This window comes from Myotis nattereri, assembly GCF_964212035.1.
Source record: "Myotis nattereri genome assembly, chromosome: 3".
NCBI lineage: Eukaryota > Metazoa > Chordata > Mammalia > Chiroptera > Vespertilionidae > Myotis > Myotis nattereri.
The window spans coordinates 53962849-54087723 of NC_138077.1; the positions used below are offsets into that span (position 1 = coordinate 53962849).

Here is a 124875-nt window from a genome sequence, read left to right on the forward strand (position 1 = left end):
GAAAAATACACATATTGCAAAAAAGCTGGGAGAACAAACACTCAGCTTTTCCAGTTACTTGACATGATTCAGTGGGGGTGAAAACCAGAATATTTTTATTGTATTGATACCAAAACATTTCTAATAAGAGCTTGTTAAATTTAAGAATAAAGTTATTTAAAATAAAAACAAACAAAAAAAACTTGTTATGGAGAAATATATTCTTATTTCTTACAGATTTCCCTCATAATAAAGTTATTTTTTAAATCTTAAAAATAGGGGCGGGGGTCACCGGTCTCCCACCCAGGGAGCACCACCAAGTAAGTGTTCAGCAGTCTGGTGTGACTGGGCTACAAAGATGATAGTGGCTTGGGACTTGAACAAAAATGTCAGAAGGCACCGTGTAAATAAAGGAGCTATTGAACACACCCAGTGAGCTAAGAGCAAAGCAGGAGGGTGACAAAGACAACATGGGGCTCTCCCAGAGCCCGAATCCTGCACTGAGTGAAACAGACACGGACAGCCGGTGTGTGAAACAGTGTTGCTGCTTGGGAAAGAAGGGAAGGTAAGATATTTCTCCACATGGGTTTGATTACAGAAACTAATATTCTTTTTTTTAAAAAAAGATATTTCTCATGGCTGCATCCTCTGACTCATGATGACGTTTTAGCTCACGAGGCCATGCCTCCCGGTTCCTTTCTTAGGGTCACATGAAAATGAGCAGCGGGTGGGTCATCAGGAGAGGGCTCTCCAGGAAGAGGAAAGTGCCTTTAAAGGAAGCCTGTGGGCAGTGGTGTGGGGGCGCACACACGCACACACACACTCTCACACACACACACACACTCACACACACACTTGCGTGGGGTGACCTCGCCATATATACAGAGCCGCCCTCGCCTCCTCGAGAGTCCTGAAGGAGGATCCCCTGGGTGGGGTCCTGCAGGAATCCCGGCTGGAGCTGACAGGAGTCAGGCCCACTCTGAAGGTTCTCTCCAGCTTCTCTCTCTCCCGTCCTGATTTTTGCCACGGGATGCAGGTAAGTAGGCATGAGAGGGCCGAGTGAGGTAATGGCCAGGGGTCAGTGTGGCCTAGCAGTTCAGAGCACTCAGAGGAGCCTGGCTCTGCCACTGAGCAGCTGTGCAACGTCGGGTAGTTCACCCAACTTCTCTGTGCCTCAGTCTCTCTGTCCACTTCAGGCCTTTCCGCGTGCTTCCCCTACTTTCCCCTTCCCGGTGTGGCCTAAGCCTGTCGTCAGCCCAGTGTCGCTTGGACGGCACTTCCCCAGGAGGCTCTACCTCATGCCTGCAGGGCAGGATTCCTCCAGGTGCTCCCGTCACACCGGGAGGTGGACGCCTCTGCTGGGCACTTGCTTAGGGCCTTGTCAGTGTCCCCACCGGACCTGAAGCTCCTCAAGAGAACAGACTGTATCTGAGTCACCACTGTACCCCTGACCCCTGGCACAGTGCCTCGCAGAAAGTGGTTCCCTAAATATTTGGCTGTTCGTGAAGGAATGAAAGAAAAGCCTGGCTGGTGAACGAGGTAGACAGACCCAGGGAACTGGCAGCCCCCTCCTCCATCGGACTTAGTTGACCACTTATATTGTTGCCCAGACATCCAGCCCAGCGTCTGTTCACCCAGCCGGGATCTCCGGTTGGAACAGGGCCTCCCCTAAAGCCCGATTTGAAGGTTTTACCTTAGGATCCTGCTTGTCCCTTCCGATATCAAATTAGCCAACCTCTTTGCTAATCTCCTGGCTCACATTTTTGGAAGCATTTCTCCGAATGTTGTGGTTTCTAGGAAAACAAAGTCAGGGAGAGAAAGCGAAACTCAAACGAAGCCCTGGCCCTCCTGGACGGAGCATCACAGTAAGTCCCGGGGCGTGAGATCAGCCAGGATTCTCCGATTTCCACTCCTCCAGAGGCCAGCCTCGGCTTCTTACTTTTCCCTCTGCATGTCCATATTCTTGTGTTTCCCTTCTAAAACTTTCCTGACAGGAACATTTCACATAGCAGAGATGGTCAGGGGGGTTATGTTGGTGGTCTGGCCTAGACAGGCTTCCTCATAGGTGGAATGACTTGAAGGCGGCTGGAGGCATTCCTGAAGGAAAGCTTCTCCCAGCTGGTCTAGAGACCATGCTTGAAAGTCCAGCCTCACACCAGTCCTCACTGGGGCCCTCGACAAAACGTCAGTCATCTGGTGGGGCGTGGGTTAAAGTTGTTGCTTGCCAACACCCCCTCCTCCCCGAATTGATCCATACACTGGAACAGAGAGCCCGGCCCTCGGTGACAAGACAGTCAGTCTGGGGAGGGAGGTTGCCCAGACACACACTTGCATCCCAAACTGCGGGGAGGACTGTTATCCTATCGGGACTCTGCCTCCTGACAGCAGGCAGGCTCTTCACCCCAGGACCTGAGGAGGAACAGCTGGTACTCGGGGCCTAAGTCAGGAAAAGAGGCCTCGTGTGATGGGTCAGTTTGGGGAGAGGGGAGGAGACAGAACACCTCGACTCTCCTGGTCCCTGATCTTCACCCTTGCTGTCAGGCTCCTTGTATCCCTGGGGTTCTGTTCCTTCATAGCCTATCCCAAACTGCCCCAGCAATGTCCCCTCTCCACTGAAATCTGAACTTTCATCAGAGACAAATTATTCAATTCACTGTGAGAAACAAGGCATAGAGATTGGGGAAGGCAACTCATCACACTGAAATGCTAATGCCATTGAAGCAGGAACTTCCCTGTTGGCAGGAGCCCGGAGATGAGCTTGGGCTCCGAGACTAGGGGGAGCAAAGGTCACCAAGGACTGCGGAGGCTGGGGAGTGAGGGAGAAGGGCAGGAGCACCCCCCAATCAAGAGCCCTACTCAGTGCTCTGTCTGGAATCAGTCTCTCTACCATAAACGTCAGTCTGGACAAAATAAAAATTTAGGGTAGTCATTCCTAGGAAGGAGTCCAGAAAGATGGTAGGATCAGAGAGGGCACACTTGGGGCTTCATAATATTAGCAGTAATGACCTATTTGTAAACTGTTGTATTTACATGTTTAATTATCCCATACAATTTACAAGTACAAATATATTATATACATTATGTTTAATTCTTTAAACACTGAAATATTTTATTATATGTGTATGTATATGTATGTGTGTGTGTGTGAGAGAGAGAGAGACAGAGAGAGAGAGAGAGAATGATCCATACATTTAAAAAACATTATTTGCAAAACCATGTCTTAGAGAGGAGTGTCAAGACCCTTAAGATGAGACAGACATGTAACTGAATACGAAGTAGCAACAGGCCACTTCTTCAGGAAGTCATGATATTGACCTTTTTTCAGATCCACATTGATGTGAGTTTACCCCAATATTACTAGTCCTATTCTATTTCATATATATATATATATATATATATATATATATATATATATATATCTGTGTGTGTGTGTATCCTATCTAATAATAGAGAAACATGGTAATTAACTGTAACTTCGCTACCCTTCCCATTGGCTAATCAGTGAGATATGCAAATTAACTGCCAACTAAGATGGCGGCCAGCAGCCAGGTAGCTGAAGCGAACAGGAGGCTTGCTTGCTCCAGTGATGGAGGAAGCCAACATTCCCTGCCTGCCGCTGCTGGCCTCTGAGCTGCAGTCTAAGAAACAATGTTGCAATTATAGAAGCTAAACAATCCCCAGAAACCAGCTTTCAGCCAGCTGGGCCTCAGAGCTGGAGTTGAAACAGTGTTTCAATTATAGAAGCCAAACAAACCCAGATACCTGCTTTCAGCAGCCGAGGTCTCAGAGCTGGAGCTGAGCCTCAGAGCTAAAGCTGGCTCTCAGCTCCAGTGACAGCCATAGAAGGTAAATAAATCCCAGAATAAAATAAAAAAAAAAGAAAAAAAGGAGAGGTTGGGAGCTTCAGTCACATGCCAGCCTGAAAATGGCCCTCAACCCCTCACCCAGACTGGCCAGGCACCTCAGTGGGGACCCCCACCCTGAAGGGGGTGCAACCAGCTGCAAACAGCCATCATCCCCTCATCCAGGCTGGCCAGGCACCCAAGCAGGACCCCCCACCCTGATCCGGGACACCCTTCAGGGCAAACCAGCCGGCCCCCACCCATCCACCAGGCCTCTATTCTATATAGTAAAAGGGTAATATGCCTCCCGGCACTGGGATCAGTGGAGCCTCCCAGTACCGGGATCAGCGGAGCCGCGAGGCCTCCTGGCCCCTGGAGCAATGTGACAGGGGGCAGCGCCCAAACCCCCTGATCGCCCTGTGGCTCTGTGTGTGACGGGGCGGGGGGGTGGGGGTGGGCACAACCTCCCTATCCGCCCTGTTCTGTTCGTGACAGGGGAAGGTGCCCCAACCCCCTGATCGGCCCTGCTCTGTGTGTGACAGGGTGCGACGCCCCGACCCCCCCCCCCCCATGGGCCTTGCTCTGTGTGTGATGGGGTGGAGCTGCAACCTCCCCATCGGCCCTGCCCTGAGTGTGACAGGGGGGAGTGCCCCAACTCCCCTATCGGCCCTACTCTGTGCGTGACAGGGGGGAGCTCCCCAACCCCCTGATCGGCCCTGCTCTGTGGGTGACAGGGGGTGGCACCGCAACCTCCCCATCGACCCTGCCTTGAGTGTGACAGGGGGCGGCACCCCAACCCCCCAATCGGCCCTACCCTGAGCATGACTGGGGGTGGCATTGCAACCTCTCAATCCGCCCTGCTCTGTGCATGACAGGGGCGGTGCCCCAAATCCACAATCGGCCCTGCTCTGAGCCCAACCAGGGGCTGCACCTAGGGATTGGGCCTGCCCTCTGCCACCCGGGAGCAGGCCTAAGCCAGCAGGTCATTATCTCCCGAGGGGTCCCAGACTGTGAGAGGGCACAAGTGGGGCTGAGGGACACCCCCTCCCCCCTGCCAGTGCACAAATTTTTGTGTACCGGGCCTCTAGTACACTAATAAAAGAGAAACATGCAAATTGGTGTCACTCCGCTACACCCACTAGCCAATCAGAGTGACTATGTAAATTAACCCAACAAAGATGGCGGTTAATTTGCATACACAGGCTTGGAGTGAAGACTGAAGACTGAAGTCTGAAGAGGCTTGGCTTCTCCGCTGCGGCCGGACCAAAGGCCTGGGACCCGGGTGCTGGAGGAAAACCGGTGCCGGCAGCCAGGGGAAGGAAGGCCAGTTGCGCGAATCTTTGTGCAACGGGCTTCTAATATGTATAACCAAGAAGTTCACAAATCAGTGGAAATATAAAAGATTGTAATGGCTATAAGTAAAGGTATGGAGAAGACATTGTATAACTATATAGGCATGACATTTTAAATTTTTAATCAGTTTCATTGATATATAATTAAAATATAATAAAATTCATTAATTTTCAGAGTGGTTAGATGAGTTTTGTCAGTACATGTAGTTGTGTATTTACCAGCAGAATCTAGATTTAGAACATTTTGATCCCTTCAAAAAGTTTCCTATGTCCCTATATCAATCCCCTCTTCCATTCCCAGCCCTTGGCAACCATGGATCTACTTTCTGTCACTACTTTTACTTTTTCTAGAATTTCATATAAACAGAATCATACAGTGAGTGGTCTTTGTTTCTGGCTTCTTTCACTTAGCATAATACTATTGCGATTTACCCATGTTGTTGCATGCATCTGCAGTTTTTTGCTTTTTTATTGCCTAGTAGTACTCAATTGTATGGATATACCACAATTTATCTATTCACATTAATGAACATCTGAGTTGTTTCTCATTTTTTTCCTTTCATTTTTTAAAATATATTTTTATTGATTTCAGAGAGGCAGGGGAGGGATATAGAAACATCAATGATGAGAGAGAATCATTGATTGGCTGCCTCCTGCACACCCCCGCCGGGGAATTGAGCCTACAACTTGGGCATGTGCCCTTGACCAGAATCAAACCTGGGACCTTTCAGTCCTCAGGCTGACACTCTAGCCACCGAGCCAAACCAGCTAGAGCTCCTTTCATTTTTAATTGATTTTTTCTTATGGTAAAATATATGTAACAAAGTTTATTTTAACCATTTTAAAGTATACAGTTCAGTGGCATTAATTACATTCACAATGCTGTGTAACTACCACCACTACCTATTTCCAAAAATTTCCATAACCCTAAACAATAACTCTGTAACCACTAAACAGTAACTTCCCATTCCCCCCTCCCTACAGTCCTTGGTGATCTCTAATCTTTCTAGTTCTATGAGTTTGCCTATTCTGTATATTTCATATATATATATGTGGAATCATACATATTTGTCTTTTAGGGTCTGGCTTATTTCATTTTTCACAGTTCGTTCAAGTTCTAGCATGTAACAGAACTGCATTCCTTTTTATGGCTGAATAATATAGTTATTCATGTATGTATATACACATTCATCTGTTGGTGGACACTTAGGATGTTTTCGTATTTCTAATTTTTAGTTATGAATAAAGCTGCTATGGACATTCAAGTACTAGTCTCTATGTGGACAGATGTTTTCATTACTCTTGGATAAATATGTAGAAGTGGAATTACGTGATCATTCGGTAAGTGAATGTTTAACCTTATAAGAAACTGCCAAGTTTATTTCCCAAGTGGTGGTACCATTTGCATTCTTACCAGGTCTCTCTGGGCGTTCCAGTTGCTCCACATCCTCACTGACACTTGGTATGGTCCAACTTTTTAACTATCACAATTCCAGTGGGTGTGTAGTAGGATCTTATTTTGGTTTTAATTTGCATTTTCCTGTGTTAATCATGTTGGGTATCTTTTCGTGTTCTTAGTTGTCATTTAAATATATATATTTTTTGTGAGATGAAACAAAGTATTCAAATATTTTCCCCATTTTTTAATCATGGTTTGTCTTCTTATTATAGAGTTTTAGATATACGTCCTTTGTCAATGTTATGTATTCACATTCCAATACATTTTCACAAAATGTATATTGTATTTTCTCCCAGCCTGTGGTTTGCTTCTTCATGTCCTTAATGATGTCTTTTGAAGGGCAACATTTAAAAAAATGTTTTTATTGATTTCAGAGAGAGAAGGATAGGGGGATAGAGAGATAGAAACATTGATGTGAATAGATCAATTGTGGTATATCCATACAATTGTATACTACTAGGCAATAAAAAACAAAAAACCTCAATAGTATTATGCTAAGTGAAAGAAGCCAGAAACAAAGACTACTCACTGTATGATGGGATGAGGAGAATGTGTGTATGAGTCGAAGTTGGCAGAAAATGGAGCAATTAAACCCTATCCATTGGGGGATATTTATAAGAGGCTGAGTTTTTAAGCACGATCCTTGGTTCTTCTGTCCGACCCTGGGAGGTGAAGTATCTGTGTCTGTCTTCCCCACCCCATGCTCCCAGTAGCAGAGCTACCATGACCCTCCTCCCTTCGTTCCAGGACACTGTGCTCTCCCTGCAGGATGGCATGCTCAAGGACCTGCTCCCGCATCCTGGGGCTGAGCCTCGGGACTACAGCCCTGTTTGCTGCTGGGGCCAACACGGTGCTCCTCTTTCCTAACTGGGATGTGACCTACCTGTTGAGGGGCCTCATTGGCAAGCATGCCATGCTGGGCTCTGGGCTCTGGGGAGGAGGCCTCATGGTAAGTGTCCTGGGTTCTCTGAGCGAGAACTCCCAAAGTGCCCCCGAGGGATGAAGCAGGGAGGTGAAGGGGGAGGAGTGTTTTGATTCCTTGCAAATCAGTTTGACCTAATAAGCTGGTCTGGAGTCTATAGCAACTCCAAAGGATAGAAGAGTCTAGGACAGCGGTTCTCAACCTGTGGGTCGCGACCCCTTTGGGGGGTCGAACGACCCTTTCACAGGGGTCGCCTAAGACCATTGGAAAACACATATATAATTACATATTGTTTTTGTGATTAATCACTATGCTTTAATTATGTTCAATTTGTAACAATGAAAATACATCCTGCATATCAGATATTTACATTACGATCCATAACAGTAGCAAAATTACAGTTATGAAGTAGCAACGAAAATAATTTTATGGTTGGGGGTCACCACGACATGAGGAACTGCATTAAAGGGTCGCGGCATTAGGAAGGTTGAGAACCACTGGTCTAGGAAGACTTGCTGGATTTTGGACTAGGCATACTAGGTGTGAATGTTGCCGTCAACAGAGTCAGGGCAGGCTAGTCATCCAAACCTGGGCCCTGACAGGCAAAACCAAACCCTCTGGGAAAGAGAGGATAATCAAGTCCCCGGGAGGTGCCCAACCACGCTGGTGCAACAGCCACAGGTGGCGGCAAGAAGTGTCCATTACCCAGTCTCGTCCTAACGCTCTTTCTCCTCTCCCAGGTACTCACTGCAGCCACCCTCATCTCCTTGATGGGCTGGCGATACGGCTGCTTCAGTAAGAGTGGGCCCTGCCGAAGCGTAAGCACCAGACTTCACTCTTCTAATACCTAGAACGTCCCTACATCCCATTACTTCAGAGGCCAAGTGGTAAAAAGGCAATTTTGGTCTTGGGGTTTGAAGTCAGGTCCTGGTCATGCCCCTTAATCACTCTAAGCTCTTGGGCAAGTGGCTTAACTTTCCTGAGCCTCAGGTCCTCATCTGTAAAACGGGGGTTAACAGAATCAAGTCAATGACCCTGTTATTTAACTAACCATAAATGTTGTAATGAACCATGAATGTCTATACAAATGTGAGAACTGTTGTTATTAATTTTTTACCTTATTGAACAATATGAACATGAGTTATGTACATTGCAATCATGTTGTTTTATAATTTTAATATATTTTTATTGATTTCAGAGAGGAAATTGAGAGGTAGAGAGAGAGATAGAAACATCAATGATGAGAGAGAGAGAATCATTGATTGGCTGCCTCCTGCACGCCCCTGACTGGGGATCGAGCCCGCAACCCGGGCATGTGCCGTTGACTGGAATTGAACCTGGGACTCTTTCAGTCCGCAGGCTGACACTCTATCCACTGAGCCAAACCAGCTAGGGCAGTGGTCGGCAAACTCATTAGTCAACAGAGCTAAATATCAACAGTACAACGATTGAAATTTCTTTTTTTTTTTTAATATATTTTATTGATTTTTTACAGAGAGGAAGGGAGAGGGATAGAGAATTAGAAACATTGATGAGAGAGAAACATCGATCAGCTGCCTCCTGCACATCTCCCACTGGGGATATGCCGGCAACCCAGGTACATGCCCTTGACTGGAATCGAACCTGGGACCTTTCAGTCCGCAGGCTGACGCTCTATCCACTGAGCCAAACCAGTCTCGGTGAAATTTCTTTTGAGAGCCAAATTTTTTAAACTTAAACTATATAGGTAGGTACATTAAGTTATTAACTTAATTAGGGTACTCCTAAGCTGGCCTTTGCTAAAAACGTCCTCAATCTGATTGAGGTACGTTTGCTGAGGTTGACCCCTTCCAACTCTCCCATCCACACTCATCTTGTATACTTGTTTCGTCTATCTCCTTTCCGAAAACCGACTTCTGTGCATGGGCCATGAAGTTTCAATCGCACGTGGTATTTTGTGGAAAAGCCACACTCAAGGGGCCAAAGAGCCGCATGTGGCTCACGAGCCGCGGTTTGCCGACCACTGAGCTAGGGCATAATCATGTGTTTTTGAAAGAAAATTTCTTGCCTATTTTGTTTAAATTTTTCTGTGAGCTGGAAGGTTCTCCAGAGATCATCTAAAGACTAGATTCTAGTCTAACCTCTCCATTTTACAGATAATGAAACTGAGGCCCAAATACTACTGTAATTGCACTTTATTAATCACAGTAGCATCTATATTTATTTGAAAACTCTGTTTTCTTACACATTATGTTGCCTATTCATTCTCAGACACGTGGATTGGTGGCCTCCTTACAGTAACCCCACAGCCTACTTGGTATCTGCCACCTATATAGTGGGAACCCCCTGATTCAGAATTACATGCTAAAGAATTAAATATAAGCACCCACACATTTCACTCACTGTCTGTTCTCAGTCACATCTGTTTTCCCCTAAGGGAATGGTTCTCAGGTTGAGCTACACCAGAACCCTCACAAGGTCTGTTAAAACACCAGTTGCTGGGTCCCCCCCTGTACCCCTCTCCCCGCCCGCCAGCGCCCCCCACCCTCCCCCCCGAATTTCTGATTCAGTAGGCCTGGGGTGGAGAGGGAAATTTTGCATTGCTAACAAGTTTCCAGGTGAGGTGATTGACGCTGCTGGGACAGGGACCACATTTTGAGAATTACTGTTCTAGGCTTACATCAGAGTAATTAATCTTGAATCTTTTAACTTAGAGTCAAAGCTTACCACGCACCTGGCCCTGCCTGGGTAGCTCAGTTGATTAGAGCACTGTCCTGATACACCAAGGCTGTGGGTTTGATCTCAGGTCAGGGTATATACAAGAATCAACCAATTAGTGCATAAATAAGTGGAACAATATAAACCTCTCTCTCTCTCTCTCTCTCTCTCTCTCTCTCTCTCTCTCTCTCTCTCTCCTTCCCCCCTCCCCTCCCTCCCTCCCTCCCCCTCTCTCAAATTGATAAAAACAAACAAACAAAACCTTTCTCTGTGCCCTCCCAAGCTTCAAACCAGCTTGACATCAGTGGGGGAAAAACTATGATTCTGTATAAAAAACTATTTATACGTGGTTTTGTAATTTTAAAATATGTATTCTTTGGAAAGGAGAATAAAAGATTTGGTATCCTGGGAAAGAAGACAATTTGGAAGCGAGCTAAAATCCTGCCATAAAATAAACTCATTGCTCTCTTTGGGGGGGAGAGCAGTGTACAGACGAGAAAAGGACAGTGACAGACCGGTGTCATTTCAGAGTCGACTGCTGTTTGTCTGTTTCTCTTCTCCTCTGTCCCTGACTCCCTCCTTCCCTGCTTCCTCCCTCCCTCCCTCCCTTTCATGCTTGATTTGAACAAGACGGGAATCGGGGATGGGATGGGAGGAAATACAGCTTTGCCTTAAAAGAGTCAGAAGAGGGCAAAGGACAATCCGACTCTTTAACGCAGAGGCTGAATGACTGTGTGTGAAACACTGAAAGGTGTGAAAGAGCAACACTGATCAGTTGCCTCCTATACTGATCAATGCCTCAACCGGGATCCAACCCGCAGCCCGGTGTGTGCCCTGACCGGGAATTGAGCCCACAGTGGGCGTGCAGGACGATGCTCCAGCCAACTGGACCACACCGGTCAGGGCTGAGCTTAAGAGCTGTTGATGCCAACCTGTTGAGACGGTCCAAGGGCCTGCGGACACAGGCAGATCCAGGTTCAAGTGCCAGTGTGCCCCCTTCTCAGTTCTTTCTCTTCCACCCCTTCCTAGCTCTACCCTGTGACCCCTCAGCAGCCACCCTTCCTTGGTCAAGCTTGAAAGGAGGTGCCACGGGTGGGAGTAGCCCCGTGTGATATCATGGAGACAGCCTGAGCACCAGAGAAGTTTCCAGGTGGCCCCACAAGTCACCTAGTCACGACCCCAACTCAGACTCACTGTTTCTTTTCTTTTTTGTTAATCCTCAATGGAGGATATTTTTTCCATTAATTTTAGAGAGAGTGGAAAGGACAGGAGAGGTGGAGAGAGGAGAGAGAGAGAGAGAGAGAGAGAGAGAGAGCGTGCCACATCAAGTGGTTGCCTCCCTCACATGCTCATCCAACCAGGGAGGGGAACCCGCATCCCAGGTACATGGCTTTGACTGGAATTGAACCCGCTACCCTCTGCTTGGCGGCTGATGCTCTAACCACGATCCATGCCAGCCAGGGCTCACTATTTTTTCTCTCTCTCTGTAGATGCTCGCTGCTCTATTATCAAGTGGCCTGGCTTTGCTTGGAGCCTTGATTTGCTTTATTACTTCTGGAGTAGCCCTGAAAGATGGTCCATTTTGCATGTTCGATGTCTCATCCTTCAACCAGACGCAAGCTTGGAAATATGGTTACCCATTCAAAGACCTACACGACAGGTAAATGGATGGAGACTTGAATGAATTTTCAGCCTTTTCAGAGAAAGAGAGAGATTGGGGGTGAGGGGGGAAGGAGAGTGGGAGAGAAAGAGAGAGACTACAAACTCCTTTTGGTGATGCATTCTAGCATCTCACTCCTCTGATGCTCAAACATTGCAAATGCAGCAACAATAGTTACCCTCAAGAATGAGTCTAGGCTTGTGACCTGAGCTGGGGAGGCTCCGGCTGTCTGCTGAGGTTGCTTATTTGGCATTTCTTACTTGTTCCTTGTCTCTTTATTTGTGGGAACAGGAATTATTTGTATGACCATTCCCTCTGGAACTCTGTCTGCCTGGAGCCTCTGAAGGCTGTCATTTGGCACGTGTCCTTCTTCTCCGCTCTCCTGTGCATCAGCCTCCTCCAGGTTCTCCTGGTGGTCACCCACTTCTTCAACGCCTTCCTGGGCCTTTTCTGCAGCCTCTGTGAGAAGCCATAGGCAATGCCACTTCACGGACACGGCTTCCATCAGAAACTGCCTTGAATCCTTTCTGCAACTAGGGTCCTCATCTGTAAAATGACCCTAGTCACCTTGATCTTGGACTCCTGGTTCGTAGGTCGAGGCTCAACCACTGAGCCACACGGGCAGGGCACGTATCAATCACAAACAGACTTCCCTTTTAGGTATTCCTGTGGTAATTATAGCAATAATAATTCCTTGCAAGTATGTTGCATGATATTATGCATTTTAAATCACATTGTAAACTGCATGACATATTAATAGAAGGAATAATTGTCATTTTTATTGTGTAAGAACTTAGTCCATAAAATGTCCTCCAGCCATGATCTCATTTCAGCTTAACAACCCCATAAAAGTTGCCACATGTAACCCATAGAGAAGTTAAGGCTCCTACAGGATAATGGACTTGCTTCCCTAGAGCACTCAGTAGGTTCAGGTGAAGTCAGTACTTGAGCCCCTATCTTCTAAATTCATCAGTAGTTATGGACTAAACTGTATGTCCCTACCTCCCGCCCACCCCCTGCCGCCCCAAACTCACAGGTTGAAGCCCTAACCCCCAATGTGACTTTATTTGGAGATAGGACCTTTACGGAGCTAATTAAGGTTAAACAAGGTCATAAGGGAAGGACTCTAATCCAGGAGGACTGACATCCTTATAAGAAGGGGATGAGATACCAGATCTCTCTCTACATGAGCACCAGAGAAAAGGACATGGAGGACATAGCTAGAAGGTTGCCAACTGCAAGCCAAGGAGAAAGGCCTCAGACACCAACCTTGTTAGCACCTTGATCTTGGACGCCCAGCCTCCAGAAAATAAATTTCTGTTGTTAAAGCCACCCAGTCTGTGGTGTTTTGTCACAGCGCCCTGAGCTGGTTAACCCCCCAGTGTTCCTTTCACTGGCGTCAGAGCAGTTCAGTAAGTGCTATACACTGGGCATACACTGTGCCCCTGACATTCCGGCTGTGCATGCGGTCAGGGGTCTGATGCTCACTAGCTGTGTATCTTTGGACCTCTATGGGTCTCAGGGTTCATGTCAGTTTATTTTAAAAATATTTTTTTATTAATTTCAGAGAAGAAGGGAGAGGGAGAGAGATGGAAACATCACTGATGAGAGAGACTCATTGATCGGCTGCCTCCTGCATGGTCCCTACAGGGGACCGAGGCTGCAACCCCGGCATGTGCCTGAAAGGTTCGGCGTGGGCCGGGGTTGCGCACCTATGACATGAGGCCATAATGTATCAAAAAGGATTTTATTCCCCAACACCTGAGTGCAGGTGGGCTGAGACAGAAAGGCATCAGCGAAGAGGGCCGCTCTGCTGACCTAAGGGTCCGGTCCGTCCTTGGTTCCTCCCATGCCAGGTGTCTTCTGGTTATCGGAGCTATGCTGTGCTCAAGGCTGCAGCTTTCTGCAAGATGTCTGATAAGCACAATAAGTTTTTCTCTGCCCTGGTTTATTCTCTTCAACCCTTTCAGTGCCCTGACTGAGAACTCAACAGTGACCTCCTGGTTCTTAGGTCGAGGCTCAACCACTGAGCCACACGGGCAGGGCACGTGTCAATTTCTTAAGATTGTGAAGCGGTTAATAAGAGCTAGTGCGTAATAAAATATTTTGTAAACCAAGGCAGAACTACATCAATTTGGGCCGAAACTACAGTCCGGCGTTCTTGGCCGGGTCTGCCCAGCAGCGGTGCGCAGGCGCGGGGAAGAGCCCTCGGAGGAGGGGGAGCCGCTCAGCCGAGTGTGCGCGCGGCCCGCACACGTCACCGCCGAGGGCGGCCCTGTTGCCTTGGCGACGGTTTCGCGGCTCAGGGCCACAACCAGCAGCTCCTCATCGCGAGACCCGCCGGGCCGAGAAGCCCCGGCCATGGCTTCGTCGGGGGCTGTGTCCGTCTCCGTGGGTGCGTCCGTCTCTGGGACAGAGGGGACGCTTGAGGTTGACAAGATCTCTGGGAAGTCCGAGAACACCTATATTCTGCGGCCCGTTTTCCAGCAAAGGCGGGTACAGGACGGGTTGCGGCGGGGCGACCTGCGGGACTGCTGGGCCGGGCAGGCAGAGCTCGCCGGGAAGCCTGGGTGTCGGGCAGGATCCCGGGGAGAGGGAGGCGGGGGAGCAGCGGGCTGGGGCTGGGGAGGGGCGGGGCGGGGCTGACGAGGGAGGGGCGGGGCTGGGGCGGGGCTGAAGAGGAAGGGGCGGAGCTGACGAGGGAGGGGAGGGGCTGTAGAGGGAGGAGCTGGTCGGGGGAGGGCGGGGCTGTTCTTCTTGGCTTCAGCTGCAGGGGGCAGCAGAGGACCCGACCTGCAGTTGTAGTGTTAGAGCTCTGCAGCGCTTAAGGTTAGCACAGCGCGGGTGGTTGGCTCTGAATCTAGGCGACCCAGGACGTGAACACAGGAAAAGGAGGTGGATGGAAAAGAGAGGAGCAGAAAACAAGCGGCTTGGCTTAACCGGTTTGGCTCAGTGGATAGGGCGGCGGCCTGTGGACTGAAGGGTCCCAGGTTCGATTCTCGTCAAGGGCCTATACCTTGGTTGCGGGCACATCCCCAGTAGGGGGTGTGCGGGGGGCAGCTGATTGGTGTTTCTCACTGATGTTTCTAACTCTCTCTCTCCCTTCCTCTCTGTAAAAAAATCAATAAAATATATTTTTGAAAAGAGACATTACTTAAAAGAAAAAAAGAAAACAAGCGGCTTGCGTCGAATGTCATTCAGCCGAATTTAGAAGTTTACTGTGTGCATACGTGTGCCAGAATAGCTTACTTTTCTGCAGGGCAGGGGACCTGAATGTATGTGGAGGCCCAAGCACACAGTCTAGTGCTGAGGACAGTCTGCTATCTGCTACACCTGTGGGATACATCACTAACTTTATTTTCACAAGGTTCCCAAGCTCTTTCTCTGTTGCTTAAAATCAGATTGCTGAATCAAATATTTGGCAAATATTGGAAGCCAGGAATTTTGATTATAATGTGATAAACACTGGTGAGTAGAATGGATACAAAAAAGAGATATGTTCAGTTATTTTTGTAAAGTTTTCTAAAAGCATAGAATGACATTCACCAGTGTTTCTGCTGTAAAACAGTGCAGAACATGATTCACAAAAAATATGTTATATAAGAATAATCCTATTAAATTATTTCTGACTTGTTTGAAGAAAACTTTTAACATTTACTGAGAATGGAAAAGGCTTAAGAGAAAAGCCAGATATAGTATGTTTGTTAATAGGGAGACCACATTTTGAACAGATCAAATCCTGTAAATTTGTCAATGATTCCAAAGTTCATCTGTGAGAATAAGCAGGCAGAAGACTAAAGAAAATACTGTTAAAATGTAATAAGGGGCCACTAGTACTACCAAATATTAAACCACATTATAAACTCAAAACTTAAAACATTCTGATAACTTGGCACATGATAGACAAATCAGCTATAGACTATCTAGCACAGAAAAGGAACTTAGTGTTATAATATACTAGAGGCCCGGTGCTGGGCACTGGTGGGGTCCCTCAGCCTGGCCTGCAGGGATTAGGCGGAAACCGGCTCTTTGACATCCTCCGAGGGTCCCGGATTGCATGTCCCAGATTGCGAGAGGGCTCAGGCCAGGCCGAAGGACCCCACTGGTGCACCATCAGGGCGGGGGAGGAACTGCGGGAGGGCTCCAGGGCGCCCCAGGGCATATCTGGCCCATCTAGCCCAGTTTCAATTGGCCAGACCCCAGCAGCAAGCTAACCTACTGGTTGGAGCATCTGCCCCCTGGTGGTCAGTGCGCATCATAGTGACTGGTCGAACAGTTGAATGGATGGTCGGATACTTAGCATATTAGGCTTTTATTATATAGGATGATAAATACAACTAAAATGCTAGTGGCATTGTTAAGGTGGTGGCATTAGGGAAGATTTTTTTTTTCCTCTGTCTTCCTTTCTTCAATAATCCATTTCTTCAAAAAATTATTGTCTACTGAGTGCTGGGTGCTGCTCTAAGAAATAAGGACATACCAGTGAACAAAACAAATAAAAAATCCCTACCCTCATGGAACTTATAGTCTATCTAGGTAAAAGGACAATAAAGAAGATAAATAAATTAACCATATAGTGTATCAGATAGTAATAAGTACCAGGAAGGGAGATATAAAGTGAAATAGTAAGAGGGTGGTTTGAAGTTTTAGAGAGGGTGACTAGGAAAAGTGATTTTTTAAAAAATATATATTTTTATTGATTTCAGAGAGGAAGGGAGAGATAGAAACATCAATGATGAGAGAGAATCCTTGATCAGCTGCCTCCTACACGCCCCACACTGGGGATCAAGCTCACAACCCGGGCATGTCCCCTAACCAGGAATGAACCTTGACCTCCTGGTTCATAGGTCAGTGCTCAACCACTGAGCCATGCCGGCTGGGTGGAAAAGTGACTTTTGAATAAAGACTTGAAAGAAGTGAGGGAGTTAGCTATGCATAAAAGGAGGATTTGGAGTTCAGGCAGAAGTTAACAGTAAGTACAGTAGCTCTGAAGTTTGCATGCCTGGTGTGGTTAAAGAGCATAGTGAAGGCCAGTGGGGCCTGAGTGGAGAGAACTAGGAGGAAAGTGGTAGGGAACAAGGTCGCAGAGTTTTGTAGGGTAGAGCATATGGGACCTTGCAGATCACAGTTAGGATATCGCTTTTACTCTGATGTAGGAACTGTGTGGGGTGTTTGGCATAGAGGAGTGTCATGATTTGGCACAGAGTTTAACAGGATCAGTCCAGTTGCTGTGTTGAGAACAGGATTTGGGGACAAAGGCAGACACAGAGAGACTGGTTAGGAGGTCATTGTAGTCCAGGCAAGAAGTAATGGTAGCTTGGAGCAAGGTGGTGACGGTTGGTGAGAATGAATTTTAGATTATTTTGAAGGTAGAACTGATAAGATTTGCTTATTAATGGGATACGGGCTGTGAGAGAGAAAAGTAACAAGACTGACACCAAATTTTGTGGCTTCAGCACCTGGAAGACTGGAGGTGACTGCAGGAGGACCTAGTGTGGGGAAAGGAGTCAATGAGAAGCTCAGTGTTGGATGTTTACATTTGCGTTGCCTACTAGACATCCAGATGGAATAGGTGTTGGAATATGTGGTCTGGAGTTCAGGGGAGAGAGAAGACTTATTTTCTTTATTCGTTTTTTTAATTACTTTTATAATAAACAATATGAAAAAGGATGAAATGGTTCTAATGACAGAGAGCTAGAGGATGTTGAGCTGGGAAGGTAAGCTGGGGTTTTGGAGTTACCAATTAGATGTTTAAACCGTCTCGTTCAGGTTCAGACCCTCCGTGGTTAAAGACTGCATCCATGCTGTGCTCAAGGAGGAGCTGGCAACCGCTGAGTACTCTCCAGAAGAAACACCTCTGCTCACAAAGCGCCTATCAGAAACGATTAAAGATAAATTAAAAGGTAAGAATGGTGATCATTAGAAATGACTTGTTCCCTTCAAACATTCAATTTTACCCATCTGTCTCCTTCCCCATCTTTACACAAAGGACATAAGCTGTGGATTCTATTAAAGACACATTTTTCTTTAATGTCTAGTCTCCTCAATTATATGGTAACTTTTTATATGTAGTTTTTTGCAGATGATGGGAAAGAACAAAGATGTGAAATAAGACATTGTATGGAATCACTATCCAGGAAATCCAAATACGCAGAAAACCCAGGAAGTACAGGGGGTCCTTCCCCTGTACTAGTAATTCTTGGCTGTTTTCCCACCAAGATATCAGTTCCTCAGCCTGCCATTCACTACCCTACTCAACCCTCTACTACTGCCAAACTCTACATGTGCAGAGCAAATCTTGTGCTTTACTTACCGTTTTTTATCTTTCTCTCTCTTATTAATAATGTTATACCATCTGGCCCTGGCAGGTGTGGGTCAGTGGTTGAGAGTTTATCTGTGAACTAGGAGGTCATTAGTTTGATTCTGGGTCAAGGCACATTCCCAGGTTGTGGGCCCGATCCCCAGTGTGGGGCGTGCAGGAGGCAGCTAACCAATGATTCTCATCATTGATGTTTCTATCTCTCTCTCTCCCTTTCCCTTCTTCTCTGAAACTAGTAAAAATGTATTTTTTTAAAAAAAATTTTTATACCATCTGAAAAGCCCTCTCTTTTTAGCTATCCTTTTTAAAAAATATCACTCTTTGGAAAGAAGAAATATCTTCGTAATAATAATACATTTTCATTATAATTAACCTGGACTATACAGTAGTGTGCCCTTATTTGGGGGGATATGTTCTAAACTCCTCTTGGATGCTTGAAACCAATGATAGTACCAAACCCTATATATACTATGTTTTTTCCTGTACATACATACTTGCGATAAAGTTTAACTTATAACTCAGGCACTATAAGATTAACATAATAAAATAGAATGATTATATTAGTTAAAAAGGGAAAACTTTGTTCTGTATATTTTGTTACCTTTTACAGAATAATAAAAGAAGGACATGAAAACCATGAAAAAAATAGAATGATTATAACAATATATATTGTAATGAAAGTTACATGAATGTGGTGTCTTTCTCTCAAAACATCTTACTGTGTTGCATTCACCTTTTCATTTAAAGGAAGCACTTTACGGCTTCCCTTTGGCATATCCAAATTGCCAGCATCACTACTCTTGTGCTTTGGGGCTATCATTTAAGTAAAATAAGTCAATTGAATACAAGCACTGCAATACCTATACAGTGGATCTGATAACTGAGACGGCTACTGAGTGACTAAAGGGTGGGTATTGAATACAGAATGTGGACAAAGGAATGATTCAAGGCCTGGGTGGGACAGAATGGGTCAGTGTGCGATTTCTTTTTTTTTTTTTTTAAATATATTTTTATTGATTTTTTTACAGAGAGGAAGGGAGAAAGATAGAGAGCCAGAAACATCGATGAGAGAGAAACATCGATCAGCTGCCTCCTGCACACCTCCCACGGGGGATGTGCCCGCAACCCAGGCACATGCCCTTGACCGGAATCGAACCTGGGACCTTTCAGTCCGCAGGCCGACGCTCTATCCACTGAGCCAAACCGGTTTCGGCAGTGTGCGATTTCATCATGCTATTCAGATGGGTCCACAATTTCAAACTTATGAATTGTGTATTTCTGGAATTTTCCATTTGATATTATCTACTGCAATTGACAGGGAAATTGAAACTGCGGGAAGCAAAACTGCAGATAAGCGGGGACTACTGTATAGACACATTTTTTAAAAAGTATAAAAATTTTAATTACTTAATGGTAAATACTATTTAATATTTTGGTGTCTTAATTTTTTTGAAATGAAAAAAAATAAAAAAGTATAAAAAATATTCTATGTATTTTCATCACCCATATTAATTGTTAGTATATTAGCATTTTCTTTAAATTTTAATGAAAATTCACTGTTAAAATTATTGTTAAAAATACATGCTCATTTGCCCGGTCTGGTGGCTCAGTTGGTTGGAGAGAAAGAAACATCAATGTGAGAAACACTGATGGGTTGCCTCCTGTACACTCCCTGATCTAGAATTGAACCTGCAACTTTTTTTGGTACATGGGACCATGCTCCAACCAATTGAGCAACCTGACCAGGGCCTATGTGCAGTGTTTTTTAAAAAAATAGCTTGGGCTCTAACTTCTTCTGAGATTTTGTTAAGTATCCTTAATTAGGGTTCATGTCCCACGTGGAAGGGCACCTGTTGTGTCCCGGTTGTTTGCCTAATCCTATATAATAAAAAGCTAATATGCAAATCTACTGAACAGCAGAACGACTGGTCATTATGATGCATACTGACCACCAGGGGGCAGATGCTTAACACAGGAGCTTCCCCTGGTGGTCAGTGTGCTCCCACAGTGGGAGCACCACTCAGCCAGAAGCCGGGCTCACAGCAGCAGTGGTGGCGGGAGCCTCTCCTGCCTCTGCGGCAGTGCTAAGGATGTCCGACTGATGGCTTAGGCCCACTCCCCGCCTAAGCCATCAATCAGACATCCCCCGAGGGCTCCCGGATTGCGAGAGGGTGCAGGCCAGGCTGAGGGGAACACCCCCCCCCCCCAAGTGAATGAATTTCGTGCACTGGGCCTCTAGTTTACTATATAATCCTGAAGCTTTTACTTTCATTAAAGAGAGTTAGCTCTGTTTCAACTTTGCCCATTTCACATTGTTGTTGTTGTTACTGTTTCCACTATTCACTGGTCAGAAACCAGGGAAGATAAACATATCCATTCAGCTTTCTTCTCTCCAGATTTGTTATTAGTGAGAATTTTCAGGATTTTGCTTGTATAAAGTTACATACTAAGCTTATAGTTAGGATTTGTCCTCAGGTCTCTCTGACTCCCAAACTTATCATCATACTCAGTAAGTGCTTGTAGACTGAATGCTTATGTTCTTTTCCAGGCAAATTTGCCTTCATTAAGTAATTTTACCATATATTTGCTTACAGATAACATTCTTATTTTTTTCTTTCTTTCTAGCAATGGGATTTGACCGATATAAAATGGTGGTGCAAGTAGTTATTGGAGAACAAAGAGGTGAAGGAGTATTGTGAGTAATTGGTTTTTCCTTCTTTTTAAAAAACATTTTTATTTATTTCAGAGAGGAAGAGATAGAAATATCAATGATGAGAGGGAATCATTGATTGGCTGCCTCCTGCACGTTGGGCTGAGCCCGCAACCCTGGCATGTGCCCTTGACTGGAATTGAACCTGGGGCCCTTAGGTCCACAGGCCAACGCTCTATCCACTGAGCCAAACCAACTAGGGCATTGTTTTTCCTTCTTGATTTCATTCTTATGTTTCTTATGAGGTAGTCATCCTCTTCACAATTCAGTATGATTGTGTTTTGCAAGTGAGAGTAAAGGACAGTATAACAAAATGCAGCTGTGAACCCAAGAGATCTTGGTTCTGAACAGTGAGGTTGACAGTTTGGGTGAGCTTCATTGGGTAATTCACTTTTCATAGTATCTGTAGGCTGATAAGTGCTTTAGGGTTTATGCATATACCAGAGGCCCTGTACACGAATTTGTGCATGGATGGGGTCTGGTCAGCCCACCCCAGTCGGGGCCGATCAGGGCCGGCCGGTTGGGGGGAAGGTCTGCGGGAGGTTGGCCCACCCCCATTGGGCCAGTTGGCCAGCCTCAGTGCGTGTCATAGCGACCGGTCGTTTCGGTCGTTCTGGTGGTCCTGTCACTTAGCTTTTATATATATAGATGTTCCCAAAGAAAGTATGAGACTATGTATATATGTTTCCTCCCATATTCCTTATTTCCCAATTTTTGGTCCTACCATTATTCAAAATAAATTTATTTAAAATTGCCTGAGACCTCCTTATTAGCAAATCTAAAAGCTCTTTCTTAGCTCTTGTGTTTGCCTGGGCTTCTGTTTCTGAAAACTCACTCTGGTTTTATTGGCCTTGACGTCACTTGTCTAACTTGTTTCTCTCTTGTTTTTCTAACTGTTTCTCTTTTCTTCACTGGGTCCTCTTTATTCCCTCTATCCCCAGCTACGAGCTTTCTTCAAGGCTCAGTTCTTATTCTTCTGCTCTTCTATATGCTTCCTCAATGAGCTCATTCATTCTCCTGACCTCAAACTTTCATTTCTGTATGGATGATTTCAAAATATGTATTTCTTGTCTTTTCCCATGCACAAGTGTTAATCTCTTGTTTCCATTTGTAAACAGTGCCTAGTATAGTATCCTATATAATTAAAGGGTAATATGCAAATTGATCCTAATGACAGAACAACTGGGAATGACCGGTCGCTATGATGCGCACTGACCACCAGGGGGCAAACGCTCAATGCAGGAGGGAGCTCTGCTCAGCCACAAGCCAGGCTGATGGCTACATGTGCAGCAGTGGTGGCAAGAGCCCTCTCCCAAGGGCTCCTGGGCTGCCAGAGGGATGTCTGACTGCCAGCTTAGGCCCGATCCCTTGGGGAGCAGGCCTAAGCGGCAGGTGGACATCCCCCAAGGGGTCCTGGACTGCGAAAGGGCACAGGCCGGATTGAGGGATCCACCCCCCCCAACCCCCCCCCCCCCCCCCCCGCGGAGTGCAGGAATTTTTGTGCACTGGGCCTCTAGTTTTGTAAGAAAATGCTAAAATATTTGTTGAATGAATTAAAAAATACCTTGTAGATAATATCACTGAGAATTTTCACTATAGAATGTTAAATTTGAAAGGCACTACAGATATTTTCTAGTTCCCCTATTTTATGATGACACTTATGAGATTCAGCATGATTTGCCCGAAATTACAGATATGGCTGCTGTCAGGGTCACTAATAGAATTCAGACGCCTGACTCCTAGCACAGTACTCTTCACCATGGTGTTCTCTACCATTTGTTCAAAAGGCTTCAGGAGATTTTCTGACCACAGAGAGGCTCAGAAATACTTTACTATTCTGTCACCCCAGATTTAACATGTTAAGAGTTCCAAATTTCCTTTCCTTCCTCTCCTTAAATCAGCATGTCACTTTAACTTCTTTGTCTCTCACAGTATTACCAAGGTCCTACTGACTCAGGCTTCAAACTTTAGAGTCTACTTTTATCTTACGTAGTCATTACTCTCTCCCATTGCATGCACTATAATCTGGATGCCAGGAATACTTAGCAGCAGCCCCTTATCAGCACTCCTGGACTCTGATCTCCCCCCTCCACAATTCATTTTGCATACCACACCAATCTCCCAGGAGTACACCTTACTTTCTCTCCACAGACTCTATATAGAGTTTATTTCAAATCTTGTCAGGTAATAATTCCTTTAAATTGACTTGGTTAAATGTGATCAGGCTGAACTCTAAAGCATGGCATACAAGTCCTCCCTCTACCCCCCTGGTTCTAAAAATCTTATTGTCTAAAATTTCAAACATATGCAAGTGTAGGGACTGAGGAACTCCCATGGACTTATTACTTCGCTTGAAAGGTTATCAACACATACCTATGTTGTTTCATTTATATATCCACTACCCCCTCCAGTTTATTTTGAAGCAAATCCCAGTCATCATACCATTTCATCTGTAAATACAACAGTATATATGTCTAAACTATAAGGACCCTTTTTAAAAAAATATATTTTATTGATTTTTTACAGAGAGGAAGGGAGAGAGATAGAGAGTTAGAAACATCGATGAGAGAGAAACATCGATCAGCTGCCTCCTGCACATCTCCTACTGGGGATATGCCCGCAACCCAGGTACATGCCCTTGACCGGAATCGAACCTGGGACCCTTCAGTCCGCAGGCCGACGCTCTATCCACTGAGCCAAACCGGTTTCGGCAGGACCCTTTTAATATAATAAAATATCACATCTAAATATTGTTAGTCCTTAATATTGTAAAATATTCAATTAGCATTCAGATATCCCCAGTTGTTTCATATATATGTGTGTGTATGAGTGTTTGTCTGTCTGTATATATGTATTTTACAGTTGGTTCAAATTAGTATCCAGGCAAAGTCCACACATTATATTTGGTTGATAATCTCTTAAATTTCTCTTAATATATAACTTCTCTCCCTCTTTTTGCTCTTGCTCTGTCTTTTTTACCTTACCATTTATTTGTTGAAGAAATTGTGTTGTTTGTTTTATAGAGTGTCCTATCTATATTCTGGCATTTTCTGATTGTGGTGCCTGGTATTGTTTACTATGTCTTATATCTCCTCTTTCCTTGTAAATAAGTAGTTAGATGTAGTCTTAATCAGTTGGAGATTTGAGTTTTGGGCAAGAATATTACATAGGTATTTAGTATGCATCCTATTGTATCTCATCAGGAGGCAGAAAATGTCTGGTTGTCCGTTTTTTGTTAAGATTGATCATAGAGTTCAGATGTTGTCAGACAGATCCATCTATTGTAAAGTTCCCTATCAGCTTCACCATTAATAGTTTTAGCAGCTGTCCTAGATCCATTATTCATCAGAGGTTACAAAATAGTGCTCTTCTAATTCTACCATTGTTCTTTATTTATTTGCTGAAATTCTATTAAGAATGACTTTTCTTTCAACTGTTTCATTACAGTGAGGTTTAGCTTGTACAGGGAAGGAGGATAATTTTAATAATATTCAGAATAATGAATTGGTTCCCTAGCATCTTCCAGAGGTTACCAATGAGTCCTCTTTTTTTCTATCTATGAACCCATGGTTTTAAATATATTTGATGTGTTTAAATCCATTGTGGTTATTATCCTTATTGATGTCTAAATTGTCCCATCTTTTGCAATTAGTAGTACCTTCAAGTTAACTCCTGATTCTTTTTATTCCTTTTTAAATAAAACAGAAGGCGTATATCTCTTCTCAAAACATACTACACCAGGTAGCAGACCAAGCATGGAGTGGTGCCTTACTGGGGCCAAGGACGTAGGCTCCTCTGTCTTGTTGCTCTGCTTATTCTCCTTTACATGGTTGAAGATGGCTCAGTACTACTTTACATTCCTTAAGGAAAAGAGATAGAAAGAAATGTACATGCCCTTCCATTTGCAGCACTTTAAAGATATAATTACGCTGTCTTCCAGTTTCCATTGTTTCTGTTGAGATGTCAGCTTTAAGTCTTATTGTTCCTTTGGAGGTGATGTCTTTTTTCTTTCTAGCCACATTAGAATGTTTTCCTCATTGTTTTTTTTTTTTACTCTGGTGTATATGATTTTCTTCTTATTCATTAGCATGGGGTTCTCAGAGCCCATGGAATCTGTGCGCCACTGAATCTTGTTTGTATAAGCTTGGAGAAATTCTTAGTGTGTGGACAGAGCTGACTCCATCTTGAAATGAATCCACCTGCGTAGTTTCTGAGTGAATGATTCCAGACCTTTGACCTCTCTTCCCAGGACTCTGGAATGTGTCCAGAGGTTTCCATCTAGTCACAGAGCTTTCATTACTTCTTCCTCTGCAGCAAGAAGCTCCAGAAGTTACCTCTCTTAGTGCCCTCCAGCACCAGGGTCTGCTGGTGTCTGGCTTCTTTGTCCCCCCGGCCACCCATGCAGTCCTTTTGGAGCATGTAGGTCTGTCTCTGAGTGGGGATGAAAGATGGTGGTCTTGGAGGGGAAAGATGGAGATTTGACTGTTTTGCAGCCAGTCAAGACAAGTGTTTCCTGTAAATTCTCTATTAAAGCCTATTAACTCATAAACTGGACTTTTCAGTCTCATTCTTCGGTCTCTGCCCTTTAGGGCTGCTTTGCCTATATGGTCTTTTTATGGAACAGTTAGCTGTTATCTTTTTAAAAATAAACTTCTTATTTAGGATTGTTTTAGATTTGTAGAAAAGTTGGAGAAATAGTACAGATACTCCACATCTAGTTTCCTCTGTCATTAACATCCTACGTTAGTATAGTAGGATGTTAATGATACATTTGTCACAACTAATGAACCAGTATTGATGCATTATTATTAACTAGAGTCCATACTTAATTCTTTAGTTTTTACCTACTGTCCTTTTTCTGTTCTAGAATCTTATCTAGGATATCACATTTCATGTCTCTTTAGGGTCCTCTTGGCTATGACAGTTACTCAGACTCTCCTTGGTTTTGATGACCTTGACAGTTTTGAAAAGTCCTGGTTAGGTGTTATGTAGAAATTCCCTCAATTGGGATTTGTCCACTTGTGATTATCTAGGTTAATAGGTTCTTGGGAGGAAGATCACAGAGGTAAAGTGCTTTTGTTCATCGTAACATATCATATCAGGGTACATATTATCAACATGACATATTACCATTAATGTTAACCTTGCTCCGTGCCTCAGGGAATGTTTGTCAGGTTTTCCCTGTAAAATTACTCTTTCTTCCCCTTTCATACTATACAAAATCACTATGTGAAGCCCACAGTTATGGAGCAGGGAGCTATGCTCTACCTCCTTGAGGGCAGAGTAGCTACATAAATTATTTGGAAATTTTCAGCACAGATTTGTCTCTTTTTCTTCTATTTCTTTATTCAGTCATTTACTTATTTCAGTATGTACTCATGGATTTTTATACTGTGGATTATAATTCAGCATTACTTAATTTTGTTACTGAAAGTGTTCCAGCTTTGACCATTTGAGCTTTCAGTTGACTCCTGTGTCCCTTTGTCATACGCTACTGTTGTGATTTTTTTTGAGCACTTTCTTGCTTACTTGCACTATAAGATACTCCATAATTATTCATTCCCTCCCTAGCCTAGAATCAGCCACTTCTCCAAGGAGCCCTGGTTCATTTTATTGGAGAATAGCAGTAGAAACTAAGATCTGGGTGCCAGGTGTGGCCATTATCTTTTAAACTAGTGCTTCTGTTCTATTTGCTCTCTGCTCACCCCCACCCCCTTTTTAAAATTGTTTTTTTTAATATATATTTTATTGATTTTTTACAGAGAGGAAGGGAGAGAGATAGAGAGTTAGAAACATCAATGAGAGAGAAACATCGATCAGCTGCCTCCTGCACATCTCCTACGGGGATGTGCCCGCAACCCAGGTACATGCCCTTGACCGGAATCAAACCTGGGACCCTTCAGTCTGCAGGCCGACGCTCCATCCACTGAGCCAAACCGGTTTCGGCTTAAAATTGTTTTTATTGATTTCAGAAAGAAGGAAAATGGAGAGAAGGATAGAAACATCAATGATGAGAGAGAATCATTGATTAGCTGCCTCCTGCATGCCTCCCCTCCCCCTCCCCAGGGATTGAGCCCGCAACCCCGGGCATGTGCCCTTGACCAGAATCAAAATCGGGACCCTTTGTTCCGCCGCAGGCTGACACTCTGTCCATTGAGCCAAACCAGCCAGGGCTGGATATTTTTCTATTGACTTGTCTTTTAGTCGACTAATCTTCTTTTCTGTTGTGTCTAATCTGCTGTTAAAGCCACCTACTGAATTCTTAATTTCAGTTATTGTATTTTTCAGGCCCAGAATTTCCATTTAAATTTTTTTGTACATTCCAGTTTTTTGGTGAAATTCTTTATCTTTAATATATGTTATCTATCCTTCTTCTCTCCTCCCTTTTTACATTTTGGTCATAGCAGTCATTTTCTGCTAACTCTAATACATGGGTCAGGTGTGAGTCTGTTTCCATTGATTTTTTTTTTTCTTGATAATCCTTCATATGGCTCTATCTCTTGGCATGCCTAGTTTGAATCCTGGACATTGTGTTAAAAAACAACAACTTGCAGACCTCCAGATAATATTGTTTTCTTTTAGAGAGGGTTTACATTTCCTTTGCGATTCAGGTAGAGTATGGGCTGCTTACCTTAATCCAATCAGGTACTGAGCTGAGTTGAGGTTTTGTTGCAGTTTTGATAAAGCTCTATCTTCAGTTCTTCTTTCTTCTTATTCTTTTTCTCCTTCCCTGCCTCTGGCCAGACCCCACAATTTCATTTTGTACTGGGTCCTGCAAACTGTGTAGCTGGCCTCGTCACTGACACTCATATGATAGCCAAGCAACCTCAGTAGGACAAGGGTGTCACGGCTGTTACATCTTCTGCTATTATTGCTATTCTGCTATTATTACCACCATCTCCTCTGTGACTTGCACTGGAATAAGCCCTTAGCAATGTCATCCTATTCAGTCCTCGCAACCATTATACAAGGTAGGGCTTGTCCATTGGGTAGTTCTCTAACTTCTTTGGGTTTGTTTTCTCATCTGCGAAACAGATAATGCCCTCTTCACAAGGATATTGTGGGAATTAAGCATCCTTCTTTCTTGAGTGTAGCTCTCCAGGTTTCTCAACCAAGAGCCTGAAGCATTCATTGAACCCCACTCCAGCAAGTACTGACGTTTAGTGCTTGTTTTCTCAGCATAAAACTACTCTTCACTTTAGAGCCCTTTTCCTTGATGCATTAGTTTCCTATTGCTGCTGTAACAAATTACAAACCTGGTATCTTAAAACAGCACATATATATTATTTTACAGTTCTGGAGATCATAAATCAAAATGGGTTTCGCTGAGCTAAAATCAAAGGGTCGGCAGGGCTGTATCCCTCTGGAGGCTCGAGCAGAGAATCCATTCTCTTGCCTATTCCAGCTTATAGAGGCTGCCTGCATCCCTTAGCTCATCAACCTTTCCTCCCTCTGCAAAACCAGCAGCATACCATTCTCAAATCTCTCTCTGGCTCTGACCCACCTGCCTCCCTCTTTCTCTTATAAGGACCCTGTGATAACATTGAGCTCACCTGGGTAATCCATGCCACTCTCCCCATCCAAGATCCTTAGCTTAATCGTATACATGTAAAACCCTTTTAGCCATGTACTAGAACATACCCCTAGGTTCTGGGAGTTAGGTCATAGACCTGTTTGGTGAGAGGATATTACTGTTCCCACCACTCTTAGTTTTCTAGGTCCTGCTTACACAGCTTTAGAATTCAGCACATGTGAGGGGGAACCTACCATGTGATGTTAAAGCTTGGTTCTGCTCTCTCCTTTTTTACAGGGGATCTTGGTCCTTCAAGTCTCCAATTTTCTCTCTCTAGCCCTGTAATTTTATCGCTCTAGTCCAGCTGAGTAGTTGGTCTGTACCTGGACAAACCCATATTCTCAGCCTCTAGCTGTGTGCCTAGAGTTAGCAAATGCCCCAGGGAGAACTCCAGTGCAGCATATCAGTTTACCGCTGCCTCAGCGGGTCACCTCTGTGGAATTTTGGCTTCCCCAGTCCTGTTTGCTACAGCAGCTCTGATTCATTTTATCCAGTTTTTCTAATTGATCTGGGAGGGAGTGCTGAGCTGCTACAAACTGTTACATTGTATTATTTCTAAATCCTTTTGACACAACTTTATGAATATATATATATATACATATATATATATATATATATATATATATATATATATATATTCTTTTTTCTATACTTCAGGGTTTTGGTATGACCCAACTATTTCAGATTTATCTTTTTGTTATTGTTGTCAGTCCTTACCCGAGGATATTTTCTCCATTGGTTTTTAGAGAGAGTGGAAGGGAAGGGGAGAGACAGAGAGAAACATTGATGTAAGAGAGACACATCGATTGATTGGTTGCCTTCCACACACGCCATTATTGGGAAATGGTGTTGAGTCCACAATTTGGAGGCAATGATTGTGTTTTATGCATCTCTGTATCATTTGCACCTAGCACTTTGTTCATACATGATACTCAACAAATATTTGTTAATTTTAAAAAATTGATTTTCAGAGAGAGAGGAAGGGAGAGGGAGAGAGAGAAACATCGATGTGAGAGATGTGAGAGCCACACATTGACTGGCCACTTCCTGCATGCCCCCTATCGGGGATTGAGCGCACAACCTGGGCATGTGCCCTGACTGGGAATTGAACTGGCAACCTTTCCATGCACGGGACAATGCCCAACCAACACCCACACCAGCCAGGGCTAAATTTTTATATTTATGTCTTCACTTATTTCTGCTTCATGAAGTCTTCTTTCGTTTTTCTCTTCTCTAAATTCTCTAAATTTCTGTAGCACTACTACAGATTTAATTCAAATACTGTGCAACTCGGACTTGGAGGCTTGAACTAGATAGATATTACAGTCCCTTTTAAACATAATAACCTATAAGTTAGCACAATTATTCATTATCTTATTCTTTGATGTGTGTTAATTTTTTCACCTAATTGAGAATTGAGGATAGGGCTAGATTTTTCTCTTTCCAAACATATGGTAGTTGCTAAATAAATACTTGATTGGCCAATTAAGTAGATTGACTTTATTTCATATTGTTACTTTTGGAGCTTGGAATCAGAACTTTTTAAATGTGAAAAATATTAGGTTAGGGGGAGCTCTTCTGTGTAAAACTTAAAAAAAAAACTTTCAAAAACAAACCAATATAATACAGTATATTTTTCACTACAGACTTGAAGCTAAATTGCCTCGGTCCAAAGTGAAGCTTTGTCACTTACTATTTGAATGATCTTGGACAAGATTATTTAATTTCTCTGATCCTCAGTTCTCATGTTTATTAAATAGGTATAATAATAATACCTAACACATAAGATTGAGTTAATACATGTAAAGCACTTAGACCAGAGGCTGGCACAAAGTAAGCAGTCAATTGATGTTATTGGTGAATCATTCATATACATTTAATAAAAATGTAAAATACTTATAATTAATTTTTAAACTTAATTTTATATTGTGAACATCTTTTCATGTTCTCGAAGTTACTTTGTAAAAAAATATCTTTTTTTAAATCCTCACCTGAGGATATTTTTTTCCATTTGCTTTTCAGAAAGAATGAAGCGAGGGAGGGAGTGGGAGAGAGAGAAACATCAATCCAGGGCGGGAAATGAAACTGGGAGCTGATGCTCTAACCACTTACCAATACCGGCCAAGGCATCAAAACATATATTTAATGGCTGCATGCAATTTTGTCGCCAAGAAATACCCTAATTTCATTTACCAATCTAATACTACTGGGAACTTAAATTGTTTGCATTTTTTATTGGTTTTTATTTTGACTGACATTTTTTTCCTTACCCCAAAGTTGGAGAGAATGGCCAAATTGAGAATTTAAAGGTAGCATAGGTAATACTGGATGTAGAATTAGTTAGAAGATTGAATTCTAGTTCATAGTTTGCCCCTTTCTTTTCTAGGTTGGAATAAACACTCTGTTTGATCCTTTCCAGACTTACCTTCTCATGTTATTGTAAAGGAATAAGTCTATTTTAGTCATAATTCTTAGGTGTTATTATTTTTTAAAAAATATATGTTATTGATTTTTTACAGAGAGGAAGGGAGAGGGATAGAGAGTTAGAAACATCTGTGAGAGAGAAACATTGATCAGCTGCCTCCTGCACACTCCCTTACCGGGGATGTGCCCGCAACCAAGGTACATGCGCTTGACCGGAATCGAACCTGGGACCCTTCAGTCCACAGGCAGACGCTCTATCCACTGAGCCAAACCGGTTAGGGCAGGTGTTATTTTCTTTAAAAGTCACATACACACAAATATCTTAGCTGAAGTAATCTGTGTAACAGAGCTTCCCACACAGAGTTTCAAAAACTTCAAGGTAGTGACCCCTTTAGTTATTAGGCAGCTAGTCGGAGTCTGAAGCTGCTAGACCCCTGGGCTGGTCACCTCCAACTGCAAGCAACCCTATCTATGAGCCCAGGCCCTTTAGTTTACTCTGCTGTACAAATATGCTTTCCTGTGTGCCAGCCTAAAAAAAGGTTTGGAAGTACTGATCTAAAAGAATGTATCAAGGAAAACTTTTGCTGCTGGCAGATATATGTTTCAGGTCCTTGTTATATTGTTATATTGTTGGTAATTCTCCAATCTTTGACTTTTTAGCATGGCTGCCCGCTGTTTCTGGGATGCTGACACTGACAACTACATTCATGATGTTTTTATGAATGTAAGTCTATTTGGGAACTTTTTCTTTCTTTCAAAGGACATGGGGGCATTCCAGAGGAAATTACTTAATATTTATTGAGATGTGAGCACACTCACATCTGAGACATTTGTCTCAGGCTCCTGGATGAGATGTCTTTACTGTTCTTTTTGTGTGTTACTAAACATAAAACAGAAACCTAGTGTGCTATTTGTAGGCAAGGAGACCTATATGTGTACAGATAACATAACTCTTCACAAGTTTGAATTTGGGAATAGCATATGTTCAGTGCTAATAGCCAAATAGCACTTTGCTAAGCTGCAAAGAAATTTGGATGCCAGGGATTCCATGGGCAAAGGTGATTTTTCTTTCACTAATCAAAACAATTACTTTATCTTAAAGCTATTTCTCAAAACTAGGCAAAAATAAAGAGGAATTTTTCAAAAGAGTTTTTATTTAAACATTGGCATGAGTGTTTCATAAATTTTAATAATATGTTTTATACTTGCTTCCTCTGTCCACATGCTCCCAGGTTGTGAATTCGTAGAGTCAGAATTAAGTATAATAGTGTAGAACAGAAACTGGGTTGAGTAAATTAGGAAAGAGATTCCATTTCCAGCTCTGTGACTTTCTACTTGAATGACTTTAGGTAAGTCATTGGACTTTTATCTGATTGTGTTAGTAACATTAGGAAACTATTCTAGATTTTCCCAAAGACTGGCTGTGGCTTGCCTAAGAATTATTTGAGGAACTTGTTTAACATACAGATGCTGGGGTCCTGCTCAAGTAGATTCTAATCACATAAACTGGGGGTTGGATCAGTGAATCTGAATTTTTAAAAAGTTCCCCACATTGCCCTGGCCAGGTAGCTCAGCTGATTCGATCTCCGGTCGAGGCGCATTTAGGAGGCAATGGATCAATGTTTCTGTTACATTGATTGATGTGTCTCTCTCTCTCTCCCTTCTTCTCTTTCTCTCTCAAATCCATAGCATGGCCTCAGGTGAGGATTAAAAAAAATCTCTAAAATCAATTAACATGTCCTTTGGTAAGGATTTTTTTAAAGAAGTTCCTCACACGGTTGTGCTTACTGCCAGATTTGGAAGCTGCTTGTGTAGTAGTAGATGTTAAGGTACCTTTTAGCTCTGAAACGCTATGGTCCTACCAAAGTTTCATATTATGCTCAACTACCGTAGGGATCAAGGGCTGAACAATGGGAAGTATTATGTAAATCTTCAATTATCAGCTCTCTGGGGGAAGATTTCAAGTTCAGGTGATGGTTTTTCCTGCTTTTTGGAGTTAAACATTTATATTTCCCTGAGTCGCTATACAATGTAATTCATTCATCCAAAAGATAACTCTGAGCTTCTATATTATGTGCCAATCACTGTACTGGAGGTGCTAGGAATAAAAGGCATGGTTATTGCCTATAGAGAGCTATAAACAGTGGTGGCCAGACAATATTCAAATTAACAAATATGTAGTATAAAACTTTAGTTATCAATATTTCCATGATCAGATTTTAGAGCACAGGGTTGGAGGGCCCGGTGTTTAACAATCATTTTTGAGAGCCGGTTTAGGTTGCTGAGTTCGTGTACTGTATGTATCTTTAGTCCAGTTGGTTGAGTGTTAGGTGTCACTTTCAGAGCTTAAAGCACTCTATTGTTTGGGAAGCACCAGTAGAGGATGAGGAAGTGAGAGGCGAGGAAAGCATATGCTTTTGAGCTGACAGTTGCCCCGCAGAGTGGATAGCCCGGCTCAGTCCTGCTGGAGAACTCTGGCTGACACTGCAGAACAGCGCCCTGCAGCCTGGGAGCCACAGACCAGGGCCATGAGCCCCGTTACGAGATCAGTATAAAAACTGAGTGTAAGGGTTTAGAAACTCTTATAAGAATTTGACAAAGTAATTTTATGTCCATTAAATCTAATAATAAAACTTTTAGGCTGTATTTGTATATTTCTTTTTTCATTTTGTTTTCCTCATTATTCATTTTTATTGTATTTTACAAAAGTATCAGTGCATGAGGGATTGAAAATTAGAACAAAAACAAAAACAGGTCCCTCACCTCAGATAGCACTCACCTCACAGTCATCCCACCCCGGGAGCCAGGGAGCTGGGCTAACCAAAGGATTTTGCTTTTGGTTAACAATCAGGTACTTGAGCAGATTTTTTCTCATCACTGCCAAGCTGTAGGTGAGGTTGGTAGGTCAGGAGTTACTGAGGCAGGTGGAGTTCCTATAAGGAATACCTAAAAAGTGTCTTAAAAAGTTTAACTGGGATCTGGAAAGCATTTTAGGATTCTGAGCAAAAAGATGGACAAATGAATTTTCTAAATTAAGAACAAACACCAGAGGCCATTTACCCTTATCCAGGATTTATGACACGGAGCTGTTATTTTTATTATGTGTGATACTATAATATAGTTCTTTGAGATGGGTAATACATTTACTCCAAGAAATTAAAATAATTTCATATATTATTTCTTTGATAAATCAAAAAAATTGGGAATACTTATTTTATGAATATGTATTACATAAAGTTCGTTCATTTTTATTTTATTTCTACATTCAGAAAACCTAACTCTTTACTCATCCTAACATTCTGGGTTTGTGTGTGTGTTTTCTGTTTTGTTTTGTAGGACAGTTTGTTCTGTGTTGTAGCAGCATTTGGCTGTTTCTACTATTGAAAATTTGAAAGCTGGGAAAAGGTATGACTATGAAGAAATATGAACTTTTTTATATTGTTAAATATCTTGACAAAATAAAGAGAACTTGGCAGTTTGGCAACTGAGTCTGTTGAGTTTTAGGACTTACAGTTAATGTTTTGATTTTGTTATGTGTTCTAACTACATTTGTAAAGTAGAGAAAATGTAGGGGGGAAAATCCATAATTAAATTGTTCTACATAACTATTAATATTTGGTAAATTTTCTACCAGTGTTTTTTTATTTGGTGTTTTTTAAAAAAATTATAGTTTTGTAACCGGATTTTTCTTTTTTCTTTTTTTTTGACATTTCTATTATTTTTAATGTGATGAAGCTCAGAGTTCAATGCTTATTACATAGTTAAATGGTGATTGGGTGCTGGGGTCCAGCCCCAGCAGGTCCAGGGGTCCCCAAAGGTGTGGACGGAGTTGGCGAAGAAGGAATGACATGGAGACAGCGTTCAGTTGATCAGCAGCCTAGCCAGGATCTCTAGCCAAGTTCTGGTCAGGATCTCCAGCGAAGTTCTGTAGCCATGTTCTCTCGCTAGGTTCTCCAGCCAGTTTCGGTCGCCAGGTTCTGTCCAGGTTCTGTTGCCATGTTTTCTCGCTAGGTTTTGTGTCTAGGTTCTGTCCAGGTTCTCCAGCCAGGTTCAGTCACCAGGTTCTAGTCAGGTTCTCTTGCCATGTTCTATCCAGGTTCTGTAGCCAGGTTCTGTCTCTAGGTTCTTCAGCCAGGTTCTCTCGCTAGGTTCTGTCTCTGGTTCTGTGTCTGTAACCAGATTTTTCACTTCTCATATCACATGTAGTTTTTGTCATTTTATTTGCATTATGATTTTCATAAGCATAATAGTTGCATTTATTCCATTAGGTTATACCAGTGGTCGGCAAACTTATTAGTCAACAGAGACAAATATCAACAGTACAACGATTGAAATTTCTTTTGAGAGCCAAATTTTTTAAACTTAAACTATATAGGTAGGTACATTGTTATTAACTTTTTTTTTAAATTAAATCTTTATTGTTCAGATTATTACATTTGTTCCTCTTTTTTCCCCCCCATAACTCCCCTCCTTCCAGTTCCCACCCCACCCTCCGCCCTCACTCCCCACCCACTGTCCTCATCCATAGGTGCACGATTTTTATCCAGTCTCTTCCCGCATCTCCCACACCCCTTTCCCCCCCAAGAATAGTCAGTCCATTCCCTTTCTATGTCCCTGATTCTATTATAATCACCAGTTCATTCTGTTCATCAGATTATTTATTCACTTGATTCTTAGATTCACTTGTCGATAGATGCATATTTGTTGTTCATAATTTGTATTTTTACCTTTTTCTTCTTCTTCCTCTTCTTAAAGAATACCTTTCAGCATTTTATATAATCCTGGTTTGGTGGTGATGAACTCCTTTAGCTTTTCCTTATCTGTGAAGCTCTTTACCTGACCTTCAATTCTGAATGACAGTTTTGCTGGATAAAGTAATCTTGGTTGTTGGCATTCATCACTTTGAATATTTCTTGCCACGCCCTTCTGGCCTGCAAAGTTTCTGTTGAGAAATCAGCTGACAATCGTATGGGTATTCCCTTGTAGGTAACTGAGTTTCTTTCTCTTGCTGCTTTTAAGATACTCTCTTTGTCTTTTGCTCTTGGCATTTTAATTATGATGTGTCTTGGTGTGGTCCTCTTTGGGTTCCTTTTGTTTGGGGTTCTCTGCACTTCCTGGACTTGTAAGTCTATTTCTTTCACCAGGTAGGGGAAGTTTTCTGTCATTATTTCTTCAAATAGGTTTTCAATATCTTGCTCTCTCTCTTCTTCTGGCACCCCTATAATTCTGATGTTGGTACGCTTGAAGCTGTCCCAGAGGCTCCTTACACTATCTTCGTATTTTCGGATTCTTTTTTCATTTTGCTTTTCCGGTTGGGTGTTTTTTGCTTCTTCGCATTTCAAATCTTTGACTTGATTCTTGCGCTCCTCTGGTCTGCTGTTGGGAGTCTGTATAGTATTCTTTATTTCAGTCAATGTATGCTTAATTTCTAGTTGGTTCTTTATCATAACATCGAGGGTCTCATTAGATTTCTTGTAGATCTCATTAAGTTTATCGGCGGCTTCTAGACAGTTCTTGAAAGACCTTAAAAGTGTGGTTCTGAACTCTATATCTTCCATTGACAATTTTGTCCTGTTTCTTTGTCTCCGCATTTTTTATGCTTTCTTGGTGCACTCCCTAGTGGTCTTTGTGCGCAGTCTTGTTGTAGTTAAGCCTTGATTGTTGTAGTTAATACTGTGGGGATTTGACCTCCAGGGCAACTGGCTGTGAGAGTCAACTGTATCTGCAGTGGGAAAACTTCTGTCCTCTGAGGAGGTGCTAATCTAGCCTTTGCCTGAGGCTATCTGGCAAATGGCTCTGTGCAGGGCTTGGGCGGGACGGGTCGCACAGGATCAACAGGGCGGGCGGAGGGAGCAGTTATGGCTGCTCTCAGTCCCGTCCCCAGAGGCTCTGCCTCTCAGAGTCCCAGCAACCGCTGTAAACCTCGGAGAGAAAGCTGCCCTCGCGTTCCGACCGATGCCAGACAGTCCTGCTTCTCCCGTTTGAGTCTGGGTCCCTAGAGACTCGCCCAGAACTGGAGCTCAGGGCCTGAGCCTCCCTCCCGATTGAAAATGACAACCGCGCCCTCAGCTACCAGCCCGTTCCACACGCACCTCCGCACCTTTGTATTTTCCGCACTGCACCTCCTCTGAGTCTCGGTATGCCGTTCTCTTTCCTTCTAGTTGAAGGATTTCCCCTCAGCCAGCCTTCCTGTGGTTCTGGGTGATGTCCGTTCCGTCCTTTAGTTGTATTTTTGGAGTGGTTGTGCAAGGCAGCATTCTCCGGTGTTTATCTATGCCGCCATCTTGGTTCTCCCATTGTTATTAACTTAATTAGGGTACTCCTAAGGTTTAGGAAGAGCCACATTCAAGGGGCCAAAGAGCTGCATGTGGCTCACGAGCCGCAGTTTGCCGACCACGGGGTTATACCATTGGTTATTTTTGCCATGTCCTTACAAAGGACTGATTATTGCTACTTTTTTACTATTATAAATAACACTGAGGTGAATTTATGCATAAGGTTTTTCCCTACATTTTGAATTTTTTAAAATCTCTGTCATTGTTTTTGTTCAGCTCTTTACACCCTACACCTTACACAGCTTATTAGCTTAGATATGCATTTGTTTTCGCCAGGGTTTTTCCAGTGTCATAGACTTTCTGACAGGGTCTGAGAGTTTCCAAGCTGTGTATAAAATTAGCTCTCCTTTAAGACTCTCCAAAATTATGTTGGTTACTATTCCAGCTTCCATTATCTTTGTAGTGATCTTCTCCATAGAGCCCCGAGTGTCTTCTCCAGCTAGCTGTCCTTATTTGGACCACTGTAGTCTATGAGCTGACAAGGAGGAAATTCTGAGGTATTCTAAATTAAATTATAGCAGCCAGATCGTGCGAGACAGAACAGTTAGCCTGTTAGTAGCTGTGGACCAGCTAACAAAAGTCTGCTCATATTCATATGTCTGTTGGAACTTCAGAGTAATTTCCAGGTGATTACTTCTGCAATTATTCCAAATAATGAGCCTTCCAACTCCAGGAGCCTCCACTTCTGTTTATGCATGAACTTTCTGGACTGTTGCTCACCAGTCCAAAGGAGCGGACGCTTCTTCCTTGCGGGCTCTGCGCCTATCCCAGGGCTGGCACTACCTCACCTTCTCCCACCCCCGCTGCCTATAGCTAATGCAAAGGCTTTCAGACAGCTCACATCTTCCTCCCACGCCTCCACCCCCCAGTTGGTGAATAAAAAACGGCAGCCTGGCCCATGTGGTTCAGTGGTTGAGTGTTGACCCATGAACCAGGAGGTCATAGTTCGATTCCTAGTCAGGGCCCATGCAAGGGCTTTCAGGCTTGATCCCCAGTAGGGGGTGCGCAGGAGGCAGATGATCAGTGTTTCCCTCTCATTGATGTTTCTCTCCCTCTCTCTCTCTGAAATCAATAAAAACAGAATAAAAAACAAAAATGATTGCAAACTCCAGGATGACAGAAATGTATGCTGCTGGTGGTTTGGATTTCATGCACCAAGACTGGTCTTCTTTTTGGCTAAATAAAGCCTTTTTCAAAAAACAACAACAAACAAACCAACTTTCATCTGTGAGAGTTAAGTGTTTGTTTAACAGAGCCTTGTTCAAATAACTGTTTGAAACTCAAAAGAGAAAGGATTGCAATTTTTTTTAAAAAATATATTTTATTGATTTTTTACAGAGAGGAAGGGAGAGGAATAGAGAGTTAGAAACATCGATGAGAGAGAAACATCCATCAGCTGCCTCCTGCACCCCCCCTACTGGGGATGTGCCCGCAACCAAGGTACATGCCCTTGACCAGAATCGAACCCCGGACCCTTCAGTCCGCAGGCCGAGGCTCTATCCACTGAGCCAAACCGGTTAGGGCAAGGGTCGCAATTTAAACCCTTTTTCTCCCTGGAGGCTTCTCAGCAGATGCGGAAGTTTACCCACCTCTTTCTTCTTAGCCACTTTCAAGCATGTAGACGAAAATAAAAACGAATAAACTAATAAAAGTTGTTTTATATATTCCCCCCCTAACATTGGGTATCTACTTGCCTTACATCTATAGAATCTAAAGGGACCCCAGTCCAAGGTTCATTCTGGCAAAGAACACCCTGCATTGTGGTTTTCTACCAGGGGTCCCCCTCCAATCTGCTTATTGACCAAACCAGTCAATCCAAACCAGGAGAGAATTTTTATGAGTTTATTTGGGCTAAACCTACAGCATATGTTGGGAAGCAAGATCTCAACTGCTACTCACAGTAACAGCTTGCAGCTTTTCTGCATTTGAGATTAGGGAGGGAACAGAAGGAAGAGCACGTGAAGGTGGGAGAAAGCCAGCTGGGGGTCGAATTACAGGATAAACCCCTGGGGGTGGCCACGTCAGTAGGGGTCGGCGGTGTGCGAACCTTAGATGCACAGAAACGAGGGACAGGGCTCCCTACGGCAAAAATAAGCCTTTGACTAAAAGTGTTCCGTGCCTGGGGATGGCTGCCCCCATGACCTGCTCGGGAATGTATGAACAGATCAATCGCTCTGTGAGGTTCTTGTCCATAAGACCCCCTTTTCCACACGCTCCCCAAGTAGCCCTCGGCTGATCCCTACGGGTCTTTTTGGGGGGCGCCAACCTGGGTCGGAAGTAACAGGACTGGGCGTCTCCGTGATGCGAGGTTCTTGCTGTCGGGAGGGTTTGGAGCCAGCCGCAGGCGTTTACAGGACCTGGCGGGCGGGCCTCCGTCCCCGCAGACCCGGGAGGGAACCGCAGGCGACGGGGAAGCGGGCGGGCCGGCGGGGCTGCGGCGGAAGGCGTCAGGGCCGTCTGCCCGGTGAGCGCCCGGGGCGAGTGTGCGGCGCCCGGCGCTGGGACAGAGGGGAGGATCTGGACGGTCCGCCGCGGGGAGCTCGGGCTGCGGGGCGGGCGCTGCTCCCTGACGGACGGCCCCCATCGTGTCTCGGGACAGGAGGCCCCCGCCTCCCGCAGCGCCGCGCCGGCCCTGACCCTCGGCCGCCTCCCCGCCGGCCTGGCGCTTCCCGTCGGGCACTCCGTCCGGGGGGCCTCCTTGGAGGCGGAACTACTGCGTCAGGGGCCGGGTTTTTCAGGGAAAAGTGGTGCTCGGATTGACAGAGGGCGGGCAGGGGGCGGGATTTCCGGCCGGCTGTTCCGTCAGGTGCCTTTCCCGGGCGTCTCCCCACCACCTCCTCAGCTTTCCTCGTCCGTGACGCTGCGCCCGGGAGAAACCCGCCGGGACAGGGGCCGCGGGGCCGCGAGCTGCAGGTGGGGGCCCGGCGCGCGCCTCTCCGTGCGGCTCCGTTTGGGGGCGAGCCCGTAGGGCCGGGGCCGCGAGGGCGGAGGAGAGTGGGTCGGTGACAGGAGGGGAGCGTGCGGCAGGGGCTGCGGGGCTGCGGCGACCCGGGCAATGACAGCGCGGGCACCGTGGCCGTGAGGAGCCGCTCGCGAGGGGCTGCGGCCCAGGAGCAGGGGATGCGCAGTGGCCCCGACCCCAGCGAGCAGGACGAGAGGTGGCGAGGGGACTGTGACCCCGTGTGCAGCTGGGGCTGCGTGGGGGCTGGAGCAGGGGCCGGCCATTCGGAGGAGACCGGTCGGTGGAGGGGGGCCGGGAGGGCACTTTGAAGGGAGCCCGAAGCAGCGGCTGCGGGGGGAGACGGGCCGGGGAGCAGTAACTTTGGGGGCCGACAGGGAGGAGAGGGGGACCGCTGACGAGCCGGTGGCACTGTAGGGCTGTGCGCGCGTGGCCGTGACTGGGCAGAGGAGGGCTCCGGTGGAGAGGACACCGGTCAGGGACGGGCCGCCGCCCCGGGTGTAACCCTGCGGACCAGCTCGAGGCTGGGCACGCGCTCCGCACCGAGCCCTCTCGGTGGCTGGGGAGTGTGGCTGGAGGGACAGCGAGTGTCTCCCTCCGTGCACGCGCAGGCTGACCCGGGGAATGCTTCCTGGAGGGGGGGGGGGGGTACCATCCTGCTATTGAATTGTGCCATCCGTTTAGTGGAGGGCACCTGGATTTTAAAAAATAGAATAGAAATGCTCACTGTGCTCACAAAGAAGGGTAAGTATTGCATGCAAGGCGTTTCAGTTCTGTGTATACTAGTGGCCCGGTGCACGGATTCGTGCACATTGAAAGGAAATTAATCGAAAGAAATATTTTAATGTCCCTACCTGCCCTTTCTCTACAGCAGAAGTATCAACCAAATTCACCATCGACAATGACAGATCAAAACACATGCATTCGATCGGTGCCAGTGAGAGCTATATAGATAGATAGATGAGATGGTGATGGAAAATAGATTTCGTATACCTTCAAGTATGTGAAATAAAACGTAGTAAAAAAGCCCGGAAACATTGGGCAACATTGTTTCTGAGCTTTCTTTCAGGTCTGAGAGGCCTTGGTGCTAGGGTTGTTTGCAAGGACAGAAATGCAGCTGGGAAGAGGGGCTCTGTCCTCGAGGCACAGGCTCTGGGAGGCGACTGACCTGGAGAAGGCTCCCCAGATGTAACTGAGGTGACTAGTTAGGACTGAGGATTGAAACTGAGGAGCTCAGTGGTGAGAGCCAGAACTTGCCTATTGCAATAGGGACCGTGACAGCTACAGAGGCAGTGAGGGTAGAGGGGTGGAGAGTTGGAAAAACTGCCAGCACTAGACACTGAGGAAGGGAGAGCCTTGGGACAGGTGGGAACCAGGCTTAGGAGGGAATCGCAGAGAGAGACAGACGGCATTCTGCCAGGAATAAAATGGGAGCAAGGACATAGAACCTTCAGGGCCCTCTTCAGTCTTGGTTCTTAGTGATTCTGCACGCACAGACAATGGCTAGTAAAACGACATCAGTGGAGAATGGAATTGGGTGCAGTCATCAGTGGCCAAGAGATGGCGACCATCCTGGAGAAGAAAGGATGAGTGTGGGAAGGTCTGCACTGGCGACCAGTGCCACATGGGAGAGGCTTTAATGTGGTCAGCATTTCAGCTCAGGGATTTGGACCCTGGAGGCCAGGACTGGCAATGCTGCTATGCCGGGGGTTATTCAGATGATGTTTAGCTGTGGTTTTATTTCCTACTGATTCCCTTTCATGAGGGCTGTCGGTGATGCAGATGAAATGAACTAAAATGAATTACACCACCTCCTCCTCTTTTACAGTCCTTCGTAGAAGGTGCTACTGATGTGCCACCCAATTAAAAACAATCTAATATAATAAGCGTGAGGTAATTTTAGCACCTCCTATACACACACTTCTGCACTTTGTGACAGGGGATAGAGCTCAGAAAGGTTCTTGAATGGGAATGAGTTGGGAATGGGGAGGGAAGCCTTTGTTTAACTTTGAAAACAGTGGATAGTTAAACCCTTTTCTAGAATATTAGATGTTGACTTGGCTTACATTCTACATAACTAAAAGGAACTACTGAAGAAATTCTTTCTAGAACAGAATATATGCTTCAAGGTAGTTGACCATTTAGGCTTGGAGAATGCAGCACTGCCTCTAGGGTGTTTGTGTTTCCTGAATGTAATTATGCTTTTTGACCCACGCTGCTTTGCAAATTCCCTTTGAAAACCAGTGTAACGGCCTGCTTGGTAAAGATCTAATGTTATTCCTTCTTCAGCTTATGATTTCTCCTTCCATAAATAGGTGAGGTTTCATTTTTCTTAGAGACCTCCTCTTTGGAGATTTGATCCCTTGAGGAGAATGATCTAGTCCAGTGGTCGGCAAACTCATTAGTCAACAGAGCCAAATATCAACAGTACAACGATTGAAATTTCTTTTTTTTATTTTATTTTTTTTTAATATATTTTATTGATTTTTTACAGAGAGGAAGGGAGAGAGATAGAGAGTCAGAAACATCGATGGCAGAGAAACACCGATCAGCCGCCCCCTGCACATCTCCCACTGGGGATGTGCCCGCAACCCAGGTACATGCCCTTGACCGGAATCGAACCTGGGACCCTTCAGTCCGCAGGCCGACGCTCTATCCACTGAGCCAAACCGGTTTCGGCTGAAATTTCTTTTGAGAGCCAATTTTTTAAAACTTAAACTATATAGGTAGGTACATTGTTATTAACTTAATTAGGGTACTCCTAAGGCTTAGGAAGAGCCACACTCAAGGGGCCAAAGAGCCGCATGTGAATCGTGAGCCGCAGTTTGCCGACCACGGATCTAGTCATATAGAGCCTTGGATTCAGAAGTCCCCAGTTACTCTATCTGGTGACATTGAGTCACTCTGTGACTGTGGGAAGAATTATTGCTTTCTCTTGTTTTATATTTCCTAACTGTGGCAAAGATAATGGTTTTTCTGGTTAAACAGCCCTTTAAAAATCTGAAATCTGAGTCTACGGCCATACCCCCCTGAACGCGCCCAATCTCGTCTGATCTCGGAAGCTAAGCAGGGTCAGGCCTGGTTAGTACTTGGATGGGAGACCGCCTGGGAATACCGGGTGCTGTAGGCTTTAAAAAAAAAAAAAAAAATCTGAAATCTGTGCACACTCACCAAATTCTGTATGTAGTCTCATGGAGTTTGTAAACCACCAGACCTCGTTCATGATTCCCTTGGGTAGTTGAGTAACTTCTCCATGTTATAAACACTGATGAGAATTAATTTTTTTTCCTGTTATTCTTTTCTGTATTTCTTTTCTTTTTAAAAAAAATATATTTTATTTTTGACAGTATTACAGTGTCTCCCATTTTACCCCCTATACTCCACTCCATCCAGCCCCTACCCCCCCAGTGATAATTAATTTATGAAATATTCATAGAAAAAGCAAGCATAATAATTTATTGCATAACTCTGATCTGAAGCCAGGTCATCTGGTTTTTCTACAGATAGAGATAATCACCTTTCTGAATCAAACAGAAATATGTCACACCAATGTTTGTGTAACCCTAAAATGACCGGAAAGATAAATTTTTTCTAAAAAGTCATGATTTTGGAGGGAATTTTTTCGGTTAGAGAAACCCAAAGTCAGAGTATTTTCTAATTATCAGTGATGACTGTGAGAGTTCTGTTTTGCTCAAGATTGTGGCTGCTTTTTTATTTTTTTACTTTATCATCACATCAGCCACATTAAAGAAACAATGTAACTTAGAAAGGAGAGAGTGAGGAGGTTAGGGCTCAACCCTCCTGCTTATCTGCTCAGAAGGCACCTTCTCTTTCCTAAGCTTAAACCTTTCTGTTGCTAGTCCTCAACTGCCCTTTTCACGATATCCCTGTCAAATGGGTACTTAGACATTGTTTGAAGTTTGATTATTTTTTTTTGTCTTTTCTGTCACATCTCTCTCTCTCTCTCTCTCTCTTATTGAAAGTTGAACATTATATTAGTTTGAAGCTTTCTATGTTTGGACTAGAATTACTACCAATAAAGCCAGTGGAACCCATGGATCTGCTAGGCTGTTATGTCACAATCACAACTATTTGCAAAACAGTTTTAAAGCGAAAGCTGCTAAAAATAGTGACATTTGGTCTTTGCTGTACATTAGAGAGAAAAATGAGTGTATAGAACTTAACAGAAAATAGGTAGTTTTTTAAATCTACAGAGAATTACCTTAGAAGTGATTATATTTGTTTATTTTTTGGCAGAAGTTTTAATTTCTTTGTGTCATGAACTCCTTTGGCAGTATGGTGAGATCTTGTGGACTACTACCTTTTTGGAATAATATTTTAATATGCAAAAAATAAAATAAATAGAATTTTAAGGAAAACATTATGTTGAAATATAGTTATCAAAATATTTTTATGTTTTGTACATAAGTGATATAGCACTTACGTGCTTTTTATTAATATAATGTTTGCATCAGTGGGTCTTATAACTATAATAATTTTTAAATGATCATGTAATAAGTATAACATGATATAAAAATATATCTATTATTTATATTGGTACAAAGTCTGTTATTCTACTAAGTCTTTATTACAGTTGTGGTTATGTTCATAGTTGAAGGAAATGGTGAATTTGTCAGAGGTTAGTTAAAATAAATATATAATTTTGGGGGGGTCCAAATCTCAGGCTCCCTGAATCTATCATAAACCTTGTCTTAAGATATAAATTCCATAACCCACTTTAGAGCGCCATCTAAACATAGGGTTTACCCACTGAACTTTCTAGAGCAGTGGCAGACCAACATCATTCAACTGTAGCAATTATTACAAGTGTCCCTTGTGATTTTTAGGATTATCTCTTTCCTTAAATATCCTGTTGTGTGACCAGGCCAAAGTATAAGCTTTAGTTTGTTCCAGAGCTAACCCAGCGTCTGGCACAGAGTAAGTGCCCACTCAGTGTTGAATAAGGGTTTCTCTGAAGAAATTAGAAAAGGGATCAAGTTCAAAGCTAAAATCTTAGATGTGGCAATTTTCTGGCCTCAAATATTGAAGACATGGAGCTTTGCTTTAAAGGTCATGTTGTGAAATTTACCTTTACATTTAGAGTTTACCAAATTAGGCATTCTTTTGACTTATTTTGTATAGTGTGATATATACAGGTTAGTGACATAAACTGTATCAGAAAATTACAGTACAATTTCTTGAAATCATACTATTCCTAGCAGTGTCCTCCACTTTAGAACTGTTGCATAATCTAGGTAGAATTTGCTACCAAATTATTGATAAACCTGGTCCTGTCTTTATCTAGGATAGGAGTTGGCACACTTATTCAGTAAAGGGCTAGGTAGTAACTTAAAGCTTTGAAGATCATAAGGTTTCTGTGGCAATACTTAACTTTGCAGTTTTAGCACAAAAGCAACCATAGACAGTACATCAGTGAATGAGCATGATCCAATAAAACTTTAATTACAAAAACAGGCAGTGGGCCATTTTTGGCCTGTGAGCTATAGTTTGCTGACCCCTGATCTAGGATATCAGATGGCTCTTGAATCCAGTTCCTCCTCCGCACTATGGATGTAGACATATTCTCCCTCAAGCTTCAAAGGTCTTTACACAAGGGGTCATGTGACTGCACTGCTATCTGTGGGGAGGCTGAGTGTATAGCAGGTGACATGATTAGTGCCAAGAGTTTTAGATGTACTTTAACCTGTGAGTTCACAGAACTTGCCTCTTAGAGCACCACTTTATTAAGCTTTATAATGATAAAAGTTGGCAAAGATCCCAAATATGAAGTATACTTACCCAGCTTTGGAACTGAGCACTGGTATGCCAATAGAAAATTACTGAGCATAAGGTTTAACTGAGGAAGATAATGTAGGACCAGAGATGGGGGAAGCAGGAATAGAACGCAAAGGAAAAATTTATGTCTCCTTTTTTTGCAGTTAGTTCTCTGTAGTACTGTCAAATTTGAGTTAGATTTTTTTTAAACTTGAAGAGTATATGTGATTGCAACTTGCTACTTAGGTTGTTACATCGTTTAAGAAGTAGAGTCCACCTCCTCTTTCACCCTTGGGTGTTTACTAGATCTGCTAGTAATAAGGAGGTAGAGTGGAGGAGTTTGGGTTGGAGTCCCTAAAACTGCACTTATGGGAGCCTTTCATCTTTAAAACATAGGCATATGCATGTCAGTGCCCAGATTTTGTCTCCTTCAGGACATTCCTATTGGAAAAACACTTAATGGATTTATCTTCAGTATCTTCTCACCACACCCCGTCTGCCCTCACGCACATTTCCATTTATTCTCTACTTCCTTAGTAGCAAAGATGATGCATCCAAGCAAGCATCTATTGGAACACTGAAGAATAAAGGAAGTAGTGTGTACTGGGAGGTGAGTCAGCAGAAATGCAGCCAGATTTTGTGAGTAAAAGTCACAGGCACAAAAAAAAAAAAAAAAAAAAAAATCACAGGCACAGTACTGCATTCTGAATCTTGAAAACAATTTGGAGACACTAATGCACTTACTAGGCAGGATGGTTGTTGGTGGGGGTGTTATGTCCATATTTAGAATCTGCTTGAATGGGGAGTTGGAGTGTGAGTGACTAAGATAAGGTGACTTACTAGGGACTGAATAGGTAGCAGTGTTGGAAAGATCAAGCCTTATAAATGCTGCACTCTAACTGCTAGCTCCTTTTGTCTCTCTTTTAATATAGCGTCTTTTGACAACAAACTTTTTTGGAGGATAAACCACTAAGGGAACAGGAAGTTTGGCCTACCCTGATGGACTCATGAGAGAGGCTCTGTATTCTATCTCCAACTACTTTTCATTCTGACTCATCTCACTTTAATTAATGTGGGTGCTATGGCTGGAGGCCAGGATCTACTTGCTAAGTATTAGGCAATTCCCTGCTCTCCACCCCCATTTTGATTTTGTACTGTATTGGCTTTGAGGAGGTGCCATCTTTTTCCAACCTCATTGCCTGCAGGACAAGCTGATATTAAGCCAAAACTTATGTATATGTATTTTACCCCTCTTGAATGGAGATATGTAAAGCCATCTCCATTTTCAGGGCTATCACTGCACCGTTAGTTGAATGGTGTTGGTTGATTACAAAAAGGTGCAGTTATCATAAATGCAGAGTTTGGGAAGTATGATCCTCATGGTTGGAGGTATTCAGTAGTTACTGGGCAATTGTGAATATTGTAAAGGTGCTATGGCTTTAGGTACAGCTACGTTTCAGTATGATGAATAAAAAGCCAACATGTATTTACTATCCTCAGTATGTCCTCATTCTCCCACTACCTTTTCTCAGTAGCAAAGTTAGTATGCCCCAGCAGGCATATATTGGAACTTTAGGGAAACTGAGGGTAATTTATTCCATCACTTTGGGCACTAATTATTAAATTATCCTATATGCTTTTGTGGCGCATAAGTTAGTAGATGTGAGGGAACATGGGGATGGTCTAAGAGAGCCAGTGAAAAATGAAAAAAAACTTGAGAGACCTATAGATTTTAAACTTTGACTTAAAGTGTGAAAATTAGTAATAGTTCCAGAGGAAAGGTCTGAGAGTTAATCTCTATAATTTCTCAATTCTTTTAGGCTTAGTGTGATGGAATGTATGTGACCTTTTGTTTTCATCTCCTACAAGAGTAGAGAAAATAAAGAAGTGTTGTTGTACATTAAAACCCAAAAGTATCAGCTGTGTTTATTCTAAATCCAAGGCCCTTAAGACTTCAGTTTAAATCTAATGTGTAATGTTCAGTTTAAAGTAAATGTAAAATACAATGTAAGACAAAAGTCATCTTTAGAAAACAGAACAACCATATGAAGCGGATAAGGAATAGTGTAAGCAGACAAGGAAAAAAACTTTTGAGAAGATGAGATCTTTGTTACACCATCTTTGATACACTTATAAATTGACAAGTACTTGACCTCTATCCACCAATGATGTTTTATTGAATTTTATACTTGGAACCTGTATAGTTTTGTGAATCAATGTCACCCCAATAAATTCAATACCCCCCCCCAGTAATGTATGTAGCGCCTTTCAAAATTTCAACGCAGTTTTCTGTACTTACTGTATTTATTTAAATAGTTATTGACTGCCTACTGTGTTCCAGGAATCATTACTACATATTGCAATTATGAACTGCAAGTGATAAAAAACCCAGCTTAACTGACTTAAGCAAAAAAGGGGAATGTATTGGTTGGCATGATTAGTTCAGGGTCTCACTTTTCTCATCAGCTTTGCTTTCTCTCTTGACTATTTTGAAAAAGGCTCTCCTGATTATACGTTGGCCACTAGATTGGCCTAGATTGTTCCTAGAGCCATGTCTCCAGATTCAAATCTACAAAGAAGTGATAAACTTCATCCAAGCATTCCCATCTGGTGAGTCCTGAGAGTCACTCTGATTGGACTAACTCACGTCACCTGTCACTGCCTCACTCTTCCTACCAGTGAAAAGCAAGTCACAGGTGCTGTGCACACACAGGGGAGCAGATTACACAAGGGCATGAATACCAGGAATATAGAACCAGAAGTCTTGGGGCCATATTAAAGTCTGCCTACCACACTTGGTTCTATTTTTTTAAAAAAAAAAGAGGAAAAAAAGGTATTTTTCTTTGGTAGTTATAACCTATTAATGGGATGAAACTCAGTGGTTGCTGATAAACAGATGTCTTAAACATTTCCCTTCTATAAATTTAAACTTTGTCCTCTGTGGGTCTCTTCTGCAAGTGAAAGGGGGGGAGATGCATCTTTTAAATATTAGTTTGAAACTGGTTTGTAAACTGACCGATGTCTGCACAGTGCTGATTTTTATGACAGTCCAAGGCCACCTCCTATCGTTTCAGGTAATATCACCCCATGCAATAGGCAGCCAACATAAATCTACTCAATTTTTCAACCTGCCTTTCTAGGAGACAGCCTTCTGGGGAATATTTTCAGAATAAATGTCCTTTATGCATAATCACATGATGCTCTGTCATTTTGGGAAGAGAGCCAATATTATAACAAGTTGCCAGGAAGTCCTGGCTGGTGCAACTCAGTTGGTTGAGCTTTGTCCTGTGCCCTGAAAGGTTGCCGATTCAATTCCCAGTTAGGGCATATACCCAGGTTGCGGGTTCAATCCCTGGTTGGGGTGCATGTGGGAGGCTGCTGATCGATGTTTCTCTCTCACATTGATGTTTCTCTCTCTCTCTCCCTTCCTTTCTCTCCTAAAATCAATAAAAACTTTTTAAAAAAGTTGCCAGGGAAAAAATGGATCACAGCAAAATAACCTGGGCATTTAACCAGCCTGTGAGTTTGGCGTGCTTGATGTTCATGTCCCTTTAGCAGAGATCTGACTTTTATTGTCACTCTTTGCCTAGCCAGTATTTTAGTGGTTCCATTTGCTTCTGGAAACTCCAGCCCCATATTATGGTGTTGTCAGGTCAGAAGCAGTACTAAGGAGTGGCTTGGAAGGAGAACCAAGAATCTCCATTACTGCCGTATTCCACCTTCCCATTATCACTGCCCTTTTCTTGATATGAACAGTTGATGTTTTCTCAGACTTATGTAAAGTGCTGTGTCAACTGGGCTCCAGGACAAGACTTCTACCCTTCCAACCAGATTGCTGCCCCTCCCACCAGCGCCTCCTGTTGAGAGGTTCTGGGACTCCTTCCATTTCAGGCTATCAGCTAAGAGAGATTTGGAAGCACTTCTTTACGCTTGCCATAGAATTCAACGGGGGAAAAGTCATTTTAAATATTGTCTGAAGGACAGATGTGAACTAGCTGCTTCCCAGACCCAGGCAACCAGTTTGGTTTCTTCTCTAAAAGCTGGTTGCTGTCAAACTCTCCAGGTTTCCTGGATCAAAGAAACAGAAATCAGAACCTGTAAGTGTTGACCCAGATAAACACAGCAACTTTGATCAGTTACGTATGAATAAATCAGAAATTCATGGTTTTAATTCCCTTTGAAATAGCCACACACTTAGAGATTATGGGGAGAAGGTATTTGGCAGAATACACTTGAAGAGTTGCCAGCCATATAATGCTTGAAAAATATCCAGATAGAGTTTACCAAACCCCAAAGCAGCCAGGTTTGCTCATCTCCACAATAAAAAAAGTTAAGGTTTTTATCTATTGACTTGAACTTACTAAAGAAAAAAATAATTTTAGAGTTGAAACTAACGTTTCTTTGGAAAACTGACTTCCTACTGCCTAATTATTGCTGAGATATCTGTGTGATATTGCATGTCTAATGCATGACATGTAATAATACCCAACGGTGGAGTTTGCAAATAGAAATAAAGGATCTTATGAAGAGAACAGGGACCAGTTAGCCTCATTAGGTTAAGCAAACACAAGGCCAATAAGCAAGGCCAAAGCTGCCTCAGGACTTAAAATCGCTTTCCAAAGAGTCCAATGTAGAAAGTATACAGTAGACACACTCTTGAAGTTCTGAAAAAAAGAGGTACTCAAATAATAGTGATCATTATTGTTTTTTGTTGTTATTGCTATCATTAGATACCTAGCATATATTTAAAACTGTACTATGTTCTGTGCTAAATCCTTTGCGTATACTGAGGGTATTTTTTCCATTGATTTTTAGAGAGAGTGGAAAGGAGGGAGGCAGTGGGAGAGAGAAAGAGAAACATCAATGTGAGGGACACACATTGATTGGTTGCCTTCTGCACACACCCTGACCGGGACTAGGGATTGAACCTGCAACTCAGGTACATGCCCGTGACCAGGAATCTAACCCAAGATCCCTCAGTGCGTGAGCCAGCCCTCCTACCATTGATTCAAACTGGCCAGGGCTGTTTGTGTGACGTTTTAATAAAATTCCTGATCAGAATCTGCTTGGCACAGTGTAGCACATGACCAGAGTTCAAACAAGTGATTTTGATTAAATTCACGTATGACCATATTATTACTAGGCAGCATAATGTTAAGTTCACAGACACTAGAGCCAGAATGCATGGGTTCAAATCTGTTTTTGCCCTGTCCTAGGTGTGTGACCTTAGGCAAGTCATTTAACCTAGCTGTGCCTCAATTTCCTCATCGGCAAAAAAGGGATAGTAGTACTACTTACCTCATTGAATTGTTGTGAGAGCTGTTATTTAATATATGCTAAAGGTTTATAACTTCCTGGCACATAGGATGCACTCTGTAAGTATTAGCTATCCTTATTTTCATTGATAATATCATAATAATTTTTAGGGCAGTGCTAGAGACATGTGAATCAAACCTGTACAGTGAGTCAGGTTTAAATCAGATTGAATACCCTAACTCATTAAGAATTCTAAATATATTCTCTATTCTGTTTTCTAAAGAGTATTAAGAGTGGCCTGGCTGGTGTGGCTCAGTGGTTGAGCATCAACCTATAAACCAGGAGGTCACAGTTCAATTCCCAGTCAGGGCACTTGCCAGGTTTGCAGACTTGATGCCCAGTAGAGGGCATGCAGGAGGCAGCCAATCAATTATTTTCTCTCATCATTGATGTTTTTATCTCTCCCTCTCCTTCTTCTCTGAAATCAATTAAGATATATATATAATATATATATATATATATTATATATATATATTAAAAGAGTATTAAGAGTGGATCTCAATGGGGAAAGAGGGTTCTAGTGGATTTTCAAAATTGGTGTGTGATGACATACATCTATCCTGATCAGTACTTTCAACAGTGACTTGTATGGAGATATAAAAACCATGCCTTTCAAGTTTATAGATTATATACAGTTGTGATAAATAGTGAATATGATAGATGGTAGTCAGTATTTGAAAAAAATTTTTAAACAGATTGGTACAAACAAAATGATCAACTAAATTGTACTTTAACAGGATTATGACCAACAAGATGAATAAATGTATTGTTTTAATCCTCACCTGAGAATATGTTTTTATTGATATTTTAGAGAGAGAGGAAGGGAGAGAGAAACATTGATCTATTGTCTCCTGTATGTGCCCTGACTGGGGATCAAACCTGCAACCTAGGTATGTGCCCTGACTGGAAATTGAACCCACAGACTTTTGGCAGAGACAACACTTCAACCAACTGAGCCACCCAGCCAGGGCTAAATGTATTCCTTTTTTTAAGTTGAATTTATTGGGGTGATAGAAATAATATACCTATGTCAGAGGGTTGTGAATATTAAGAACGTTTTAATATTTTTAAAGTGTTTAAGCATACAGGTGTTCTATAAGTGCTCACTGTTAGGAGTAGGAGTAGTAATGTTTCTTTGTCGTAATTTAACAACACACTATAGAAGAGTTCTTGCTACAACAGTGATTCTTAAATGGGATCAGGGTAGAAATAGGGGAGATATAGCATACTTCATATTTTACCACACTTTGACATTAAGAATGTACTATTAAAAAAATATATGTATTTTTATTGATTTCAGAGAGGAAGGGAGAAGGAGAGAGATAGAAACATTGATGATGAGAGAGAATCATTGGTCAGCTGCCTCCTGCACGCCCCCTACTGGGGATCGAGCCCACAATCAGGGCATGTGCCCTTGACTGGAATTGAACCTGAGACCCTTCAGTCTGCAGACTGATGCTCTATCCACTGAGCCAAACCAGCTAGGGCAGAGTGTACTTTTTATAATAATAATCATAGGGGGGAAACTTGACAAAATCTTTTTTGATAGAGAGGATACATAGAAGACTTTAAGGCAGATGATAACTATTACTACTAAGTAATAATAGTAGCTAATATTTATAAGCACTTACTGTGTGCCAAGCATTGAACTGAGGTTTTACATGGATAATCCCATTTAAACCTGATTTGTTAAGTGATGCAACTAATGGTTGGACAGATTAAGGAATTTGTCCAAGTTCTCATGGCTTGTAAGTGGTAGAGATGGGATTCATACTTGGATAATCTGACTTTTAATTATTATACTATGTTGATGGAGTGATGTTAAAGAGTTTTACATTTCTCAAAATGGAGCATAGATAAAAAACATTGATTAATATTGCCACAGACATTTGGTTAGAGGTGTTTATATAAGGCAAATGGAGAGATTTTGTTGAAGAATGTATGTACTTAACTGAAAGACAGATAAAACATATTAGTATTACTATTATTTATAAACTAGAGGCCCGGTGCACAAAAATTTGTGCACTCGGTGGGGAGGGGGGTCCCTCAGCCCCGCCTGTGCCCTCTCGCAGTCTGGGACCCCCTCGGGAGATAATGACCTGCTGCCTTAGGCCTGCTCCCGGGTGGCAGAGGGCAGGCCCAATCCCTAGGTGCAGCCCCTGGTCGGGCTTAGAGCAGGGCTGATTGAGGAGTTGGGGCGCCGCCCTTGTCATGCACAGAGCAGGGCGGATTGGGAGGTTGCGATGCCACCCTCAGTCACGCTCAGGGTAGGGCCGATTGGGGGGTTGGGGTGCCACCCCCTGTCACACACAGAGCAGGGCCAATCGGGGTTGGGGCGCTGCCCCCTGTCACTCACAGAGCAGGGCCCATCAGGGGGGTTGGGGCTCCGTACCCTGTCACACACAGAGCAGGGTCGATCAGGGGGTTGGGGAGCTCCCCACTGTCATGCACAGAGCAGGGCCCACCAGGGGGTGGGGAGCTCCCCCCTGTCACTCACAGAGTAGGGCCGATAGGGGAGTTGGGGCACCGCCCCCTGTCACACACAGAGCAGGGCGGATCAGGGGGTTGGGGCGCCACACCCTGTCACACTCAGGGCAGGGCCGATGGGGAGGTTATGGCTCTACCCCATCACACACACAGCAGGGCCCGTGGGGTGGGGGGGTTGGGGCGCCGCCCTCTATCACCCACAGAGCAGGGCTGATCAGGGGGTTGGGGCGCTGCCACTGTCACACTCAGGGCAGGGCCGATGGAGAGGTTATGGCTCTACCCCATCACACACAGAGCAGGGCCAGTGGGGCGGGGGTGGTTTGGGGCGCCGCACCCTGTCACACACAGAGCTGCAGGGCGATGAGGGGGTTGGGGAGCTCCCCCCTATCAGGCACAGAGCAGGGCTGATCAGGGGGTTGGGGCGCCTTCCCCTATCATGAACAGAGCAGGGCGGATAGGGAGGTTGTGGCCCCGCCCCCTGTCACACACAGAGCCGCAGAGCGATCAGGGGGTTTGGGCGCTGCCCCCTGTCACGCTGATCCCGGTGCCGGAAGGCCTTGTGGCTCTGCTGATCCTGGTGCTGGGAGGCATATTACCCTTTTACTTTATAGGATAGAGGCCTGGTGCACGGGTGGGTGCCAGCTGGTTTGCCCTGAAGGGTGTCCTGGATCAGGGTGGGGGTCCCCACTGGGGTGCCTGGCCAGCCTGGATGAGGGGATGATGGCTGTTTGCAGCTGGTCACACACCCTTCAGGGTGGGGGTCCCCACTGGGGTGCCTGGCCAGTCTGGGTGAGGGGCTGAGGGCTGTTTTCAGGCTGGCGGGTGACTGAAGCTCCCAACTGCTCCTTTTTTTCTTTTTTTTCTTTTTATTCTGGGCCAGCTTTAGTTCTGAGGCTTGGCTCCAGCTCTTAGGCCTCCGCTGCTGAAAGCAGGTATCTGGTTTGTTTCGGTTCTATAATCGAAACACTGTTTCAACTCCAGCTCTGAGATCCTGGCTGGCTGAAAGCAGGTTTCTGGGGTTTTGTTTAGCTTCTATATTTGTAACAATGTTTCAAACTGCAAGCTCAGAGGCCGGCAGCGGCAGGTGGGGAACGTTGGAGTCCGCCGTCACTGTAGCAAGCCTCCTGTTCGCTTCAAGCTGCCTGGCTGCCGGCCGCCATCTTGGCTGGCAGTTAATTTGCATATTGCCCTGATTAGCCAATGGGAAGGGTAGCGGATGTATGGCTAATTACCATGTTTCTCTTTTATTAGATAGGAAGGCTATTGTAATATGTTAATAATATGGTTGCCTTGATTATTTTTCTGTTCTGAATTTTACTCTAGCTTTAAATAGCTAGTCAGACAACTCCTTTCTCTTGCCTCAAATCCTCATTGTGATATTTTATATCTTTGTATGATTTTTTTAATCTAGTGGAATAGATCCAGTGTCACAAGATCTAGCAACCCCAGGTATTAATTTGGCTTTCAAATATCTTTAAAACCATGCTGGTAGTATTTTAACACTTGGAAGGAAAGCCTTTGCGTATCCTATATAATAAAGAGCTAATATGCTAATTAAACCAGAGAGTGGACTGACCTTCCAGAACAACCTTCTGGAATGACCAGTGGGTGGGTGGCAGGGCTGAAGGGCCGCGAGGCAGCTGAGCCTGAGAGGGCCTACTCTTGTACGAATTTCATGCATTGGGCCTCTAGTATAGTATAATGATATTCACCATGTGTTTGGTTGGTTAAGTTGAATCATATGACAAGATGGCTCAATACTTCAAGAAGTAAACAGTTAAAAAGCAAAGCAAATTTATGTTATTTATATTTTACCACAATATCTTCCTATATAATAAAAGGCTAATATGCAAATCAACCGAACAGCAGAACGACTGGTCGCTGTAATGCACACTGACCAACAGGGGGCAGATGCTCAATGCAGGAGCTTCCCCTGGTGGTCAGTGCACCCCCACAGCCAACCTCTTGCAGCCAGCCAACTTCCCACAGCCCCTCTCCCTGTGCCAGCCTCCTGTGGCCCCTCCCCCCGGCGGCCAACCTCCTGTGGCCCCGATCGGCCCCAATTGGTCCTGATAACCCGCCAGGCCAAGGGACCCCACCCGTGCACAAATTTATGCACTGGGCCTCTAGTAAAAAAATAAAACAAACAAAAGAGCAAAGCATAAGTTATCCCTTCCTCCAAACACACAAAGAGAGCAAAGATTTCTGAGAAATTCCTATAAACATGCCTTTGGACATATTAAATAGTTTACTATTAAACATTAAGGAATTTTAACTTAGAGTTATAGAAAACTAGAGGCTTGGTGCACAAAATTTGTGCACTTGGTTGGGGGAGTGGGGTTAGTCCCTCAGCCCAGCCTGCACCCTCTCATAGTCTGGGAGCTTGCAGGGAGCAGGCCTAAGCTGTCAGTCGGACATCCTTAGCAGTTGATTTGCATATTAGCCTTTTATCCCTGCAGGATCAGGCTGAAACTGACTCTCTGACATCCCCTGAGGGGTCCTGGATTGTGAGAGGGCGCAGGCCAGGCTGAGGAGCCCCACAGGTGCATGATCGGGACCGGGGAGGGACACGGGAGGTTGGCCAGCTGGGGAGGGACCATGGGACGGCCCTAGGGCATGTCCGGCCCATCTCGCTCAGTCCTAATTGGCTGGGTCCCAGCAGCAAGCTAGCCTGCTGGTCGGAGCATCTGTCCCCTGGTGGTCAGTGCACGTCATAGCAAGTGGTTGAGTGGCCTTAGCATATCATTAGCATATTATGCTTTGATTGGTTGAATGGATGACCGGACACTTAGCATATTGGGCTTTTAGTATATAGGATAACATGAAAATATGACATGGCATTTACTCCATGTTTATTATGACACCCTTAAAATGTTTGTAAAAATACAGGTGCCTTTAAAATACTACCTATTTGTAATGTCAGAAGAGGGAGGAGCAGATATTAAAGAATTCTTTATTGCTTAAGATAAAAGCTTATCAGGAAACCCTAGCAAAACTACCCAGTAGGAAAGATCTGCTATAGCTGACAAATCAGGCAACCTCTGAGCCAATGGCCACGTCAGTTCTATTTGATTGGTCCTTGGACCTTGTTTACCTTTAAGTAACTGTGACCTTTTATTCCACTGTTCAGTTCGGCTGGCCTGACTTAAGTGTAAAAAACACATAAGGGACCTATGCTGTAGAGAGAATGTTCTTGGTAGAAAGAAGCAACAGTAATGATGAGACAACTTCTTTTTAAAAATCTTAGCTTTCTGGAAAATAGCAGATTATAGTGGTAAGGACTTTGGAATTAGACAAGCCTGAATTTAAATCCTGGCTCTTCTACTTACTAGCTGTGTGACCTCTTAGGTTGCTCAACTTCCCTGATCCTTAGTTTTCTCATTTGTAAATTGGGGCTAATAATAACTGTGTGTGTGTGTGTGTGTGTGTGTGTATATATATATATATATTTATATATATATATATGTATGTATGTATATATGTATATATGTATTAATTTGCCTATCACAGTGCCTGGCAGATGGTAAGTATTAAAAAAAGATAGCTATTATTATGACTGTTGCTGTTAACTTCCTTGCAAGATATTTAGATTACTAGACATACTTCTTAGAATGTATGCATCATGTATTCTGATTTAAAGAGTCAGGAGGAGAGGGAATCAGTTTCTAGAGATCCCAAGAGACAATCTTATATGAGGGCCTATTTGTGTAGAAATTGTTAACAAGCATTTTAAAAATTAAACTTTTTATTTTGAAATAAAAGTAAAGCCTATAGAAAAGTTGTAAGAATATTAAAATGAACCCCTTTATGCCCTGCCTAGATTCATACATTGATAACACTGGCCATATTTGCTTTACCTACTTTATATGTAATGTAATATGATGTACATATATTTCTTCTTTTTTTTCTGCTAAGAGTAAGTTGCAGAGATCATGACCTTTTATCCCTAGATACTTCAGCATTTTTCTCTAAAAACAAGGACAGTCTTTTCCATAGCACACTGTAAAGTCAAATCAGAGAAGTTAAACATTGATGTCTATTATTTGATATACAATTCATATTCAAATTTTATTTATTGTCCTAGTAACTATTCTTTGTAACAATTTCCCCCCCAATTAAGAATTAATTTTAGAGAGAGGAAGGGACAGAGATAGAGAGATGAACATCGATTAGCTGCCTTCTGCACGTCCCTGCACGTCCATGCAACCGGGGCATGGACACTGACTGGGAATTGAACCAGTGACCTCTTGATTTACAGGCCCACATTCAACCACTGAGCCACACTGGCCTGGCTCTTTGGTCTCTTTTAACCTGGAGCAGTCCTTCAGCCCTTTATTGTTTTTCATGATTGAAATTTTTTGAAGAACACAGGCTTGTTTTGTACACTGTCCTTTAATTAAGGTTTGTCGGCTTATTCCTCATAAATCCATACAGGTTATGCATTTTGGGCAGGTAGTGTATCCTTAGTGCCTCACACAAGGAAGCATTCATTATTGGTTATGTTAATTAACTTTGATCACTTAGCTAAGAGATTTTTTAAAATATATTTCTTTATTGGTTTCAGAGAGGAAGGGAGAAGGAGAGAGAGATAGAAACATCAATGATGAGAGAGAACCATTGATCGGCTGCCTCCTGCATGCCCCCTACTGGGGAGCCCACAACTTGGGCATGTGCCCTTGGTTGGAATTGAACCTGGGACTCTTCAGTCCGCAAGCCGACGCTCTAGCCACTGAGCCAAACCGGCTAGGGCAACTAAGAGATTTTTTCACTAAAAAGGTAACTTTCCCTTTGTAATTAATAAATAATCTGTGGGGAGATACTTTGAAACTGTGTAAATATCCTGTTCCTCAACAAACTTTTCCCCAATGGTTTTAGAATTCTAAAGAGCTTTTTTACATCATAAACACGTGGTTTCCTCACCTTGGTTGAGAACTTCTGGAGAAAACAGTTTTTACTTTAAAAAATTATGTCGAGTACCTTGAACACAGTAAGTACTTAATATATTGACCACCTGAGCTTGAGCTGCCTGTCACTAGATTGCTGATTACATTTCTCCAATGGTTTTGTCTGCTTACCCTGAGAAGAATTTAGCAGATATTTACAGAGAAGTCTTGTCATAATGCAAGTTAGAAGTGGTCACTAAATGGACCGATTAGGCATTGTTAGCAGTGAGATGGGAGCAGCAACACTGACCTGGATATTTTGAAAGAATACTTAATAACAACAATGAAGAAAAGCTCTGATTATCATCACTGGAAAAACTTGTTAAATGTATAGTATCTTTCCATTTTAATTTGCATTTGTGATGAAGGGAAGTTTCTGGGTGGTGTTCATCTTTCACTTTAGACTCACATTTTTTTACGTCAGCCTAATACTTCGGGTGTCACCATCAGTCTCTAAGAATTAGGTCAGGTTTCTTGTAGATCTTGTCACATTGCCACTTGGAATTTAGCTGGAGGAAAGAAAGTAAGGCACAATTGCTGTTGTTTAGATGAACATCTTATTCAGGAAGGCTTTTTGGAGTCAGTGAGGCAGAGTAGAATGTCCTCATTCTGTCTAGCACTTGTTTTGTTTTCCTCCTCTGCTCTGAGGATCTTTCTTCCGTCTTTCACTGTGCGTATCTTGGGCAGAGAAGGCAGCTGATCATTAAAATTCCTCTATCCCCAATTTCTGGCTGATGCCTAAAATTTCATCAGTGCCAAGAAATTAATTTGTTTGCGTAAATTACGTTACCCAAAGCAGATCCTTGCTGGGAATTGGAGAGGTAGCACAAGCCAATATCTAAATATGAAATATCAAACATTCAGAACTTTTATATAATAGATAGTTGCTAGAAGCTCTCCGCAAAATGAGACAGTAATGACTTTTTTTCCTGGGGCAAGGAGAAACCTGGTTGGGGTTTTAATAGTTGGGGACTCTGAGCAAATTTAAGGTGCTTGCGACTCTGAAAGAGGAAGGGAAAATGATTATTAAAGAAGGAAGAGGAAGGATATTTAAAAGTTACAATACACTTACACCACAATTTCCATAGATCCCTGGTGGAGTGGTGTCTGAAATCTACAGAGCATTTAGAGTTAAGAAATCCATGCTTTGTTAAACCAGGAATTGGTGATAACCAATCCTTTAAAAAAAGGCTCTTTCCCCCATCTGCACCAAAGACATAACTTTTACATTTCCTTGCAATGGTCATACCTCCAGGTGTCCTAAAGGGTATTGTTAAAGCTGTATAACAAACTTTCTCAGCGAAGTTATTTCAACCTTTTGCATGCAGTCAGGATGTGGAATTAGTAGGTAATATGCAGGCTTCATTGGTCAAGGGAAATAAGTTCCAAGGTCAGGTGATTAATTGTGGCCTTTGTTCCACAGAGAGTCAATTTAGAGTTTCTACTAGAGCCTGTGTTTATGAAGCTTTGTTTTGCCAGATGCAGTTGGCTCTTCTTTGGGAAATATGTGCCATGGAATTGATCTTTTGCTGAGTATATCTGTGTTAACATCTCTGAAATACTGGTGACAGACTTTTTTCTCCCCCAGTGAGAAAAGATTCTTTTTCACTTTCTATGACCGGTTAAAAGAAGATGGATGCACAGAATTCAGCCAAAGTCAACACAAGAAAAAGGAGGAAAGAGGCACCTGGACCCAATGGGGCAACAGAGGAAGATGGGATTACTTCCAAAATGCCACGCTGTGCAGTTGTAAGTAAGGAAGAGTTTTCTGTGTTGTACATTTAATCTGGCAGGGGGAAGGTAGAAAACTGATATAACATTACAAGTCTTCTTAAATAATGGAGACAATGAATAGTAAGTGTGGATAGTAAGTATTTTCATAGTTGTTGGAAATCTTATGCTTTCTTACCAGATTATAACTCACAGCTCAGTTGTAAGAGCTTTACATAGGAATTAGAAAAAGAATGTTAGGAAAATTTGGAGGTTGTGTTGTATATTAGGCTAAAGATCAAATTGAAACTAATGAAATAGAGAAATCAGGTCTCCAGGCAGTGATCTGATCTTGGTATCATCTCATGGTGTTTAGTTTTCTGTCTTACTATCTTTTCTCCCATATCATTTAACCACTCTATTACTGCTTATATCTTAGATGAGAACTTTTTTCTATTACTGTTTACTTTGTATTCCTTTATCTCTGGGACATTATCTTTGTATTTCTACAAAGCCTTCAGTGAAATACCCTATTCCAAATTGCTCTTCCTGTCTCAGCTTTATATCCTTCCTAAATCTTCCCCTTAAAAACATGTTAAAGAACACACAAGTGAAGTTATTATCATTATTATTACTAGAGACCTAGTGCACAAAATTCGTGCATGGGGTGTGTGTGTGTGTCCCCCTCAGCCCTGTCTGCACCCTCTCCAATCTGGGATCCCTCTCACAATCCAGGACTGTTGGCTCCCAGCCGCTTACCTGCCTGCCTGCCTGATTGCCCCTAACTGCTTCTGCCTGCCAGCCTGATCACCCCCTAACTACTCCCCTGCCAGCCTGATCGATGCCTAACTGCTCCTCTGCCAGCCCGATTACCCCTACCTGCCCTCCCCTGCCGGCCTGGTCACCCCCAACTGCCCTCCCTTGCCAGCCTGGTTGCCCCTAACTGCCCTCCCCTGCCGGCCTGATTGCCCACAACTGCCCTCCCCTGCCGGCCATCTTGTGTCCACATGGGGGCGGCCATCCTGTGTGTTGGAGTGATGGTCAATTTGCATATTACCTCTTTATTATATAGGATTTTTATTATTTTAATCCTCACCTGAGAATATTTTTCCCATTGATCCTTAGAGTGGAAGGGAGGGAGAGTAGAGAGAAACATTAATGTGAGAGAGAGACATCAATTGGTTGGAGGGAGAGTAGAGAGAAACATTAATGTGAGAGAGATACATCAATTGGTTGCCTTTTGCACATGCCCCGATTGGGGCTGGGAATCAAACCTGCAACCCAGGTACATGCCCTTGACTGGGAATCGACCCATGACTGTTTGGTGCATAAGCTGACACTCTAACTGCTGATCAACACCGGCCAGGGCTGAAGTTATTATTGATATACAGTATTATGAAAATCCATGATCCAAAATCCCAGTGACAGAATTGCATGTTTCTGTATTTTCTTTACCTATATTGACCATTAACCAGTAATCAAACTTTAGTTTCCATTGGTTAGTTCTGGAGTTTCATAGCCCAAAGGGAAAAGCATTTCTACTCTGACACAGTAAACAACTGTTCCAAACCAATACTCGTATCTTGTGCAATAAAAGCAACAGGACTTCACAAATAGGAGACATATGCTCCAGGCCTGGTATTGATGATATTAGTAGGGCAAATATATTAGTTTCCTATTGGTAACAAATTTAGTAGGCTGAAACAATACAGATATATTATCTTACAGTTCTGGAGGTCAGAAAATTGAAATGGGTCTCTGAGACCTAAAATCAAAGTGTTGGCAGAGTTGGAGGTTCTAGGGGAGAATCTGTTTCCTTGCCTTTTCCGGCTTTTAGAGACTGTTCACATTGCTCTGCTCATGGTGCCAGCCAGCAATTGCATCACTTTTTAAAAACATATATACGTTTTTATTTAGAGAGGAAGGGAGAGGGAGAGAGAAATAGAAACATCAGTGATGAGAGAGAATCATTGATTGACTGCCTCCTGCACACACCACACTGGGGATTGAGCCCTCAACTTAGGCATGTCCCCTGACCGGGAATCGAATTATGACCTCCTGGTTCATAGGTCAGTGCTCAACCACTGAGCCATGCTGACCTGGCTGCATCACTTTATTCACTACTTCTGTCATCACATCTCCTGATTCTGACTCTCCTGTCTCCCTTGTTCACTTATAAAGACCCTTGTGATTATATTGGACATACCTAGAAAATGCAGGATAATCTCCTTGTCTCAAAATCCTTTAACCACATCTACAAAGCTCCTTTTGCCATGTAAAGTGTAGTCGTAGGTTTTTGAGAATAAGATGTAGATATCTTTAGGGGGCCATTATTCTGCATACCATAGCAAGTAAAGTCAGAAAACGACTCAGCAGTCAACAAAACAGGACATTAGTTTCTGAATGTTCCTTAGTTTAGACTAAGGAGATGGTGGTGGGCACCAATTCAGCAATCTCACTTGGAGAAGGGACAAATTATAACGAAGTACGTGGTACTCTCAGGCAATCACCATAGCCAGGAATAGAGCAAAGAAGGCCTGTCTTATTGGAATGGGCTCTGAGAAGACTTAAATTTCTTGGTCCTTAGAATCTGAGAAATCTTAGTATTTTAAATTACTTTGCTTCATATATTCATGTCACAAATCAGTTGGGTGACTTTTGTTACCTATTTCACATTCCTCTCTGGCACACACTGGCCTACATGGGCTAATGTTTAAAGATTCACTCACCCAACTGGCTGGACTGATCCTGATGAGGAGTATATGTTAAATAAACTTGTTTGTCATCTCCTTTGTATACTTGTACTTTTTGTCTGTGACCCTATTTCAACCCTGTAGCAAAAGCAAACAAGATATAAATGTATATATTTTTGTTAATCCTTACCAGAGGATATTTCCCCCCCATTGATTTTTAGAGAAAGTGGAAGGAAAGGAGGGAGGGAGGGAGAGAGAAACATCGATGTGAGACACATCTATTAGTTGCCTCCTGCAACTGGGGCTAGGGATCAAACCTGTAATCCAGGTACATGCTCTTGACTGGGAATTGAACCCTTGACTCTGTGGTACATGGGATGACACTCTAACCATTGAGCACACTGGCCAGGGTGATGTTTCCCTTTTTAAAATAAATATATTTTTATTTATTTTTATTCATTTCAGAGAAGAAGGGAGAAGAAGAGAGAGATAGAAACATCAATGATGAGAGAAAATCATTGAATAGGCTGCCTCCTACATGTCCCCTACTGGGGATTGAGTCCGCAACCCAAGCATGTGCTCCAATGGGGAATCAAACTGGGACCTACTGGTTTGTAGGTCAACGCTCAATCCCTGAGCCACGCTGGCTGGGCTTAAATATATTTTTATTGATTTCAAAGAGGAAGGTAGAGGAGAGAAATAGAAACATCAGTGATGGGAGAGAATCACTGACTGGCTGCCTCCTGCATGCCTTCCACTTGGGATTGAGTCCACAACCTGGACTTGTGCCCTGACCAGGAGTTGAACCAGAACTTCTTGGTACCTAGGGCGACGCCCAACCACTGAGCAACACTGGCTGGGCGGTTTTGCTTTTTCAATAACAGCTTTATTGAGATCATATAATCCACCAATTTAAACTGTATAATCAATGGTTTTTAGTATATTCACAGAGTTGTGCAACTATTACCACAGCCAATAAACATATATTGAGAACCTCAATATATGCCATTTGCTAGAATTAGAGATACAAAGATGAAAAGAGCTCTGGTTGGTTTGAGTCAGTGGTTAGAGTGTCAGCCTGTGGACCTAAGGGTCTCGGGTTCAATTCCTGATCAAGGCCATATACTGCAGTTGCAGGTTCAATCCCTGGCTCCGGTTGGGGTGGATGCGGGAAAACAACGAATCGATCAGTCTCTCCCACATTTATGTTTCTCTCTCTCTTTCTCTCCTTCCCTTCCTCCTTCTACTCCAGTGGTTCTCAATCTGTGGGTTGAACGACCCTTTCACAGGGGTCACCTAAGACCATCCTGCATATCAGATATTTACATTAAGATTCATAACAGTAGCAACATTACAGTTATGAAGTAGCAACGAAAATAATTTTATGCTTGGGTCACAACATGAGGAACTGTATTTAAAGGGCCAGACGGTTGAGAACCACTGCTCTACTCTATCTAAAAATCAATGGGAAAAATATCCTCAGGTAAGAATTAAAAAAATAATAGCCTGGCCAGTAATGCTCAGTGGTTGATCATCGACTCATGAACTCAGAGGAAACTGGTTTGATTCCACTCAGGGCATGTGCCTAGGTTGCAGGTTCAATCCCAGTAGGGGGAACGTAGGAGGCAGCTGATCAATGACGTTTCTCTCTCATAGATATTTCTATCTCTCTATCCCTTCCTCGTTCTCTAAAAATCAGTTTAAAATATATTTTAAAAATCTCTATATATCAAAGCCTAAGCGACCGAACAACCGAATGACTGGTCGCCTGGTTGCTATGATGCACACTGACCACCAGGGGGCATATGCTCAATGCAGGAGCTGCCCCCTAGTGGTCAGTGCCCTCCCACAGCCAATCTCCCATGGCTGGCAACCTCCGGTGGCCCCTCCCCACAGCCGGCTGGCCCCCATTGGCCCCGATGGGAACCTAGCGAGATGGCCCTGATTGGCCCCGATCACCCATGATCGCTGGCCAGGCCAAGGGACCCCAGCCATGCACTAATTCATGGATCAGGTCTCTAGTAATAATAATAACACAGAGATGAAAAGATGACCTCGGGGGCAGTGCCTTCTCCAGTGCCAAGGATATCAAGGTGATTCTGGACAGTGTGAGCAAAACAAAACAGCATAGGAAATGTAGTTGATAATATTGTAATCACTATGTATGTTGCCAGGTGGGTGCTAGAAATATAGGGGGGAACACTTTGTAAAGTATATGATTATCTAACCACTATACTGTACACCTAAAACAAATGCAAAATAATATTGAATGTAAACTATAATTTAAAAAGAAAATTTAAAAATAAGAATATAGTAATTATCAATAGATATGTATTTATTGCCATTTATTATTCATATTTTTAATTTTTTTTTCTTCTTCTTAAAGAAGATCTGTGAACATTTCTTGTGATACTGGTTGGGTGGTGATTAACCATTTAGGTTTTTCTTGTCTGGGAAGTGCTTTTTCTGTCCTTTGGTGCTAAATGATAGCTTTTCTAGGTAGAGCAATCTTGGTTGTAGGTCCTTGCTTTTCATCACTTTGAATCTTTTGTGCCAGTCCCTTCTGTTGAAAAATCAGCTATCAGTCTTATGGGAGCTCCTTTGTAGGAAACTGTCTTTTACTTCCTGCTTTTAAGATTCTCCCTTTGTCTTTAACCTTTGCCATTTTAATTATGATGTGTCTTGATGTGGGTCTCTTTGGATTCAACTTGTTTGGGACTCTCTGTACTTCCTGGATTTTTGTCTTTTTCCTGCCTCAGGTTAAGGAAGTTTTCAGTCATTCTTTCTTTTTTTTAAAATATTTTTTTATTGATTTCAGAGAGGAAGGGAGGGGGGAAGAAAGATAGAAACATTAATGATAAGAGAGAATAATTGATTGGCTGCTTTCTGCATGCCCCACACAGGGGATCAAGCCTGCAACCCCGGCATGAATTAAAACATGACCTCCTGGTTCATAGGTTGACAATCACTGAGCCACGCCATCTGGGCTCGGTAATTGTTTCTTCAAATAGGTTCTCAATCCCTTGCTTTCTCTCTCTTCTTCTGGTACCCCTATGATGCAGATGTTGCCCCAGAGGTCCCTTAAACTATCCTAATATTTTTAGATTCTTATTTCTTTTTGCTGCTCTGATTGGGTGTTTTCTGTTGTCTTCCAAATTGCTGATTTGATCCTCAGCTTCATCTAACCTACTGTTGATTCTTTCTAGTGTATTCTTCATTTCAGTTATTGTATTCTTCATTTCTTACTGACTTCTATACTCTTTTTTTAAAAAAATACATTTTTATTGGTTTCAGAGAGGAAGGGAGAGGGAGAGAGAGATAGAAACATCAATGGTGAGAGAGAATCATTGATCGGCTGCCTCTTGCATGCCTCCTACAAGGGATCGAGCCCAAAACCCAGGCATGTGCCCTTGACCAGAATTGAACCTGGGACCCTTCAATCCACAGGCCAACACTCTATCCATTGAGCAAAACCAGCTAGGACTCTATGCTCTTTTTTATGTTTGCTATCTCTGTAAGTTTTCATTGAGTTCATCCATTCTTCCCTTAAGTTTCTTGAGCATTCTTATAACCCTTGTTTTGAACCCAGTTGCTGGTAGATTGCTTGCCTCCATTTCATTCAGTTCATATTCAGGGGATTTTTTATGTTCTTTAATTTGGAGCATGTTTTTTTCTCTTCCAATTTTGGCTGCCTCTCTGTAATTGTTTCTGTGTATTAGGTAGATCTGCTATGCCTCCCACTTTTTTTTTTTAAATTCTTTATTAGTTAAGGTATTACAAATGTGTCCTCATCACCCCCATTGACCCCCATCCTCCCCCCCACCCCCCACTCATGCTCTCACCCCCCTGTTGTCCATGTCCATTGGTTTGGCTTATATGCGTGCATACAAGTCCTTTGGTTGATCTCTTCCCCTTACCCCCTCCCTCCCCTACTTTCCTTCTGGGGATTGATAGTCTGATCGCTGTTTCTCTGTCTTTGGATCTGTCCCTGTTCATCAGTCTATGTTGTTCTCTATAATCCACAAATGAGTGAGATCATCTGGTATTTATCTTTCTCTGACTGGCTTATTTCACTTAGCATAATGCTCTCCAGTTCCATCCATGCTGTTGCAAATGGCAAGAATTCCTTCTTTTTTACTGCAGCATAATATTCCATTGTGTAGATGTACCACAGTTTTCTAATCCACTCATCTGCTGATGGGCACTTAGGCTGTTTCCAAATCTTAGCTATGGTGAATTGTGCTGCTATGAACATAGGGGTTCATATATCCTTTCTGATTGGTGTTTCTGGTTTCTTGGGATATATTTTTAGAAGTGGGATCACTGGGTTAAATGGGAGTTCCATTTTTAGTTTTTTGAGGAAGCTCCATACTGTTCTCCACAGTGGCTGCACCAGTCTGCATTCCCACCAGCAGTGCAGAAGGGTTCCTTTTTCTCCACATCCTCTCCAACACTTGTTGTTTGTTGTTTGTTAATGATAGCCATTCTGACAGGCGTGAGATGATACCGCATTGTCGTTTTGATTTGCATCTCTCGTTTAATTAGTGACTTTGAGCATGTTTTCATATGTCTTTTGGCCTTCTGTATGTCCTCTTTCAAAAAGTGTCTATCTAGGTCCGTTGCCCATTTTTTGATTGGATTGTTTATCTTCCTATTGTTAAGTGTCATGAGTTCCCTGTAAATGTTGGAGATTAAACCCTTATCGGTGATATCATTGTATGCCTCCCACTTTTGGTATGGTGGCCTTATGTATTAGGTGTCATGTGGGTCTCAATGGTGCAATCTCCATGATTACCTGAGCTAGATGTTCTAGGAATGTTCATTGTGTGTGTTATGTAAACCCTCCTGTTGTAATTGCTGTTGGCCCATCCATGGGTGAGGTGGACCCTTGGTCCTGCTGGCTATGAGGATTGACCCTGATCACAGTGTATGAGCTGCTGTGTGTAGGCCTACCCCATGAATTGGAATTCCACCCAGCAGGTTCTGGTGCCTGCCGATATCTTCCTTTGGGTGTGTTGCTTGTGGAACTAATTGGGTCGTGCTATGATGTGGTGAGTCCTATCACCAGGTGTGTTGGTCCTAGGGTCTCTTGGGAAGGACAGGTCAATGTCAGGTGCTGCCTGTGGCCAGCCCTGGGTCATCTGTTTGGAGCTGCTACAAAGTGATCCACAGTGACTGCCTCTGCTGGGCCTGGGTGTGAGTGGGACAGCCCAGATGCGTACCAAGCCTGGCTTCTAGCAGCACTGTGTCTGGGGCCACATCAGAAAAAGACCCAAGGCACCCCGAGATCTGCTTCCACTTGTGGCTTCCTGTTAAGCTAAGTCACTGAAGTAGTCTTTGATTGTTTGCGAGTTGAATGAGGTTGGTTCTCAGTGAGTCACCAGGTAGAGGCAAATGGTATTTACCAGATTTATACAGATTCAAAATTGGCACCAGGACTGAGATTGAGGCCACTCAACAAAAGTCTTAGGGTACATGAAGTCTAGCTGCCACTTATTGGGTGCCCACATACCTTTGTGGTGGTGTGGTGTCTTAGGGAGTCATCAGGGTGAGGCTAGCAGAGTTCATCAGACCCAAATGGACCAAGATTTAGCAGTGTGAAGGGAGGGTTCTGCACAGGAAAGGTAGTATGGGTTGGGTGTGGGAGGGAAACATGGCCCCTACCGTAGTGTCTCCCTCCTCAAGAGACTTCTAAGAGAGTGTGCACCAAGGGCCCAAGCTGGCCACAGCCATCTGACTCCTCTGCAAGGCCAGAGCTTGGCAGGACAAGGTGACAGGGAGTTGGGAGGGTAGAGTTACTACATTCCTCTAGGCCAGTGGTCAGCAAACTGTGGCTCGTGAGCCACACACGGCTCTTTGGCCCCTTGCGTGTGGCTCTTCCACAAAATACCACGTGTGGGCGTGCATGTACAGTGTGATTGAAACTTCATGGCCCATGCGCAGAAGTCGGTATTTTGTGGAAGAGCCACACTCAAGGGGCCAAAGAGCCACATGTGGCTCGCGAGCTGCAGTTTGCCGACCACTGCTAGTGGTCGTGGTCGTGCTAGGCCAGTGGTTCTCAACCTTCCTAATGCCGTGACCCTTTAATACAGTTCCTCATGTTGTGGTGACCCCCAACCATAAAATTATTTTCGTTGCTACTTCATAACTATAATTTTGCTACTATTTTGAATCATAATGTAAATATCTGATATGCAGGATGTATTTTCATTGTTACAAATTGAACATAATTAAAGCATAGTGATTAATCACAAAAACAATATGTAATTATATATGTTTTCCGATGGTCTTAGGTGACCCCTGTGAAAAGGTCGTTTGACCCCCAAAGGGGTCGCGACCCACAGGTTGAGAACCGCTCCTCTAGGTTGCTCCTGTATGGAGGGGAATGCTAGACCCAGGAAAGGTGGTGGTTGTGGGTGGGGTGGGAAAGGCACCCAATGCAAGGGATCAAGGCAGTTGTCCCTTCAGCTTTCTTCCCAGAGCCACACAACCCAGTCTGTCCTCGTATGACTCCAGTCTGCTCTGATCTGCCCTCTCTCTGCAGGAGCCCAGAGTGAGTGGCTGTAAGTGAATGAGATGTTGTGTTCTTGCCCTTTAGCAGGACACCTGGGTTTCTAGAAGACTCCTGTCTTTCCCTGGCATACAGAATCCTTGCTTATTTTCACAGCCAGATATTATGTGGGCTCCTCTTCTCAGCTCTGGTGCTTTGGGCTGGAAGGAGCCCTGCATAGAGTTGAGAGCCCATGTTCTTTAAGGGTCTCAATCTTTGCAGCTGAGATATACCGGTATGTTTGCAGGGCCAGCCCTTTTCATGTCTCTGCCCTTCATTCCAATCTTGATATGGCTTCTGTAAATCATTGGTTATAAGACTTTTATTCAGCTAATCTTCAGTTGGTTATTTAGGTTGGTTGTTCTATAACTTAGTTGTAATTCTAGTCTGGACCTGGGAAGAAGGGAGTGTAACTTCCACCTACTCTGCCACTATCTTGGATCTAAAAATTACTTTAAATGCACATGGATTAAAGGCTCCAATTAAATGAGATAGGGTGGGTGAATGGATAAGGAAACGAGACCCTTACATATACTGCCCACTGCCAGGGTCCAATACCAGCAGGTCCAGGGATCCCCAAAGGCGTAGACGGAGTCGGCGAAGAAGGAAGGACATGGAGACAGCATTCAGTTGATCAGCAGCCTAGCCAGGATCTCCAGCCAAGTTCTGGTCTCGATCTCCAGAGAGGTTCTGCTGTTTATTGTCTTGTTACATCCGTATTTATCCCAGTTGATTTTAATCCTGTCAATTTCTATTACAAAGGTTAGGGCGTTTCTTATCTCCATTCCAGGGAGTAAAGATTATGTAGCTTAAGCATGATTGTTTGTAGTGATTAACTACCCGCCTGGCACTTAGTTAAGGAGTTTCATCCCCTCCCTGACTTCAGGGAAAAATTCCTACCTGGGGAAACAACCTTTCTAGGAGAGGCATCCCCTCACTGACTTCAGGGAAAAATTCCTACCTGGGGAAACAACCTTTCTCGGAGAGGTGACCTTGGTTAAAACACACAGCGCTAAGGGGAGCAAACATATTAAGAAGAGTATGCTATATACGCCAGGTCCCTTGAAACATATGCTGTGCAGATGTTTCTTTCCTGCAGCGACTGTGTCAAGCAGCAAGGATGGACCGGCTTCCGGCAGTCCACAAAAGACTTACTTCAGATGGAAGACGCACAGACTGAAAGTAAAGGGATGGAAACCAGTAATTAAAAAAAGATGGGGTAGCAATACTTATACCAGACAAGATAGACTTTAAAACAAAGGCTATAAAGAGACAAAGACAGACCCATCTATTTCACTTCTGGGTATTTATCCAAAGAAACCCAAAACATTACATTGAAAAGACATATGCATTTATATGTTCATTGCAGCATTATTTATAATAGCCAAGATATGGAAGCAATTTGTTTATTTTATTTTTATTATTGATTTCAGAGAGGAACGGAGAGGGAGAGAGAAATAGAAACATCAATGATGAGAATCCTTGATTGGCTGCCCCACACTAGGGATCAAGCCCACAATCCAGGCATGTGCCCTGACTGGGAATCGAACTGTGACCTCTTGGTTCATAGGTCGACGACGCTCAACCGTTGAGCCATGCTGGCCAGGCTTGAAAGCAATTTGTATCCATAAATAGGTGAATGGATAAAGAAGAAATGCTACATATATACAATGGACTATTACTCAGCCATAAAAAAGAATGAAATCTTGCCACTTGAAACAACATGGATGGACCCAGAGCAGTGGTCGGCAAACCGCAGCTCGTGAGCCACATGTGGCTCTTTGGCCCCTTGAGTGTGGCTCTTCCACAAAATACCATGTGCGGGCACGCACGTACAGTGCGATTGAAACTTCATGGCCCATGCGCAGAAGTCGGTTTTCGGCCTGGGCGAGTCTATTTTGAGGAAGTGACGTTAGAAGAAGTGGGGGTACGTTCGCTAAGGTCGACTCCTCAGATTGAGGACGTTTTTAGCAAAGGCCAACTTAGGAGTACCCTAATTAAGTTAATAACAATGTACCTACCTATATAGTTTAAGTTTAAAACATTTGGCTCTCAAAAGAAATTTCAATCGTTGTACTGTTGATATTTGGCTCTGTTGATTAATGAGTTTGCCGACCACTTACCTAGAGGATACTGTGATGAGTGAAGTAAGTCAGACAGAAAAAGACAAATGCCATATGTTTTCACTTGTATGTAGAATCTAAAAAAAACAAAATGAACAAACAATAGGAACAGACTCATAGATAGGGAATATTTTGATGGTTGACAGATGGAAAGGGGTTAAGAAGCACAAATTGGTAGTTAAATGGAATAGTCATGGGCATGTAAAGTACAACATAGGGAATATAGTCAATAATATTGTAATGGCATCAAATGGGTACTAGTTTTACTGAAGTGATCACTTTGTAAGTTATATAAATGTTTAATCACTAGATTATACACCTGAAACTAATATAATATTGTATATGAACTGTAATTGAAAAAATAAAAAAAATATTTAAATGTAAAGAAAAAGAATCCTTAAAAGTAGAAAGAGTATTAGAAAGCCAATATTAAATTCTAATCTTACTTTATTTGAGCGATCTACATTCCACTACTATTAAGGACACCAGAATATCTTGTTTTTCATTGGAATTTTTAGGAATAATGAGTTAATGTATGTGAACAAAATCTGGAAAAAGTCTTTATGGAAACAATATTGCATCAGAAGATCATTTAGGATGATGATAATTATCCTCTGCTAGAGGCCTGGTACACGAAATTCGTGCACTAGCAGGGGTCCCTCAGCCTGGCCTGTGCCCTCTCGCAGTTTGGGAACCCTTGGGGGATGTCCAACTGCTGTCTTAGGCCCGCTCCCCTGGGCCTATTACTATTGTTAGTAGAAGTAACTTTTTCTATTTGTTTCATATATATTTACATTTTACATGTAAAAATATATAAACAACTTTATATATATATAAACCTAAGCAACTGGCTGACTGTCTGAAGGGCCGACCGTCCAGTAGCTATGATGTGCACTGACCACAACGGGGGCGACACTCAACGCAGAGTGGAAACCACAGGCATGGAAACATGGAACAGACTGATGAATCTCAGAAGGGCGGGGGGAGAGCGGAGGGCGGGAAGATCTTATATGCATACTGGAGGTGCACCGGTGGGGTCCCTTGACCTGGCCTACAGGGATTGGGCTGAAACTGGCTCTCCAACATCCCCCAGGGGTCCTGGATTGCAAGAGGGCATAGGCCAGGACAAGGAACCCCACCGGTGCATTGTGCATTGGGCCTCTAGTTGATATATAATTCACATACTGTTATAATTCAATACAGTAGGTCCTCGGGTTAGGTTGGAGATCCGTTCCTATGGCGCAGTGTAACTCAATTTTCGCCATAAGTCGGAACCCACCTACATAAGCACCTACGTCACTCACATGGAGCACATACACAGCAGTAATGAAGTGAAACAGTAAAAAAAATTAAAAGAAAGATAACAATTCTCAACCTTTACTTGTGGTAAATAAGTAATAAAAAACATAAAGCACATATGTACATACGTCAAAATGACGGAACTTTTTTTTAATAAATAAATAGGAGATGGTGACGTAATCATGAAATACTGTACATTGAGTCCAACATAACCTGAGGACTGTCTGTATTCACTTAAAGTGTACAATTCAGTGGTTTTTAGAATATTCAGAGGTGTGTAACCATCATCTCACCCGTTTTCAAATATTTTCATCACCCCAGAGAGAAACTTGTATCCATTAGCAGTCACTCCCCGTTTCTTCCCAACCCTCCCAGCCCAACATAAACACTAACCTACTTTCTGTCTATAAATTTTCCTGTTCTGGACATTACATATAAATGGAATCATATAATAAGTGGTCTATTATGGCTGTCTTCTTTCTCTTAGCATAATGTTTTCCATGTTGCAGCATGTATCAGTTCTGCATTCCTTTTATAAAAAAAAAAACCACCACCATTTTTTTCTTTAAAAAAAAAATATTTTATTGATTTTTTTACAGAGAGGAAGGGAGGGAGATAGGGAGTTAGAAACATCGATGAGAGAGAAACATCGATCAGCTGCCTCCTGTACACCCCTCATGGAATGAGCCCGCAACCAAGGTACATGCCCTTGATTGGAATTGAACCTGGGACCCTTCAGTCCGCAGGCCGACACTCTATCCACTGAGCCAAACCGGTTAGGGCTGCATTCCTTTTTATGGCCAAATATGATCTGTTTCCTGAGGTCTAACTTATGTATAAATAGTGCACAAACCTTAAGAGTACAGCTCAGTACTAGTAAATGTTTACATATGTAATCAGCAGTACTCCCAGAGACTTTCTCACACCCTCTGCTAGTTAGTATTTTTTTCCCCCAAATTTCCTCTTTGTTCTCTGGCTTCTATTTTTTCTTTCTTTCTTTTTTACTTTACCCCTTCCTTCCCTCCCTCTCTCCCTCCCTCCCTTCCTTCCTTTCTTCTTTCCTCTGGCTTCTATTAACCATAGATTAGCTTTGCCTGTTTTTGATCTTAATATAGGTGAAATCATAGAATATGTATTATTTTGTGAATGGCATATACTTTTAGAAACACAAATTACTGTTAAGCAACTCTTTGAGTGCTAACTTCTGGATAAATTGTTTCCTCTAATCTGTAGAGAAATCACTAATAATTTCAGAAAATTGCACATTTGGGTTTTTGATCTATTCTTACCTCTTCTAAAAAATGTTCTAAAAAGTATAACACATCTAAAAATGAATGTTTTTGCTTATTTTTAAAATATATATATATATTTTTATTGATTTAAGAAAGAAAGGGAGAGGGAAAGAGATATAGAAACAAAAATAAGAGAAAGAATCATTGGTTGGCTGTCTCCTGCATGCCTCCCATGGGGGATCGAGCCTGAAACCTGGGCATGTGCCCTGACTGGGAATTGAACCAAGCCACACTGGCCGGGTGTGTTTTTGCTTATTTTATAGTGTTAGTATATTTTAAAGTAAACATATAAGTGGTTTTAAAAAGATTATTTTTTAATTTTAAAACTTAACTTAAAAAAAATCTGTCCTTATCTGTGTCAAAACAGTGTCTTCCAGGTCTCTGGATTTATTTCAATCAGAATGTAATCTGTTTAGAATTTCAAATTCTAAGGGAACATCATTACAGCCCAAAATGAAATGGAAAATGTGAATAGACCTATCCCAAATAAAAAAGTTTGAATTAGTCTTTAAGAGTCTTCCTGCAAAGACAAGTCCAGGATCAGATGGCTTCATTGGTGAATGCTATCAAACATTTAAGGAAGAAAAAATACCAATCCTATACAAACACTCTCAGGAAATAGAGAAGAGAACACGTACTAACCTATTTTATGAGGCCAGATATAAAAGCCAGGTAAAAACAGCACAAAAAAAGAAAATTATAGTTCAGAATCCCTCACAAACTTAGACATAAAAATCCTTAACATAGTAACAGATTGAATTTAGGAACATATAAAATGATTTACATAACATGACCAAGAGGGATTTCACTCAAGTATGCAAGATTGGTTTAACATATTAAAATCAATTAATTTAATATACCATAATTTAATATACCATAACTAATAAAATAATACCATAATTAATAAAATAACCAAAATATTATGGTTCAATATTGCAGAAAGAGCATGTAACAAAATCTAATACCTGTTTATTATAAAAGCTCTCAACAAACTACAAAAAGGAGGGAGATTTCTCAACCTGATAAAGGACATCTTTAAAAAACTTGCAGGTAACATAATACTTAATGGAGAAAGATTACCTCAGACTGGGAAAAAGGCAAGGATATTTGTCCTTCCACTTCTGTTCAACCCTCTACTAAATGTTCCTACTAGTGCAAGAAGGAATAATAAAAGGAAATTAAAGGCATCCAGATTGGAAAGGAATAAGTAAAGCTGTCTTTATTCACAGACGACATCATCTCATATATAGAAAATCCTAAGGAATATCTTCTAAACACACAAACTGCTAGAATTAATCATTGAGTTTAGCAAAGTCATAGGACATAAGATCAATATACAAGAATCAACTGAAATTACACACATAGACACATACACATAAATTAATTTCATTTCTATATACTAGCAAGGTATAATCCAAAAATAAAATTAAGGCCGAAACCGGTTTGGCTCAGTGGATAGAGCGTCGGCCTGCGGACTCAAAGGTCCTAGGTTCGATTCTGGTCAAGGGCCTGTACCTGGGTTGCGGGCACATCCCCAGTGGGAGATGTGCAGGAGGCGGCTGATCGATGTTTCTCTCTCATCGATGTTTCTAACTCTCTATCTCTCTCCCTTCCTCTCTGTAAAAAATCAATAAAATATATTTAAAAAAAAAAGTTGTGAAAAAAAAATTAAGAAAACAGTTGCATCCACAATAGCATCAAATAGAATAAGATAGAAATAAAGTTAACAAAAACTCTTGAGTAAGGCTTTCCTTTATAGGGGAAAGAGCATACTTGCCTTCTTATTTCAGTTTGCCTCTGAGTACAGTAAACCCCTGATCTTGTGGACCTCGATTTAATGGACTTTAGATTTAATGAACGAAATTCCCGGTCCATATGTCTTATGTTAAAATTAACACCCTACTAATTTTAAAATGCTTTTCCCTGGCCAGTGTGGCTCAGTGTTAGAGCGTCAGCCCATCCACTGAAGGGTCTCCGGTTTGATTCCCAAGTAGTGGATTGCAGGTTTGTTCTGGCTAGGGGAGGGAGGAGGGAGGAGGGGAGGGAGGCGAGTGCGGGAGGCAAACAATCCATTGCCTCTCACATCCATGTCTCTTTCCTCTCTCCCTCCCTTCCACTCTATAAAAATCATGGGGAGCCCTGACCAGTTTGGCTCAGTGGATAGAGCGTCAGTCTACGGACTGAAAGGTCCCAGGTTTGATTCTGGTCAAGGGCATGTACCTTGATTGTGGGCACATCCCCAGTAGGAGGTGCGCAGGAGGCGGCTGATCGATGTTTCTCTCTCATTGATGTTTCTAACTATCCCTCTCCCTTCCTCTCTGTAAAAAATCAATAAAATATATATATTTTAAAAAATCAATGGGGAAAAAAATATCCTAGGGCAGGGGTGGGCAACCCCTGGCACACATGCCAAACATGGCACGCCAGTAACTTTTGCTGGCACTCGAAACCCTCTCTTATAATCTTCCATTTACAATTTTTTCTTAATATCGACTTTTTTATTTTTCAGATAAATTCAGTGTAGGTGCATCTTAGATAAATAAATAATTTTACATAACAAGTTATCTTAAAGACCATAGACATGGATTGACGAGAGAGGGGAAGAGCAATTTCAATAGTGTCAAAAACGAACTATTGAGGACTTGGAATGCCATTCCAGAAAATTTTTTCTGTTTAAAAAACTTTGCAACAGCGTTACTCTCCATGTTTTCATCCACATACGCTTGTGAATCTTTGTTCTCAGTGATGAATTTTGTTAAGTCTCATAATAGGAGGAGCCTGATGGATGAAAGTAGTAGCTCGTGCATATCTCTGAAGGTCACGAAATATAAACCTGATGTAAAATCTCTGTCATCAGTGATGCAGCAGCAAAAGTCCCATTGATAATATCAAATGGAGTCATAAAGTTTTCTGTCGGACTATCAGTGTACATGTATACATTAAAAAATAAATGTATTTTTCATCATCATATACTATACTTTTGTCGCTCGAATGAATTTTATTATTTCTTCAATGTTCTTCACATACGTACACCTTAAGAGATAGCAAGTAGGCGTAACATGTTCTCAAAAAATTAGGGTTGGCACGCAGAAGAATTTTGAGTCAGAGATTTTGCTGGTTTTGGCATGCACTCACAAAAAGGTTGCCCATCCTGTCCTAGGGCGAGGATTAACAACAACAAAAAAAGAAAGTTGCTTCTAACCTAGATTTGCTTACAAAGTTCTGGGGATGATTAGAATGTGATCACACTGCATCATGTGTGGAAGTTGGTTCTGTTGTTTTGTGGAGTGACTTTCTGCAGCAATTTGTGTGTATGTGTTTTTTTAATCTTTATTGTTGAAAATATTACAAAAGGTCCTCCTTTTCTCCCCATTAACCTCTTCCAGCCTGCTTCCTTCTCCCCCGACCCCCAGGCCCTAACCATCCCATTGTCTGTGTTCACTAGTTATGCATATATGCATATAAGTTCATTGGTTGATCTCTTCCCACCCACCCTTCCCTGCCTTCCCTCTGAGTTTCAATAGTCTGTTCATGCTTCTATGTTTCTGGGTCTATTTTTTTTTTAATATATTTTTATTGACTTCAGAGAGGAAGGGAGAGGGAGAGAGAGATAGAAACATCAATGATGAGAGAGAATCATCAATTGGCTGCCTCCTGCATACCCCACACCAGGGATTGAGCCTGCAACCTGGGCATGTGCCCTGACCGGGGATCGAACCCTGAGCTCCTGGTTCAAAGGTCAGTGCTCAACCACTGAGCCACTTCATAGGTCAAAGCTCAACCACTGAGTCACGCCGACCAGGCTCTGGGTCTATTTTTGATCATCAGTTTATTTGGTTCATTAGATTCCACAGATGAGTGAGATCATGTGATATTTATCTTTCTCTGACTGGCTTATTTTGCTCAGATCCATCCATGCTGTTGCAAATGGTAAGAGTTCTTTCTTTTTTATTGCTGCATAGTATTCCATTGTTTAAATGTACCAAAGTTTTTTTATTCACTCATCTGCTGGTGGGCACTTAAGCTGTTTCCACATCTTAGCTATTGTAAGTTGCGCTGCTATGAACATAGGGGTGCATATATTCTTTCTGATGAGTGTTTCGGGTTTCTTAGGATATATTTCTAAAAGTGGGATCACTGGGTCAAATGGAAGTTCCACGTTTAATTTTTTGAGGAAATTCCATACTGTTCTCCACAGTGGCTGCACTAGTCTGCATTCCCACCAGCAGAGTACTAGGGTTCCCTTTTCTCCACAACCTCACCAACACTTGTTGTTTGTTGATTTGTTAATGATGGCTATTCTGACAGGTGTGAGGTGATATCTTATTGTCATTTTGATCTGCATCTCTCTGATGATTAGTGACTTTGAGCATCCTATATAATAAAGAGCTAATATGCTAATTAGACTGGATGGTGGAACAGCCTTCCGAACGACCTTTCGGAACAGCCAGTGGGTGGGGGCCGGGGCTGCAGGGCCATGAGGCAGCCAGGGCAGAGGCAGCAGGGACCGTGAAGGCCTACTTTTGCACGAATTTCGTGCATTGGGCCTCTAGTTTTTTTATATGTCTCTTGGCTTTCTGTATGCTCACTTTGGAGAGGTGTCTATTTAGGTCCTTTGCCCATTTTTTAATTGGATTGTTTATCTTCCTTTTGTTAAGTTGTATGAGTTCCCTATACATTTTGGAGATTAACCCTTTATCAGCTGTATCATTGGCAAATATGTCCTCCCATGTAATGGGCTCTCTTGTTAATCTGTTGATGGTTTCTTTTGCAGTGCAGAAGCTTTTTATTTTAATGTAGTTCGGTTTGTTTATTTTCTCCTTGGTTTCCATTGTTGTAGGAGTTGTATCAGGAAACATATTGCTACAAGAGATGTCTAAGATTTTGGTGCCTATGGTTTCTCCTAGGACTTTTATGGTTTCACGTCTTACATTAAGTCTCTTATCCATTTTGAGTTTATTCTTGTATATAGCGTAAGTTGGTGGTCTAGTTTCATTTTTTTTGCATGTACCTGTCCAATTTTCCCAACACCATTTATTGAAGACTCTGTCTTTGCTCCAACATATGCTCTTTCTCGAGCAGTTTTAACACCAGTGGGTTGATGTTCTGATGTGCACTAATCCACGTCCCAGCCGTGTGCATTTGTTTACCTCTGGTGACTGGTGAATTTACTAAAACTATTAAGAATAAATTTAAAATGATTTTAATACATATAGAACACTTTCCTGTGAAATTAAACTTTTCATACATATTTAATTTTAGTTACACAAATGTGTCTACATAAATAAAAACAGGTAAATTAATTTATCAATTTTTTAACATATGCATTCAGAAAACCTACTCACGTACTAGTAAGAGACTTTTGGCCACCTCCTGACCTGAATTAGTCCATTATATCGAGGTTTTACTGTAATTGCCTACAATTCATATAACTTCTCTGAACCTCATTTTCTTGAGGATACCAGCTATTATACTACTTGCTTCACATGAGCATTAGAACATATTTACAGTGCAAAGCATTACACAACGATAATTGTGCTTAATAAAGCACACAGGAGCTGTTTGCCTTCCCCGTCTACTAGGTGAAGTGATTGAAAATGCGCTTATGAACCTTGGCAACTTAGTCACATAGATCCGGGTTGGCTGTTCTGCCATGCAGCAGAGGAGCCGTCATTCTGGGCCCAGTTAGTTGGGACTGTTCCCAGCAGTCTTGTTCAGTCTTTACCCTGAAATCATTAGCAAACCATTTATCTTTGACACTGTGATTTGTCCATTAGGTGAAAGGTTGCAACTTTCACTTGTCATTTTGGAATACCTTTTTCTTTTCTTTTTTATGTTATGAAGTTTTAGGAGGAATTTTAGTCACAGTATATTCAGTAACTAATTGTTCTTTAAAGCTGCCATTTTTTGAGTATTTCAGTTTGTTCCATTGAATTTAACTGTTTTTTCCCCCTTCACTTTCCTCTTCTTAAGGGCTTACGGCAGCCAGCTCCTTTTTCTGATGAAATTGAAGTAGACTTTAATAAGCCCTATGTCAGGGTAACTATGGAAGAAGCCAGCAGAGGAACACCTTGTAAGTAAATGCCCTATTATTTTTTTTGTTGTTTTTAGCATTCAATTGTATTTATCAAATTTATGCCCACTTTCTATATTCTTCCCTCAGTTTACCTATAAAGACTAGTTGGGACAAGGGGGAATGAGTTCCTTCTAGCTCCCTTGCTGTTCTTTTGGGAGGATAACTACTCCACAAAATTTCATTTTTTAAAATTATGTTAGGCACTTGTTTCCCAGGATGTTATCACAGCTTTGAGATATAGTAGTACATATTTGCTTCTTGGGCTGTTGTCACAGTTATGAGATATAGCAGAGCTGGACTTTAACCTTATCGATTTTTACAGAGGTCCAAATAATATATCAGGCTATCACATTTTTAATAACCTTCAAATTGTTCCCCAAATCTTCCTTTCTATCAGTAAGTACCCTAGCTATTATGCTATTAATGATAGAAGACAAAAATATCTCAAGTTCAAAGATACTCATCACTTAATTTTATCTTTCTTGATATTATCATTTTCCAGTGTTTTAAAGACTCACTTTATTATTTTCAAAGCTCATACTCTTTATTTGTATGCTTAGTTTACAGAATATATGTATTCTAGATACTCAATTGGTTTTAGGGATCATCATAAATAGAAACTTCCATGATTATATGTTGTGAATACAGTCTTATAGGCAGCTGTCATTACTTCTTTATAAATTCTTCAATTCTCCTTTTATTCAATCCTTCTTTATTTTTTTCAATTACTATAGTAAATATTTTGTCTACTCTGTAAACATAGGTCTTGACTCAAACTCAGGCAAGCACTAGGGAGTAAGAAGCAGTTATAGCCACAAATCTTTATGGAAGACCAGAGGCCCAGTGCACGAAATTTGTGCATGGGTGCAGTCCCTAGGCCTGGCCTGCGATCGAAGCGCGAGCATTTGGCATGGAAGGGCAGGTCCTAGCTGAACTCTGGGCCCTGGGCAGCACCGGGGCCCTCAGGCCCCTGTGCGCCCCCCTCCGCCTGAGTCACAGTGCCCAAGTCCCCACGCGGAGATGCAGTGAGCATGGCCAGATGCCGCGGACTGGGGTGCAGCGTGGGCCTTTGGGCTGCCCAGTGGCACCGCAAGAAAGGCGGGGGAGGGGCGGGGGGGAGGAGGAAGCTCGCTCTCTCCTTGCAAACTGGCTCCTGCGCAAACCCACAGGGATCCTGACTGGCCCCTGTGGTCCCGGTGGCTGTGGCCTGGCTCACCCAGAAGAGGCTGTGTGGGTGCGGGGCGGGCTCCTCATGGGTGCCCAGCACCTGAGTGCAGGGGCTTCCTGGCGCAGGAGCCCTGGCGTCCCGGGAGAGGGTAGCAAGGGGAGTGAGAGTGAGCTCAGTGGACACCCTGCATTCTCAGCACACCTCCGTCCCCATCACCCCTGCCCCCAGGTAGCCAGTGAGAGGTTGCAGCCCCCTGCCCGGGCTCCACGGGAGGTTGGCCGCTGCCATCCACCCCCAGGTCCCCATCCCAGCCCGGGCCGGCCCTGATCCTATCAGGGCCTGCCGGCTGCTGGTGACCATCTGTGGGTTGATTGGTTGGGGCCGGGACACCCACTAAGCTCCCTCAGTGCCTGGGAGCCAGGCAGAGGAACCGCCCTTCCCCCTGACCCCTCCCTCCCCCATTCCCCACCCCTGCCACTGCCACTGGTCGCCATTTGCAGGGCAATTGGACCCCCGCTTGCACCCACCTTGGCCTGGTGCTGCCCGCTCACCTCCTCCACCATCCTGCCATGGGCCCACTCTCGTCAGGGCCCATCAGGGCCGGCATCGCCTCCTCTGCCACCCACTGCCACCACTGCGTTGCCAACTCCCACCATGTTCCGCGCCGCCCCTGGTGGTCAGTGCACATCATAGCGAGCAGTCGACCTCCTGGTCAAACAATTTGCATATTAGGTTTTTATTATATAGGATATTTGTGGTTACTTCTTTTTTATATATGTATTTATTGATTTCAGAGAGGAAGGAAGAGAGAGAGATAGAAACATCAGTGATGCGAGAGAATCATTGATTGGCTGCTTCCTGCATGCTCCACACTGGGGATCAAGCCCACAATCTGGGCATGTGCCCTGGCCAGGAATCAAACCATGACTTCTTGGTTCACAGGTCAATGCTCAACCACTGAGCCACACCAGCTGGGCTATGGTTACTTCTTAATTATGTTAGTATATTTGTGCTCCCTGTTGTAACTGAGGAATAGTGAAATGCGAATAGAAATGAATGCAGTACAGTCTCAGGCCAGGGATCCCAATACCCCTTGACTATGTCTTGGCTCTATGGAGTATAGTTTTGGATCCTCAAAATTTCAAAGAATGCTTTCCTTTTACGAAAGTGTTTATACATGTTGATTACAACCCTTCTGATTCATGATGTGATGTTTTGGGTTTGGTTCCCCTTGTTTGAGGAATAAAGGCTAATGGAGCAGATAAAATGACAACACGGAAAAACATGTGGCTATTTGTAACAAGGTGTAATGCTGGCAGGTCAAATTTCAAAATGCCACCAAATAGTACAAAGGTCACGTTCAGATGTGATAGCAGAGTCTACTGAGGGCAAGAACTTCCATGCACTCTAATGACACAGTTTCAGAATTCAGTACCTCACTCACTTCTGACCATGTTAGTTATGTTACCCACTTGAGATACATAACACATATGTGTGTGTAGATGTGCTTTTCAGAAGTTTGGAAGCTTATAGTTAATAGGTACTAACTAATAAGTCTAATTTTTTAAAATTTAGAATAATATAATTTTACAAGTAGTTCATTTTTGAGATAATATACTTTATAGTCTCTTTATTATACTATCTGCAACAAGAAGTTAAGGTCCATAGAAACTTAGAAGTAAAAGCTCCTCTACAGTAAAACAAATAATTAGTGATAAAATTTAAGCTAAAACCTAAGTTTTTCCATCTTTGTGTTCTTTTCACCCTAGAGTGGTGTGACTCTTCATAGACATTAGTTATTAACAATAGAAGACCATTGGCCAACTGGTTGTATTTTAGGTGGCACATATTGTCACAAACTAGCCTATAAAGTTTGCTAGCCTAATTCTGTCTCCAGTGTTTCTCCTGTATCTCCTTCTGCCTGCTCTGTTTTATGTTAAGTATCCGAGTAACTGGTTGAATTCATGCCAGTGCTGGCCAACGGATGAGCCAGCAATGAATCTGCATATAACATGCCATAGTTGGTGAATTTTAAACAAATAATTAGCACGAGGGGGCATTCCTCTCTCTGCCCTCAGGTTTTCACTTGGGAGGTTAAGGGAGTACAAGAGGGAAGTTTGATCTAGGAGAAAACTCACTACCCAGAGAAAAAACAAATATGACTTGAGAAATAAGATAATCTCTTTTGAAAAAAAAAGAAAGAAAGAAAAATCAGTGATTTGTTCTCTGGGAGAAAGGAAGAAAAAGCAGAGTCTGAAGGACAGTGGAAATCTGTTGGGGACAAAATAGATTTGGTGATAGGTATTTGAGAGAATATATCAAAAGAAACAATAAATTGAAACGCAGGTCTTTTGGGCCTAAAGGAGAACATCTTGTTTGTTAGCTAGCAGTAGTGAAAGGGCTGTTAATTTGTCATTCAAATCAGGACCATTTTGAGAATTAAAGGGTTCATGCTTAATAATATGCTGAGACAACAGATGTAAATCAGAGGAAGGGTCTGGTTATCCTGGCCAATAGCTAGTTGGTGAAAGAATGGATAACTTGTGCTTTGTCCTCAGATTTTCTAGTTCAACAGTGGCCCCTTCTGGTTATTTGGTTAATATACCAGCCTGGTTTCACCAAAGACTGGGGGTTAAGTCATAGGGAATAGAGAAGTTGGGAGGTTGGGGAAACACTAAAGAGGGCAAGAAGCACATCTGGCATTGGTCTGACAAAAAGGATTCAGTGGTGATGTGGCCTAATATGGGGTGATGAGCTTCTGGCAAATAGCCATTGCATCAACAGCATTCTATGCTATTTCCACTGTCAGGAAATCTCACTTTGCCCTTGATGAATGCTAATGGCAGAAAAACAACAAAATATTCTTAATTTTTATATTCTATCCTTTGTCTTTAAAGATCAAGTAAAGTGAGATCATAACCACTCTGGACTTGTTTAGGAAAGATGGAAGTCTGTTAGTTACTTCATGGTCATGATTTCTAGGATGTAGATGTGAGATTATATCACTCAGATTTTGTTTTGTTTTTTGTTTGTTTTGTTTTGTTTTTTATAGATGAGGAAACAGGCTTAAAGAGGTTAAGAGTACAGAGGAAAGAGACTGGTTGGCAAGCTTGAACTATAACCTTTCTGACTTTTTAGTTCATCGTATTATTTCTCAGTTTTTCATTGTATTGGTGTATTTGTTTTATTTAAAAATTTTGTCTCATATTATAAAATCAATACATTGCCATGCTTAACATTCATAAAGTACAAAAAGTTAATATAGAGTGAAATGTCTTCCTTTCACCACTGTCTCACAGCCACCCAGTATCCCTTTTATGGGCAACCAGTTTTACCAATTTTTGTGGATATATAAACAAATAATCTATAAATCCTCCTACCCTTTTAATGTGGCTTGGTATATTCAGCCTTTCATTGAAACTTAGGTTGTTTCTTTTTTTTATGATCGTTTTTTGTTTTGTTTTTAAATATATTTTTATTGATTTCAGAAAGGAAGGGAGAGAGAGATAGAACATCAAAAATGAGAGAGAATCACTGATCGACTGCCTCCTGCACATACCCTACTGGGAGTTGAGCCCACAACCCAGGCATGTGCCCTTGGCTGGAATCGAACCTGGGACCCTTCAGCCCGCAGGCCGAAGCTTTATCCATTGAGCCAAACCAGCTAGGGCAAAACTTAGGGTTTTTTTTCTAAACTTCTTGCTATTACAAACAATGCTGCAATGAATGATATACACTTTTACATATATATCTGTGAGATAAATTCCTAGAATTGGAATAGCTGTGCCAAACGATATTAGCATTTGTCATTTGACTTTTGATATATATTGCCTAATTGCCCATCTTAAGTTGTATTAATTTATATTTCTATCAGCAATATATAATTTCTCAGTTTAAAAGCTACTTGTTTATGGATAAACCTATCTGGAAAGAAAAGTCCATAAGCTTCCTGAGAACCAGTTTCCTCCCCCTTGATTCAGGGTCTTGAGTCAGAAGGCAGGAGAGACAGGTATCTGATCCCCGCCTTCAGTATATCTGATGAGACTCTGGCCCTTCTTTCCCAGAGTGATATAGACACTCCTACTGTTATATTCTGCTGCTACTGTGAAGTAGCTTTTCCTCTATTCACATAGTAGGAATATGGTACTGGGACTCGTCAGAGTTATCATTTGAAGCATGATGAACCATTATGTCAATTTACTCTCTATGTGTTTATTTGGATTTGGATTAGTCTTGTGGTTTTTCTTTCATAGTCCACTACCACACACAAAAAATTGACAATCAGTTCTTTATTATTCTCATTAATGGAGAGAAGAATATTTATATAGTTGATTTTCAAATACTTGGTATATCACCCTCTACTGAGAAAGTATAACATCATGCTTACTGTCAAGGAGAAATGCTTGAAGGAATTCCATCTGTTATCCCAGAGCAGGTATTGAGGGTGAATCTGGGACTAAGGAGCAATAAATTGATACTTGGTACTTACCTTCCATCTTTCTTCATCTCACCTTTCGGGATCACTCCTTACTCTCTGGGTAATAGTATGGAGGATTATTTTCAAAGCAAAGCATTAGTCATTTGTATTCAAGGCAGCTTGAAAATGAGAGAGCAAACAGCCAAATTATATTATTTTGTTCATATGTAACTGAAGTTTAAACCTGAACTGAAGGTGAGGATTTTGAAGTTTTGGACTTACCTGTTGTATAACTCTTCCTTTTCATATCTAAAAATAAGAAAAGATAATCATGAAATCCAATTGCCTAAGCAGTTTGATATAACCACACTAACCGAGTTCATGGACATGACGTCAAAAGGTCTTTGTCGCCAACGACGTCTGTGATGTTACTCCTCACACCACCTTAGGAGAGGTGTATGCTGGGATGGAATAGGCACACAGTGCCATTTCCATTTGTCGAATGAGATATTGAATCAGTGTATTTTTGTGATAAATTTTCTTTTGGATTTAGGTGAGCGACCTGTGAGAGTTTATGCAGATGGAATATTTGACTTATTTCATTCTGGTCATGCCCGGGCTCTGATGCAAGCAAAGAACCTTTTCCCTAATACATACCTCATTGTGGGAGGTAAGACAACATCTGATGACTTTAGGTGCTGCCCAGAAAAAAAATTATAGTAGTCCTTTTCTTCTACCTTTATAACCCGAGTATATTGGGTCTTGTTTTGGTTTTTAAATGAAGGATCTAGTACAGCCTCTCTAAAACATGACGTATACGAACCTGGAGAGAGAACTTCCAAGCTCAGTGACCTGAGATGTCCAGTGTTTATCTCACTGTTTTTAGCTGAATTTCTGTAGTCACAGGAGACCCCTGTTGCCTATTTGAGAATGACATTCACTCTGGATTTCAGTTTATGATTTTGAATCGACTGAATTACAAAATTCAGCTTAACAAATTTCATATGGCCCAGTCCAGTCTTATAAAAATATAATAGGAAAACATCTTATAAAACTTAACTGATGCAGAAATGCATGACAGGTTTATTTCAAAGCCTGTTGGAGCCTCTCTTCTCCAAAGTGTGAACATACTATTTAGTGAGCGTTGCTCCTGAAGGTGTATCTTGGATTAGGGAAAGCAGTCACCCAGACTGAGCTACCCTGAAGATTTGTCTCCAGGTGGGGAAAATGTTACAGCTCCAGGGAATGGGAGAGGTTGGTGACAGAGCAGCGGTCAAGTGAATGGGGGCTTTGACTTAACTCTGTGATGTGGTGAACTCAGTTTGCAGTGATGAGCTAACGCACAACTTCAAAGGCTTCACGGTGATGAACGAAAGTGAGCGCTACGATGCAGTGCAGCACTGCCGCTACGTGGATGAGGTGGTGAGGAATGCCCCCTGGACCCTGACACCGGAGTTCCTGGCAGAGCACCGGGTGAGAAACTGAGCACCTGCCCCTTTTCCCCGTTCTGGAATTTCTTCAACTCTTGGGGCTGCTGGTACTTGGACTAGTTTTCCACTAGCCTTATTTTACTTCTACCTTCTATGTAAATTTCACAATGAGGAGATGACAATGATATTACTACTACTAATAGTCATCCCTGACATTTATATGGGGTTTGATGGTTTATAAGCACTTTTAGATACATTATATTTCATTTTCTCCCCATAACAATCCTGTTGGGTAATTATTATATAAGAACAAGGCCAGGAAGACTAAATAATCTGGTCCAGATCACACTGTAGCAGGTCACACTGTAGAAATTGACTGCTTCAGGTAGGTGATCCCCACCCACCGCCACACACTATAGTTGTCCATCCTCATAGCATACCAGTCTCTTTAGAATAGACATAGCCCCAGCTACGCTTTCCTCACATTCCAGGAAATAAGACAGATAGACACAGACTACTCTTGTGTTGACTAAAATTTAGTTTCAGGGCTTTGATTTTGGGCTAGAAGTTGTGTGCAATCAGAAATCAGGGAGATTTCTCACTATTGCTCAGCAAGTTAGTATTATGAAGCCCCTTACCTCCTTTTAATTATCCCACATTAAAGCAACAGGCTACCTGTAAAAGGTAGTTACAAAAGATAAGAGGATTTATCAGGTCAGGTTGGAGGCCCTCAAGCCTGAGAAACCCACAGCATATGGTCAGTTTTCTACAGAGCTGTATGGAATGTTGAAGGTGAATTGTTCAATGAAACAGAAAGGAACAGAGGCAGCCAAAGTGCTTCAAAAGCAATACTTTTGAAGGATAGGCCTGAAGCTAAGGGGTATTTGTTAAAACCATTTTGGATTAGGACACACCTTTTACAGTTCTCTAGCTTTTCTACGTCAACACTTAGTGGTGCCAAAGGTAAGATTGTTCTCAGAAACACAGCCAAGCAGGCCCAGGCAGAAGAAGTTAGAGGAACTTCCATTTTGCTTTTCTTCTTGTTAGCAGTGTATTTATGGGTAATTGAGATGTTAGCTGAGAATCCCTGACACAGTCCTGATGAGCACATTTCACACCACAGTGGCTTCTGGGAGTTGGGTGTGGTGGTATTAGCAATTATATTAGCAAAGGGTCTATGTATGGCCTCTTCAGGAAGGAGTAAGTAAGGTTTAGCATATTTTTCAGAAAGATTATTGATCCAGTGCCAGCGGTCTCTTCACTGTTGCAAGAGGTATTGACACTAGTAAAATGGTAGATCCTGAGACCTAAAGATCTTTTATGTCTTTGGATTTTCCATTCCTCAGGAGTATAGATGTGCCCATTCTAATAAAAGCGTTCTTGGTTGCTATTTTTATATTCCCACTCCTCTCCTGGTCTGAGAGAGAAACCAGTTTACAAATAACCTCTTTCTCAGACTTCCAGAAACTTTATTTGATGAATTCTTATAGGCCCAGGAGGATGATATGTCCTTCTTTCCTTGCTGCCATACACTAGCACACCCAGCCCAATTTCGAAGCATGGTGACTGGTATACAGTGTGAAGGCAGCACCTCTAGTACACCAGGAGAAAGAGCTGAAAAGAGAAACTTGCTGACTTCATATTTACGATCCATAAATAATTAGGTTGAGTGGCTTATGAATGAATCATGGAATTAATGAGTAAAACAATGAGAAAGAGAGAATGTCCAGCCCTGGCCAGTGTGGTTCAGTGATTGAGCTTTGGCCCATGCACCAAGAGAGTGCCAGTTCAGTTCCCAGTCAGGGCACATGCCCGGGTTGCGGGCTCAATCCCCAGTAGGGGGTGTGCAGGAGACAGCTGATTGATGTTTTCTCTCTCTCTCTCTCTCTCTCTCTCTCTCTCTCTCTCTCTCTCTCTCTCTCTCTCTCTCTCTTTTCCTTTCTCTCTAAAAATAAAATAAAATAAAAAGAGAAAATGTCCATTTGAGGCATGGCCTCCCCTTTTTGTGCTTTTTCTGAGCCTGAGAGTTTGTACTGGTTCTTTCTGCATAGCAGGTATCTGGGTTATAAATGATGTTTCCTTATTTTCAGATTGATTTTGTGGCCCATGATGACATCCCTTATTCTTCCGCAGGAAGTGATGATGTTTATAAGCACATTAAGGAAGCAGGTGAGTAAGCTGATGTGCGTATTCTCACTGTGATGTGTACAGTCTCAGGGGCAGTGACAGAGATTCAGCCACATGACTACTCCACAGAGAAAAGTTTATACCCTGAGAAATTCAACATCCACTTTCAGGTCACACTTTGGATAAGAAGATAAGGCGAGCATAGCACTGAGACCCATCAGTTCTCAGACTAACATCTACTATTGATATCTCTCTTAATTTCAGGAATTTCTCCAGCCCCATCTTTTTCTTAATATTAGGGCCATATAGCCCTTCCTTTCCTTAACTCCTTTCCTTTGATTCATTCCTCCTTCTGTATGTCAGTATCTCCAGACTTCCCTTAGTAATAGGAAAGGAAAGGAATGTTGCTCCCAGTTTCCATCTAGTCCTGCTGCCTGAGCTAACCGGAATGTCACAGTGTTTGTATGTGTTTTGGGGTTAGGCATGTTTGCTCCAACACAGAGGACAGAAGGTATCTCTACATCAGACATCATCACCCGAATTGTCCGGGACTATGATGTGTATGCCAGACGGAACCTACAGAGGGGCTACACGGCAAAGGAGCTCAATGTCAGCTTTATCAACGTGAGTTCCAACCTCATCCCAGAGTTCCCTGGCCCTATAAGACACACACTGCCTCCTACTTCATCTGAGCTGAACTTACTTTTCAGTTTGCTATAGTTATTTCCTCCAAAAGCTCATCGAATTCTTGCAGATAACACTATGCTGAGCTCTTTACAAATATAAAACAGAGGCATCTTCTGCCTTTATGGTCCAGTATTAATACATTGATATAAAGACACACAGCCAATTCCATAAATGAGAATTTGCAACTTTAAAGTCTAACATGTATATCAAATACATTAATAGTGGTTCTTAGCTTTTTTATTTATTTGATGTCCTTTTGAAAATCTGGTAAAAGCTATGGATCCTCTCCCTGTGTGGGTAGTGACACACATTTTGCATGCCATTTCTCAGGACATATAGACCTAAGTTTTAAAATTTGATTTATAGAAGCAAAGTTTACCTTAGCTTAATATTATCCTTTAGCAACAAACTGCTATACATTTTGTGTATATAAATTATATCTCTATTAAAGTTTATTTAAAAAGAAAGCTGCTAACTATATCTTCTACATTAGTAGCTTACCAAGCTTCCTTACCTGTTCCTCATTCTGTGAATTATGACTAGGTGAAATGGTTTCATCTGAATATGATTTATCTATACAGATAAACCCTAGCTGTTGTTAACGCCTACTATAGAACCTTTTCTCTTTTTTCAGGTGTTTAAAAATTTAAACATATTTCCTTACTCCTCTGTGATTGGGAAATTATGAGAATATTTTTCATTTGACTGAAGACTCCTCCCCCCCATTTCCCTTCCTTAGGGAAGTTGGTAGGACCAAAGAGTATCATCTTTATTTTGTGAATGAGCAAGCAGGCCTCCAAAAACTAAAAGCAACTCTTTTAAAATCATAGAATAAGCCAGTGGAGAAAAATCCAATACAAAATGAACTAAGCAAAGATCTACTACTTCTACTTTCAACCTATTATAGTGGCTTATTCTTGGCAATATTCTTCAGTAATCTGGTTCCCTTTACATCTCCATCTAGAATGTGCTTTGGGTTATGTTGGGCATGTTTATGTTCTATGTTTTATCTTTAAAAATGTTACTTCATTTGGTTGCATACATGTTACTGGGCCTACCCTATATACTTAGTTTAGTTTGGATTTCCATGATGTTAGAATTATCACATTTTTGTATAAGATGACCATCCAGAGCATATCTTACTTGTTATGCTAGAGAAGTGTCGAGTAGATTAAGCAAAGTGAAATTCTAAAGACTGAAAAGAATGTCAATAGAGTGATGAACCATGTTTCTTTCCTCCCTTTGGTATGAAAGGTCAGAGTGGGTATTATTTCTTAAAACAGTTCTTTCTTTACCTAGGAGAAGAAATACCATTTACAGGAACGAGTTGACAAAGTAAAGAAGAAAGTGAAAGATGTGGAAGAAAAGTCAAAAGAATTTGTTCAGAAAGTAGAGGAAAAAAGCATTGACCTCATTCAGAAATGGGAGGAGAAATCCCGAGAATTCATTGGAAATTTCCTGGAAATGTTTGGTCCGGAAGGAGCACTGGTATGTTTTTTCCAGCTGGATAATTTAGGGAATTTTAGGAATATGTAGGGAATTCTCATGCGGTGGAAAAAATTATAGAATCCTTGAGCAGAAGGGGACATCCACATTCAGAAGTTATCTGATCTGTTCCTCTTATTGGGCAGAACTATATTTCAACTATTCCCCCAAAGTTCTTTCAAATCTTTACAGAAAGAGGTTACATATTCTCCTAAATAATTTTGCCAGTTGTCTATCAACATCCAAATCTGGTGACAAGGTAAGTAAGTAGCCTTGCCCACTTCAACACTATAGTTTTAGATAGAAGGAAAGGAAAGAACAAAGAACAATAAAAAGAAAGCTGCCTCCACTATTAAACAGCTGCCTCAGGATCACTGGGTGAGGTGGGGATTCTGTCCTTGAGGAATAGCCAGGTTTCTTCAAGCCAAATAAAGGGAGTATGTGTAGCTATTTAGCAAGTGAGCCCTCGGTTAGATGTCAGGAAGGATCTAGATTATTCAGGGAAAATATGGAATTTCCTTTTCAGAGAACTCTAATACTCAGGAAGATACCTTTTGTCTGTGTTAATTCCTTTGTTTGTGCCTGGAGCCTGGACTACAAGCCAAGTAGGCTTTTAAGAATTCCTTTGACATAGAAGTCAGGATTAGGTGACTAGATACAAACTTTAGATAAGCTGTATAACATAGACCACTTTAGACAGAAAATTACTTAGAAATATAGTGACTTTTGATATTGCAGAGGGCACTCGTGATCATGTGAAGTCCCAGACATGCCAGTGGTGACTTAGTAGGATCCATGGGTTTCTTCTAACTCTTCCTTTTGGTCTCCCCAGAAACATATGCTGAAAGAAGGGAAAGGCCGGATGCTGCAGGCCATCAGCCCAAAGCAGAGTCCCAGCAGCAGCCCCACTCGTGAACGCTCCCCCTCCCCCTCTTTCCGATGGCCCTTCTCTGGCAAGACTTCCCCTTCTTCCTCTCCAGCAAACCTCTCCAGGCACAAGGCTGCAGCCTATGATATCAGTGAAGATGAAGAAGACTAATTTTTCAGCCCTCCTTTCCTCTCCCCTTCCTTTGTCCCGTCACCTTCAAAAGCTCTGTTGAATTCCAAATTGTGATCCCAACAATAAACCTAAGGACGGCTACAAAGGAAAGACAATTGGGCCAGAGGACCTCAGACGGGGGGGACCAGACAGCCCATTCTCCAAAAGATATCACCCACCCAAGAAGGAGGCTGACTACACCCTAGAGGCCTTGTCTGCATCCATATACCCTCCTCATTGACTTTGCTTTACTGTTTATGTTCATATGACCTTGACAGGGAAATTACCATTTTTATTAATTTTTAAAAATTAGTCTTTAAAATATAGTAAATAGAACTAATTATTTTTATTTTTTATTTTTTTGCCCCCGAGGAGTGGGCAGAAAGAGGTGGTGTAATACCCAGAGGCCTTTTCTTCCCAGTAACACTATAAGTGTTTGCCTTCTGTTCTGAGGCAAACTGGCTTGCCAAATAGTTCAAGCAATAAGCCATGCTGATGGGTGATTTTGGGGTTGGGGGTGGAATATAATTTTTATTTCCTTGAAAAAATGCTAAAAGCCGGGTAATAGTTACAAATCCCTAACGGTACTGCTGGCACATGTGTCAATGTGGCTGTGGGAGAAGGCGGTCTAAGCCAAACTTACTCCCTGAGGAGTTTCTTGTTGGACCCACTGGGGTCCATGAAGACACTGGTGGGCTTGGAACCAGAGCACATGGCATCAGCTGCGGCTTTTCTGGCCTTTCCGCTGTATTCATCTCAGAAGACTCCGCGGCCCGTTACTTGGGAGCTCTTGTCAGTCTCTTCCCTGTAATCTACCGTTACAGGAAGGAACACTTTCAGGGTTACTGTGATTGCGGAGGGGGTGGGACAATACTCAGTCCTACACAGTCAGTTCAGATTCGTTTTCCCCCCAGAGTAAGTCCCTGGCCCTGCTACTCCTATTTCTATGCTTACTACCTAGCTTTTTACAAAGGATACTTTGTAAATGTCTGTAATCTGAACATGATTTGTTAATCCATGCTGCTCACAGCCATATTGGATAGAGATTTGCATAGACCATGGACACAACCGCATCAGGAAATACCCACCTTCCTATCTTGAACTCTGCCCCTCTTAAGAATGTTCTTGACTGGAACCAGTGCTCCACACGGTGTTTGCTTTCCTCTGAGAGTGGCAGCTGGCAGGGACTTTCTTTCTTCCACAGCCCCTCCAGCGAGGCACAAAGCAAGGGCTCACATTACCAGGATACAGTAGGTTCTCTCTCTCCCCCACATGTGCCTGCCTGGTGGTCGGCAGGGGGATGATCCCTTAAATCTCACCTCAGAGAACGCTGAAGCTTCACACTTGCTATTGAGCTTGAGCTTGTTTTACACCTCCAGCAGCCTACAGCCGCATGAATCAGACAGACCATGATCCATCAGGAATCTTGTAGCTGTGTTCGGGGGAAAACTGCTTATGTCCAGGCCCCATCCTGTCACTCATAAATACCCCTTGTAGGGGTGGAGTTTTAGTGTTTTCAGCTAAGAAAACCACATTTTATCTTTTCTTGCTCCTCTGCTAGGGCTGCGAGCATCTCATAGACATCTCCCTTTCTGGTAAAACCTGCCTGCCTGCACACCAGGACTACCTAGGTTCTGAAAACTCAGATCTCCCAGAGGCAGAGCACGGCAGAGTAGAGGGACAAAGGCGGGGAACCTCTTGTCCTGATGGCTTATGAAAACTGCATTTCTAACTCTTCTCGTGAAGTGCTGTTTTACTATCAAATCTGGTTTACATGAGCTTCGGCTTGGAATCCTTTTCTTTTTAAAGGTGAAATTAATCTTGGCCTACATTACTCAGCTTCATAACGTTTCTGCCTTCGTTGGGAATTCTGTCTATTTCAGTCTTACTCTCCCAGGTACAGAAAGGCAATGAAGTCAGCACGGAAGCCTACACTTGTTCCCTTAAAGTGCAATCTTATCCAGTGTATTTGGAAAGGGAGATGCCCAAAGTGTGGTTTTCCTCCCTGTAGTCACTCCTCTCAAGTATGTTATCTGGGTCTCAAATCTTTGGGCCCTCCTCCTCTGCTCTGTCAATGCGCTGCTTTTGGCATGCTGACCCTTGTGATGTGACCTCCAGGCCGATAAGCTCTGTGAGATGGCTAGGGCCGGCATGTACACAAGTTCTTAGAAAACTCCCTTGCCCCTTTTGGTTCGCCTCTACACTACAGCTTCAGTCTCCCAACACTAGTATATCTTCAAATACTTTTGCCTGAAAGCAAAAACTTTTAAGGTGTGGCATGTTGGCTGCTTTGAGATAAATGTGACCCTAGGTGCTGGATAAAAATGGGTGGGTGGAAGAAACTGTTGGTATGATGCATTATTTGATAATTTGTGCCTAATTAAATGTGGTTGGCACGCCACAACCATACCAGTGACTTGTAAATCTTCTAACATTAATGTTTGAGGTTGTGGAGCTGTCAGCCTGAATAGGCCAAATGAGGCAGAGATGGGAGAGCCTTCAGAGTTGGATGGCCCCAGGGCCTGTGTGCAAGACACACAGAGAATGGAGAAGGAAGTCCTGTCAGTGCTAAGGAGGCGCCATTTCAGCAGTTTCCTTGAGATGGGCGGGGCAGAAAGATTGCTCTCGGCATATACTAGACTCAGTAGCACTCGAAACTTCAGAGGAATAGGAATGGATGTGTTTACTGCTATAGTTGCTTCTGACAGCTAGAGTCAAAGGCCACTATTTTGCTGAGGTTTGGGTAAGAAAGTCGGGGATGTGAGGAAGTTGAAAATCTAGAAGAGGAGGAGAAATATGAATGAGGTCAAGAGAATTTTTGACCTTTTCTGATTGCTGATAACTTCTTGGGCAGCTCCTGAGCTGCATTTTTTAAATTTTACTTGTGACCACACAGCTGGTCAGGCAGCCTCTGGGTATTCCCTCTACAACAGCCCTTCACAGTGCTTTTGTTGCTCTGTGCCTGTATTCTCTTGATTTGTGGGTAGCTTTCTATTTTCTGGAGCTCATTGCCTTTTTAATCCTGTTCCAGATCCCATATTTAAGGTCTTTCCAAATCAATTATACTTCACTGCTTTTCTTTAATTCCCTAAAAGCCATAGCTGCTATCTTTTCTGTCAGCACACACTCTTACCAATACATATAGGAAAAACAAACGAAAAACTCCCTTAATGTTTTTAACTAATGGTATTTTTTTTAAGCTTACCAATATAAGTATTTTTGAAGGTTATATTTTTCAAAGTCATACAATGATTGTTTTTGTTTTCTCTCATAGAATAGATTGTCATGGGATAGAGAGTAGTCCCTGGCCTCTATTTTTCCAAATAAGTAGAACATGTTCTTTGGATTATGCTATTAGATGTTAATTTTCTTTAAAAGAAGAAAGATTTTCTGTCTGCCAAATTTATATATTAGTACTCAGATTGGGTAGAAAACAAAAGTGCGAGGTTTAACACTGAGGATGACTCGGGTTGTGTTTCTTTAGGTTTGAATAGGATTTCCCACCCTTTTTTGGAAGCACTTGACTATTTTGAACACAGAGAATTGGTTGGTTGGATTATTTGTATTGAGGAACCTGGGTGTGGGGGGTGGGGGAGACAAAGTCTTGGAAAGAAATGCTGGCCTCGGCATGAAAGTTAACCCTATCACCAGTGCCGACGTCTGCGGGAATGTTTTCCTCCACTAGTGTCCAGTATATTGTTTTCCTGTCTGAGTATCATTAATTTGTTCAGAGTTATTCTGGCTTTTGTCATTTAGCCAAATAAAAGCAAAATGGTTTTACCTAATGTTTTATTTTCTGTGTTTTTGACCTGATATACATGTGTATGATACATTTTATGTATTTGGGGCTTTTTAAAAAAAGATTTTTATTGATTTCAGAGAGGAAGTGAGAGGGAAATAGAAACATCAATGATGGGAGAGAACCATTGGTTGGCTGCCTCCTGCCTGCCCCAAAATGGGGATTGAGCCCACAACCCGGGCATGTGCCCTGACCGAGAATAGAACCGTGACCTCCTGGTTCATAGGTTGACACTCAACCACTGAGCCACACCGGCCAGGCATATTTGGGGCTTTTACTTATACTCTCAATTCCTTTGCTTTTGCATCCTAATTTATCTCCTCAAAGTCAAGCTCCCTGACCATATGATAGGGGGATTCCTTTTGCAGCTTGGCACAGAAGACTTAAAAAGCCATTGTCCCACAAAGGGAGGCTGACCCAGCTCTCCCAGGTCTAATGTCCTCAGTGCTCTAAGGACACATCGGTAAGGAAAAGAACACCTTTGATCTATTCTTCAGGGACCTGCTTTCTTCAAAACTGTGGGCTTATCCTACTTTGCCTGACTGAGTTCTCTCATTCTTATACCGTAAGCTTTACCAATATGCGAGTTTTAAGGGCTAATCGTGGCGCCCATAGGGGTAATGTGCCCGATTATAGAGTTTCAAACTCCATTCTGTTTGTCTAATATGAAACTAAATTACCTTCCCCAGGCAAGACCCAAAACAATCTCATCCTATTGCATGATTCACCTTCATCTGTATAGTCCAGTGTAATTTGCCAGCTTGTACTGACAATGGAATCCTTCCCCATGTGGTCAATGTTGAGGGACAGCGAAGATATCGTGTGCCCATCTCATGAGTACAGTGTCTCATTGTCCAAGCCGTCCACCTCAGGCTTTGAGGTTCGAATCCAGGTCTGGAGAAGGGAAAGGTTCATATCCAACCTTGTCGTCTTTCCTTCTGTAGTATATCCGTGTCAGCACAGTCAGCAGGAAAGTCTCCAGTATCAGGAGGTGGCAATTCATCACTGCAGTGCGGGGTGGAATGTAAAGTTGGTTATACTAAATTATAGCGGTGGTATCCCACCAGCAGCCCTGGCATGTCAGTGGGACAACACTTTCTGTAATTTCTCCTCACACCAGCACCTAGAGCAGTGATGGTGAATCTATGACACGCGTGTCAGAGGTGACACGCAAACTCATTTTTTTGGTTGATTTTTCTCTGTTAAATGGCATTTAAATATATAAAATAAATATCAAAAATATAAGTCTTTGTTTTACTATGGTTGAAAATACCAAAAAATTTCTATATGTGACACGGCACCAGAGTTAAGTTAGGGTTTTTCAAAATGCTGACACGCCGAGCTCAAAAGGTTCGCCATCCCTGACCTAGAAGGCTGTCGTAACACAGCAGGTTAATAGTAAAGCCCAAACCAGAACTTGGCTCTCAACCTTCTGCAACCTGAGGCTAGCATTAAAACTCATTTCTTTTATGTGTTTTATCAGCATGATCTCTGCTTCCCAACCACACCCATTTCTCTCCCAAGAGCTAAGGATGAACCCATGGCTTTCTTGGTTGGCCGTCAAGGCTGGCCTCAAGCTGTGCAACTGTAGCTCTCCTCTGTGTGATCAGAGAAGGCGCAGTCTCCTTAAATCTCTGCTGAGATCTTTGGAGATCCCTTTCTGAGTATTCGGAGCAGCAGCTTGCCTGGCCCAACCTCTGATCTAAGGTCCTCTCTTCCCTGACCCACCTCCTCTCACCCATCCTGGAAAGAGATAGGAACTTCTACGTGCTCACCTTGAGACCTGATTTTAGAGGAAAAGGGAGGCGAGCAAGCAATCTGCCCGCCATTGGCCAACACTGAGAAGATGGATGGCTGCAGGGCGGTCAGGATGAGGAGCACCTGCAGAAGGGAAAAGAGAAGCGAGGGCAGAGTGGGCGCAGTGTCCATGGCGCTGAGGTCAGCTGGCCCACTGCCATGCTTGTCCTGCGGCTGTGCGTTTGGCCAGCCTTTAGATCGCTGCAGTTCCAGAGCGTTGATTAAAATGTGGTGACGTTTGTAATCTTTAGAAAAATTACAACCTCATCTTCCTACCCAATATTTTATTAGCGTTCCTGACAAGAAACAACAAAAACTGATTGGGGGGGGGGGAGGGGGTCAAGTTTATTCCCTTATTTCAGCCATGGCTGCTAATGAGCACTTAAAGAATAAAAAGGATGGATGATTAGGGAAGAGTCAGTCCATCTACTTCAAGTACCTGAGATCCCTGCCGATAGAATGATGGACGGTTCACTATTAAAGTGCCCTTTGAAGAATCTCTGCTGTGCCAGGGCTGGAGGCGAAGGGGAATGGGTGTGCAATGGGTACAGACTCTCCGTGGGGAAGATGCAAACCTTCAGGGGATGGATGGTGGCAATGGTTGCACAACAATGTGACTGCACTTAATGCTGCTGAACTGTACATATATAAATGGTTAAAACTGTAAAATTTATGTCATATATATATGTTATAACACAATAAAATAAAAGAAGAAGAAGAAAATAATCTCTATCCAGAGGCCCCAGGAGCACTATTTGCCTTAGTACTTGTCCCCCCGCGGCAAGGCAGACCCAGCTTGTCCAGGCTTCCCCACAGGCTCAGCAATGGCAGGCTTTTACCTGTGCCTGACCCTAAGGGCTTCTGCCCCTCAGTCCCTGACCCCATTTCAGGCTCATCTCTCTCTTCCCCTACCCCCTTCAATTCTACCTGCTATATGCCTGGAAATTCACATTTCAGAGGCATCTGCTTAGAGCAAATGAGAATTGATGTGAGACCACTCTGTTAGCTAAAACGCAGTTATTGTTTCTTGGAAGTAGGAGAAGGGCCCAGCAAGGAGACAGAAAGAATGGAGAGAGAAGGAAAACAAAATATTGCATTTGGTGGAAAAGTTGTCTTTGGACTTGGAGAATGAAAAGTGTAAAAAGTGAACAACATGCTTTTGAGAGAACTTTCAGAAGAGGTGTGATGATGAGAGGCAGTGTGACGAGAAGGAATGCGGGTTGGGAGTTAGACAGATCTGGGTTTAAATTCTAGCCGCACTCCTGTGTGCCTTGGAGCAAGTCTCATGACATCTCTGGGTCTCAGTTTTCTTATTTGTAAAATAAAAATAATAATGACCCCTAAGATTATTGTGAATATTTAAATGTAATGTACAAAGCCATGGCCAGGTGGCTCAGTTGGTTGGAGCATTGTCCCACATTCCAAAAGGTTGTGGGTTTGATTCCTGGTCAGGGCACATACCTAGGTTGTGGGTTTGATCCCCAGTTGTGCATACGAGAGGCAACCAATCAATATTTCTCTCTCACATTGATGGTTCTCTCCCTCCCCACCCCTTCCTCTCTCTCTCTCAACATATCTTTGGGTGAGGATTTTTTTTAAAGTACTGTATGAAAAGTGCCTAGCACATGGTGTGAGTAGTTCATAGTTGTAGCTGAGATAATGCTCATACTGCTAGTGGTGATGGATGATAGGATTTTAGGAATAATCATAGAAAAGAAAAAAAGCAAAGACAGAAACAGTTAAGGTTATGGATTGAATTGTGCCCCCAAAACAGATATGTTGAAGTCCTAACCCCCCAGTACCTCAGAATATGATCTATTTCAAAACAGCATCTTTGTTTTGGTTAACTAATTATATGTCATTAATTAAGATGAAGTCATTCCGGAGTAAGGTGGGCCCTTATCCTTTTTTAAAAATATATTTTTATTGATTTCAGAGAGGAAGGACGAGGGAGAGAGAGATAGAAACATTAATGATGAGAGAGAATCATTGATCGGCTGCCTCCTGCATGCCCCATACTGGGGATCGAGCCTGCAATCTGGGCACGTGCCCTTTAGTCCACAGGCAGATGCTCTATCCACTGAGCCAAACCTGCTAGGGCAGTGGTCAGCAAACTCATTAGTCAACAGAACCAAATATCAACAGTACAATGATTGAAATTTCTTTTGAGAGCCACATTTTTTAAACTTAAACTATATAGGTAGGTACATTGTTATTAACTTAATTAGGGTGCTCCTAAGGCTTAGGAAGAGCCACACTCAAGGGGCCAAAGAGCCACATGTGGCTTGCAAGCCGCAGTTTGCCGACCATGGTGCTAGGGCATTATTCTCATATGACTGATATCCTTATAAGAAGAGGCAAAGAGACAGACGCGTGAGGGAAGAAGGCCATGTGGTGACTGAGGCAGAAGTAGAGTGAGGCAGCTGCAAATTGAGGAAGGCCGAGATTGCTGGCAAACCTCCAGGAGCCAGGAAGAGGAAGGAAGGGCTCAGAGGGAGGACAGCCCAGCTGACATGTTGATTTTGTACTTCTAGCCTCCAGAACTGTGAGAGAATAAGTTTCCGTTGTTTTGAGCCACTCGGTGGTATTTTATCACAGAAGCCCTAGCAAACACAAAGCAAAAATAGCACAAACAGCAAAATCTGGGAAGGGGCAGGGATCACTTTCCAAATCTCACAGGAACCTAAGGTTCAAGGAGGTTCCCAGAACCCCTTTGAGCCTGTATTAGACTCACCTCCTAACCCCAATTATTTGTAGTTCTATTATGAGCCCTCTTTTCTCTCTCAGGGTGTAGTTACCTGGAACAGAGCAAATTTGGCCCCGATGTTCTGCTCGCCCAGGTGCAGCTTGGCTTGACGGAAAAGGATGGCCAGGCTCCAGAGAGCCAACAGGGTGGACACACCGAGGACAGTGTTGATCCACAGAGCTGTGCTCTCCTCAGAAATCTGGTGGCAGACCAAGTGGGAGTCAGTGAGGGAGACGAGCCCTTTCCCTCCCTTTTATTTATTCCCCCAAGGGGAGAACAATGCCATAGCCCTGGCTTATTCCAGTCTCCTCTCTCCCACCAGAGTGCCCGAGCCTCTGTTCCAGGGCACTCTGTCCCTGGTATCAGGGGATATTGGCTCCAGCTATTCCTTGTAGAGCTCAAAGGTACCAAATGAGCCTCGGAGTTCCCTGCCCCTCACTCCTGGCTTACGTCTGCTGGCTCAAAGATGCCATCCGGGATGAGGAACAGGCCCACCAGGCCCAGGGCTATCCTGAGGAAGGCGTACTGGAACGGGCCCAACATCAGCAGCTGGAGCTTCTTCCTGAGGGGAGCAGAGGGTGAGGAACATGGGCCCACAGACCACCCACCCCAAGGCAACTCTCCGCTCCCTCACTGGGCTCCTGGGCCGAGGCTTGGCCGCCATCAGACACCAAAATGGTTAAATGGATGGGGACATGGGAAGAAGCTAGAATGTTAAGAGCATTGGCAACCCTTCTTCTTGCTCCCCACTCATTCCGAGACCAGAATGCTGCCTTTGGAGCAAGAACGATCAGTGTTAACCCAACCTCATTAACCAGATGAGCAGAGGAGGCAGTAGCCTGGAGTTCAGTTTCCTCTGTGTGGCTAAACTTTGCAGCGGGCAGTGGCTTAAGTGACGGGAACTTCGGAGTTCTTTCTCGGCTCCCCTTACCCCTGAGTGGGTGCCTAATGTGTGGGGTCCTGGCTGGGGATACCCACCCTTTTGTCATTGACTTCGTTCCATAGAAGACTAGTTCCAAGAGGTTTGAAGGAGAGCTGAGAGAACCAACCAGCAGACGCTCTTGGCAGAGAGAGTGCAGGAAGCTGGAGCCTGTTCTTCAAGGACGCCCCTCCCTCCCGTCTCACCTGGTGAGCTTGAGTCTGGGGCAGCAGGGGCAGCAGCAGCAGCAGGGGCCTGTGTGGATCCTCATCGGGGTGTCCTTTAGTGTCCTCACCACTGCTTCCTTCCCACCAAAGCCCTGCACTATGACCAGCATCAGCAGGTAAAAGCACACCGCATAAAACCTGGAGTGGGAGGGAAGTGGGCCTGAGAATACACAGAGGGGAGGTGGCAGCCTGCTGAGGGACAGCCTTTGCTGCCCAGGAAAGATGGACTGCAAAGGGAGCGGGGAGGGGTGGGGCTTACTGAGGGGATCATGGTAGGGACTAGGCACTCTGAATGTGTGACTCCAAGAAGAATGAGAGGGGATGGATGGAGTCCAAGGGCCTGGGAAGAGGGGAATTTCAGGCTGTGGGACAAAATGATGGGCCTAGGACAGGGATGGGCAACCCGTGGCACGCGTGCCAAGCATGGCACGCCAGGAACTTTTGCTGGCACGCGAAACCCTCTCTTATAATCTTCCATTTACAATTTTTTTCTTAGTAACGACTTTTATTTTTCAGATAAATTCAGTGTAGGTGCATCTTAGATAAATAAATAAGTTTACATAACAAGTTATCTTAAAGACCATAGACATGGATTGATGAGAGAGGGGAAGAGCAATTTCTATGCCTTTGCCTTAACTCTCCCTGCCTTCCTAGATCCGACCAGTGTTTTGGTTTCAGCCTCAGACGCAATGGGTTTTCGTTGACAAGACAACCGCCCCACCTACTTATTCAAAATTTCACTCTATAAAAATGAAACCTTCTCTCTCGCTTTGCCCACCGGTACTAACGAAAGGGAAATAAATTTCTATATTTCTCTCGGCAGCAAAAGTCCTACTGATAATATCAAACGGAGTCATAAAGTTTTCTGTTGGACTATCAGTGTACATGTATACATTAAAAAATTAATGTATTTTTCATCATCATATTCTGTTTTTGTCGCTTGAATGGATTTTATTATTTCTTCAAGGTTCTTCACAAACATACACCTTAAGAGATATCAAGTAGGCGTAACATGTTCTCAAAAAATTAGGGTTGGCACGCAGAAGAATTTTGAGTCAGAGATTTTGCTGGTTTTGGTACGCACTCACAAAAAGGTTGCCCACCCCTGGACTAGGATGAGCAGATCCAGAAGTTCAAGGGACCCAGGTTAGCATAAGTTGGAAAGGGCTCGATTCGATTTATGATCAAGACCGGTTTGCAGGGATTTGTGGAAGGGAGAGGGGATAAAAGCAGGCATGGACTCTGGATTCCCGGGTGAGTGGGGAGCAGAAGGGAACCTCTGGAAGAATACCATCCCTGGAGCTGGGGGCGGGCAGGACACTCACGAGGTTATGGCCATTTCCACGAGCATGAGGGAGCGAGGGATCCAGAGCCCGAAGCAGCAGAACACAGACACCACCTGGGAGAGGAGCAGGAAGCCGGTTCAGGGGAGGGAGACTTTGTGCTCACCCTCTTGAACCTTTTGTGACAAGAACTCAAGGAAGCAAAACCTAAACATTTGAGGGACTATTACTTTAAAGTGGCCAGCTGGAAAAATCACTAATGGAAATTTTTTAAAAATTTAATTCAGCTGTCAGTTCCTTCTATGTCTAGGGTTAGAGACAGCATGTCACCTTCAGCCAGTGTTTTCTTTTTTTGGAAAACTATCTCATCCTATATCCTTGGGGTAGGAGTAGGTGAGTTCATCCTTAGGAGTAAATGGATCAAGATTCAACCCTTACTCTTCAACATCCCGTGTTATGGGAGTGTCACTGATGACTTGAGATGGTTTAGGCAGATGTCATCTGCCAGGAAAGGCCCTCAAGGGCCCCACTCTGCCCCAAATAGACACACACAGCTCACCAGAAGGAAACAGAAGTCCAACCTTATGATCTACGAGCAAGCCAAAGGCCAATATAGTGGCTGTGGGAATTTTAAAAGCCTACAATGTAAGGGTAGAGCTAAGGATGACCCCATGAGGAAAACATTCTTTCCCTCCTGCTCTCTGCGGAACCACTGCGTGCCTGGACAGACAGGAGGCTTGCTTTTAGCAGCAACACCCTGGGGAGTAGCGATTGAGCCACTGGTGACAGAGCGGTTTCTTTAGTTGCCTCTGTGGCTCTAAGAATTCCAACACTCCAGCCCACTGCCTGGGGCCTTCCAAGCAAGTGGAGATCCGATGAGAAACCCCACCTAAGGCGGTAGAGGCAGGAACTCTTTGCTGACTGGAATTGTTGAGCTGAGAGGAATTCTCAGAACGGTCCCTGTCTCCTCCTCACTCCCTCACCGTGGGCGCAGAGCTGCTCCAGAGCAGGGTCCTCCGCTTGATGGGGCAACGGGTGTTCTTGTACAGGTAGACGGCGTCCTCCAGGAAGATGGCAATTGAGCCCAGGGCGAGCAAGGTCATGGTGGCCGTGAGGGCGATCTCCAAAGGGCCCAAGGCTAACGTGGAAAGAGGGCAGGCTCCAGTGAGATGATGACCGGGACTGAGGGGCAGAAATGTGGCTTCCTCACTTGGATTTCAATGGCTTTACCATACGTAGAATTATCTGGCCTAGGCCTATCCATGCAGAAGAATGGCTTCTTCTTAGACCTAGAAAACTTAACATGTGGCTAAGAAATAGTCATTCCTCTACATGGATGGGAGACAAGACCAGATCATTTAAGGTACGTTGACACTTACCTGAGCCAGGGTAGAGACACCAAACAGGTTTTTACATACTTAGCAAAACAAATTTGGATTAGGAGTTCACTTTTCTGCCTCCAGTGCCAGGTGTCATGCTCGCAAACAGGGGCCAATTAGCATTATCACCGAAGCAGGATGTAATATAGTGGTATACTTTAGAGCTGTTTAAAATTGATTTCAAAAATTATGTCGTGAAACTGGAACATCAAAAAGAGATTTTAGCAAAAGAGAAATGGACACAGACTCCAAGGACCTTCGACCTATGTTGGCCCCACACTTTGTCTTACATTAAATGTGGTCCAGTAGCGCTCTCTCTCTCTCTCTCTCTCTCTCTCTCTCTCTCTCTCTCTTCTAATCCTCACTTGAGGATACATTTTGATTGATTTTTAGAGAGAGAGAAAGGGAAAGAGAGAAACATTGATCAGTTGCCTCCCATATGCGCCCTGACCCGGGATCGAACCTACAACCTGGGTATATGTTCTAATCGGGAATCGAACTCACAGACTTTTGGTGTACAGGATGATGCTCCAACCAGCTGAGCCACCCAGCCAGGGCCCAGAAGGTCTCCTTAGTTTATTACATTCATTTGAGGAGTTGTTAGAAAGTAGCTGTCCAGGCCTGCCCTCAGAGTTGCCGCTCCAGCAGATCTGGGATAGGCCCAGTAACTGTATTTTTAACAAGCTCACCTGATAATGGTCAGGAGATAAGCATTTTGACAAATACCAGTGAAACTCCTCAGGCCTCACTACTGCTGACAGGGAAACATTAACCTAGTTACAATATGTGTTCCTGAACATGTGACTCATAAACGCAACAGCTCGTTTTAAAGGGCTCTTTGTCCTTAGTGAGTAAGCCTGGGCCCTCATTTATCTAAGTCCCTTCCCTAGTTGGCAGGCTCTCCTTTCCACCTACCTGGCCAGATGAGAGGAGGAGGAGGGAAAGGAAGACTGTCAGAACCCAGTCCACTGTCCGCCTGCGTTGGGAGTAGAGTATGAGGAAGGTGTTGCTTAGGTGCCTTACGTTTGGTGACTGAGGGCAGCTCAGTCAGAGTTAATACTGCTGAAACCAAGCCGGGGAGGAAGGAGAGCACAGCAGAGAACTGAGGAAGGAGACCACAGCAGAGAACTGAGTTGTCACCTGGATCAGTCTTACCTGGTGTCACCACAAGGAGCACCAGGTCAAAGGTGAAGCTGTCAAAAAATATCACCTCGATCCTGGTTGCTTTTCAGGGCACGTTTTTCTCTCTGTTTGGTTTGTCCAAGGGAGGCTCCTTATCTCCGGTCCCAGCCGGGTCTAATGACCAATCAGGAGGGCCTGCCACGGGGAAGGTGGCCCTGGGGTTCTAGCTCCCAAGCAGGACTTCTGAGGTTGGTGGTGAACTTTTTCTCTCTATCACAGGCCACAAAAGACAGGATTGTGCTCTTTTCTCTCCTCCTACCCATCCCTTTCTCAACTCACCTCCGTTTAGTTAGGATAGAGCCCTCTGAGTGTCTAACTTACTGGCTTTGGCAGGGTGATCGCATCAAATCATTATACTGTATACCTGCAATTAATATAACTAATATAATACGGCATACCAACTATATGTCAATAAAAATTAAAAATAAATGCATAAGTGACTGGCTTGGCGTTGCTGTTTCTATTCAGCTCTGTTGCCACTTTCTTAATTACCTCTCCAGATACGGCTCTAGTAGGCCCTGCAAGTTTTGAAAAAAACACACACAAAAAAAACGGTTGCAGTCCTTTACTTTACCTTTTTCTCCTGGAAACTCTTTTTTTAAATCCTCACCCAAGGACATGTTTTTATTAATTATTAGAGAGAGGGGGAGGGAGAGAGAGAGAAAAACACTGATGTAAGAGTGAAACATCGGTCGGTTGCCTCCCGTGTGAGCCCTGACAGGATGGGACCCGCAGCCTTTTGGTGTACGGGGACCCTGCGCCGACCAGCTGAGGCACCTGGCCAGAGCCTCCTTGAAACTTGTAAAATCAAAACATCACAGAGGATTTTTAACATGATTTTACCCTCACACAACAGTTACGGGGATGCACATCAGCCTGCCGTCTCTCAGAATCATTCCAAATCGATTACAGAGGTAAGCCTTTAAAAACCAAGCAGGAAGAAATGAGAGGGAGAAAAAAGAGAGAACTGTATTTTCATCAAAACGTTGGCGACCAGAGAGACCTTTCTAAGCTTGGGCACAGTCCGAGAAGTCACAAAGGGAACAAGGGTCACACTGGATACAGAGTTTAAATTTCTGAAGTTTTTTAAAAAGGCAGGAAACAGACGGGGGGGAAACGTTTTTAATAAATGTGTGCTCAAGTTTAAGATCTTTATTACATAGAGAAAACTGATAACAAAGACAGGAGGCTTTTGCAAATAAATGGGAAAATGACATCAGCACAGCTCAGGACATGTGCGAAAACAGTCAACCTGCATCATAGTCAGAGAAGAGCAAAATAGCAGTGATATATTATTTTTTGTTTTATGAAAAGATAATGTTCCTAATATTATTAACTAATAGCCATAAAACAACTTATATGTCTGACAATATTGGAATTATTGTCAACTACCCTATAGAACAGCGGTTCTCAACCTGTGGGTCGAACAACCCTTTCACAGGGGTCGCCTAAGACCATCGGAAAACACATATATAATTACATATTGTTTTTGTTATTAATCACTATGCTTTAATTATGTTCAATTTGTAACAATGAAAATACATCCTGCATATCAGATATTTACATTACAATTCATAACATAGCAAAATTACAGTTATGAAGTAGCAACGAAAATAATTTTATGGTTGGGGGTCACCACAACATGAGGAACTGTATTAAAGGGTCACGGCATTAGGAAGGTTGAGAACCACTGCTATAGAATATGATGCAGGCATGAGAATTTTGTGCATGTCATAAAAAATATTTGCAAAGAGTATATAATAATATTTTTAAAAAACTTATTAACACTCAACCTAAAAAAAACAACTTCTTAGCAGACCCACTAGGGGATAATAAAGAACATTTACTCCTTCCTCATATCATACAAAAACACCTAAATATGAAAGTTAAAAATAAAGTTTTTAGAAGAAAACACAGAAGTGTATCTTCATGATTTGAGATATGCAAAGATCTTTTAAAATAGGACACAAAATCACTAATAATAAAAAAACTAATAAATTGGACTTCCTTAAAATCAAGACTATCCATTGGTCAAAAGAAACTATTAAGAGAATGGAAAGGCAAGCTCAGACTGAGAAAAGATATTTGTAATATAGATAGCCACCAAGAGACTCATATCCGAAATATGTAAAGAATTCCCCTCAGTAAGAAAAAAAACATAATTTTTTAAATTAAACTAAAAAGACCTAAACTTTACAAAAGAAAATACCCAAATGCTCATGAAACATAAAAATGCGCTAAGTTTCAATAGTCACCGGAAAAGACAAATCTGAGATGCCGTTACATACCCACAAAAGGCTAAAACGAAGAGCACTGAGTGTCCGAGTGTCCGTGACAATGAGCAACAGTTGGAACCCTCGTCCATTGCTGCTGGGAGCAGCACAAGCACTTCGGGAACAATTGGGTGGTACCTATTAAACACACACCTAGCTGTGACACAGAAATTGCACTCCTGGATACTTATTCAATAGGGATGCTCATAGTCATTGAAAAAATGTTTAGAGCAGCATTATTCATAATGGCCAAAACTGGACACAGCCCTTATGTTCTTCAATAAGAGTACAGACAAATAAATTGTGATATGGAATATCACCATAAAAAAAAAGGATGAACTATTGATACATGCAACAAAATAGATTACTCTTAAAAACATAATGATGAATGAAGGAAGCCAGACTCAAGAACATTTACTGTTTGATTTTGTTTATATGAATTAAAGAACAGGGGAAACCAATCTATAAAGGTGATATAGCCCTGACTGGTTTGGCTCAGTGGATAGAGCGTCGGGCTACAGACTGAAGGGTCCCAGGTTCGATTCCAGTCAAGGGCATGTACCTTGGTTGTGGGCACATTCCCAGTACAGGGTGTGCAGGAGGCAGCTGATCGATGTTTCTCTCTCATCGATGTTTCTAACTATCCCTCTCCCTTCCTCTCTGTAAAAAACCGATAAAGTATATTTAAAAAAAATAAAGGTGATACAGGTTGGAACAGTGGTCATTGTAGAAACATTAAGTGGGAGAGTTTAGGAGACCCTACTGGATGCCGGAAATGTTCTATAGGTTGATCTGTGTGGTGGTTTCACAGGTGTACACCTAGGTACAAATTCGTCAAGCTACATACTTAAGATCATTGCCTTTTATTGCATTAATTATATCTTTTAAAAACCTTATGTGGACAGAGCAGAATGAAAAATTAGCACAGTAAATTATAACCATGTTTAAAGAAATTAATTGGGGAGAAAAAGGCACAAAAATGTTGAAGAGTGAGGCACTAATATCTTTATCTTACAAAATGGAAAGTCAAGACACACTATCCATAGTTAGCAGAATAAGAAATAAACTATTGGCATGCATATAAAGCTGTAAAGATAACCAACGAAAAATATTGCCATAATTATATGGAGAGAAAGGAAGAAAGTTGGTGCTAAGTGAGCTAAATCCTTATGTATCATAAAGCAGCAACAGATAATGTCCAAAATTGATATTCTAGGAAATAATGGTGTGCACATGTTGGTGATTTGAAGGTAACTATAAAATAAAAACATCAGCTAAAAAAAAAAAGAGGAGGAAGATTAGAAATGGGAATGCAAAAGGCAGGGGATTGTTGATTTTCATAGTAGCCCTTTTGTACTATTTGATTTTTAACCATGTTCATGTATTACTTTGATAAAATAAAAATATTTAAAAATCATTGTGTAGAAAAACCTAGAAATATTAAAAAAACACACAACAAATGAAAACACATTAGCAATGCTGTCTTTGGGTGATGAGAATGTGGGTTTTTAAATAGGACATAAAATTATAGGTATAGCCATAACCGGTTTGGCTCAGTGGATAGAGCATCGGCCTGCAGACTGAAAGGTCCAAGGTTCGATTCCGGTCAAGGGCATGTACCTTGGTTGCAGGCACATCCCCAGTGAGGGGTGTGCAGGAGGCAGCTGGTTGATGTTTCTCTCATCGATGTTTCTGACTCTTTATCCATCTCCCTTCCTCTCTGTAAAAAATCAATAAAATATAAAAAAAGAAAGAACAAATATTTTTTAAAAAATTATAGGTATAGTATGATTCCTAATCCTATTTAATAAAAGAGTAATATGCAAATTGACCGTCACTCCAACACACAAGATGACTGCCCCATGTGGTCAAAGATGGCTGCCACAAGATGGCTGGCAAAGGAGGTCAGTTGTGGGCGATCAGACCAGCAGAGGAGGGCAGTTGGGGGGGACCAGACCTGCAGGGGAGGGCAGTTAGGGGTGACCAGGATGGCAGAAGAGGGCAGTTAGGGGTGACTGGGTCAGCAGGGGAGGGCAGTTAGGGGCAATCAGGCCGGCAGGGGAGCAGTTAGGCATTGATCAGGCTGGCAGGGGAATGGTTAGGGGCAATCAGGAAAGCAGGCAGGCGAACAGTTGGGAGCCAGCAGTCCTGGATTGTGAGAGGGATGTTCGACTGCCCGGGGCAGTGGGATCGGGCCTAAATGGGCAGTCGGACATCTCTCAAGGGGTCCCAGATTGGAGAGGGTGCAGGCTGGGCTGAGGGACACACAGCTCCCCCAACCCCGTGCATGAATTTCATGCACTGGGCCTCTAGTACTGTTCAATAAAAGCACAGAAAAAGGAAATACATGGTGAGATTAGCAGTGCCTGTCTCTGAGTGGTGGGACTATAAACCACTTTTCCTCTTTTTACTTTTCTGGATTTTCATATTTATTTTTCTGAATTATTTTTATAATAGAAATATTTAGTTTAAAAAAATACACACCCAAGAAAAGGCCAAATAGGTAGAAACCAAAATCAATTCAGTAGGTTCCTAAACACCAACGTCCATTGTTGGGAGAGGCAGTCGCTGCTGGAGGCGTCTCCTTGCCTGACCCCCACTCCCTACCTGACTCCTGTCCTCCCTGGGAGCAGCGTGGAAACGGCCCTTTCTCAGGCAAGCCATCATGGCCCAATCCTTTCCCAGTCTTCACTGCCCTTGAACACCCCCTCCTCCTTGCAAAGCCTCCCTCCCCTTAGCTCAGAACCACAGTCCCCTCCTGGCCTCTGACCCTGTCAGTCTCCTCTGCTGATTCCTCATCCTTCCCACACCCTCTGTTCTCCAAACTCAGTCACTGCAGCTCAGTCGTCTCTGTGTTTAGGGGTTTGGAATTTCCCTACCACTCCTTCTGCCTCCCAACAGCCACATGAGCACTCTCACCTCCAGGACTTTACACTGGGCTTCTGCTGGTTCAGCTTTTCTCCCTGAGCTCCCAGCTGGCTCCTCATCGCGAGTCTCTGCTGCAATGCCCCTCAGCCGGCTCCTGTAGGCAGTGTGTCTGCCCTCCCCCAGTGAGGCCATGTGCATGGGAATGTACTTGCTTGGTGTCTGTCCTCTCACCTTGTGTACACACCACCGAGGCAGGGACTTCGTTAGTCTTGTTCTCCGTTCTGTCTCTAAGTGTTTAAACTATTTGTTGAATGAAAGAAATAACCCCAAGAGAATCCCTATTGTCATCTCCATTTTATAGGCTTTTCCAGGAAACAAAGCTTAGAGTGTTAATCACCTTGCCCGGGGTCACACAACCTTGAAGTGAACCCAGGGGTTCCTGACGCTAAACCCATACTCTCAACCATTACACACACTGACCATTGGTTGTGCTCACATAGATATGGGGGTGTGTGTGGAAACAACCAAATGCAACCCTAAAAGATGGTTTAATTTATGAGGGAGGGTGGGGCATATTCTGACTGTTCGGTGTAGTCTTGAACTGCTGGCTTGGTACTCTATTCTCCCTCACACTGGCAGGATCTTTAGGCTCTGGTACCCACCTCCACAGTGCAAAGGCTGAGAGAGAGGTTCCCTCACATCCATAGCCTGACACCTCTGCTCTCCACCAAACTTACTTATCTTCCTAGAAGATTTGTGTCCTACCTTATTTTTCTATACTTTAACTGATATTATGAGACAAAAGTGTTCTATGGCCAAAGGATTGTTGGAAATGCCTTAAACAAAGTTAAACATGCCTCTTTCCTGCAGAGCAAACTGAAGTGTTAATCTGATTTACATGTTAATTTCCAACAGGAGGAATTACAGCTTTTATAAAACTTGCATTTCTATCAACTCTGTTTTCATGAAGCAGAACTTGGGATTAGTATCCCAAGGAACACACTTTAGGAAATGCTTGTCTAATTGACCATTTTGTTAGCAACTAGCAAATTTCCCACTGTCTCGGAAATGTGAAGGTTATAATGAAACAATATAAGAACATTAAATTTTTGAAGAAAGAGTATCACCCATAATCCTACCTGGTTCCTAGTAAAAAATTATTTTATTTTTGCATATTTGTTTTCATGGCGTTCAGAGCATAGGCTCTGGAGTCAGAGACATATTAATTGAAAGTAAAATTCCACTTAGTATTTGCTCTCATTAAAACTCCCAGCACAACACCTGGTGTGTAGTATTTGCTCAATAAAAAGTAGTTTTAGCCCTAACTGGTTTGGCTCAGTGGATAGAGCATCGGCCTGCAGACCGAAGGGTCCCAGGTTCGATTCCGGTCATGGGCATGTACCTTGGTTGCGGGCACATCCCCAGTAGGAAGGTGTACAGGAAGCAGCTGATAGATGTTTCTAACTCTCGATTCCTCTCCCTTCCTCTCTGTAAAAAATCAATAAAATATATTATTTTAAAAAAAAAGTAGCTTTAAAAAAATCCTGGTTTGCCCTAGCCCACTGGTCGGCAAATTGCGGCTCGCGAGCCACATGCAGCTCTTTGGCCCCTTGAGTGTGGCCACGAAGTTTCAATCGCACTGTACATGTGCGTCCGCACGTGGTATTTTGTGGAAGAGCCACACTCAAGGGGCCGCAGTTTGCCGACCACTGCCCTAGCCGGTTTGACTCAATGGATAGAGCTTTGGCCTGTGGGCTGAAGGGTCCCAGGTTCAATTCTGGTCAAGGGTGCCAGGGTTGTGGGCTCAATTCCCAGTAGGGGGTGTGCAGGAGGCAGCTGATCAATGATTCTCTCTTATCATTGATGTTTCTATCTCTCTCTCTTCCTCTCTGAAATCAATAAAAATATAATTTAAAAAAACCACAATCATTTATTCTTTCTTGTGTTTAAGAAATTATTCTAGCCCAGCTGTTGTGGCTCAGTGGTTGAGCGTCGACCTATGAACCAGGAGGTCACAGTTTGATTCCTGGTCAGGGCACATGCCTGGGTTGCAGGCTCGATCCCCAGTTTGGGAGTGCAGGAGGCAGCCGATTGATCTCTCATCATTGATGTTTCTATTTCTCTCTCCCTCTAACTTCCTCTCTGAAATCAATCAAAACATTTTTTTTAAAAAGAAATTATTCTCTACTCTCATAAAGACATCTTTCTTTTTTTTCTTTTGTAAAAATGTTTGCATTTACCCGGATTAAAGCTACATTGGAGCTATTTTCATGTTTATTTATTTGCCATAGGGGCAGGCAATTTCCAGCATCACTTCTGGATGAGTCCATCCCACCCCACTGATATGTACAGCATCCTCTCATGGAGCAAGTCCCCAGTGGGCATGGATTTATTGCTGGGCCCTGTATTCTGTTCCATTTTTCTACTTGTCAGACCCCTTGTAGTTTTTGCCTTATTGCTTTAATTTCTAGTCTTATTAGACCAGTAAGCCTTAATTTCTGGCAGGGCAGGTACCGTCCTTATACATTTTCAAAATTGTCTTGGCTTTTCATGGGCCTTTAAAATTCCATAGAAATGTTTGGACCAGTCCATTTTTTACATAAATGCTGTAAGGATTATAATTGCAATCATATCACAGGCATTTCAAAGATAGATTATTAAAAGGTTCCGTAGTTCTTCCAGAAGAGCTCTTACTTAAATAGCATTTATTTTAAGGAACAACACAGTTTACAGGTGAAGAAGGAAGGGGTTTCTCCACACCCTCCAATAGCCTCTTCCCGACTCCCCTATTCCTGGCAGTGTCATCGCCTTCGCCATCGCCATTGCCCAGATCCTCAGAGTCATCATTAGGGCCTTTTCCCCCTTCACTTACTTTGTCTAGATATTTATTTACCAGTTGGCCTCCTCTGGCGTTGGATTTCCTGTGTTTCCCAACCTTCCCTTTCTTTCCCTGACATTGCTCTGACTCAGGCTCTTGTCCCTTGTGCTGGGCTGGGGCGATAACTCCCAATTTATACCCCTGCCTCTCAAGGCTCTTCTTCCTTGAAGTCCATTCTGATTACTGATTAATGGTCCATATCCAGCCCCTCCCAATCTCAGAGCCCTCACCAGGCTCCTTCCTTCTGCAGGATAAAGTACAACTCTCTGCCCCGCGCTCACTGGGCCCCACCTTACCTGCCCAGCCTCTCAACTGTCCCCGATGTCCCCACCTGCAACCTGGAGTCCGGCCAGATCCAGCTCCTCAGTGTGTGGGAACCTGCCTGCCCCTTCTGTCTCCTCCCCACCCCCGCAGTGCCCACCGCTGCTCCCCACTCTCCAACGGCTGCCACGCCCACAGTTCGCCCACAGTTCGCCCGGGAACAGGCAGCTCGTCAGACTACCAGGCCCAGAAGGGTCTCCCTGCTTTGAACATCCTTGGTGTTTCTGTTTGCACATTTTGTAGCCCAGCGGTGTGAGATTCAGGTTCACTGTGTAAGGGAGGGTGTCTGCCCCTCAGCTCTACTGACCCTTCCGCCAAGATAATTCCTTGCTGTGGGAGGTTTTCCTTTGTTTCCAGGCCAGGATTCCTGGTCTCTAGATGCCACGTAGCACCCTCTAGTTGTGATGCTTGAAACTGCCACCAGACGTTGCCAAAAATCCCCGGGGGGACAAAATTGACTCTGGCTGACAACGCTGGTGTAAGGGAAGACTTGTGTGCCAGCTGCACCGTGAGCAACAGGTCCCTGGAGCTGAATGTGGCAGCTGCCGGCAGCGCGAACCACAGAGCAGAAGGGGTTTCTCGGGATCCTCTCCGGCAGTTGGCATTCACTGTGGTTCGGAGCACATGCAGCAAGCTGCCCAAGTACATGCCCATGTGGCCTCCTGGCGCACACTGACCACATCCTGTTGTTCAGAAGGAGTCTACTCCTTGAAGTGACAAATCAGGAAGGAGGCTGGGAAAAGCGTTTAGGTACCATAGAGAGACAGCTCCCATTCCTCAGTGTCTAAGAGGTCGTTAAGGGGAGCATTTGAGATCTAGCTTCCCAGAACAGGTTGTCAGCTTGGCTCAGACAAACTCACAAAAAGTAATAAAATAAAAGGTAGTTAATCACGCAGTAGGAAAACACAATAAAATATGGGGGAGCCACATTTGCCAGGAAGATGCTAGGGGTCATTTGATGGCCATGTTCTGTGCGTCCAGGGAATAAACTGAGTTCCATCCTCAGCCTTTCACTTTCAAAAGTGATTCCGCAATAGGAATCTAGTTGGCCGGCACTGTCAGGATACTCTTACAGGTTCATCTAAGTGTGTTTTAAAAACATGTTTTCATTGATTTTAAAGAGAGAGGAACATCAATGATGAGAATCATTGATCATCTGCCTCCTGCATGCCCCTGCCTGGGGATCGAGCCCCAAACCCAGGCAAGTGCCTTGACTGGGAATCAAACTATAACTTCCTGGTTCATGGGTCAACACTCAACTACTGAGCCACACCAGCCTGGCTCACCTAAGTTTTAAGAACATTATTCAGAATAACCACACCTCTCAAAGGATATAGGCCCTTCCCCAAGAAGGCTGTTGTGTATGCCTCAGGGGGCTCTGCGGGGCTTGGGTCACTGGGCACCAGCCTGAGTCCCTGGATGGTCCGGGGTCTGACAAATGCTCTAGGCCGCTGCCCCAGTTTGAATGAGCACTGGGGCTAGGATAAGTGGGAGGCCCAACGTGCAGGTTTGTCTCCGGGCTAGGTTGCCATGCCCTGCTTTTGGCCTGTTGGCTCCTCGAGGGGCTGTTCTTCTCCAAGGTGTTAACCATGACAGACAGGCACTGGGCCAGACATCCTCTCCGGCCCTCAGGCTGGCAGTGCAGGGCCACCTCTCCTCTGTTCCTCTCAGCTGTCCTGACTTACCACCGGATACTCACTTCCTCATTTATTGCCTCCTGACTCACCTCTCAGAAGTTGGGCTGCAGTGGGAGGGTGAGAGAAGCAGGCAGAGGGGATGCTGTAATTGGTCTCCAGGATTTTCAGAAGATCTGCCGTGTACCTGGAGAGACACCAGCCTGCGTTCAGATATGGGGACTTGTGGAGAGGAGAGGGAACCAGAAGGGACACCAGTTACTTGACGCTCCCTCAAACATTTGTGGGTGCAGGGAGTTTGTCCATTTCCCCTCAAGGACCTGATTCTGGGAGGGAATGGGGAATGGGCCCGGTCTAGTGTGCAAGGCAGCCTGCTGTTCAGTTAGGTCATGGACAGCCTGGCTGTAGTGCCCGAAGAGCCCACAGTCCATTCCCTCCCCTTCCCTTGGGGCAGCAGCCCAGGGGCTGGCTAGGGAGAAAGAGCAGGATCCCAGAGAAAGAGCGGACCCTTAGCACTAGGGTCGGGTTCCCCAGCGGGTGGAGGCTCTGTGCATACACCCTCTCCCCCAGCTCCCAACTCTGGGAAATTCCTCTCCTCGAATGGGGAGAGAAAGCCAAGACTTGGAAGGGACATGCACTGGCCCAACCCCACAGTGTCCTCAGGGACAGCCAGACCATTATCAGTCCTGTCTCATTCTGCTTGCTGGGAACCAAAGGGTCCTGGGAGGGAGGTAGGGACAGGCCAGAGAGATAGAGGCCTCCTGCTGCTTGGCAACTGGCTCCTGGCTCAGGGCCGGCTGCCCTCACTCACCTGGGGTCAAGCTTTATCTGAGTCCTGTCTGGCTCCATTATCTCCTCTCCCGCTCCGGCTCGGTTCTCGGTTCTTGGCAGGTGCTGAAAGGCAAGGAAGGGCAGGCAGGTCGGGGCCCTGAGGTAGATGGCTCCCGGTCCCGCTGACGGCCAGCCTTTCCCAAAGGACAGGTAGGAAGAGTGGCTGGATCTTCCCTCTGGCTCTCTCCCTCCTCAGGCCTCTTTGCTCACAGTTTCTGTCTCAGAGTTCATCAGAGGAATTTGAAGTTTGATCCTCTCAGCTGGCTGAGTTCCCAGGTTCCTGACTCCTCCCTGTCCCCTAGGTGTGGTCTCTCCTGCCTCCTTCCCATAAACACCTTTAGCCATCCTTTGCCCCTGGCCCATTCCTGTCTTACATTCCCCATGTCCCCCAAAGAGCCTTCTTGGGTGGTGGTAGGGACAAAGTTCTCATGCCCACTGGACAACAACTCCTACTCCCCAAGAACCTGGCTGGACGCAGGCTCTGGGGCCCTGGGGGTGGGAGAATCAGGGCTGAGGCCTTGACTGTGCTGGTTTTGGTGGCTTGGCACGCGGAAGGAAGGACTAGGTGGAAAAGCCAGACAAGGCCCCTGTGAGTTTCCCACGCCCAGCCTACCACATCTTGACGATGGGTTTGTCCAGTCAAATAGCAGCAGAAGATGCAGCCAAGGGGAGAGGGAAGCTGTATTACCTGGTATTAAAGAGGCAGAATTGTGAGATTTGCAAGCATATGGACTGAATTTTTTAAAACTGTCAAATTGTTTATGAACTATTTTATTGATTGGTGGTTTTTCTTTTCTCTCCAAATAGATTTAAACCTATCTGAGGCCAAGCACAGCGCCCTGAGGTCCCTGGAACAGGGCCGGACACACGCCAGGAGCTCTGTAGAAGTGGTGGCATGACTGATCATATGAAATCACAGCAACAGCAGCATCTGAGGTCCACTGAGCACTTCAGGTGCACCCAGTGCTGTAGGAAATGCAGTATGTTCCTTATCTCACGGAAGCCTTACAGCCTCCCTCTGAAGGTAAGTGACAGCTTTATTTCCACTTTACAAATAAGGAAACCGAGGGTCAGAGGGCTGTGACACCGGGTTGAGTAGAAAGCCCTGGTGGGATGAAGAAAGGCAGAAAGGACCTGGCTGAGGGCTCTGTGAGGCTCAAGTGGAGACCTCTGATGGTACGAGAGGACCACGGGAGGGCAGGGGAGGCGCCCTGGCCTGGGCCGATGAATAGCTACAATCTGAGGAAGCAGTTACTGATGTAGTGCCAGGACTCCCTACTCCTGTCTCAAACACCTCAAAATAGCTTCCCGTATTTTGTGTCAAGCAGAGTTCTCTCCCTCTTTTACTTCCTCCTCAAATACAGTTCTCTGGCAGGACAATGTAGTGACTCAGGGATCTCAAGGGCTCAATTCCCTCCTAAGGCGGAGGTTTGGCTACAACAGGAAGACTGGGGCATTGACCTCCAGAGGCTCAATTGCCCGGGCCCGCCCTGCCAAAGACCCTAGTTGACTCAGCTTCCTCAAACCATTTCCACAGGAACGCTCCCTGGGTCATTCACCCCTAGTTCAGTGAGAGGCCTTGAGCTTAGTTGCACAAAGCCCTGAACTTTAGATTTCCCTAGACCAGATTGTTCTCCAAACTTCTTCAGGACAGAACTGGGGGTGGGGGTAGGAGAGGGGTGTTGAAGAGCTGGAGGGCATTGGGAAGGGAAGTCGGCTGAACTGACATTCAGTCTTCTAGAGCCTGGCAGCTGGGAGGTCCAGGGGAGGCTGGGTAATTCTCAGGATGGATGACAGGGAGGGAGGGATGGGAGGGTGTTGGTGAGAGGGAAGGCTTTAGCTCTGATGTGTTGCTTCTGCCCCACCCGAAGCCCCTAGGTGGCTATCTTCTATACAGTGTGATCCGTGCATTAGTCCAGGGCGATGCCCTGACTCAAGGCCAGTCCATCCATAGCTAAGGCGTGGCAAGAGAAGATGAGCTGAACCAGCCAGTCAGATTCTTCTCTTGCTAATTCTAGACTTTGGTCAAACACTAAACCCTTCCCCGCCCCCGCCCCCCCCCCCCCCCACACACACACATGCAAACAGTCTGGCCATTCACAATACTGACCAGGCAAAGGGCCTGGGCTGAGTTGTATATGGGGTGAGTTTACTCTGCCTCCTCTTTCTGTGCAGGCAGTGTAAGAACACAGCCTGTGGTTAAGCACTGGGAGGTCTCAACATTGATTTTTAGAACCAAGAAAAACAAATCCTTTTTCTTTTTTTCTTTTTCTTTTTGCTTAATTTTCCCCCACAAAATTATATGGTCACATGATAGGACACCTTTTTTATCTCATGGCACACATAAACTAATTATAAATTTCTGCAGCACACCCAAAAATATATTTTTTTGGTGATCTGAGAAAAATAGGTATAATTTTGATTCATTCACACTGGACAGCTATTGTTGTGTTGGCTGTTGCCATTTTTTTAATTTGACAATCTAAGGGAAAAAAGACCAGTGCTCCTGACTAGTTAGGTAGTGCATGTTTTAAAAATTCTTGCAGCACACTGGCTGAAAATCACTGATGTGATGTTGTTAGATTTTTGCCAAATGCCTTTTCTGCAAGAAAATTGTGTTGGCCCTGGCCGGTTTGGCTCAGTGATTAGAGTGAAGGGTCATGGGTTCAATTCCCAGTCAAGGCCATGTACCTTGGTTGCAGGTTTGATCCCTGGCCCTGGCAGCTCTTATAATATCAGTAGCGCGTGAAGAACATTTGGAGCATGTTAATTATATCTATGTTTTGAACATCCTTCAGTGTTTGACAGTGCCATGTCATGGGTTATGAGGAGGGAGAGCAAGCCTTTGGTGTTACCTAACAGTCAAAAAGACGCGAGGTCAATTTTATTCTTCTGAATTTCTGGCCCATATCAGGAAAAAAAGGCAACATCCAAAAGAGATGTTGCTGTATAAGAATACAAGCACCTAAAGATGAGACATGGCGATAGTGTTGGCTGTATTGTCAATCAAACCAACATGGCACAGCAGAAGGTAACCTAACATCCAGCATCTTCTGTTTTCCTTTAGAAGTGAAGACTCTCCTATCAATCTAATTTTGCTTATCATTGTATATGTCATAAAATTTCCAAAAACAACAAAAAAGCATGTAAGTGAGTAGACCCCATTAACATTACTCATTTAGACTAGCTGAGACAATAACTCTCTACTATTGGGTCGAATAGGCAGAAAAAGAAAATAATTACTTTTAGTGTTATTCAGAGATCACTTCCAAGCTATCAATTCTTTTCTGTTATACATATATCTTTAAAATTAATTTTAATATATTTTGATATGCATCTATTTTTATTTATTTATTTATTTATTTATTTATTTATTTTTATTTCAGAGAGGAAGGGAGAAGGAGAGAGAGAAACATCAATGATGAGAGAGAATCATTGATAGGCTGCCTCCTGCATGCCCCCTACAGGGGAACAAGCCTATAACTCAGGCACGTGCCCTTGAATGCATCAAACTGGGGACCTTTCAGTCTGCAGGCTGATGTGAAAATATCTAAAATTTTAAACTTTAGTATTTGAAGTCATATAATCTTACTAGCGGCCTGGTGCACAAAAATTTGTGCACTGGTGGGGGGGGGGTGTCCCTCAGCCCCACTGTGCCCTCTCGCAGTCTGGGACCCCTCGGGAGATAACGACCTGCTGGGTTAGGCCCGCTCCTGGGTGGCAGAGGGCAGGCCCAATCCCTAGGTGCAGCCCCTGGTCGGGCTCAGAGCAGGGCCGATTGGGGAGCTGGGGCGCTGCCCCCTGTCATGCACAGAGCAGGGTGGATCGGGAGGTTGCGGCACCACCCCCTGTCATGCACAGTGCAGGGTCAATCAGGGGGTTGGAGCGCTGCCCCCTGTCACACACAGAGCAGGACCCATCAGGGGGGCTGGGGCTCCGTACCCTGTCACACACAGAGCAGGGCCAATCAGGGGGTTGAGGAGCTCCCCCCTGTCATGCACAGAGCAGGGTCGATTAGGGGGTTGGGGAGCTCCCCCCTGTCACGCACAGAGTAGAGCCGATAAGGGAGTTGGGGCACTGCCCCTGTCACACACAGAGCAGGGCGGATCAGGGGTTTGGGGTGCCACCCCCTGTCACACACAGAGCAGGGCCCATGGGGGGGTTGGGGCACAGCACCCTGTCACACATAGAGCAGGGCTGATCAGGGGGCTGGGGAGCTCCCCCCATCAGGCACAGAGCAGGGCTGATCAGGGGGTTGGGGCGCCTTCCCCTGTCACAAACAGAGCAGGGTGGAAAGGGAGGTTGTGGCCCCACCCCGTCACACAGAGCCTCAGGGCGATCAGGGGGTTTGGGCGCTGCCCCCTGTCACACTGCTCCAGGGACCAGGAGGCCTTGCGGCTCCGCTGATCCCGGTGCTAGGAGGCATATTACCCTTTTACTATATAGGATAGAGGCCTGGTGGACGGGTGGTGGCCGGCTGGTTTGCCCTGAAGGGTGTCCTGGATCAGGGTGGGGGTTCCGCTTGGGTGCCTGGCCAGCCTGGATGAGGGGATGATGGCTGTTTGGAGCTGGTCACACCCCCTTCAGGATGGGGGTCCCCACTGGGGTGCCTGGCCAGTCTGGGTGAGGGGCTGAGGGCCATTTTCAGGCTGGCGGGTGACTGAAGCTCCCAACCTCTCCTTTTTTCCTTTTTTTTTTTTTTTAAAAAATTATGGGATTTATTTACCTTCTATGGCTGTCACTGGAACTGAGAGCCGGCTTTAGCTCTGAGGCTCGGCTCCAGCTCTGAGATCTCGGCTGCTGAAAGCAGGTATCTGGTTTGTTTGGCTTCTATAATTAAAACACTGTTGCATCGGCTGGCTGGATGAAAGCAGGTTTCTGGGGATTGTTTAGCTTCTATAATTGCAACACTGTTTCTTAGAGTGCAAGCTCAGAGCCCAGCAGCAGCAGGCGGGGAACCTTGGCTTCCTCCTTCACTGGAGCAAGCAAGCCTCCTGTTCGCTTCAGCTGCCTGGCTGCCGGTCACCATCTTGGTTGGCAGTTAATTTGCATATTGCCCTGATTAGCCAGAAGGGTAGCGAAGTTACGGTTAATTACCATGTTTCTCTATTATTAGATAGGATTAAGTCTATTATACCATTTTTACTACATTTATTTTAACCTCTTAATTTGAATGCCATGAAGAAAAAATGTTTCATTCGAGGCCACAGACTTCCCATCCTAGAGCCATGGCCCAGTGTGTCTGTAACCTCCCAGAGAAGGCCCTGGCACAGGGCTTGGAGCCGCAGGTGGCCACATTTTGGCACTATGTCAAGGCTGAGCTGGTTTCTTCAGCCCCTGCTGAGATCCCTACAGATATTCAAAGTTTGAAAAAATAGTAGCACTCAAACTGGAAGCTTCAAACAGCTCACAGTTAAGGAAGCTCTGCTGAATGGTTTGGAGGCCAGAGGTGCAGATGTGGTCTTTTGTTGGCAAGATCACGGGCCAGGGGGGCATCCTTGGCATACTGTTTGAAGACTAATCTTTAATATTTGTTTATTTTTGGTTTATTATTTGAATGTTCTTGAACCATGAGTGATCAGAATGACATTTGAATTTTAAAAAGATAAGTCAAAATCAATGTTTTTCTATATCAAACACTGATTAGAAGGTCACAGTTTCTCTTGATATTAGGTTAGATTGTCTTTTGTATAATAATGTTAATAAAGCATTAAATGCATGTCTTTGCTTAGCCTGAAAATGGGAAGCCTACATGTGAATAGACCAACCTGATACATATATTTATCAGAATAACATTTTAATTTGAAGGTTGGAAATTCTTTATTTCCAGGAGTCGGGGGAAAGTCCTTGAGAAAACTAAAATTTGCTACAGTGGGAGAAATAGTAATGCATGTCCCAAAGTTAAATCATTCAGTAGTCAAAGAATAAAATTTGGATGGTTTCTCTTTGCCAAAATCAGAGAAAGGCTTTTTGACTGCATCTATATCTACAAAATTTGGGATATTTGGTAGCATTCTATGTGCATATCTTTGTAACATCTTTAATGCCAGGACAGGGAATGAGAGCCATGACCTAGATTTTAATCTAATTTTTATGTGTATTGTTATTAATTTATCTGTTTTTTTATTTTAGAACCTATGTTTGCAAAAATAAAATACCCTATGAGTTTTTATATAGGGTTTTAACGTAGTATCATCTATGGGTATAAAAACTATCTTATGTTCTGAATAAATAGAAGTGATTAGTTATCAGTAAAAAAGAAAAGAAAAAATATGCTTCTGTAGACAAGAAAATATAAGTAATAAATGTGTATTGATGAGGGATTCTTGCCCTTTGTTTTTAATCAAATGAATTCTCTCAAAATGTCCCAGTTCATTTAGTCCAATTCAAAACAGGAATCTTGGAATTATAAATTTTATTCATGTTTAAGAATAATATAATCTCTGCTGAGTGACATTAAAGTAACATTCAAAATGGCCATTGCCCGTCAGCACGCGGCAGCTCTGACATGTGCAGCTGCTGCGTCTCAGCAGACTCTGTGGTAGCCGTTCTGAGGCTACTGGTGGCGCCTGGGTCACAGGCCTGAGTGCTGGCGGCAAGAGGCTTTGAATGTGTGTCTGGCATTTTCAGCTCCAACTGGGACAAGGAAACAGTCTTTGCCCTTCACCAAGACTCGCAGTGCAGGGAATCCTGCAAACACACAGGAATTCAGATGCTCAGTGGCTAAGAGAAATGACCAATGTCAGCCGCAGGTAACAGAAAACCCAGTTACTTTCCTCACATAATAAGCAGCTCAGATGTAGGCAGTTCAAGGCTGGGGAAGCGATTCAACAATGTCGTCGCTGGCTTTCTGTCTGGGTCGCGTGTTGGCTTATTGCCTAATGCAGTAGTCTGCCAACTCATCAGTCAACAGAGCCAAATATCAACAGTACAACGACTGAAATTTCTTTTGGGAGCCAAATTTTTTAAACTTAAACTATATAGGTAGGTACATTCAACTTTAAATGCACGGTTTTCGTCTTCTGTTTTTCTTTGCTTCTTCTTTGTAGCCATCTCAAACAGGGCACCTAACAAATGTTTCATTTTATAATAATAAAGCCACCGACACAAAAGAATTACAATTCTTAAATTGATGACAAAAATACCTGTAGGATTTGCAGCTGGTTGGAAAAATACAGGTAACTTTATGCTTCGAGTAGGTACTTTTGTCACCTGCGCGCGATTTGCAGACGCGACTAGCACTAACCACTGCACCATGAGACTGCTGACTGACTGGCTCACTCAGCTCCTGCATGAATCACAGGCCTCCCTCCCCCTCCCCCCCGGCGCTGCATATCCCTCGGCCGCCTGTGCCGCCTCCCCCGACCCACCGACAGCTCCCACTTCTTCTAACGCCGCCACTTCTGTAAAATAGACTCTCCCAGGCAGAAAACCGACTTCTGCGCATGGGCCACGAAGTTTCAATCGCACTGTACGTGCGCGCCCGCACGTGGCATTTTGTGGAAGAGCCACACTCAAGGGGCCAAAGAGCTGCATGTGGCTCGCGAGCCGCGGTTTGCCGACCACTGGCCTAACGGGTCCAAGGTGGCACCCTCAGGTGCCAGCCAGCAGGTCTAGGTTCAAGACGGGAAGAGAGGGACAGTTGTGCCAACCGTGCCCTTTGCCCCGTTTATCAGGAAGGCAAAAGCTCTTCTAGAAACTCTCAACCCACACCCACCTAGGCCCCACTGACCAGAATTGTGTCCTGAAGCCAACCATGGAAAGGAGGGAAGCTGCAAAATTGTTTAGCTGCCCCACCCCCCAGAGTGGAATTTTATAATAAACGAAAAGGGGAAAAGGCAATCGAGTGAGCACAGAGCACTGCTTCAATTAGCGCCAAAGCCAAAAGGG

General features: G+C 43.5%; 4 protein-coding genes across 7 annotated transcripts; 3 read left to right on the forward strand and 1 right to left on the reverse strand.

The window, feature by feature from the left end:
- Positions 1-7395: 7395 nt before the first annotated feature.
- On the forward strand, positions 7396-12386 carry TM4SF19 (transmembrane 4 L six family member 19; the record flags this gene model as incomplete). The annotated part of the gene is made up of 4 exons (XM_081087612.1): positions 7396-7581; positions 8295-8372; positions 11742-11911; positions 12203-12386. Exons 1-4 carry the CDS (start codon positions 7402-7404, stop codon positions 12384-12386), a joined length of 612 nt encoding a protein of 203 aa, XP_080943738.1. The 5' UTR covers positions 7396-7401.
- Positions 12387-14232: 1846 nt separating this feature from the next.
- DYNLT2B (dynein light chain Tctex-type 2B) lies at positions 14233-60455 on the forward strand. Of its 2 annotated transcripts, XM_081085366.1 has the most exons (6): positions 14233-14403; positions 17681-17814; positions 20856-20925; positions 31598-31661; positions 34274-34342; positions 60341-60455. In XM_081085366.1, the coding sequence occupies exons 1-5, from the start codon at positions 14273-14275 to the stop codon at positions 34319-34321; spliced, it is 447 nt and encodes a 148-aa protein (XP_080941492.1). In that variant the 5' UTR covers positions 14233-14272; the 3' UTR covers positions 34322-34342; positions 60341-60455. The 2 variants fall into 2 exon arrangements, with proteins under 2 accessions (XP_080941492.1, XP_080941491.1); XM_081085365.1 differs by lacking the exon at positions 60341-60455 and having other exon boundaries at positions 34274-34548.
- Positions 40065-93186, forward strand: PCYT1A (phosphate cytidylyltransferase 1A, choline). 3 transcript variants are annotated; one of them, XM_081085363.1, is made up of 9 exons: positions 40065-40185; positions 60341-60501; positions 80393-80492; positions 86634-86750; positions 87402-87553; positions 89601-89679; positions 90119-90261; positions 91624-91812; positions 92642-93186. In XM_081085363.1, the coding sequence occupies exons 2-9, from the start codon at positions 60385-60387 to the stop codon at positions 92846-92848; spliced, it is 1104 nt and encodes a 367-aa protein (XP_080941489.1). In that variant the 5' UTR covers positions 40065-40185; positions 60341-60384; the 3' UTR covers positions 92849-93186. The 3 variants fall into 3 exon arrangements, with proteins under 3 accessions (XP_080941489.1, XP_080941490.1, XP_080941488.1); XM_081085364.1 differs by lacking the exon at positions 40065-40185 and adding an exon at positions 40277-40430; XM_081085362.1 differs by lacking the exon at positions 40065-40185 and having other exon boundaries at positions 58984-60501.
- Positions 93187-97515: 4329 nt separating this feature from the next.
- On the reverse strand, positions 97516-117003 carry SLC51A (solute carrier family 51 member A; the record flags this gene model as incomplete). Its single annotated transcript, XM_081088366.1, has 9 exons — positions 97516-97652; positions 98423-98528; positions 101243-101389; positions 101641-101752; positions 102316-102474; positions 103662-103735; positions 104603-104757; positions 116247-116341; positions 116966-117003. The coding sequence occupies 9 exons, from the start codon at positions 117001-117003 to the stop codon at positions 97516-97518; spliced, it is 1023 nt and encodes a 340-aa protein (XP_080944492.1).
- Between the last annotated feature and the right edge of the window lie 7872 nt (positions 117004-124875).

Bases quoted from the DNA above. Each gene is read 5' to 3' on its own strand.
- DYNLT2B (XM_081085366.1), top strand. From the start codon at position 14,273: ATGGCTTCGTCGGGGGCTGTGTCCGTCTCCGTGGGTGCGTCCGTCTCT. The intron at 20,926-31,597 runs GTGAGTAATTGG...TTGACTTTTTAG, and splicing joins CAAAGAGGTGAAGGAGTATT to CATGGCTGCCCGCTGTTTCT. The intron at 31,662-34,273 runs GTAAGTCTATTT...TTTGTTTTGTAG, and splicing joins TTCATGATGTTTTTATGAAT to GACAGTTTGTTCTGTGTTGT.
- PCYT1A (XM_081085363.1), top strand. From the start codon at position 60,385: ATGGATGCACAGAATTCAGCCAAAGTCAACACAAGAAAAAGGAGGAAA. The intron at 80,493-86,633 runs GTAAGTAAATGC...TTTTGGATTTAG, and splicing joins AGCCAGCAGAGGAACACCTT to GTGAGCGACCTGTGAGAGTT. The intron at 91,813-92,641 runs GTATGTTTTTTC...TGGTCTCCCCAG, and splicing joins TTGGTCCGGAAGGAGCACTG to AAACATATGCTGAAAGAAGG.